The following is a 144,179-nucleotide window of genomic DNA, read 5'->3' as shown; positions in this document are numbered from 1 at the left end:
CTTAGGTTGAACACATGCGGGCTCCTACAGCATTGCTGCCAATATTAGTATCTCAATCTCACGCTAAAACACAATCAAACAAAGACACATTTACTAGTATATTTTGTTGCGAGAGTTGTGGCTACTGTTACACCAGCTGTAACAAGAAGCTTCTTATAAATTTGAACGTGTGGTGCACGGAGTATTCTTTCATAGTGAAAATAAATGCCCGTTGTTATAATGTGAATCGTGGCCGTGTGGCGGATTAATTGTGAGTGAACTGTAAATAACATAAGCGCATTTGAAGAGCATTTAGTAGCACAGCTCACACGGTGAGCTCTTGGCGTTTTCATAGTTGTTATGTGAAGCGTAGAATAATTATTGTTGTATGGATGTTTCGAGAGGAAGTGCGTTTGAAATTCATTAGGGATATAAATATGTAGTATTATAGTATTTAAATCTTTTCTTATAGTGTGAAAGAATAGTGTTCCCTCCAAAGCGTGCTTTAACATGGAACCCTCCGTGAATTTAGTTTGTATTTTAAGAGAAACTCCATTTTCGAAATGGAAGGAGGAGGATAAAAGAGAAATTTTATCAGTCAATCGTCCCCAGCCAGATTTGACTTATCAGAAAATAACAGGTACTGCCTCCGGAAAGATGCACACACGAACTTTCCAAGTATCTTGGTATAGTAGTTATCCGTGGTTATGCGGTAGCCATTACTTGCAGAAACACTTTTGTTGGCCTTGTCTTATTGTTGGAGTGAAACAGGGAGTCTGGAATCACACAGGATTTGAAAATATGTCCTGTGCTACTAGGTCTTTCCAAAAGCACGAAGGTTCCTCGGAGCATATGAAAATGCCGCGGGATTTAAAGAACTTAAGAAGAATCAGAATCAAATTGCTGACGCTTTAAGAAAAAATGCTCGTCTATACATCACAACATGTAATGAGAATGTGAGGCTTAACAGACTTTTCATGCGATTGCAAATCGATGCAGTTTTATTTCTTTCTAAGCAGAAAATGACATTTAGAGGCCATGATGAGCGCGGCGACTCCTTAAATAGAGGGAATTTCAAAGTACTGTTGAAACTTCTAGTTTCCAACAGCTCATTAGAAATGCAGCAGCATTATGCTTCTATAAAGAAAGTTTTTAGGCAGAATCGAAAACTATACAATGTGAGTTAATATACTGCATCTATACCTTCATTAGGGATGCTGTGAAAGAAGAAATTTTAGAAACCTCTTTCTTTTCAATTCAGGTCGACGATTCAACTGATATCACAAAGAAATCGCGATGTTCGGTGATACTTCGGTATATTATCCACAAAGGTGCGCTAGTTGAACGCTTTCTTGGTTTTTTAAAAGTTAGTTCGGATCGTATGGCGATCACTTTATTCAGCTTGCTGCAGACTGTAGGCTATTGAGTGAAATTTCCTACAAAACTAAATTGATTGCCCAGTGTTATGACGGAGCTAGTGTCATGGCAGGTCATCTAAATGGTCTTCAAACTTAGGTCAAGGAGGATGCCCCTCAAGCACTATTTGTACATTGTTCGGCACACTGATTAAATCTAATGGTACAGCAAAGTATTACCAACATATCAGAGTGCCGTTTTTTTTTGCGAGTCTTGGTGGTATTCTTTCATTTATTCATTTATCAGCCAAAAAACTTTCGTCGCTGATTCAGTAATTGCGAAGCGAATACCATCTGGTGTGGATACACGTTGGTCGTCACATGGGAAACTTTTGAGCGTGGTTGTCGAGGAGTGGGAGGGATTGAAATAAATTTTTGAAAGACTCATGTACGATCCTCAGTCAGACGAAAAAACCATTCGCCAATCAGAGGGGTTGTTTAATAATTTTAATAGCTTCCAGTTCACATTTTTTTCAATGACATTTTTGAGCTTGCTAATATATTATTTAACGTGCTTCAAAAGAAGTCTCTGGACGTGTAGTTCTGCCTCTCAAAAGTAAGACCCACACGGCAACTGATAGTAGGTAAAAGGAATAAAGAAACATTTAAAACCAGTTTTCGTACGGCTGAGAAGAAAACCAAAATTGAATTAAAAAGACATTCTGGTCTAAAAACAGAAAGTGAAAATTTTCCAAAGTATCGAGTGCTTTATTTTCAGATACTGGATTTAGTCTCCGTAGAGACTGATACAAGATTTCAAGATATGCAGAAGCTCCAATTTCTTTGCTTAGGGGATAGCTCTAAGTTTGAAAAAAATTCTCAAATCCTCCCTCTTGATGGTCTAGAGAACTTAAAAATCTCTTAACCCACGACATTTGACACACACAGGTTAAAAAATGAACTTCAGTTTATCTATTCTGATTCCACCTACAAAAATAAGTTACCAGTTTAGAGGAAATAATTCTGTCGCTCAATAAAAATGAACTCACGGACGTTTTCAAAGAAGCGTATAAAATATTTTATTTAATACTTACCATACCGTCTACCAGCTCTTCAGTAGAAAGAAGCTTTTCGTGCCTTAAGCGGATAAAAACCTACTTAAGGAATTCAACATCGCAGGAGAGGTTGACTGCGCTGGCAACCATATCCCTGGATAAGTCACTGCTCAGCGACTTGATGGATACAATGCCCTTTTACGATGACATGAATGACAAGTTCGCTGCTTCAAAGGACCGAAGAATAGATTTAGCATACAAGCAATAGACGTTACCGAATGTAATATTTGTTTTTTAGTTAATGTTATACTTACAGTGTGCATTTTAAAGTAATTGCATGAAAATTACACAGCGGATATTTGTAGACCATTATCATACCAAAAGATCTCCCCGATCCCTTATTTCCTCCTAGCTAGATTATCCAACACACCTATTCAAAACGTAGGCTACACATTTACTGCAGATGCGAGTGCTGGGCTGCACCAAACTTAGAACCCACGAGCCGCCACTGCACCTTACCACACGAAAGCTACCTCTATATTGAAGGACGATTAGAAAAGTCTGATGGAAGTGGACCAAGCACTTCACAACTAAACAACCATGCTCTAGCTTTTCTCTTTTCTGAAGCGCGATATGAAGTAAATAATGTTGAAATAGATCGAACGAAGAATGTTGGTATTACAAGTGCAATGAAACTCTACCCTTCTTTCTGTGATGAAGAAAGTAATCTTTTGCGGATGGCTGGATGGTGTCCAAAAGCTACTAACAACTGGATGATTAATGAGGATGGAACTTTTACGGTTATGTTATCACTGAAACATATTTTTGGATTCGCAGAAGACTTTACACGTATTATAATCAACGCAAAACAAGAGCTTATTCTAATCCGTGATCGAAGTGATTACAATTCTCTTAAAGCAGTAGAAACACCTGTAGAATCGAAAATAACACTGCATCGTATACTGTGGCGGATCCCACATGTAACCTTATCTGATCGTGAAAAACTTCGATTGCTCATGATTGTAGAAAATGATACACCATTACCTATACGTTTTAGAAGTTGGGAGCTGCATGAATATCCTGTGTTACCACCTACAAACAAGCATAGCTGGGCTGTTAAAACATCACGTTTTACTGAGAAGTCCTTGTACATTATTTTTGGATTTCGAACTAATCGTAAATTCAATCACGAAAAAGATAGCTCACTGTTTGATCACTGCAAATTAAGACACGTTAGACTATATCTCAACGGAATTACGTATCCCTACGAAAACATCGACATTAACTTTGAGAAAAATAAGTTTGGGATGCTCTATGACCTGTTTTGCAAATTTCAATCATCGTATTATCAGAAAGAAGATCGTCCGCTATTTACACCTCAAGAATTTAAAAATAAAGCACCGATTGTAGTTATAGACTGCTCTTATCATGAAGAATCTATAAAAGAATCTCCAGTTGAGATTCGTTTAGAATTTGAAACATCTGAAAACATTCCCGCTAACACAGCTGCCTATTGTCTTATTATTCATATGAGTGATGTTACTTACCATCCGCTAACGAATATTGTTACGAGACTATAAATAAGAATAGATCTTTATCATTTTCATTAGTGTGTGCTTCGGCATCGTACGCTATGGAACAAAACTGTAAATGTGCATGCTGTTTGCATGCTCATACGCAACATCTTATTTATGTTTCACGAGTGAGTGAGGCTATTAAGATGTTCTATAAACGTAGATCGTCGATGCCGAAACATCTTATTCAATACTTACCACCAGGATTTTTATATACGTACGCTGCCTCTTACGTGCATAATTTTTGGGACATCCTTCCTCTACACAGTAAGATGTCAATCGAAGTAGCTTTATGCAGAACTTGTGAACGACATTACAAGCATCGAGGAGAAAATGGTGATGATGATTGGGATGGACCAAATCCGAGGATTGAACACTGTACACAGTGTATGAATGAACTTTCTCTTGTACCTCATGATGATGATGATGATTCCGAAAAGGAATAACAGCAAGGTAAGAAGTATATGATCTTCTCTGTAAAGCATAACATACTTAGTATAATATATTTCTAAATGCTTTGTTTAATTTGAATGTTGCAGGCGGCATTTCAGAAGCGTACGTTGTTAAGAAGCACACCAACCTTGTCAGCAGCAAAAACGAACACTGTTGTAGTACATTTGTAAATAAATATTTGATCGCATTCAAAAAATGTTGTACTTATTGCATTGCTTTGCACCGACTTACTCTTAAGAAAAACGATCAGGTCTAAACATGCACAATGATGTCATGACAACAGCACGTGCTTACTCCAGCTTTCCCGATGCCTGTTTAAACTTGTTCGAATTTACCGCTACCACATCCCTTTACACCGACTTACTCTTAAGAAAACGGACAAGTCTAAGCATGCATGATGACGTCATCACTGCAGCACGTGCTTACTCTAGCTTTCCCGATGCGTGATTAAACTTGTTCGAATTAGCCGCCACCACATAGAGTGCAGCAGCGAGGTAAGCGATGTAAGATGGCGGTAGCTAAAGATGGCAGCACGGTGCTCTGTTGATTAAAGATGGCTGCTTGTCAAAAAGATTTTTTCAAATTATCCGCCACCACATAGAGTGCAGCACTGAGGTTTGCGATGCAAGATGGCGGGTGACAGCTTGTCAAATAGATTTTTTATTTTTCAAAGGTAAGTAGCTAAAGAGGGCAGCACTAAGGTTAGCAATGCAAGATGGTGGATGACAGCTGTGACGTAAAATATTACCCGCAAGATAGCACCACGATGCTCTTTTCACTAAAGATGGCAACTTGTTAAATAGAATTTTTCAAATTAGCCGCCTCAAAGGTAAGTAGCTAAAGAGGGCGGCACTGTTCTCTCTGGATTAAAGATGGCTGCTTGTCGAAAAGAATTTTTCAAATTAACCGCCTCAAAGGTAAGTAGCTAAAGAGGGCAGCACTGTTCCCTCTGGATTAAAGATGACTGCTTGTCGAAAAGAATTTTTCAAATTATCCGCCACCACAAAGAGGGCAGAACGGTGCTCTCTTGATTAAAGATGGTGGATGACAGCTGAAGAGCGAGTAGAATTTGTTTCCAAACAAGAGAACGTGGAATTTGCTGCCACCACATAGAGTGCAGCACTGTTCTCTCTAGATTAAAGATGGCGGATGACAGCTGTCAGAAAAGCGCATAGGTTTGTAAAGCACGTGGAATTTGCTGCCACCACATAGAGTGCAGCACTGTTCTCTCTGGATTAAAGATGGCGGATGACAGCTGTCAGAAAAGCGCATAGGTTTGTAAAGCACGTGGAATTTACCGCCACCACATAGAGTGCAGCACTGTTCTCTCTGGATTAAAGATGGCGGATGACAGCTGACGAAATTGCCCGCATGATAGTAGCACAGTGCTCTATTGATTAAAGATGGCGGATGACAGCTGTCAAAAAAGCACGTGGCTTTGTTTCCCAACAAGAGCACATAGAATTTTTCAAATTGCCGCCACCACATTTCAAAGGTATCTAGCTAAAGAGTGCAGCACTGTGCTCTGTTGATTAAAGATGGCGGATGACGGCTGTCAAAAAAACGCGTGAGTTTGTTTCCAAACAAGAGCACGTGAAATTTTTCAATTTGCCGCCACCACATTTCAAAGGTATCTAGCTAAAGATGGCAGCACAGTGCTGTCTTGATTAAAGATGGCTGCTGTCATGTGGAATTGCCTGCCACCACAGGTATCTAGCTAAAGAGGGCAGCATGGTGCACAAAGATGGCTGCTGTCAAAAAGCATTTTTCAAATTATCCGCCACCACATTTCAAAGGTAAGTAGCTAAAGAGGGCAGCATTGTGCTCTATAGATTAAAGATGGCGGATGACAGCTGTCAAAAAAACACGTGGCTTTGTTTACCTCGCGCTAGTTAGGTTAAGTTGGTAGCACTAAGGTTTAGACCCGTCAAGATGGCAGCACTGCCGATGACAGGTGACGAATTTTGCAGCTACTGCGATATAGAGGGCAGCACAGTGCTCAAAGATGGCGGATGACAGCTGTCAAAAAAGCACGTAGCTGTCAAAAAGAACGTGGCTTTTTTTACCTCGCGCTAGTTAGGTTAAGTTGGCACTACTGAGGTTTAGGCCCGTCAAGATGGCAGTACTGAGGTTAGCGATGCGTTGTTGTCTGTCAAAAAGCACGTGGCTGTCAAAAAACACGTGGCTTTGTTTACCTCATGCTAGTTAGGTTAAGTTGGCACTAGTGAGGTTTAGGCCCGTCAAGATGGCAGCAGTGAGGTTAGCGATGCGTTGTTGTCGATGACAGCTGTCAAAAAGCACGTGGCTTTGTTTACCAATTCAAATCTCGCGCCAAAATTCAAATCTCCCGCCAAAATTCAAATTTCCCGCGGGAGGAGGAGGAGGAGGAGGCGGGCGGCGGAGGAGGCCGCAGAACTCTCCCATTATACTACTGCTGATAAAGCAAGCATGAGGCAGTTTCTAAAAAGTAACTATGATCGGTGGAAAACGGTAAATAAAAATGTAAACAGACTCTGGGATGGGTTTAAAGAAATTGTTGAGGAATGCGAAAATAGGTTTGTACCTTTAAGAGTGGTAAGGAATGGTGAAGACCCACCTTATTATAATAGAGAAATAAAGAGACTAAGAAGGAGGCGCAGACTGGAAAGAAATAGAGTTAGAAATGGCTGTGGAAGTAAGGAGAAATTGAAGGAACTTATTAGAAAATTGAATCTTTTTTTTTTGTTAGGGGCTTTACGTCGCACCGACACAGATAGGTCTTATGGCGACGATGGGATAGGAAAGGCCTGGGAGTTGGAAGGAAGTGGCCGTGGCCTTAATTAAGGTACAGCCCCAGCATTTGCTTGGTGTGAAAATGGGAAACCACGGAAAACCATTTTCAGGGCTGCCGATAGTGGGATTCGAACCTACTATCTCCCGGATGCAAGCTCACAGCCGCGCGGCTCTACGCGTTCGGCCAACTCGCCCGGTAAAATTGAATCTAGCAAAGAAGGCAGCTAAAGATAACATGATGGCAAGCATAATTGGCAGTCATACAAATTGTAGTGAAAAATGGAAGGGTATGTATAGGTATTTTAAGACAGAATCAGGTTCCAGGAAGGACATTCCAGGAATAATTAATGAACAAGGGGAGTGTGTATGTGAGGATCTTCAAAAGGCAGAAGTATTCAGTCAGCAGTATGTAAAGATTGTTGGTTACAAGGATAATGTCGAGAGAGAGGAGGAGACTAAGGCCAAAGAAGTAATAAAATTTACATATGATAACAATGACATTTACAATAAGATACAAAAGTTGAAAACTAGAAAAGCGGCTGGAATTGATCAGATTTCTGGGGATATACTAAAGGCAATGGGTTGGGATATAGTACCATATCTGAAGTACTTATTTGATTATTGTTTGGTCGGAGGAGCTATAGCAGATGAATGGAGAGTTGCTATAGTAGCCCCTGTGTATAAAGGAAAGGGTGATAGATATAAAGCTGAAAATTACAGGCCAGTAAGTTTGACATGCATTGTATGTAAGCTTTGGGAAGGCATTCTTTCTGATTATATTAGACATGTTTGTGAAATTAATAACTGGTTCGATAGAAGGCAATTCGGTTTTAGGAAAGGTTATTCCACTGAAGCTCAACTTGTAGGATTCCAGCAAGATATAGCAGATATCTTGGATTCTGGAGGTCAAATGGACTGTATCGCGATTGACATGTCTAAAGCATTTGATAGGGTAGATCATGGGAGACTACTGGCAAAAATGAGTGCAATTGGACTAGACAAAAGAGTGACTGAATGGGTTGCTATATTTCTAGAAAACAGATCTCAGAGAGTTAGAGTAGGTGAAGTTTTGTCTGACCCTGTAATAGTTGAGAGGGGAGTTCCTCAGGGCAGTGTTATCGGACCTTTATGTTTTCTTATATATATATATAAATGATATGAGTAAAGGAGTGGAATCGGAGGTAATGCTTTTTGCGGATGATGTTATTCTCTATAGAGTGATAAATAAGTTACAAGATTGTGAGCAACTGCAACGTGACCTCGAAAATGTTGTGAGATGGACAGCAGGCAATGGTATGTTGATAAAGGGGGTTAAAAGTCAGCTTGTGAGTTTCACAAATAGGAAAAGTCCTCTCAGTTTTAATTACTGCGTTGATGGGGTGAAAGTTCCTTTTGGGGATCATTGTAAGTATCTAGGTGTTAATATAAGGAAAGATCTTCCTTGGGGTAATCACATAAATGGGATTGTAAATAAAAGGTGCCGATCTCTGCACATGGTTATGAGGGTGTTTAGGGTTGTAGTAAGGATGTAAAGGAGAGGGCATATAAGTCTCTGGTAAGACCCCAACTAGAGTATGGTTCCAGTGTATGGGACCCTCACCAGGATTACCTGATTCAAGAACTGGAAAAAATCCAAAGAAAAGCAGCTCGATTTGTTCTGAGTGATTTCCGACAAAAGAGTAGCGTTACAAAAATTTTGCAATGTTTGGGTTGGGAAGAATTGAGAGAAAGAAGAAGAGCTGCTCGACTAAGTGGTATGTTCCGAGCTGTCAGCGGAGAGATGGCGTGGAATGACATTAGTAGACGAATAAGTTTGAATGGTGTTTATATAAGTAGGAAATATCACAATATGAAGATAAAGTTGGAATTCAAGAGGACAATCTGGGGCAAATATTCATTTATAGGAATGGGAGTTAGGGATTGGAATAACTTACCAAGGGAGATGTTCAATAAATTTCCAATTTCGGAAAAGGCTAGGAAAGCAACATATAGGGAATCTGCCACCTGGGCGACTGCCCTAAATGCAGATCAGTATTGATTGATTGATTGATTGATTGATTGATTGATTGATTGATTGATTGATAGTTCAGACTGCAATATGGGAGTGCAAATAGGGCCTACATGATCTAACGTTACCTGGAAACTGTTTGCATGAAACATGTCTTCTACTTTCAGAGATGACACCGTGAGATTTGTCAGCAATGGTTGTTGGTCACCGAATTTATATATCTCAATACCCCTCCCTCCCTTGAACCAGAATCTTTATCTCTTGCTCGATAATAATAATAATAATAATAATAATAATAATAATAATAATAATAATAATAATAATAATAATAATAATAATAATAATGATAATAATAATCTCAGGAAGGCAGCAAAGATATGCGGAGTCAAGAATGCATTTATAATTAAGAGAAAAATAATTTACCTAAGCCTACTTCACTTCACATTCATTGCGCTCTTCAAATTATTACCGGTATGGTATTCAATTTCTTCCGCCACTTTGTGACGCAGATTTGTTTCTTGTAGAGGCAAAAATATCAAATGCAAAGCAAATATGATGGAATCTCAACTATACAAATGATTACTTAACGAAAGAATACTTCAGACTGCAATATAAACCTGTTTTTGCAGAACTTGCTTTTTGCTGCAGTAATAATTGGTATAAATTTAAGAGTTTTTCCAAAACTAGCTATCTTTTAATCAAGAGTTACAGCAAAACTTACTTTTTACAGTAATGCTATTTATCTTGAAATCACTGAAATGTTACTCTTTATAACTGCACGGATTTAGTTTAAAAGGAATGCGACAATGGAACTGTTGAGTATGCAATAATGTTTGGTTGTTACTTCCCGCCTGCTTTTGTAGCCTATATTATCCTTTTCATTGCTGAAATAAAGTCTCTTTTGTTAAAGCCCCCGTGCTTTCTTTTCGTTGGTCAACATCTGCAATTTCATAATAATCAGTGTCATTACTATAATCATTATCCACGAAATCATTAAAATCGGAACATTAATGCGGTACTCATCTCTGAGGTGGCCTCACTGCTAGCTTGCGCGCTGGACACCCCACAGCTGACAAAGCATGGTCTTATTTGTAGTAATAACTCATGAATGAATCGACGGATAGTTATTATACAACTTTCGATTTACTGCAGAGAGATTGTTGTATATGCCCACGGAGTTTGAATGATTTATGTCAACATTGCGGGTATTGCGAAGTTATAATCGGATGTATGTCTCCCTCGTAATATAACGGGTGCAGCACAGCAGATTGCGAGCGCAGCAATATAAATAATATTCGTATAATTAGTCTTCTCTGGTCAGTACGAAAAGCTTTTTGAGTCTTGTGCTATAGAAGTTCTGCAGTCATGAATTAACCCGTGAGAGGTCGCGCACGATCGATTTGACCGGGGAGTATAAAATACTAGTTTTTGTAGCAAAACACATTTTTTTAAAGGCAAAGCATGCCCATGAAACGAAATACCAGTTTTTTGCAAGAAAAGTAAGGAAAGTAAATCTACGAAACAGAATACTAGCTTTTATAGCAAAACAAGCTGTATTATTAAATGAGAGCATATCCATGAAACAAAATACCAGTTGTATAGCAAAACATGTTATTATTAATAAAACATACATCCATGAAACAAAATATGAGTTTTTCTAGCAAAACACGTTGTATTATTAAAGAAAAACATATATCCGTGAAATGAAATACTGGTTTTTGTGGCAAAAACCTCGTATTATTAAAGAAAAACATACCAATGAAACTAAATACCAGTTTTTGTAGCAACTGTGCTGTAATACTTACTTGCTTACTTACAAACAAACACACACACACACAAACAAACAAACAAACAAACAAACAAACAAACAAACAAACAAACAAACAAACAAACAAACAAACAAACAAACGAACGAACGAACTCCACGGTACTACAACCCTTGAAGGGCCTTGGCCTACCAAGCGACCGCTGCTCAGCCCGAAGGCCTGCAGATTACGAGGTGTCGTGTGGTCAACACGACGAATCCTCTAGGCCGTTATTCTTGGCTTTCTAGACCGGGGCGGCTATCTCACCGTCAGATACCTCCTCAGTTCTAATCACGTAGGCTGAGTGGACCTCGAACCAGCCCTCAGGTCCAGGTAATAGTCCCTGACCTGGCGGGAATCGAACCCGTGCCCTACACCACGGGGCCGGCGCTGTAATACTTACAATGTGAATAAATACGTTTAATTGATGTGAAAACGAAGAAAACTTCTGTTTTACTAGAATTACTAACAATTTCTTTACTAATATTTTGTGTAGAAAACAAGTTTGGAAAAAACTGTTGAAATTTGAACCCTCATACAGTGTACAATTCTTAAATTAAGTAGAGTCCGAAGATCACCCTTTAATAATCCCTAATTATAAAATTAATACAAAAGACACGTTTATAATAAATTGTAAAGCCCTTCTTGGAAAATAGCTTTTTGCCGCTCCTAAAATTTTTTTTTTTCACAAAGCAAGTTTTGAAAAAAATCGGTCCTCAATTCTTCTTCTACTTCCTGGCTTTGATATCGGCACTAGACATAATTTTGGCTCAGTTTTACGCTCAGATGCCCTTCCTAACGCCAATTGTATGTGGAAGGGAAGTGCTTTGAGACGAACACGAACACCCTCGGTCCGGCCCGGGGCTCTCTGAACCAAAGATCAGTATTGTGACCATTCCGCCAAGAACTGGACTTGCCGAGGTGTGAAATACAAGTTGTAAATAATTTTTTAAAAGAAGTGTGCTAAAGGTTGGCCAGTTCTTATTTTCATGAGTGGTCAATGGATCAACCGAAGCGACTTTCTTGACGCGTAGTAGTCTAATTGTCTATAATTAGGCTATTCTAACATCTGCATTGTATATGGGGACTTTCAAATGACTGGTGCTGTACGATTAGAGGATTTAGTAAGATTTAATTAGAAACCAACCGCTGTGTTTTCGTTGTATAAGTTCCCGTAAGTTACATTTCCAAGATACTCTTCGGTGCAACTTTGTCTCGTCTTAACAGAATATTGTACAGGGATCTACACTATAGCTCATCCCTCAAGACGGCACCGAGTGTTACGGATATTTGAGTTATTTGTCCTGTCCCAATATACTGTTTATCAAGGTGGTTGATGGTGGAGAGCAAGTGTTCTCTCTGATCGGACTCTCGCTAGAACATGTTCTACGACGGCATCATTACAAGTACCGGTAACAGTTATCCTAGGATGCATATCCCGTTGTCCCGATAAAAACTTAATGGGGCATACAACTGTCCCGTATTTTCTATTTGAATTGACTAGATATAAAAATAGCATTTAAAACATCTGGAATCCGAATTTGCAAAGGTACATCACTCTGTTTGCAATTAACCTTAACTACCGATTTTATTCCTATTAACTGGGCAGTATGCGTCAAGATCAAAGCCATCCTCATTTTAAGAAAATCGTTATTGAGATGTTTCTGTAATGAATTCTATGAAATTCTGTTGCAAATTTCTAAGAAACTGATTGACATATATTCAGCAGAATACAAGAATGTGATTAACTGAGCTGAAATAGATTTTCAGCAATCCACATCTCAATAGATTGGTAAAAGAACTTCTTAAATTATGTTCCAGTTGGCATGCCACTTAATTTTGTGAACAAAATCATGTTTAATTTGTTGTAAAATTACTTTTATGTAGGATTATTATTTTCTTCATTCAGTATAATTATGTTATAACATATCACTGACTTTATGAAACCATTTCATCGGATTGTTCAAGAAAAGTGTCCGGTTTCTTTCTGAGTCCAGGTCCGGTCACCCTAAGTCATCCGTGACTCCCTGCTACTGTATTGGGGACGCTCCTGGTACACTGGCGATGAAACAACTAGATTCGTGATTGTTATTTCAATGATATGTAGTTGCGCCATATGCACAAGTCAGGTATGGAATATACTGCTAACAGAAATACGAGGGGCGTACTATATTGTTTTACACTTTATTATTTTTTACGCCCGGGTATGGTTCACATTTCACTTTTGAAGATGGTGATGTGTAACTAGTGTCTTTTTCCACCGTTTGGTAGCAGCACACGCACAGCGGTCAACGAATGCACTCGCCGTAGCCATTTTATAACAACACTGTCAGCGTAGGAGCAGACAACATGGAAAGCAACCGCCAGGGACAGCGCTATACGACTTGGTCTGTATGGAAAGAAGGTGTGACGTGACCACTGCAGAAATTCATCGGCGCTTGGTGGCAGTCTGTGGAGAACATGCGCTGTCGCGGAAAACAGTTTACAACTGGGTGGAAGGTTGGGAGACAGGGCGCACATCGGTGGACAAGGGAGCCAGTTCTGAGTTCTGGAAGGAATGTGACAGTGGCAACACCAGCCAACATTGCCCGGGTCGAACAGGCCATCCAAGGAAACAAAGGCATCACATTTACGGAAAGAGAGGCAGCCACGAGAATCAGCCGAAACACCCTGCAGAGGATCGTGCACGGCCACTTACAGTTGAGGAAGTTGTCATCCGCGTGGGTGCCTAGACTCTTGTCTGCAGGCGAAAAGCAGAGGCGTGTGGACGTGTGAAGAGAACTTTTGAACGCCATGATCAGTGGCGGCTCGTGGCAGTAAAGTATGGTGAAGAGCTATAACCCGTTCGGTTTCGAGCGACAGATTTAGGAACTACGTGTTGTTTTTGATTGTTTTGTACTCGTACCCCGTACCTGTGACTGGCGGAGGGTCCAGAACGTGACCGAAAATGTATACAGACCGGAGCGCTGTGTAACGTCACAGCGCGGCAAACATGTGGCTGCCTTTGCTCTACAATGCAAAGTAGAGATATGGTCTGACCGGGAGACCAACAATTATTATGGAAGCGCGGCACCCTCGGGAACAGCTGGACATTTTGTCATGTTTTCATTTACGACGCACAGCTGTTTACTGACGCTAGAAACCGAAAAAGTTATAGCAGTAAAGAAAATATATATCTTTACATGAATTGTTTTTCTTAATAATTGAATTCACCTATTTTTTTGTACATCAAGTCGATCCGCCGGTTCTTCAAAGCTGCAAATTTGTCAGTAGTATCTTCATAGAATGGTTGTTTGTTCATTAACTGCAGAAGTAGTTCTTTCTGAACAGCAATATTCCCCAAATAAGAAAGTCTCTATTCTCAAATTGCATTTCTAAGGTACGTTTTTATACGTTTTAGGCAAGAAAAGCTTCTTTCCACTGTCGCAGTAGTAGATGAGATGGACAGAATAAGGGAGAACAATTTATAAGCGTCCGTAAAAATGTCTTTATCTTCGTGAAGCATTTGGAACATCTTTTCAGTAGAAACATGTCTGTACTTTTCATCGGCATACAAAATAGAGAGTTCGTTTCTTAAGCAATGCATCTTGGGAAAGACAGATCCAAAGAAATTTTACACGTTTTCAAGAGCGCTAGAAGGAAAGCACATGTTGTATTCTTCAAATTTTGTGTTATCGACTAAGCAAACAAATTTAATTTTTTCACAACCGCGAAATCTCTCATCAGTTTCCATCAAAATGTTATCCAAAATTTCAAAATATAAAACTCGATACATCTGAATACATTCGTCCTGAGTAAGGTTCTATACTCTCTGGTTTGGCGCATATTCAATCAATCAATCAATACTGATCTGCATTTAGGGCAGTCGCCCAGGTGGCAGATTCCCTATCTGTTGCTTTCCTAGCCTTTTCCGAAATGATTTCAAAGAAATTGGAAATTTATTGAACATCTCCCTTGGTAAGTTATTCCAATCCCTAACTCCCATTCCTATAAATGAATATTTGCCCCAGTTTGTCCTCTTGAATTCCAACTTTATCTTCATATCGTGATCTTTCCTACTTTTATAAACGCCATTCAAACTTATTCGTCTACTAATGTCATTCCACGCCATCTCTCCGCTGACAGCTCGGAACATACCACTTAGTCGAGCAGCTCTTCTTCTTTCTCTCAATTCTTCCCAACCCAAACATTGCAACATTTTTGTAAAGCTACTCTTTTGTCGGAAATCACCCAGAACAAATCGAGCTGCTTTTCTTTGGATTTTTTCCAGTTCTTGAATCAGGTAATCCTGGTGAGGGTCCCATACATTGGAACCATACTCTAGTTGGGGTCTTACCAGAGACTTATATGCCCTCTCCTTTACATCCTTACTACAACCCCTAAACACCCTCATAACCATGTGCAGAGATCGGTACCCTTTATTTACAATCCCATTTATGTGATTACCCCAAGGAAGATCTTTTCTTATATTAACACCTAGATACTTACAATGATCCCCAAAAGGAACTTTCACCCCATCAACGCAGTAATTAAAACTGAGAGGACTTTTCCTATTTGTGAAACTCACAAGCTGACTTTTAACCCCCTTTATCAACATACCATTGCCTGCTGTCCATCTCACAACATTTTCGAGGTCACGTTGCAGTTGCTCACAATCTTGTAACTTATTTATCACTCTATAGAGAATAACATCATCCGCAAAAAGCATTACCTCCGATTCCACTCCTTTACTCATATCATTTATATATATATATATATAAGAAAACATAAAGGTCCGATAACACTGCCCTGAGGAACTCCCCTCTCAACTATTACAGGGTCAGACAAAGCTTCACCTACTCTAACTCTCTGAGATCTATTTTCTAGAAATATAGCAACCCATTCAGTCACTCTTTTGTCTAGTCCAATTGCACTCATTTTTGCCAGTAGTCTCCCATGATCCACCCTATCAAATGCTTTAGACATGTCAATCGCGATACAGTCCATTTGACCTCCAGAATCCAAGATATCTGCTATATCTTGCTGGAATCCTACAAGTTGAGCTTCAGTGGAATAACCTTTCCTAAAACCGAATTGCCTTCTATCGAACCAGTTATTAATTTCACAAACATGTCTAATATAATCAGAAAGAATGCCTTCCCAAAGCTTACATACAATGCATGTCAAACTTACTGGCCTGTAATTTTCAGCTTTATGTCTATCACCCTTTCCTTTATACACAGGGGCTACTATAGCAACTCTCCGTTCATCTGGTATAGCTCCTTCGACCAAACAATAATCAAATAAGTACTTCAGATATGGTACTACATTCCAACCCATTGTCTTTAGTATATCCCCAGAAATCTGATCAATTCCAGCCGCTTTTCTAGTTTTCAACTTTTGTATCTTATTGTAAATGTCATTGTTATCATATGTAAATTTTATTACTTCTTTGGCCTTAGTCTCTTCCTTTATCTCGACATTATCCTTGTAACCAACAATCTTTACATATTGCTGACTGAATACTTCTGCCTTTTGAAGATCCTCACATACACACCCCCCTTGTTCATTAATTATTCCTGGAATGTCCTTCTTGGAACCTGTTTCTGCCTTAAAATACCTATACATACCCTTCCATTTTTCACTAAAATTTGTATGACTGCCAATTATGCTTGCTATCATGTTATCCTTAGCTGCCTTCTTTGCTAGATTCAATTTTCTAGTAAGTTCCTTCAATTTCTCCTTACTTCCACAGCCATTTCTAACTCTATTTCTTTCCAGTCTGCACCTCCTTCTTAGTCTCTTTATTTCTCTATTATAATAAGGTGGGCCTTTACCATTCCTTACCACCCTTAAAGGTACAAACCTGTTTTCGCATTCCTCAACAATTTCTTTAAACCCATCCCAGAGTCTGTTTACATTTTTATTTACCGTTTTCCACCGATCATAGTTACTTTTTAGAAACTGCCTCATACCTGCTTTATCAGCCATATGGTACTGCCTAACAGTCCTACTTTTAAGACCTTCCTTTCTATCGCATTTATTTTTAACTACCACAAAAACAGCTTCATGATCTCTAATACCATCTATTACTTCAGTTTCCCTATAGAGCTCATCTGGTTTTATCAGCACCACATCTAGGATATTTTTCCCTCTGGTTGGTTCCATCACTTTCTGAATCAGCTGTCCTTCCCATATTAACTTATTTGCCATTTGTTGGTCATGCTTCCTGTCGTTCGCATTTCCTTCGCAATTTACATCTGGGAAATTCAGATCTCCCGCTACAATCACATTTCTTTCCATGTCGCTTCCCACATAGCTGACTATCCTATCAAATAATTCCGAATCCGCATCAGTGCTACCCTTTCCCGATCTGTATACTCCAAATATATCAAGCCTTACACCTAGAATTTCATGTGTCTCATCTTTAACTTTTTCGTAGCTTACAAATTCTTCTTTCACCAGAATGAAAACTCCCCCTCCCACCTTTCCTATCCTATCTCTACGATACACACTCCAGTGCCGTGAGAAAATTTCTGCATCCATTATATCATTTCTCAGCCATGATTCAACTCCTATTACAATATCTGGTAAATATACAGTATATCTATTAAATTACTTAATTCTATTCCTTTCTTTACAATACTTCTACAGTTCAGCACTAACAATTTTATGTCATCCCTACTTGATTTCCAGTTCCCTGTTCCCTTATCACCGCTCCCTAGGCCATCCCGTTTCCCTGAATGTACCTCTCTATTACCCTTCCAAACAAATTTCCTAACTTATACGTACCACTGCGGTTTAAATGAAGGCCATCCGAGCGCAGATCCCTATCTCCTACCCACCCATTAGGATCTAGAAATTTCACTCCCAGTTTCCCACACACCCACTCCATAGTCTCATTTAAATCCCTAATCACCCTCCAGTCAGTATCCCTCCTACACAGTATTCCACTAATAACAATCTCCGCTTTCTTAAACTTCACCCGTGCTGCATTTACTAGATCCCACACATCTCCAACTATGTTGGTACTTATATCAGCTTGCCTTACGTTGTTGGTACCAACGTGAAACACTACCACCTTCTCCTTCCCCTCCTCCCTCTCTTCTGCTTTCCTCAACATCTGCCTCAACCTAATTCCTGGATAACATTCTACCCTGGTTCCCTTTCCTCCACACACTTTCCCCACGTGTCTAACGATGGAATCCCCCATGACCAGAGCCTCAACCCTACCCACCTCATTTGATCCCCTCCCCTCCTGGTCAGCCCTATCTTTCCTGATAGCTGCAGAAGCTACTTCCTTCTCCCTTTTCTCCTTCCCATGACCCTGTTCCACCTGTCTTTTCCTATCCTCTACTCTACATTTCCCTTTCCTACCTTTTCCCTTCCTCCTACTTCCATGCATCTCAGCAACAGTTCCCTGTCCCTCACCTTCCCTCTGTTGTTCTACCTGGAGTGACTCGTACCGATTTCGCACAGACACCTGTCCTGAATTCTGATCCTGAATAGAGCCCTTGGCCTGCAATCTCCTTCCCCTTAGAACATTAGACCACCTGTCTTCTACAACTCCTCCCTTTCCTTCCCCTCCCTCTTGTACACCTACTGTAACCTGTACATTGTTTGAGGGAGTCCTATCTTCCTTCCTGTCTTCTGTGAGAATCCTAGTTATCTCTCTCAAACTTTCCAACTCCTCCCTCATACCCCTCAATGCCTCACCACACCCACAATAAGTACACTCGCGCTCCTTAGCCATTCTTTACGGGGGAAAAATTATAAATTAAAAAAATAAAGTAACTTATTTGCAAAAAAATAAATGAACGGAGGGATATACTGTCTGGGATAGTACACAACAATAAGGTAATTAATATACGACTACACTACAATACTACTTAGTCGTGCTATATTTCTTTTTATCCTACAACCCCTAACAGGATAAAAACTGCTGTTAATTACTGAATATCGAAAGTAATACACAAGAACTACACAATTCCAAACTGCAATTAAACCTATCCTAATTTCAACAATATTTTAGTAAGAGTTTCTACGGATACCTCTACAACACCAGTACTACACAAATATTTTACAATAATAAAATAAGCACACTAAATTCTAATAGGATATTACTCGTATACTACTGTACAGTACACTACAGTAATTTTTAAACTACTTTCAGACGTATCCTAATTACGATACCGGTACCGTACCGTATGTCACTACTAAGCACAACAGAAATGAAATTTGCAAGAACTACTGTACTCAAAGATTACCAACGAAGCTAAATGCTTAGACAAATTATTATTAGTATTAGGGTCTAATAGATACACACGAAAGATAACACACGAATATAGCAGGCAAGATACGGCACTATCTAAATGTACCGTACTGTATCTATACTACAATGTATCTACACTACACTATACTGCGTTTGGTTAAATGCTTAAGTATCAAAAGGATTGCCGTACACGTAGAAAAACACGAATATAACTGGCAAGATACTATCTAATATATTATACCTTATCTTCACTACAATTCTACTGAAATGTGGTTATGTGATTATTACAGCTGGTGGATTACTATTATTTTCCCTACTCCACGGGACGGAGAAAAAAAAAATTGTCCTTAATTAGGCCTACTGAAAAATACGAGGTTGTCTACAATAATTTCTCAAATATTTCTGTCAAAACTACTACTACTACTATTACTCCAGGGACTTGAACTGCAATTACTGGGATATATGAACTTTATTATTATTAGCTAACCGCTCATAAATACTGAAAGATCGAGGGAGCGAAATATAAATTACGGATACTAACTACCTACTCAGAAGTACAAATGAATGGAATACAAGGTCAGCTGATTTTTATTTATATTTACTTGACTACACTACACCCTTTGTTCACGACTGTAGCCAACAATGCAATATTTGAATATGAGGAGCGACACTAATCAATAACAATACGACTGTTAACTATTACCGTGTAATCTCTTTAACTTCTTTTTAAATGGAAGTTTACAGGCGTATCGTGTTTTTTAATGTAGTAAATTATTACCTTCGCGATAGTTTGAACGTATATCTATACGAAATACCGGAGAAGTTGCTGCAGAAGTTACGGTACTATTCCTTATGATAATCTGCCTTTGTAAGTACAACCAACGAACCTACAGATACCGGTATTTACAAATATTTTTAAAGTTAATATTGTTACCTAAAGTATTACCTAAACCTAAATTCGAAACAAGGTGCACCTAGCTAGCCTACTTAACCTAGAAAACGTAATTTACTGAAGACCAACTGAATTACTTGTTACAAAATTTAAATAATTATTACTACTCCCAATTTCTACCAACAATCACTAAACACCACTATATAAACAGCACTAAATGAATCAGATATACACAAAATTAAGCTATTTCAATAGGTTTTCACTACTTTATCACTACAATAATGCAAGAGCCCTCTCAACAGCCAACCGTTCTCAAGCGCATCCAACAATGCATTTTGCTGGCCTTTTCAAATATAATTAGAAAATGCTCATTAGTCCTCTTGTTTCTTAGAAGATCACATGTTGTTCTTATTTTTGATATACAATAGTTCACATCCAATGACTTCTTTTGCAAAATATCATGAAGAATATGTTAAACAAAAAATATCATGAAACCCTACTGCCAGAAAACTGAATTCAAAACTGTTCATGTCGTGAAGAAAGCCTCTGGCAAGTAGAATACATTTGTCACCGGACTGTTCACTGGTAACTATATTTTCGAAAACTCCTTTCAGCTTTTCCCGTCATCCACAATTACACTCAATAATTTTGAGTTCGAGCTCCAGCGGACAGGAGTCACGGTTGGAATGCGTGGCCCCGATACGGCAGAAATGGCGTAAGTTCTCTTCGCCGAGTGATGGAAAAAGGATGGTATTCCAGAAATTGATGAAAAAATATACGACACTTTCGTATTGTTTTACAACTCTGTTGTAAGACCAATACACCAAAAATGAGTACCAGGTTAATTCCTGGGGGCAAAGGCGGCCGGGCGTAGAGCTAACCACTCTACCCCATCACGTGCCGAGGTTAACAATGGTGGAAGCCTTTACCTTCCACTCCTCCAAGGGCCTTCATGGCGTGTACGGAGGTGACTTTGTTTTGCTCTTTGTTTGTAAGACCAGATTTAATCGGTTCGCCAAACAGTGTACAAATACTGCAAGATGAGCTTTCTCTTTCATCTTTCTCTGGAGTCCATTTAAATGGCCAGACATCACGCTAGCATCATCGTGACACTGTCCTAATAATTTGTGCTCGTAATCTAATGGTCCCAGAATTATGTCCAATAAAGCAAACAAAGCATCTGAGGATCTGTCAGTACTTACATCATGGGAACCTAATAAACGTTCCACTATAGCCCCGTCAGCATTAACAAACTTCACAATTACAGAACACTGAGAAATCTGTGTGATATCTGTCGTATCGTCCACATGAACAGAACAAATCAGCACTAGTCAATTCTGTTTTTGCGAAATCATCGATGTATTCTGAAATGCGCTCGATTAACTCATTTTGAATACTCCTTGATTCGCCACTAAACACACTTTTTATCTTAGAATACTGGTTCTGTATTTCTGCAGGGCTCCTTGACACCAGCAATGTTAACAATTCCTTAAAATTACCACGGTTTATTGACCATGAAAAGCTAGTTCTTGCTAACTTAAATAGAGCACTGCATCAATTACCAACTGAAGGAAAAGCCTATTTAAAGGTACATTTTCATTGAACTGTACAATATACAGTCTAGCATTTTCCTTCAGGGCATCAGAGATCGTATTTTGGTTTCTTTCCAAAGTCTTCAAATCTAGCTGGCATTTTATATGTTCTGCAGAGTCTGAGTGCTTATGTAAAGAACGTGTTGTATTCAAAAGGGCTGAATATCCTATATTCCAAACGTTATTTTTATTGCTAAACAGCAAGCAGGGCCAACAAAACAACTTCTGTAGAGCTGGAGAGGAGCACAACCATGGAAATTCCTTAAACCACGATAGTTTGAAACTAAGATTGTAAGATTTACCGGAATGTTTCGCTTCTTTTGCAGCACAAATTTGCAGTGATTGAGTAGGGCGACCAAAACGTAGAACTTCATTCTGATCTTCGTTTCTCCAACGTGAAAATGTTGTTTCTAATAAAATACACACTATGTTATAAACAGGATACATGTTTAAATAAAACAGCACAACACTACGAATGGACCACGATGCGTAAGTACTCGGACTTCACACAGGATGACGCAGGGAAGACGAAACATTCCTATCCTCCGGCAAATTCTCTTGCACTTTCCGTTATGAGGAAAGTACGCGCGTGAAGTCATGGTTGTCTTTGCAACCGCCAAGGCCAAGGCCAAGCCCTACGAGGTAGCACTTGGGAGGTAGAGCCAGCTGCGGAATCTCTCGTCTTCACTCAATCTCACGCACCGTACTGTGGCCGACAGCCGGCGCTTTCGTGAGTTCCTCTGGTCCTCATCAAGTGATGCGAGCGCTTGGTGCTCCAAACGCCGAACAAAAAACATTTTCTTTCCGTAAAACCAACAAATGTCATAAGAAAAATAAATTTAAAAATTTCATTCTGGTAAAGATAAATGGTGAAGTCGCACTTCACCTACTTCACCTGAAAAGATCCATCCGACTTCATGGCTAGGCTTGTAACTGGTGATGAGACATGGCTGCCACGCTGCCATTGTCCACATGGGATTCACGGTGTTGCCACACCCGCCATACACTCCCGACTTGGTACCAAGTGATTATCACCTGTTCGGGAACATGAAGAAAGCTCTGCGTGGTCGCCGTTTTGTGGATTTTGCAGAACTGGACACAGCCGCCAAGGCATGGATACACAGCACTGCGAAAGAATGATTTCAGGAAGGTCTGGAGAGACGGACACATCGATGGCAAAAGTGCATACAGTTGCAAGGAGGTTATGTTGAGAAGATGGACGTAACAACTGATGTGTAATGTACTTCATTTAGGTAGAAAAATAAAGTGTAAAACAATATAATACGCCCTTCGTAGACAGGACGTTGAATGCAATCGTTAGAAACTGAGTCTAGCCATCGTCGTCTCGTTCTCTGAGTTGTGAGTATTAATTGTGGTTGTCAAGGGTATGATGTTGATTTGTTATGCGAATGGGATAAACTGTTGAGTCAACCGAGAGATTTGTGTTGTGGATTTAATGTTTATTTCCTTGAAAGTTTCGTTCTTGCTGATTCTTAATTTCTGAATTAATTTAATTTCTGAGTATTATCCTTTATGGAACTTGTTCTGGTGAAATATTGAGTGGAGTTATCTCTTTAAGTAAACAGAGATAGTCTCTAAGGAACCGTTTTCTCCTCTTGTGCTACAGTGAAGTTTTATTTCCTGATTCATTAACTTACTGCAAATTGCTTAGTTTAGTTCTGGGATCCCAAGGTCTGAATAAGGGTTTTCTTTTCTTTTATTTTAACGAGATCTCGCACATTTTACCTTTTATTAATCCAAAAGAATTATACTAGTGAAAGACTTTAAACAATTTAATTTCCAATTAAATTAGTAATTTCCTTTAAATCGTTGTTTTTATTTTAGTCAGTAGTAATTTATTTTACTTAGTAGTAATTTATTTATTCTTTATCCACCTGACCTTGATGGCCACTAGTATCTTCCACGGGTTACTACGACCTTCTATTGGGAATATCCTTGTTCATACTGCCCATCTTAACTTCTAAAATCATTTATCAGTATACACTGAAGAAAATGGAAATTGCAACACGCAGAAGGAGTGGTGCTACATTACTGCAATTGAACATGCAGCACGAGTGTTCAGTTGTGATTCGATGATTACACTTTCAGGTCCTTCTGACCGCAAGTTTGGACAACAATCAATACAGGATTTGCCCACCACGATCTGCAATACATTGATGAATTCGTCGAGGCATGGAGTCAATAAGGCCCTGGATCTCTTCCAGAGGAATTGTGGCCCATGATTGCTGCACTGCACGGGTCAGTTGTTCCAGAGTTGTGGGTGGCTGAGGACGGTTGGCCAGTTGTCGACCCATCATGTCCCACACATTCTCAATAGGACTGAGGTCTGGGGATCTGGCGGGCCAATCTAAGGTTGTGATATCGTGAAGAGCTTCTCTGGAGATGCGTGCAGTGTGAACCCCGGCATTGTCCTGCTGAAACATCCTATTAGCAATATTCGCCATCATAGGGACAACCACTGGATTGAGTACCCTATCAACGTACTGTCGAGCAATCGTAGTGCGCTCAACAAGCACTAATTGTGATTTCACATTAAAGCCAATAGCTCCCCAGACCATAATGCTTGGTGTTGGCCCTGTGTGCCTCTCGACAATAAGATCTGGGCGGCCCCTCTCCCCGCTACGTCGGCGCTCACGATTCCGGCGATCACTGCGGGCAAGACAGAAGCGCGATTCATCACTAAAGACGACTCTATGCCATTCGTCGACCCATGTCGATCTTTCTACACACCAGGCCAGCCTTACACGTCGCTGTTGTGGGGTCAATGGAACACCTTCTGCAGGGACACGGGCTCGTAAGCCAACTGCACGCAGACGATTACCAACTGTTTGTTGTGTAACGTAGGGTGCCACAGCTGCTCGAATTTGCGCTGCTGTTGCATGAGGTTCCATCCGGGCCATCCGAATGATGCGGCGATCCTCTCTCACAGTTGTCTGTCGCGCTGGGCCTGTGTCAGGTCTACGAGTGTGGGTACCTTCATTTGACCACTGCTGCCTTACACGTTGTACCGTACATGCCTGTCGGCCAACACGTGCAGCGACATTCCTTAGCGATAATCCAGCCTCACACAGCCCAATTATCCGAGCCCTCTCAAACGGCGACAGTTGTTGATAGCGTGCTCTTCTCTGTCGTCGAGGCATGTTTGACGGGGAACACTTCACTGCACAGACCGCAAGTCAACTACGCTACACCAGAGTACGTATACTGGAGTTGATTCCTCCGCGACCAATCACGTGGGGAGACCTGTAGCAACAATCCAATGGGTCTGAAACTTTGATCGTTTACATACCTACATAGTATCGTTCCATATCTTGAAAATCAACACAAACGACCAATGCCTTCATGGTGTTGCAATTTCCATTTTCTAAAGTGTATATATCATTCATCGCATTAATCTTCGATTCAATTTGACCATAAAATGTAAGTAATGAAACACATTCTCACATGAGTGTCTGAATTCTAAAACATTACCTTGTGTCATTTGTTAAATTATATAAGGGATATCTTTCATGAAGATTCTAGAAATTATCTAACCTCATGGAATTATTTATCAGGAAATAATAATGCCTATGCATGTGACTCGATGTATGGCATGCTCATTTTAAAGGAAAATACAACTTTATGGTAGAGATACTACGTGAAAATTCATCAAATTACTACTCAACATTTCCTAAAATATTCATTGCGATGATCTACTTATGCCATAACTCATCATAACTAACACAGCATGTTGCCACTGTCGTAAAATACGGATTCTTTGTCAATGAAATATCATCATGATATCACGAACATAAATGATCCTGGATTGCGCATATATTCTCATCTTTCTCTTCAAAGCAATCATTTTCTTCTTTATCAACGTAGCAACTTATATTCCATCTTTCTATCCTTCATTATACTCATATAAGCTTACAATACCACTTTCTTCTCACACATCACATCACATCACATCACATCACATCACATCACATCACATCACATCACATCACATCACATCACATCACATCACATCACATCACATCACATCACATCACATCACATCACATTACATCACATCATTGATTCATTGATCTGTCTCTGTCTTATCCTTGGCTTTGACAATATGAAAGTGACTGAGGTATGAGCGATGATAGTAATGCCATTCCTTGTACAGCCAGTCCCTGCTATGAATGGTATGAGAATGTTGTACACGGTAAATATCTACCTAAGGGTTAAACGGTGAACCACTGGTATTATCTAAAAATCTTAAGATGTTTGAAGAGAAATAACAGGAGAAAAAGACCTGACTTGTCGAGAAACAACGGGAGCCTTCACGAATACGTGTCAGCTCAGACATCTGATCTGCCACGTAATAACCTACTCTGACATTTCTATAAATGATTTTCATTCTAGTCAGGAAACAGCACTGCATTCTATAAAAATACTTGCTTGCATTGTCACTTCTGTATGAATGTGCTGGTCTTTCTTATTTTAAGGGGGAAAGGAGCATGATTAGCATCCTCTCCTGACAAATTAATCAGAGCACACAAAAAAGGAAGAAGGAAGGGTAACAAAGACTGCTGAACCAAATCAACAACATGAATTTATACCTGATGAATCCACTACTGACCTCACCTTTGGTATTAAGATACTGTCTGAGAAAAGCTGGTTAAGATATGCGCCTAAAATAATAGTCTTTTGACATAGAGAAGGAACATGATCGCATCCCTCGCCATTATATTTACCTAGGAAGAGGGCACCAGAAGACAGCATGGCACGGATAAAACAACTACAGTATACTGAGACACCGAGTACAAGCAACTAGGTCTGGATGGTTTGAGAGGAAAAGCAGAGTGCAAAACCCCCTAACAATGATGATAAATGACGTGCGACATAGGGACGTGTGCACACAAGACAAAAATAAACAAGGAGCAAAAGAAACCAAAACAGAAAATAACACATCAAAAATACACGGGAGCAAGGAAGAGTGCTGGAACCTACCCATAATGGAAAGAGAGAGGAGGGGATCGAGGAACTACGAGGCAATACACTTCTAAATGACACCAAATATTTTCAAAAATTAAAGTAAAAATATAATTAATAAATAATCTTTCACAACTACGATACAAATTTGAAAAATTAAATAAACTCTGAAGAATAAAGAAACTTGCAAAGAAAAAACACAACATTAAGGAATAAAATGAATATTCATTAAATAAATGACTAATACCTTTCTATCCTCAAAAAATATTTACTGATGCATCAGCTTAGCTTAACAATTACCCATGATGAACACACGTTTGAAGTATATTAATATTAAATGAATTTACAATTTAACACAGAAAAAGGAAGTGTAGGGTGGTAAATCGAGGCCTTTGACAGCACCCCAGTGGAAGCTAAAATCCCACCAAACCCCATATTAATGAAGGACACCCGACATATCACCATAAACACAGAACACAGCAAATACCGAATATATTGTTCCCATAGCAGACACGCCCAGAAAAAAAATACAACCCAGATAAAACCCAAATTTAAAATCATGAGGTCATATTAAGGAGAGACAATAAATTAAACACCGGAACATAATTTACAGGCTCGAGCCAGTTTACATAACATCACCGAGACCAAAAAAATAAACACACAGTTTCAGAAGGAAACAATTCATAATAGCTTTCAAGGAGCTATCCACAAGATGCTCTTATCGCGCCCGCGACAATTCACTATCCCCAATAACAAAAGTTACGTAACCATCAGGAACGAAGAGATAAACAACAATAATAATCAGGATAGATAATATAAGAACAGGCTCCATATCTTTCGCACCAGGGTTATCCAAGCCCTCGATTAAATGAACACGTTACAATGGCATTGTTGACCAACCGTTAACATAAATACGTGTTTACTAAAATAATTAGAACAAGGATCTCATTAAAAGCCCGCAGTAGGAATGAAAATAAACTAACTAAACCCAAATAATAAATTTTCCCTAAGAGATAAACAAATTGCGATATATCGAAATAATAATAATAATAATAATAATAATACATTTAGAAACTGGTGTAAGCGTAGTGTTAGTTCGAACATGGGCAATGAAATGCCAGAACACACAGAAAGATGTACGAATAATTTAGATGAGAATCACGACAAAATCACACGCAGTTACGTGTACCAGACACGCAGCACGACAGCAAAATATTAAAAATTTCCAAATAGGAACGGCACACGCATACAAACAAAGGCCCAAATAACACGGAAAATACAGAAAACAAATAAAACCAAGGGGAAATCAACATTCAATCAAGGCAGAGGAAAATGTTTAAATTACCTAGGCAATAATGGCCTACTTCGTTACACACAGAACATACCGGAAACATGACGTCTTACCACCAAACTAAGATATGTTATAAAATCACAAAGGACACACGCACGAACATATAACAAACTAACACCAGGAAAATAATATGAGCACAAGGAAATGATAAAGGCGTTCTTACATTAATCCATATATGCCTAGGTAAGGCAACCGTGTTCTGAACTACCACTACAACTCACCAGTAAGAAATAAAATTTACATATTCACATTATTACTACTAAATATTTACACTAGAAGAACTATAGTACAAAACTACACGGTTAAAAAACATAATTCCCCAGGTGGGGAGGTTTTTAGGGCATCACCGTATACCAGTCTGCAGATGCATTGTATTTGCAACGGTAACGTAAGCCATTGCTCCGAGACAACGTCTGCCTTCAAAACCTTCAAGGGTAGACTGACGCACTTCCAAGTTCCTCGCTAGGAGCGACACGGACTAGTCCCGATACTCGCCCTGGTGGGCGCTGTCTAAGCACACACAGCAGCAGCTATGTACACTCATAGATGGCGTAGAAGTTCGTTTAGCCGTCCACAATGCGATTATACCCTGGGAGGTAATAACACACAGAATAACTATGTGACGAAAAGTCCTCTTCGCCACATATAGACAGAGTAGATGACCAGTAGGCTAACAGTTCAAAGCGTTCCTGCACTAAATTATCGGAGTCCACCAGATACAAAGTTTAGTCATCCAATACTTCAAGCATATCCAATACTTCAAGCATAGTAGAATTCCTAATCGTGGTAATATCGCAGCTCCGTACAGTCACTTGGCCGTGAATACAAGGTCCATAGCAGAATGCAATAATTCACCAAAATTTACAAGTGCCGATAAGAGACACAATTTAAATATATGTCGCGTAGACAGTCGATTGTCCAAAGTATATCACATAACAAGCGTATTTTGTTAAATAACGCTTCAACACCATTCACTTGTGGTGATCTCAAAAGAAAAGCGTGTGCCTCCATTGTTTCTAAAGCCATGGGCTATGAGTTGTTGCCCACTTCGTACGAGCTGCTCCATGATGTGATTTAAGAGGAGCTTTTGGCACAGACCTTTTTAATATAAGTTTTCCGTCGTGCAGCCGATTTCGCAATCGTCTTATATGACACTCTCACTCCTAGTGCCCTCCAAAGATCCTGGCGGAATTAGTTAGAAGTGGGCCTACGACGTGCTGAAAGCAAAAATTACCGATCCTCGCCGCGAGTTGTTTTTCGTGGGCATCCGGTCCGTTTTCGATTAACGACCGTTTGTGTCGCTCCGAACTTCTTCCAAACTCTAGATACATCACTCTGACTCACTCTGGACAAAATGGAACCTGATATGGATTTAGTGTCGCTATGTGGCTCAGATACCTTTGCAGGTAAGACCTAGTGTACAGTGCACTATGTCTTATGGTATGGGCTAGAGCAATTTTGTTACTTTCATTGATCTACCTCAGTCTTATCTTTGGCTTTGGCGTTTTGAAAGTGACTGAGGTATGGGCGGCGCTAGTAATGCTATTCCTTATGCAGGCAGTCCGTGCTATAAATGTTGTGAAAATGTTGCTCATAGGATCAGTTCGTGCATTGCATTTCAGTGGGCTTGGCAGACTGATATGTAATAGCAACTTCTAGCTCAGTGAGAAAAGCAAGGGGTAAGTACCTCAGTCCTCATTTCCCTAGTACGCCTCTTCAGCGATGCCTAGGCCATCTGTGACAGCTAATGGCGGAGCTGTTGATAATCCAACCAGCCTTAGGGCTGAGGACTGAACTTACATACACATGTGGCTCGGACATTGGCCTACAATGCATGGTGTAAACATGTCTGAGGTGCCATGATATACACGGTGTGAAATCGTAATATGCAAAACTTGTTTAGAGCACTGTAATAATAACTTTGTTTTTATGTCTCACTATTGTTTTTGGAGAAGCCGAGGTGGCAGAATTTTGTTCCGGAGGCGTTCATCTACGTAAGAGTAAATTTACCCACACAACGCTGTTGTATTTGTGCATCTTTAAATATCACTGGATTGAGGTGGGATCGAACCCGCTAAGTTGAGCTCAGAAAGCCAGCGTCCTACCGCCTGAGCTAGTCAGCCTGGCTGCTGATCTTTTGCTGCCCGAAGCTTGCTGCCCTATGTCACGCTCTTGTAAGGACCGACGATGCCTATAAGCATGCAATATGGCAGTGTTATTCCTCCTTATACAACTATTTTCACATGGTAGACATTTCTAATCTGATGCATGCCTGTTTCTTACTGATGGAGCAATCCGTGACGTCAGGGCTATGATCGCTCAGAACATGCCACGTCAGAGTGACGTCAGTCATCTCTCCTCTAAGTGACGCAAGGAATCGATTCAGTGTTGGGCAATAATTTACCTGTCACCCGCACAAACGTTCTAAGCTCGGGAGTAAGCGTAAACACGATCGTGTTCTGTTCTATTTGAAAGGCCCCTACCGATGTTATGCCCATCTGAGCCTGCAAGTAACTCTCAGAAATACAAGCAAAGGAATGTACTCGTACTTTGAAAAATATTCATTATCCCTATATATATATATAATTCATACGAGCATCAATAGCTTTGAAATCTTGAAATCTTTAGATCAAATTCACGGATTTTTAGCGTGTAAATTCGAAATTTCTCTTCAAATATCAATGAACTATGACGGAGTTTTAAATCAAAAGTTTAGGAATTCAAATTGAATGTATTGACTAGAGCGATGAAACAAATTGTGTAGAATTTTATTAATGTATAATATATCTTTCTGATAAGTCTTCAGCTTGGAAGCTGGTTGGATCCTCAAACAGCACCACCAAAGTTTATGCGGTTAAGAGAAACCGCTAAAACCGATGGTGCCACCGTAATGAGGCGTACAGTGTAGGTATGTTGAAGAGCGAGGTAGTTTGCTGTTGGTTTCTTCATCTTAAAGATGTATATGCAAGAAATTAGATTATACGTAATACATGAAGAACAACCCAGTGGGTTAAGAAAATAAGACATGTTACAATTTATGGAAAAGATTGTTGATTTCACAGTTAAAACTGGTGATCACTCTCAAGAAATTCTATATCACCCACGAATCCAAGTAGTTTCAAACATTACCAAATCTCGCTCATTATTATTATTATTATTATTATTATTATTATTATTATTATTATTATTATTATTATTATTATTACAACAACAATCGCGCGGCCTCAGCTACCGTTTGGAAACATTTTGAATTAACGCCATCTAGGTAGCCTGCGTGTGAATTTCGGTGTTCTGCTTTACTCTGTCAGATGGCGGAGAAAGTGATCTCTGTTGGGTGATCCATGGCCAAGTTTTAATTAATTTCGTCGAGTCAACATCAGTGTGTCATCAGAGATCTTTTACATGCCGATATCGTGCGACATAGAGTGTAGAATAGACTCTTTTTTTTCCACTCTTTAAAAATACACGAAACTCTACTGGGTTTGAACCCGTGATCTTGCAATTAGGCGGCGGGAACTTTTCTATCCTCAGAGGGAGCTACAATAATTATTTATTTATTTATTTATTTATTTATTTATTTATTTATTTATTTATTCGTATCAGAAGCAATACATCATATAAATTATTGGTTAGGATGAGAAACAATAATTAGATAACTGGTAAAAGCACACTAGAGGTACATTCAAAGTAGCGAGGTACAGAAGGTAGTTGCTGAGTCATACAGGACATTAGGATTTGTGATGAGGAATGTCAAACCCTTTAAACTCCTAAAAACCTGTGTACACCTCTACAGCTCTCTCGTCAGGCCCATAGTAGAATACGCAAGCGTTATATGGAATCCAGCAAACAAAATATATATTGCACAGATCGAAAAAATCCAACAGAGATATTTAAAATACTTACATTTCAAAAAACCGGTAATTATCCACACATAGCATACAACGAACTTTGTCTAAATTTTGAAATAGAAAGCTTGGAACTTTTTTTTTTTTGCTAGTGGCTTTACGTCGCACCGACACAGATAGGTCTTATGGCGACGATGGGATAGGAAATGCCTAGGAGTTGGAAGGAAGCGGCCGTGGCCTTACTTAAGGTACAGCCCCAGCATTTGCCTGGTGTGAAAATGGGAAACCACGGAAAACCATCTTCAGGGCTGCCGACAGTGGGATTCGAACCTACTATCTCCCGGATGCAAGCTTACAGCCGAGCGCCTCTACGCGCACGGCCAACTCGCCCGGTGGAACTTTTTTTTTTTTTGCTAGTTGCTTTACGTCGCATCGACACAGATAGGTCTTATGGCGACGATGGGACAAGGAAGGGCTAGGAGTTGGAAGGAAGCGGCCGTGGCCTTAATTAAGGTACAGCCCCAGCATTTGCCTGGTGTGAAAATGGGAAACCACGGAAAACCATTTACAGGGCTGCCGACAGTGGGGTTCGAACCTACTATCTCCCGAATACTGGATACTGGCCGCACTTAAGCGACTGCAGCTATCGAGCTCGGTAACCCCCCTGGTGGAACTGACGAGGCAAAAGGATGACATGAAATTTCTGTACAAAACTGTGAATTCTATTATTGACAACCCTGACTTTTTATGCCTCTTGAGCTTCCACGTGCCCCTCTTTAATGCGAGGACAAATGTAACTTTTCAGAACAAAAAAGTCAGAACAACCGCTCACAAAAATTCCCCACTCTACAAGCTATGCAATGTCTACAACAGTGCAGTTCAGAAAAATAATTCTTTAAACTTCTGTGTACCTCTAGACCTGTTTTTACAACAGTTCAGCATCTCCGCGAAAACTCTCTAATTTGTAATGATGATTTGAACCACAAAATGTATTATACATATTGTACATTAAGCCCTATCCTATAAATGTAAATTATAAGTGTTAGAACTAGAGGAAAATAATAGTTTAGATATGAAATTACGATTTTTATTTTTTATTTTACTCTTTCTTGTAAAGATTAAATTAGATTAGATGTGAACTACTGTTCCTTTCTCATTGTAAATATAATATTAGAATAGTTTTGGTATTAGGTTAAAAGACTAGTTTAGGTACGAACTTATGATTTTTATCGACTTGTTTCTTGTAAGGATTAGATAAGTAATATTATTTCTTTCTCAACATAAATATAATATTAGAATAGTTCAGATATTAGGTTATTAGACTATTTTAGATACGAAATTATGTTTTTATCTACTTGTTTCTTGTAAGGATTAGATATGTAATATTATTTATTTCTCGACGTAAATATAATGTTAGAATAGTTTAGATATTAGGTTATTAGATTGATTGAAACATTAACAAGAAACACGTGTAAACATCCGCCACTGTAATTGGGATTAGAAATCCTGTAGTGCGCAGTAAATAAATAAATAAATAAATAAATAAATAAATAAATAAATAAATAAATAAATAAATAAATAAATAAATAAATAAATAAATATCGAACCAGAATTTGGCGAGATCTCGAACATTTGGTGTGGCCTTCACTAAATCTTGGATGGTGCAAACGAGAGGGCAGGAATTGCAATGAAGGAGGTGCGCAATGGTTTGTTCTTCAGGCGCTTGACTCTTCAGATAGGCCCCACTTCTTCATATTGATCTTAGATCGACCGATCCCAGACTGCAGCCTGTTCAAACTCTTCCATTTAGACCACGACTCTTCATAACCGGCTGGAATATAATAATAATAATAATAATAATAATAATAATAATAATAATAATAATAATAATAATAATAATAATAATAATAATAATAATAATAATTGTACCGGGAGGTACACCCCAACGCCGCGCATTTAAATCTAGCGCCAAATAACTCCTCTATTGGAGAAATCGTGACATTGAAACTAGACCAACTTATAAATTTACTCAGAAGATGTCACCACTAAAATATGATATAATTTTGTTATTGTGAAGTTTTAGGCACTGACTTTATTTTTACTTGTTTTGTTCGCCATTCATCAAGAAGTTTGGACTTTCTTCCATAGATGTCACTACAAAAAACCATGATCATGCACCCTGGTGTGAAGTGAAAGAACTTTTGATTTAACGAAGTTTTATATTCATAAGATTTTTTTACTAATTGATGTTCATTTATTTTTGGGTTGGCAATATTTATCTTTTCTTTCCGCCAGTTTTGAATCTAGCCAATCCCTAATTTCTCTAATTAATTTTCTACCAATCACTGTCTTCTTCTTCTTCTTCGATCCTGAGAGTTACTTTTGAAATCTACCAATAAAATTCTGTGGGTGTGTCTTGATTATTCATGAATGATCTCGAACTTTCCCCGAGGGTGTATAAACTGCGGCTATTCACGTCTCTTGGCCATTTGATAGTCATCTAACTATGTGTGTGTCAAGCAGGAGGTGGGCGGCGCCTCTTTCATCAGGCAGCAGTACAGCGACAAGGTAATGGCCACATAACATCTTTATTTCTTGCTAGCTCCGCAGTTTAACCTGAGGGAAAGGTCCGAATCATTATCTATGTAACCTAGTTTTCCTAAACATGTAACTTTCTGCCGGCTAATGTAAAAACTTCATAAAATCTTTAACTGTAAATCGGGGTTAGAGAGTGATGTACCCTCTCGAGCTCCCCTTCATATTGGTTTGAGGTGACTACGTTTGGTAACTGGTTTTCTTCCTTTCAGTAATGTTGTAATCTATTCTTATACGAGTCACCTCCATAGTTTGGGAATAGCCCCTGTTTTATTGGTCTAGTGCCCTTTAGGTTTTAAGTGTTCTTATCTAGGAGTGCAAGGCATCCGCCTCCATCCATTTTGTGTTCGGGCCATTCATTTAACCGTTTTTTTCCTTTGACATGAAGCCCCAGTAGGTTGGGTATTAAATACCCCTGTATAATAATTTTCCTCTTGTAATTTGTGCCTTCAGAGGCCAGAATTTGTAATTTGATGTTGCCTTGAGTAGGCTTGGCAAACTGAGAGCCTGTTAACTCTTTTTCAAAGTTTTTGTAAGATTAATGAATGCCTCTTAAAGGCTAGATGTTGTATTTTGGGAGCAAGTGCTCCGTGAATTAGGAACAAATTTGTGCTCATTTGTAAATTTGAGTTGGGAGCTCAAAAACTAGGGGGTTGAAGCCCAAGAGTGATTAAGTTCTGAAATCTTGGATTTTTCTATTCTGTACCTGAAATGTCATTGTTATCTCATCATCATCATCATCATCATCTGTTTACCCTCAAGGTTCGGTTTTTCCCTCGGACTCAGCGAGGGATCCCACCTCTACCACCTCAAGGGCAGTGTCCTGGAGCTTCAGACTCTTGGTCGTGGGATACAACTGGGCAGAATGACCAGTACCTCGCCCAGGCGGCCTCACCTGCTATGCTGAACAGGGGCCTTGTGGAGGGATGGGAAGATCGGATGGGATAGGCAAGGAAGAGGGAAGGAAGCGGCCGTGGCCTTAAGTTAGGTACCATCCCGGCATTCGCCTGGAGGAGAAGTGGGAAACCATGGAAAACCACTTCGAGGATGGCTGAGGTGGGAATCGAACCCACCTCTACTCAGTTGACCTCCCGAGGCTGAGTGGACCCCGTTCCAGCCCTCGTACCACTTTTCAAATTTCGTGGCAGAGCCGGGAATCGAACCCGGACCTCCGGGGGGTGGCAACTAATCACGCTAACCACTACACCACAGAGGCGGACCCATTGTTATCTCACTAAGTGAAAATTTGTTAAGTTTGTTGTTCTTCAAAAAATATAACCTTCAGTTTACGTTTTAAATTCAATTCTTGACATTGTCTTTAGACCCATTCACCCCGGCACCTTGTTTCACCTCTGCATTCCAAGGGTAACCCCGGAATAATAATAATAATAATAATAATAATAATAATAATAATAATAATAATAATAATAATAATAATAATAATAATAATAATAATAGTACCGAGCTCGATAGCTGCAGTCGCTTAAGTGCGGCCAGTATCCAGTATTCGGGAGATAGTAGGTTCGAACCCCACTATCGGCAGCCCTGAAAATGGTTTTCCGTTGTTTCCCATTTTCACACCAGGCAAATGCTGGGGCTGTACCTTAATGAAGGCCACGGCCGCTTCCTTCCCACTCCTAGCCCTTCCCTGTCCCATTGTCGCCATAAGACCTATCTGTGTCGGTGCGACGTAAAGCAACTAGCAAAAAAAAAAAAAAATAAAAAAAATAAATAATAATAGTATGTGGCCCGGGGAGAGGTCTGGTGCCGGGTTCCGATTGACACCCCATAGGCGAGCTGCATGTTTTTAAGGATGGGACCTACAAAGATGAATTGCAATGTTGAAAATGGCACGAGCACCCAGTCCCCGAGCCATAGTAATTACGTTATGACAGTTCAAATCGTCGACCCATCTGGGAATCGACCTCTGGGCTCCTTGGACCAATTAGCCATGGAACCGGAGAGGAAGCCATGGTGACGGCGACGACGCTCGTCGAAAGTTATATAGATTAGCATACTAGTTTCCGGCTATGTTAACCTGGGTTCGATTCCCGAATGTGACACGAATTTTTTACTTGATTTAGGGATTGGAATGGGTACACACAGAAAAGAGTTAAAATTGCCATCTGAACTATCGTAGAATTAGCTCTGCATGGCTTCCTCAGTTCATACCCCAGTAAATGACAAAATGGTACCTAACGTTCTTCGATCATCAATCATCGATGCGATTTGTTTTTGTGTACCTCTCTGTTCTGACGTAAGCTGCAGGATGCTTCGGACGTACCTGGCGGTGGTCACCGCCCCCTTCTTAAGCGCTAAGGACGATGGACTATTGGAACTAAAATTTATTTGTTCGCTTTTATTTAAAATAATTGAAAACTAAATTTCATATAAACTGAAGTACTGTGACTGAGAGCCAACGGCATTAGGCGTGTTGAAACACCGGATCCCGTGAGATCTCCGAAGTTAAGCAACATTGGGCGTGGTCAAGATGTGGATGGGTTGCCACGCGCTGTTGGTTGGGGTTAAGGGAATGGAGGAGCGGAAAGGAACTGGCCAGCCTATCGTACGTAAACTCCGGCTCAGGCATACCTCTGCGGAGGTTCAGACCTGCCTTCGGGCAGAATACACCCCTTGTGGCTGAGAGAGGAGGAGTAGGGCCCACATTCACTATCTCCTTCTATTCCATAAGGTGATTCAGATACTATTTACATAGAAAATCCACCATCAAATTCTAGCAGCTAAATTCCCTTGTTTTTTTTTTTTTTTTGCAAGTTGCTTTACGTCGCACCGACACATATAGATCTTATGGCGACGATGGGACAGGAAAGGGCTAGGAGTTGGAAGGAAGCAGCCGTTGTCTTAATTAAGGTACAGCCTGGCGTAAAAATGGGAAACCACGGAAAACCATCTTCAAGGTTGCCGACAGTGTGGTCGAACCCACTATCTCCTGAATACTGGATAATGGCCGCACTTAAGCGACTGTAGCTATCGAGCACGGTACTTCCCTTGTTCGCAAGCCGCCATACCGTGGGGAACTGGTGAAATCTTAGGAAGCCGGCCCCGAGGTTGAGCCTGACTCTTAGGCCTCTATTATACTAGGACACTGGTGGCTCTTAAGGTGCCGCTAACGCAAAAGTTCACTAGACACTAATGTCGCTACTAGAAATCATGTAGAGATCCATTTTAAAATATGTCGTCAACAAGTGAGAGCCTACGTTTTGCTAGTTCTGCTTATAACGTGATTTTGTTGATTTCTGAACGAAACACCATTCAATATATATATATATATATATGACGACGACGTCCGTCGAAAGGTGTATACATTAGCATACTAGTTTCCGGCTATGTTAACCTGGGTTCGATTCCCGAATGTGACACGATTTTGTTTACTTGGTTTAGGGATTGGAATGGGTACACACAGAAATGAATATATATATATATATTCAGAATTTAAATTCGCTGCTCTCAAGTCAGGATGCTGTTTCATCATCATCATCATCATCATCATCATCATCATCTGTTTACCCTCCGGGGTCGGCTTTTCCCTCCGACACAGCGAGAGATCCCACCTCTACCGCCTCAAGGGCAGTGTCCCGGAGCTTCAGACTCTTGGTCGGGGATACAACTGGGGAGAATGACCAGTACCTCGCCCAGGCGGCCTCACCTGCTATGCTGAACAGGGGCCTTGTGGAGGGATGGGAAGATTGGAAGGGATAGGCAAGGAAGAGGGAAGGAAGCGGCCGTGGCCTTATGTTAGGTACCATCCCGGCATTCGCCTGGAGGAGAAGTGGGAAACCATGGAAAACCACTTCCAGGATGGCTGAGGTTGGAATCGAACCCACCTCTACTCAGTTGACCTCCCGAGGCTGAGTGGACCCCGTTCCAGCCCTCATACCACTTTTCAAATTTCGTGGCAGAGCCGGGAATCGAACCCGGGCCTCCGGTGGTGGCAGCTAATCACGCTAACCACTACACCACAGAGGCGGACCAGGATGCTGTTTGCGAAATTAAATATTCCTAAAATGTTCTTGTCAGCAATATCCTTGTCCTCACAATCGAGTAAGAAATACACCATAATTTCGTTCCACGCATTTATTTTGGCATTTCTATGACTGTACACGTCGGTTGTATTGTTCCAGATTACTGGTTTTTTTTGAACTTGGTCTATTAAGTCTTCATTATTCACTTGCTTATCTATTAAATTAGCGAACTCTTTCATCTTATCCCCAGCACTACTATTCTTCGTAACGTTTCCCTCAGCCATAATGAGCACAATACTGAAAAGAGAACAGCTTGAGTGGAACTGGTTGAGGTAAAAGCTGGTATGGAGGGAGGGATGGGTCACAACCAGGTGGCTCCACCAGTGCCCTCGTATGATAGGCTACATTTGAAGCAATGCCCAGTGGGTGTCCCAAGACACCGTTGGTGTACCGCGCGGTTGTCGGGCTCGTCCACCGGCTGGACACCTGTTTCTGGTGGCGCCACCAGTGTCCTTAGTATAACAAGCTCCACACAACCCAACGCCCGCGTCAACTGGTGTCGCCACCGGTGTCCTACATAGGCTACATTTGAAGCAATGCCCAGTGGGTGTCCCAAGACACCGTTGGTGTTCCGCGCGGTTGCCGGGCTCGTCCACCGGCCGGACACCTGTTTCTGGTGGCGCCACCAGTGTCCTTAATATAACAAGCTCCACACAACCCAACGCCCGCGTCAACTGGTGTCGCCACCGGTGTCCTACATAGGCTACATTTGAAGCAATGCCCAGTGGGTGTCCCAAGACACCGTTGGTGTTCCGCGCGGTTGTCGGGCTCGTCCACCGGCTGGACACCTGTTTCTGGTGGCGCCACCAGTGTCCTTAATATAACAAGCTCCACACAACCCAACGCCCGCGTCAACTGGTGTCGCCACCGGTGTCCTACATAGGCTACATTTGAAGCAATGCCCAGTGGGTGTCCCAAGACACCGTTGGTGTTCCGCGCGGTTGCCGGGCTCGTCCACCGGCCGGACACCTGTTTCTGGTGGTGCCACCTGTGTCCCTAATATAATAAGCTACATACAACCCAACGCCCGCGTCAACTGATGTCGCCACCGATGTCGCCACCAGTGTCAAGTGTTAGGGGCCTTACTCGGAGGCCCTGATGTTGGTTACCGGCCAAGTCAGGGATTTTTATCGGTATCTGAGGGCTGGTTCGAGGTCCACTCAGCCTATGTGAGAATAATTGAGAAACCATCTGGTGGTGAGATGGAGGCCCCGGTCTAGAAAACCAATAAGAACGACCTACATGATTTTTCGCACTGAACACACGTCACCTCCTAATACACAGACCTTTGGACTAAGCAACGGTCGTTTGGCAGGTCAAGGCCCGCCAGAGTGTAGTGCCACGAGTTGTTTATTATTATTATTATTATTATTATTATTATTATTATTATTATTATTATTATTATTATTATTATTATTATTATTATTATTATTATTATTGTTTTGTTTAAGAGGATTCGAACGGGATGTATTCAGGCTCGTTAGGACAGCCGGGTTAAATTCCTACTCTTAGCCGTAAAATAAGTTCTAACTTCAGTTGAATGCTGGGAAGTTACGTGGTATTATATTGATCACGGCTACATCTCAATCCTAACCCTGTTTACTTACAGATACAACCATACAGGGTACCTTGTAGACTTCATATATAGAAAGTACACGAAGCTGCCTCATGTTCCTAATATAAAGGTGCAACAATAGCCGTCTATAGGCCAAGATAAGGAGTTTCTTGCTCGTGACTTATACATTGCACTCAAGTTTTTAGATGGATGAAAGCTGTAAGTAAAACGTGACTAGTTATTTTGGAAGTAACTTCTGACCTTTTTGTAAGTTTTGCGTGAGCCTGGGGCTCGTTATCTCCACCTGTCTGCCCGGAGCTGTTGCTTCGCACATTTGCATTCTGAATCGTATATCTGCTTGCCACTGATCAGTGGCTGAGCATGTCGTAAAACAAAGCTTTAGTCTTCGCCACATGCCGGCAGTTCACGCTGCTTGAAGGAATATTATGTTGTCTCATTTTAAAGACTTGAAACAACGCTATAGTCAGTCCTTTTTACTAAATGTGTTGTATGATGCTTCGAGCTTTTGTGCCTGTTACAATGTGCGTACTGTTCCGCAACATCAAGTAAAACAGGAGCTACTAGTCGAGCACAAGCACCGAATATGATACTGATCGGGATTGCAACCACTCAGTTGTGGCTTTCTTGTATGGTACTTGAGCTAAAACGCACGGTTTATGCACAAAGACAGGACCAAATAACATCAAGAATGTATGCGGAAATACATATTTTCCCGTTCTTCTGTTTCCATTTTCATCCAAGGGCAAATAAGGTCTACTAGGGAAGTAACATGAAATTAAAGTATTTATGGGGGAATCAGTGCACCCAATGATGTAGTGGATACAGTATTAGTTTTCACTGGCTCCAGTAAAGGAGGAAAATTATGTAGATTTTACATTTACACCTTTGGAACCGTACATTAGTATTATACGTGAAAGTATGCCACAAAATCTCACTTCAGTACGTTTTAGAGTGGAGATGGTTGCCCAGTTGTACTTTCTCTTGAAACAAGGGTCACTGTCATTCGTTCTGAAATGTAGCAAGTAGTATCAGGAAAATGTGTCAAATGATGTAGTGTAATGTATGTTTCAGACCGTAAGACCGCATACGCAACACTCACACTCACACGTCGTTGAAGACGATCAAATATTGGAAGAAGGTGAATAGATGGTAGTGTAGCCTTAGATGTTCTGCAGAAATCGAGAATGTGTGACAACTGATACCTAAGCAATTCTTGGCTGACAGATCAACTGCCAGCACAACTAAGAGTGCCGAAGCCTCAAAATCGGGCTAAAAATAATGAAGTGATATTTATCGGAGATATGAATGTTTGAATTAGCATTAAACATATCGCCCGAGCTTATGGATTATATGGGGAGGATACAATTAACCATAAAGGTAAGGAGCTTAGAAGATTTATTTCACAAAATAGATTGAAATAACAAATAGGCCTACCATGTTTTAGAAAGACATATAAAATTACCTAGACTGCATCTTGGAACAGAGCACCGTGTGGGAGAACACAATCTATCAGTCCTTAATCGAATTTTAGAAGGCATTTCACTCTGTCAGTCGGAGAATTATGTAGCAAATCCTCTGAGCTCCTTACCTTCTTGGAACACCCTCGAGGAAAACAGAATCCCGAGCAAGACAAAAATGTCATGAAGGAAAAATAGGAAGAAAATGGGTGTCATGTGGTTCAAGGTGAGAATTTAACATACATTCTCCGCGTTAATTGGTCATATGGCGGTTTCATTATTCTTATTATTCTTATTATTAAAACTGAAATTATTCACACAATTATTTCATTTGACCTTATTTTGCCGAAATGAATCAATATGATTCCAAAGCCTCATCAAGAAACAGGCTTACAAAGAATGGTCAAATTTCTGGGCAACAACTCAACTCATCAAAGGCAAGCATTACGCCGCTATCCAGAGACACATCCCACAGAAACCATGGTTCAATCTACTATCTCTAACTCGCCGCCATATTACATCAATTATCAGAATGCGACTTGGACATGCATCTTACCCCAGTCATCTGTTCAGACTCAAAGTTATAGACTCCCCAAATTTTCCTTCTGACCCCAATCAAGAAGCAGACAGAGACATTCCTCCTGTACCTCCAAGCTCTCTGCAGGTGGGCCACGTGAACACACAGAGCCTTCTTTCCCATTTTACTGAATTCTCAGACACATTCTCTAACAACAACTTCCATGCCATATTAATATCCGAGTCGTGGTTGAAACCAAGTATCCCGTCTTCACTAGTACATATGGAGGGTTACACGGTGTCCGGACATTTGCGGTCACGGACATTTGCGGTCATCACAAAATCACGGACATTTGCGGTCAATGAGATAAACTTGTGCCCAGTCACAGAAATTCCCCAGTTGTCACAGGACATTTGCGGTCACTGCAACAGGGGGTGGGCCTCATTAGCTTAAGCTCGGGGTATCCTGCTAACCTACCTGATCTCCTGCTCTCTCCTTGCAGATCAGCATTTTTCTCTCGCGGGCATTATTTACCTTCAGACACAAACACAATTCCATATCTAAACTTCCTAGTGTAATTATTTACTGCTGTGTGCTGTAGTGGATTTGACAGTTACTAATAAGGCAAATGGTTATATGTACAGAAAGTATAGGGAAAGTCAACGTTAAATTGTCACCTGCGTATGTCTGAAGGAGAAGAACAAGTCATGTCATGTTTTTGGTAACATACAATTCTGTAGATGATAAATAAATGTATTATATTATATTTCCTATCCGGCCTCTTTTGGTCAACTCTTGTTCTCTTCCGATCCCCACGGTACGATGTTTGCCAAGCTCAGGCAGTCTTATATTTTCACGTCTTTCGTGGCTTTTTCCCTAAAAGAGAGGCGGATCTATTAGACTTTTTTTCTGGTTAGTTTTAAAGGAGGGTGGTGGCACCGTTCTACTTTCTCACAAAAACAGTAATCACCACCATCACGAAAAGGTCCCGTGGCTACCACGATATAAACATTCCCGCAGATATACTAGCTCGTATATGTTATATTTAAACTCTAATGCAACACAAAGTGAATTTTTATATACAAACATCAGAGGCTAATTCAAAAAATACGTTTCCTATTTATTTATCGTGGAATAATTAAAGGTAGGCCAGGGTAAAGGACACTTTTTTATTCCGCACCAGTCCTTCATTTTTAGAAAAATTTAAATTAATCCATCGTTAATTAATTGAAATTTATTTATTTATTTATTTATTTATTTATTTATTCATGGCAGTCTAACGTCACTTTAACATATTTTTCGAAGAAAATGGGATGGGAAAGAATTAGAAATGCCGGACTCAGTGGCTCACACGGTTGAGGCGCTGGACTTTTGGCCCCAACTTGGCAGGTTCGATCCTGCCAACTCACGCTTCCAAGTTGTGAGCCTCCGGAGACCCATTTAGTCACCTCTTACGACAGACAGGGGATACCGTGGATGTATTCTTCGTCTGTGTCTCCCACCCACATGGGGGGTGGGGGTGGGGGGTCAAAACCTCAAAACTCGAGTACATACAATAACTTGGTCAACAGTAAATTACATGTTTTAAAATGCTGATTAGCATCACACTTTATCCATTCTTTGGACTGGTATAATGATTGTATTAAAATCATTTTGGCGTGTTTAAAATCAGCTGTAACTAAGCTTAGTCAATTCTTTTTGTCGGCTTTAGGTAAGCGTCATTATAATTTTGTTCCTTTGTATATACCTATTTACATTAGGAATACCTAAAGCAGCAAGAAGATTACGCAAGATTTTCTATGTAAGAAATTGCCTTTAAGCAGGACCTGATGTCGCTAGTTTCTTCATATTTCTTAAGAGTTCTTTCAATCCTGTCATCTTTCTTCACATATTTCGTCTTCCTCCTCTTACCTTCAAGATTGAGCTCCAGTTTCAGGTACATACAGTTCGTCGCTTCTGCTTCGTTCTTTAAACAAACCACCAAATCGTCGAATCGAGGATGTGGATTTCCAACTAAAGAGTTGGTCTTGTGATGCCATCCCTCTACAGAATTTGTTGTTCGACGTCGCTTTTTGTAACAGATCCACATAGTGATTGGTTTCTCGCCGTTTTCAAGCCATACGTGTACAAAAATAATCGAAGAAGCCAGTAAGTTTTTCTTTAGAAGGAGCATGAGAATGTATCAAAAATGCCAGAGCAGTGCACATTCGGATGTGGAGAATTATATCTTCGTTCTCCTTGTAGTCGCATATCAGGCCAAGTTCCTGTACTTTCCTCCACAGACATTGCTTCATGTAAAAAAAAAAAAAAAACCATTGCTTCATGTGAAAAAAAAAAACAGCCACTTAACTCTGCTGACGGAAATACTTCTCGTAGGGCTGATAGCGTAGCTGCTTCAAAGTCAATAGTGATTTTCTTAGGATTCCATTGGGGAACCGCTTCCAAGATAAGGTGAAAGAAACAAATATACGTTTATTTCTTTTTGTTAGGCAGGAACGCAAAGACGACCGGATAAACGTTTCTTTCATCACTCCGGCCTCCAAGGTTTGCGTGAATGGAGTGCCTCTGGGCGAACTATTAGCTGCAACTCTCGAACGTGCCATCCATAAAAAATTGTGCATAATGCCTAAGATTTTCTCTATTTTTTCCGGCACTAAAAATTATAATTCTTTCTCCTATGCTGTCGTCAGCTAAACGAAACGGGCTGCCATTATTCATCCTTAACGCCTCTTTATTAAGAATTATCTGAGCACTTGTTTTTGGCTCTACTTGAAGTCCGCGTGTATGATTTCGTTGCCGACGCATTGTTCTTTCTTAAAGTTTCTTGAGCTGGCAAGTCAGTGACAAAGTCGTAGGCCCTGTTATGCAGATCACCCAACTCTTCCACGTAAATCTGTGATAGTGGAGCCACTTCTTCTCTTGTTCTCTTCTTTCAATCTTGAACTTGCTTTTTCACTGTGAAGGCCGCTTATTCAGGTGGTCCACGCTGATGAACGACGGTATGTAGCATTTCTTCGCCTCTTGTCCTCAGCCGTCCTTTACACTTGTTCTTCTCCTTCAGACACACCCAGGTGACGATAATAGGTTGACTCTCCCTATTCTTTCTGTACATATAACATCTGTAAAGTGTACAACGATTTGCCTGATTAGAAACTGTCAACTCCATTACAGCACACAATAGTAAATGCAGTAGTCACGCCAGGAAGTTTCGGTATAGAATGGTGTTTGTGGCTGAAGGTATTAATCTCTGAATAATGCCCGCGAAAGAAAATGAAGTTGATCTGCAAGGAGCGAGCAGGTGCTCAGGAAGGTTAGCGGGGATACCCCGAGCTTAAGCTAATGAGGCCCACCCCCTGCTTCAGTGACCGCAAATGTCCTTTGATAACTAGGGAATTTCTGTGAATGGGCACAAGTTTATCTCAGTGACCGCAAATGTCCGGCGACCGCAAATGTCCGTGACCGCAATTGTCCGGCAACCGGTTACACGCTGATAAGAAACGATAGAGTAGGAAAAGGTGGGGGAGGCGTAGGGATATATCTGCGCAAGGATATGAAATTCAAAGAATTACGCAAAACACCAAGTGAATTTCACAACGGGCCGGAGTTCCTATTTATTGAATTACAAATTCGCAGTGTTAAGTGTTTACTGGGTGTTGTGTATCGTGCACCGAAGACGAGATATATCGAAGACCTGGAGGAAGCACTACAGGACCTATTACCCAGGTATGAGCATGCTATTTTAATGGGCGACTTTAATTCTGACATGATGAAATGTGACTCTGCTGAATCTAGACGACTCAAAAGCATGCTTACCTCACTCAATATGACGATCCTTCCCCTAATTCCTACACACCACACAGCTACTTCCCATTCACTACTGGATTTAATTGTTACAAACAATACCGATAGAATGCAGACTTACGGACAACAGCCAGCTCCCGGACTTTCCCAACATGACTTTATTTACGCAACTTACTCACTGAAATTTCCCAAATATGAGCCTAAATTAATTTCCTATCGAGACTTCAAAGGCCTAAACGAAGAGGCGTTCATTGAGGACGCACTCAAAACACCGTGGCACAACATACATTAACGACAAAATAACCTTGTTTAACAAACTACTTTTAGGACTGTATGACAAACATGCCCCCATACGGACAGCACGAGTGAAACGAAAACCATCACCTTGGCTGACGCAAGACATACGGTTAAAAATGGAGGAAAGAAATGCAGCTTACAAATATTATAGAAAAAATCCAACTGCAGACAATTTCGAAAAATACAAAAAATTGCGTAACACAACAACTCAGACCACCAGGAATGCTAAAATACGCCATACACATGAAATCTTAAAAAATAACAATTCTGACAATGTTTGGAAAATTCTTCGGAACATTGGTTTGACAAAAAATAAAACCGATGAAAACAACACTGACTTGCCATTAGACGAATTAAATAAATATTTCTGCTCACAAAATTCACATACAGACGAACGAACTAAAAGGGAAACAATCGACAGACTACATACGAAAACAAAACACGATGGAGAAGAATTTTATTTTTCACATGTAACTCTTAATGACGCCGGAGAAGCAATTCATGAAATAAAGTCAGAGGCTACAGGATGTGACGGAATAAATTTGACATTAATTAAAAGACTCTCTGAAATTGTTCTCCCAACAATTACACACATAATAAATACCTCACTTATGACAGAAATCTTTCCCAATATATGGAAAAGTGCCATAATACGACCGATAAGAAAAATCGATAATCCAACAAAACCCGAAGACTTTCGACCAATTTGCATACTTCCTTGTCTTAGTAAAATATTAGAAAAGGTCGTCCACAAGCAGATAACAAATTACCTTAACAAACACAATTTACCCGACAAATACCAGTCAGGATTTAGACCTAACCACAGCACAACTACAGCACTACTAAAAGTTACAAATGACATTCAAGCAGGCATGGACAACGGACAAATGACTATCCTTGTACTTTTAGACCTAAGTAAAGCATTTGACTGTGTGGACAGGGAAATATTATTAGCTAAGCTACAAGCACAAAAATTTTCTTCAAGCGCACTGACGTGGCTACACTCTTATTTAATTGCGCGGCAGCAGTGCGTTTCAGCAGGTACGAAAGTATCACACTGGCAACAAACTGAAGTTGGCGTAGTTCAGGGCAGTGTTCTAGCGCCACTGCTATTTTCACTGTACTTAAATGACCTACCAGAACATATAAAAACGTGTAAATACCATTTCTACGCAGACGACATACAACTTTATATACAAACAAACCCGAAAGTCATCCACCTAGACATTAACAAACTAAACGATGACCTGGAAAATATAAAAGACTGGAATAAAAATAACTCTCTTAAAGTCAATCCATTCAAATCGCAAGCAATCATAATTGGATCCAAAAGTAATCATACCAAACTGAAAAGTGTTAAAATTCCCCCAATCCTATTCCACGCAACATCAATACAAATAAACGAAACTGTAAAAAAACCTTGGCCTCATTTTTGATAAGTACTTAAACTGGACGGAGCACACGACGAAAATATGCCAACGAGTATTCTTTTCTTTGCACTCTCTTATACGTTTACGGGATCTCCTTCCTCTAAATACGAGAAAGTTACTTATTCAAAGCCTAATTCTACCCACCTTCGATTATGGTGACGTAATATACAACAACCTAAACACCACACTTAACGCTAAACTTCAGCGGGCTTATAATACATGCATCCGTTTTGTATTAAATATGCCCAGGTATTGTCATATATCACCTTGTCTTGAACAGCTGTCGTGGTTATACACTGACTGACAGAGCAAATGCAACACCAAGAAGGAGTGGTCAGAACTTTATGCCAATTGCAGGGTAGACTGACGTCACTGAGGTATGCTCATGATGTGAAATGCGCCGCTGTGCTGCGCACGTAGTGAACGATAAATGGGACACGGCGTTGGCGAATGGCCCACTTCGTACCGTGATTTCTCAGCCGACAGTCATTGTAGAACGTGTTGTCGTGTGCCACAGGACACCTGTATAGCTAAGAATGCCAGGCCGCCGTCAACGGAGGCATTTCCAGCAGACAGACGAATTTACGAGGGGTATGGTGATCGGGCTGAGAAGGGCAGGTTGGTCGCTTCGTCAAATCGCAGCCGATACCCATAGGGATGTGTCCACGGTGCAGCGCCTGTGGCGAAGATGGTTGGCGCAGGGACATGTGGCACGTGCGAGGGGTCCAGGCGCAGCCCGAGTGACGTCAGCACGCGAGGATCGGCGCATCCGCCGCCAAGCGGTGGCAGCCCCGCACGCCACGTCAACCGCCATTCTTCAGCATGTGCAAGACACCCTGGCTGTTGCTGTTCCAATATCGACCAGAACAATTTCCCGTCGATTGGTTGAAGGAGGCCTGCACTCCCGGCGCCCGCTCAGAAGACTACCATTGACTCCACAGCATAGACGTGCACGCCTGGCATGGTGCCGGGCTAGAGCGACTTGGATGAGGGAATGGCGGAACGTCGTGTTCTCCGATGAGTCACGCTTCTGTTCTGTCAGTGATAGTCACCGCAGACGAGTGTGGCGTCGGCGTGGAGAAAGGTCAAATCCGGCAGTAACTGTGGAGCGCCCTACCGCTAGACAACGCGGCATCATGGTTTGGGACGCTATTGCGTATGATTCCACGTCACCTCTAGTGCGTATTCAAGGCACGTTAAATGCCCACCGCTACGTGCAGCATGTGCTGCGGCCGGTGGCACTCCCGTACCTTCAGGGGCTGCCCAATGCTCTGTTTCAGCAGGATAATGCCCGCCCACACACTGCTCGCATCTCCCAACAGGCTCTACGAGGTGTACAGATGCTTCCGTGGCCAGCGTACTCTCCTGATCTCTCACCAATCGAACACGTGTGGGATCTCATTGGACGCCGTTTGCAAACTCTGCCCCAGCCTCGTACGGACGACCAACTGTGGCAAATGGTTGACAGAGAATGGAGAACCATCCCTCAGGACACCATCCGCACTCTTATTGACTCTGTACCTCGACGTGTTTCTGCGTGCATCGCCGCTCGCGGTGGTCTACATCCTACTGAGTCGATGCCGTGCGCATTGTGTAACCTGCATATCGGTTTGAAATAAACATCAATTATTCATCCGTGCCGTCTCTGTTTTTTCCCCAACTTTCATCCCTTTCGAACCACTCCTCCTTGGTGTTGCATTGTCACTGTCAGTCAGTGTATTCGCTTATTCACAACATTCTCCGTACAGATACACCAAGTTATCTGAGAATGGATCTTAAATACTTGACATCTCCAAACAGTATACCTACAATGTCAGAAACCTCTTCCCAGCTGAGCTTCCCAATTTACCGCACGACCGGTTACGGCAACTCATTCATACCTGCAACCATACGCTCTTGGAATTCCCTTCCGGCTGTAATTAGAGACATACATAGTAGAAATATATTTAAAAAATATGTTATAAATGGTACATAGACTTAAGAAATTAATATTTAATGTTTTTTTATAGTGACTCTAAGAAATTTACCTTTTGTTTATAACTATTATTTAAGTTTAATTTTATAATTAATTATATGTAATTAGAAATGTTAATACTCTGTAGTTTGTACAATGTAGTACATATGAGATGGTTTGGCATAACAGCAGGCTTCATAGCCTGAGCCACGCCATATAAAACAAGTCAATAATAAATAAATAAAATAAACCATACAATTTAAGGATGCACTAGATACAAACTACAAGTAACCAATTTATATCAAACGCTTGTACAACTCAAAGTCCCCCTTCCCATTTCCGTTTCGTCGTTGTTCAACAGCCATGACGTCCGTATATATCAAGCAATAGCCAAATTTTTAAGTGAAGCCAATTTAATATTATGACACGTTTGTTCTGTAGTCTGTAGTGAAACTGTCGTCATCCAAGCAAAGTTCATATACCGTGGCTTTCTATCACCAATTACAATGCCATGAACGGTCCCATGTTGTAAATATGTTGCTCTTTGACCTTCCTGTTTTCTAAGTGCACAGAACTGGTAGCATGGTCTTTCTGACCAAATGCCAAAATGTAAAAAAAAAGAAAATAGAGATGATTATTGCTGCTTTATTGTATGTATATTACGATAAGTGCTTGGTGGATATAATTGGATTGGAGGGAGGAAATTAATCTGTGATTATGGCTGGTATATGAAAATTCTGAGTGAAGGTTGCTAAGAGTGATTACTGTGAAATTTGATTGAAGAGTGATTATGATTAATAGGGTGATGTAGTGAAATGTAAAGATTGATGGATAGTGAAATATGATGCTTAGAGGGATGAGGAATAAGAGATTGAGTTGAAGGTATATAGTAAGTGAATTGGAGGGACGAAATTAATATGTGATTATGGTTGGTATAAGAGATTGTTTTGGGGGTGAAGTTAGATATTGTGTACTGGTAACAAGGAAGTAGTTCAGGCGGAAAAATGCAACATGAGTAGAAGGTCGCACACTAACGTGGCAGGTCTTGTAATATGATGGCTGGGTTAGCAAACCTGAGTAGGCCATGAGGAATGTGCAAGGTTTGCGAGTCTGGCCAGGAATGAGGTGAAGGTTTAATAGCCTTCATGTGCCGTACTGCCGATGGTTTTATTTGATCTTGGATGCCATTCTTATACAGCTGCCGTATTGCCATGGCTAACGGATTTCCGAAGTGAGCTGACCGTAGGCCATTTGATACTAAATTTATATTGTTTTGTTTTCTGTTTCCTTATCTGGTTTTGTCTAGCAAGTGGAGTCGGAAAACATGTTCAGGTATAGATATTCCACAGGGTCAAACATGGAGGCAAACTCTGTACAGAATCTTTGAAATAAATAAATAAATAAATAAATAAATAAATAAATAAATAAATAAATAAATAAATAAATAAATAATGGCGTGTGGCCTCCGAAGAGGCCTGGTGCATGTCTTGCAACTACTTGACTATATTTCACCCAAAATATTGAAGCGGATAGATTTGTTAGCATAATACAATAGGCCTAATATCTGGCAAAACAGCCCCCTACAGTGACAGGTTTATGAGGGATTTCCTATTGCAACATTTACCGATATATGAAGCGGTTCTTTTTCGGAAAATTTGTTCCTTACTAACTGCGGGCAGGAGCCATTTAGGCTTAAGTCAGTTTTACGGCTTTATGGACTCAAGGCTCTTTATATGTAACATCATTTCCCCACACCAGTGCCAAGGGGCACCTCACCACAAGCAAAAATAAGTACGTGAAATGTATGAAAGACTAACTTGTAGAGATTTCTAGAGTATACTTGAGTGAAAATCAATAAACATATTTGTTCAGAAATTATCAGCAAAGTTATCCGCACTGCCGTATAGTTTTCATCTGCCAAGGCACTAACATCGCGGATATCCGCATCCGTGAAGGGCTCTATCTATAAGCTGCAAAGCCGCGTGGTCATTAGCTCTTATTGATGAGAAAGATAATGAAGATGGTTACACAAATGAGGAGAAATACGTAAAGAAAAGACCACGCGAAGTATCAGGGGGAAATGAATCGTAAACATTGTAGGGTGTGCGAAAGCCCCTTGAATACCCTAATATCGCCAAGCTGGAAGAAAATAAATGTCTAAAGTCCCCAAAGCTCAACAAAAATAGCATTACATTGACTGATTGTTTTTATTATTAATTGAAGGATAACCGATGTGAGTGCTAGGTTATTTATTATTATTATCTATTATCTGCTGCAACGCAACTCCTCAAGATGGAGAAGATGAAATAAGCATGAGTTAATTGCTGTACAAAATGATGGGTAATTTGGTTGTTAACGAGGCTTTCAGGGTATATGGTGTACCGTGGGGAAATCTAAAGAATGTTACGTGGGCAACAATTGTAGTACAGATAGTCGTGGGTTCAGCAGACCTGAAGAGGGTTTCCCGTGTTTTCCCATTTTCACACGAGGCAATTGCTGGGGCTGTACCTCACTGAACGTCACGGTCGCTTCCTTCCCTCTCCTAGCCCTTTCCTGACCCATCGTCGCCATAAGACCTAACTGCGTCGTTGCGACGTAAAAACAGCAACAAACACACGTAGTACAGTGTGTGGCAATACTGTATCGGCAGTGAACCCAGAGGCGCGGCGGTTGCTCCTAAGTTGGCAGCAACGAGGCAACGGAACACTGACCTTGTACCTCCAGCAGGTACTATCCTCGAACTGAATAGCATTCCAGCTTAGTACGAAAGTTGTGCTGTTAACAAGGGATTGTGCTTTCGAAATCAGTACGTTAACGATTGAAATGAGAGTGTTTACGAAAACTTACCACCTTTACGGAAGTACTCCACTAAAAACACAATCATGCGCCTAGGGTTTATAGTTGTTTGGACAAAAAGTATCTGCTGACCAAATTATGTTATATAAAAGCAACATGAAACTGAAATTACTTATTTCAGAAATGCATTTCTGGAAGTGGTTATTTGTGTAGCTGTGTCTTTCAAAAGCACAATAAAAACAGAATGGAAATACGTTGGTAAATGGTCCAGTTGTGAGGGATGCAAAGAATATCGACACGTTGACAGCCCCCATTTTGAATAATAAATGAGCGATTTTGATAATGCCTATGCGAGTTCTAAAATATATGTTCATTTATAAACATGCAATATTTTTCCTTTCGGAAGTTTCTTTGTTGTGCATGGAGTAGAGGCTGAGATAGAAACATAATTAAAGTGGCCAATTATTGAAGGTTGTGATATTTGCCAATTCCTTTATAACAGAGGTGCTCACGCTGGGCATTTCGTCCCGCGGGCGCTCAGCACTGTAAGCGGGCGGGCAGGCAGGCGATGAACGTATGCTATTCAGCCACAGTGACGTTGTGATTACGTCACAGGCCGTGAAAGTTGGGCCAAGTTCTCCAGTCACTCTCGATCACTGCGGGGATACCCGACTTTGAAATGGAGGCAGAAAATAATGAAAGGAACAGGGCAGAAATCCACTTCATTTTTATTTTACTTTGTAGGAAATAAATTATCTATGTTCATTGCAATTTATATATTTTGACCGGATACAATAAAGGGTTAGGCCTACAAACTCAAATATTTATACATTTCTTTCTTTCTTAATCTGCTCAGCGAGGGATCCCACCTCTACCGCCTCAAGGGCAGTGTCCTGGAGCTGAACAGGGGCCTTGCGGGAGATGGGAAGATTGGAAGGGATAGACAAGGAAGAGGGAAGGAAGCGTCCGTGGCCTTAAGTTAGGTACCATCCCGGCATATGCCTGGAGGAGAAGTGGGAAACCACGGAAAACCACTTCCAGGATGGCTGAGGTGGGAATCGAACCCGCCTCTACTCAGTTGACATACCGAGGCTGAGTGGACCCCGTTCCAACCCTCGTACCACTTTTCAAATTTCGTGGCAGAGCCGGGAATCGAACCCGGGCCTCCGCGGGTGGCAGCTAATCACACTAACCACTACACCACAGAGGCGTACAAATATTTATTTACTGTACGTAATGGATTACGATTTCCACTATTCTATTTTAATAGGTGCTTCAGAAACATTTCTAATATAATTCGGAGTTATGGTGGATACGCTGTGTCTTGTGGTGGCTTGGGTTTAAATTATCTGATAAACTCACCAACAATCGAATCATACTTACCGGGAATAACATCACTATGTTATTTATTTGCACGCATACTGTATATTACTTCTATTTAGTAGATTAATTTACATTGTTTTTGTAGTAGTTTACTCTTGCATAGTAAATATCTATGTCTTCACTCGTGATGAAACTCTCTCGCCATTTAGAGGCTGATATTATTATCGGACGCCTGATAAGTTTTTAATAGTATTGTTCTGAGGTATCTGTGGAACAGCAGAGGTGAAAGAAGGTGCGGGTTGGAATTGGTCTAACTACAAGGCCAAAATATTAACCAAAATTTCAATAAAGGTTATATTTTCAAAAAATATCAAAACTTAACAAGATTTAAAGGCAATTTAACATTTTTCACTAGGTGAAATAACAATGGAAAAATCAGGTACAAGAATAATTTTACAAATGAAAGAACAAGTTCAATATTCGTTACAAGCCCTGGGCTCCAAGCCCCACTTCACATTCCTTGAGCTACCAGCCCAACCTTGCTAAGGAAATCATTTGATTTAAGGGCAGAAAACCCCATCATACTAAGGAGCACTTGCTCCTAATTACCATGTTAAGCCTCGTAGAGGCCCCCATCAAAATACAAGAAAGAGCAGACCCGCTCTCGATTTTACAAGCCTATCAAAGGCCACAACAAACTCTACTTCTAACTGCCCTCAAGGCACACTTACAAAGAAACAGGGGTATCATGTACCCAACCTACAGGGCCTTCGCATGAAGGAAAACAACAGGTTAAGTTACTGGCCCAAAATACAGTAAGGACTGGAGGGGTTTACATGCACTCCTAAAGACACCTTTAAAACCTAAGTGGCGCTAGGCCGATTACACAGGGGCTAATCCGAAGGTAGGGAAGTGACTCGTATAAGAAAACTTTAACACATAAAGGAAGAGTAGAAACGGTCACGAAAACGTAGTCACCTCAATTTCAAATGAAGGGGAGCTCGAGAGGGTAAAGCACTCTCTATCCCCAAATTAAAGTTCAAGTTATGTGAAGTTTTTACAAGGATTGAAACGGCTTACACATTTAAAGATATAGGTTATATATTAAAGGTTTCGAACCTTCCCCGCGAGTTAAACTGCTGAGCTAGCAAGAAATAAAGATGTTAAAAGGCCATTACCTTGTTGAAGATCTGCTGCCAGGAGAAAGAGGCGCTTCCCGCCCCCTGCTACATATTCACACACTGAGAAAGATGTTATACGAATGGCGAAGAATCGAGAAAATCAGCAGTTTTAAACCCTCGTGGAAGATTCGAGACCTTTCATGAATAATAAAGACACACCCACTCAACTTCATTGGGTAGCTAAGAGTTACACATGGAAATTCGAAGAAGAAAGCTATGATTGGAGGAAAATTAATTACAGAAATTACTGATTGGCTAAATTCAAAACTGGCTGAAAGAAAGGATTAATATTGCCAAGCCACAAATGACAGAAGAAAATTTAGTAAAGACAAAACTTATGAATACAAAATTTCCCCAGGAAAGTTCATTCCTTTACACCAGAGTGCGTTATCATAGTTTTTGGTAGAGACATCTGTTAGAGAATGTCCACACTTCTTGATCAATGAAAAACAAAAGCAAATAAAAAAAACTCAGTGACATCTTCTGATAAACCGTAGAGTTGATTCAGTTGTTAAAGTTCAGGGTTTCTCCAATAGAAAGGTATCTTAAGGCGGAAAATTCAAATGTGCGGCGTAGAGGTGTACCAACCGGTACAAACCCCCCCCCCCCACAAAAGTCCTTCCAATGGGTGACACAGAAGAAGTTCTTTAACAAGGTTAAAAAAATGTCACATTTGGTGATTGAGAAATTAATTGGATTCCAGCTTCCTTGCAATTAGACGTGTGAAAAAATATTGACGGAACGTTAATCGATGAGAAGGTAGTTTTTGCTGAATAGCAGATAAATCTTGAAGAAGAAAAAATAATTCAAATTCTTTTGTGTTTGATCACGAATTGATCAACATTTTCTGATTCCTTGCCAATAGCTTTGTTGAAAATTTTTGGAAGAGGTATTAATGGTTGAAATTGATTTGCAGAAGAATTTTGGAGACGTTACCAAAAGGAAAACTTTCACAGTTTCTTTTAAGTGGATTTGTAGAAATTATTTAAACACCAACTTTAGAGTTCCTTTGTTGCCGTAACCAGCAATGTACACGGTGATAATTCTGACGGCCGGACCAGCCGCCGCTGCCAGTGTTCAGCCGAGGTCGCCCGGACCCCTCAAGTACCCTGAGATACACCTCTCCCGCTACTATAAGAGGGATAGTCGTGGTGAAGCACGCCGCAGATGCGAAGTTTGTTTACAGTCCTCGAGTAGCTTGCGGTTGGTGCGCCGCACATCAGCCTTGGCCGGAAGGAGGGCTCCGGTGCGCCGTACACTGGTTGACCTCACTGGAGTGGAGTGGGGCCGTACCCCACCTCAGTGGTGGTACGGCGCCGCACGGCTGCGGGGGCACTGAAACAGTAAGATCTCGGCGGCAGAATTTGTGTTGGACATTAATGTTTTAGGGTACTGTCTTGGTGGTGAGGCTGAGAGGCCAGCGGCGTGGAAACTTTTATTTTATTTTTATTGCCACTGGTGTGGTTTAGCAGGAGACGGAAGCGTGGTAATGGCCGTAGGGGCAAGACAGCAGATTAACTATGGGGAAGGTTGTACATGAAATGCTTAAATCAATAACCATAAAATTAAATTGGGGCAGAAGGCCATGGAGAACGACAAAATATAACCTTTACACATTGCAAAACATAGGTGGCGAAGTTAACTATGATATTACACAGGTTTCACCTGAGACAGATGTACCCTAAAGATCCTCTCGGTGGCTGGATTACTCACTAACAATGTGACCGGCGTAAGAAAATCTAAAATAAAGCACGGCCCATGAAATCTGGGGGGCAAGATTGCCAGCGGGAACAAAGTTCTTGACCTTTAAATTGGTGGGTCTCCGTCCACGATCATATCTTTCCCTAACCTTTTCATGAGACACTTTAAGATTGGCCTTAGCCTTCTTCCAAAGATCTTTAATATTATCTGGATCTATTGTCTCAGGTAGAATATCACTAAGAGACCAAAGGTTAGAGAGCGGCGTGTTGGGTTCAAACTTGAACATCATTGAAGCAGGAGTGAATTTATGAGATTCGTAAACCGCCGAGTTCAAAGCGAAGGCTAACCAATGCAGGGTTGTGTCCCACCTAGAATGATCGTCGTGATGATAGGCAATTAGAGCCGACCTCAGATTACGGTTGACCCGTTCAGCCAAAGATGGTTGAGGATAGTACGCAGAGGTTGTTACATGTGAGATGGATAAATCGAAACAGAATTTACGGAAGTGATTGGAGGTAAAAGCTTTAGCATTATCAGACACAATGTATTGACAAGGACCAAAAGAAGCGAAGATGGAATTTAAACAGGAAATAGTGGACTGAGCGCTAGCCAGCTTAGTCGGGAATAACCAGGAAAATCTAGTGAAACCATCTACACACTCACAAATAAATTTATTGGCGTTCCCCTTTGATAGGGGCAAGGGTCCTACGTAGTCGATGTAAAGACGTTCCATGGGGCGCGACGCTTGATGAGAGGACAATAAGCCTAGCCTGGTGGACATAGTAGGTTTGATAAGCCAACAAGATTTACAAGCCTTTACTAACTCACGGATTTCTCCGTCCATACCCTTCCAAATAAACATCTCTCTAATCTTTTCTCGATTTTTGAAGATCCCTAAATGCCCCCTAATGGGGTCTCATGATAGTACTTGATGATCATAGGCACCAGAACAGCTGGAACCACTACTTCCATCATCTTATCATGCCCGACGGGCAACATAAAACACCATTCCTCAATACATAAGGGACTACATGTTCCCCCGAAGAAAGGGTATCCATGATCGGAGCCAGCGTCGGATCTTCACGTTGATATTTTTCGATATCCCTAAATAACATGGGAGCATCAGTTAGAATGGCATTCACCTCAAGAAGTATGGACTCGGGAAGTGAAGAACTATCCACCTGTTCAGGGGTCTCTACATCATTGGCAAACATACGGCTTAGTCCATCTGCCACAACATTTTCCGTTCCTCTTATATGCCTGACATCAAATTGGAAGGCAGAAATTCTGATGGCCCAGCGGGCTATGCGACCAGTACGACGCGGCCTAGCTAAGACCCAGCTTAAGGCTTGGTTATCCGTTTCCAAGTCGAACTTGACGTGTTCCAGATAGAGGCGGAACTTTTCTAGAGCAAATAAGACTGCTAAACCTTCAAGTTCATAGATGGAATACTTGGATTCTTGGGCCGATAATGTCCTAGAGGCATAGGCGATGGGTCGCCTCCCTAGTTCAGTCTCTTGAAGAAGGACTGCAGCTACCGCCGACGACGACGCGTAGGTTTGGACGATGAATTTCTTAGAGAAATCGGGCATAGCGAGGACAAGGCCATTACAAAGGGCTAATTTGAGGTCTTCGAAAGCGGCTTGCTGAGAAGGCCCCCACTCAAATTTGACGCCTTTCCTACGGAGTAAGTTCAAGGGCGCCGCTCTATTAGCGAAATTTGGAATAAATTTCCTGAAGAAGTTCACCATCCCTATGAACCTGGCAATACCTTTGATGTCCTTAGGAGGTTTGAAATCACGGATGGCCTGTGTTCTAGAATGATCTACAGCGACACCATCGGGCGACACAATATGCCTTAGAAGTGACATGGAAGGCTTAGCGCAGGCAACCTTGGACAACTTCACCGTTAACCCTGCCTTGCGAAGGCGATTAAGGACCTCTTTCAGATGATCAAGGTGTTCTTCAAAGGTCTCTGAAAATACGACGACATCATCCAGATAATGATATAGGTACTCGAATTTGATGTCGGAGAAGACCCTATCTAGCGGTCTCGTAAGCACAGCCCGAAAGGCACCCGGTTGTACTCATACAAGTTCCAATCCGTGGCAAACGCTGTCAGGTGTTTAGATTCCTCTGCGAGCGGTATCTGATTATACGCCTGATTAAGATCTAAGATGGTGAAGAACTTAGCTTTACGAAACCATGAAAAACAAGAGTGAAGGTAGGGAAGGGGCACAGATTGTAACATCACCTTTCGATTTAAAGCCCTGTAGTCAATCACAGGTCTCAAGCCACCTTGGGGTTTCGGAACTAGAAAAATAGGCGAGGAATACGCCGACTTAGAGGGTCGAATTATACCATCCTTCAACATCTGATCGACAATCTCCTTCAGAGCTTTCATTTTAGGTGGAGATAGCCTATAAGGTGGAACCTGACTGGAATCGAATCCGTAACCTCAATCTTGTATTCTATAAGGTCAGTAACACCAAGAGTATCGGAGAAAACATCCGGTAACGACTGACACAACTTACGAATACTTTCAGCCTGGTCCTCAAGTGGATGTCTAAGGTCTAACAACATCTCATCCTGGGTAGGCCAAACAGATGAACATGACACAGAATTACATTTTAACAAGGGGATTTTGAAATTACTAGCAAACTTGAAAGTGCACGACTTGCTCTGAATATCGCGCACTAGACCAGTGTGACACATGAAGTCCGCTCCCAAAATAATGGGGCAAGGCAAGTGGTTAGCCACCAACAGTTTAATTTTCCAAGTAAACTTAGGATGTCTAATTTTGGCATATAGAAAACCTAAAATTTCTAATGGAGATGAGTGAGCCGAAACATATTGAACCGAAGTCGAACAAAAATCAGCAAGTTTACAAACGGATATTAATTTGGAGTACCACTCGGCCGAAATGATGGAACACACAATGCCAGAATCTAAAAGAGCAGTTACAGGCTCATTATATAATTCAATTTAGAGAAATGGAACAGGTGCGGGGGGATCCGCCGCAATCTTAAGACATTCTTTGGGACATTCAAATGTGGGTTTGGAAGGCATCCTACCATGTTCCGAGCCTAAGATTTCGGCTGGTTTGCTTGGGGCTGAGCCTCGGAAAGACGAGTTAGCCGACTCAGCTGACGCCACTAGTCACTTTTGAGTATGGGTGGAAGTTGCACCCGAAGTTGAGCAGGAGGGAGTGCTATTAGAATTCGGGCAATTCTTGGCAATATGGGAAAAAGAGCCGCATTTAAAACACCCTTGGGATGACCCGGCTCCATTCCTGGTCCCATTGGGTTTAATCAAGGGGCACGTGTTCCGAAGATGGTCAGATGACCCACAAGCATAACATTTGCGGGGTGTTACGGTTCGGCGAGGTGGAGGCCGAAAATTACTAGAAGATGGAGGGGGTTCTTTCGCGACACGTAAGGTGTCGGCGTATCTAACTCCTTCCGCTGAGACAGCCATAGCCTCTAATTCGGCAAAAGTTTGAGGACGCGACGCAAAGCACAAATATGACCTGTACGATGGGGGAATGCCTTCCACAATGGCCTGTACAATCTGATCTTCAGGGAAGTGAAGAGCAAACACCCTAGTATAGAATTTAATATCTTGGATGAAGTCGGCAAGGTTTTCATCCAGACGATGTACACGGTAATAGTACTTCTGTATTAGAGATGACCTTGCCCTAGCTGGAATGAAGTTTGCTAATAAATGGGCGTGGAAGTCTTCTGTAGATGATTGATCAGCAATGGCTCTTACTATTTTGTCAGATAGAACACCAATTGAGTAGGGATAAATGATCTGCAAAATTTGACACGGAGAAAGAGAAAAAACAAGAGCATGATCCTGAAACTCAACGAAAAATCTTAGAAAGGCAATAACATCACTGGTGGAATTGACGGAGAACTTAGAAATACCTCTGAGCAACATTGCTAAAGGATGGGGCAAACTGCTGAAGCCAGGTGACATAGTAGGTACAGGCCTAAGTGGCGGAGAAGCAGATTCAGAAGGTGCATTATTTAACGAGGTACGACGTTCAGATTCATTGTCTAATGGGCCAGAGGTTTGTTGGGCTCCTACAGATTTCCTATTTTCTTCTCCTTTAGAAGACTCTTCCTCGCTAACTACGTTTACCAGAGAGGGTAGGTCGGTTTTGGGAGGTACTGCTCCAGTTAAAAACCTTACTGGACAGTTTAGAAAGGTTTTCGAGAATAGCACTAGCCTCCTTCCCCTGGATGTCATTCAACCTTAGAGAAAATAGATCGTAAACTCTATTAGAAAAATGGTACAATCTGGCCTGTACTCTTTTGAGTTGATTTGGGGATGGATCCCCTCCTTCAAAAAAACTGACTACGGATGCTAGCTCAGTAGTATTGAGAGTGATCGTGGAGAGAGCGTCGTCAATATCTTTCTCTCCCAAAGTTGGGAGGGTAATAGGCAAATCAAGGGAATCTTTAAGCTTATTGGTGTCTACCGCAACCGTGCCTCCAGACTGAACATTTCTAATCGTTAATTCATAGATCAGTTCCTCCTTGCGCAAAAAGCTGGGATGGAGGACGTCGCGAGGTTCGGACATGATGACAGAACAATTTAGAAAAATCAAAAATTTCCAGCGACTGAGAAAAATGTCAGAGTTCAAAAGCAAGGTTTAGCCATCAAAAGGGGCTAAATTGAGACCCATTCAACCACATTCTGCTACCACTTGTTCCGAGGTATCTGTGGAACAGCAGAGATGAAAGAAGGTGCGGGTTGGAATTGGTCTAACTACAAGGCCAAAATATTAACCAAAATTTCAATAAAGGTTATATTTTCAAAAATATCAAAACTTAACAAGATTTAAAGGCAATTTAACATTTTTCACTAGGTGAAATAACAATGGAAAAATCAGGTACAAGAATAATTTTACAAATGAAAGAACAAGTTCAATATTCGTTACAAGCTCTGGGCTCCAAGCCCCACTTCACATTCCTTGAGCTACCAGCCCAACCTTGCTAAGGAAATCATTTGATTTAAGGGCAGAAAACCCCATCATACTAAGGAGCACTTGCTCCTAATTACCATGTTAAGCCTCCTAGAGGCCTCCATCAAAATACAAGAAAGAGCAGACCCGCTCTCGATTTTACAAGCCTATCAAAGGCCACAACAAACTCTACTTCTAACTGCCCTCAAGGCACACTTACAAAGAAACAGGGGTATCATGTACCCAACCTACAGGGCCTTCGCATGAAGGAAAACAACAGGTTAAGTTACTGGCCCAAAATACAGTAAGGACTGGAGGGGTTTACATGCACTCCTATAGACACCTTTAAAACCTAAGTGGCGCTAGGCCGATTACACAGGGGCTAATCCGAAGGTAGGGAAGTGACTCGTATAAGAAAACTTTAACACATAAAGGAAGAGTAGAAACGGTCACGAAAACGTAGTCACCTCAATTTCAAATGAAGGGGAGCTCGAGAGGGTAAAGCACTCTCTATCCCCAAATTAAAGTTCAAGTTATGTGAAGTTTTTACAAGGATTGAAAAGGCTTACACATTTAAAGATATAGGTTATATATTAAAGGTTTCGAACCTTCCCCGCGAGTTAAACTGCTGAGCTAGCAAGAAATAAAGATGTTAAAAGGCCATTACCTTGTTGAAGATCTGCTGCCAGGAGAAAGAGGCGCTTCCCGCCCCCTGCTACATATTCACACACTGAGAAAGATGTTATACGAATGGCGAAGAATCGAGAAAATCAGCAGTTTTAAACCCTCGTGGAAGATTCGAGACCTTTCATGAATAATAAAGACACACCCACTCAACTTCATTGGGTAGCTAAGAGTTACACATGGAAATTCGAAGAAGAAAGCTATGATTGGAGGAAAATTAATTACAGAAATTACTGATTGGCTAAATTCAAAACTGGCTGAAAGAAAGGATTAATATTGCCAAGCCACAAATGACAGAAGAAAATTTAGTAAAGACAAAACTTATGAATACAAAATTTCCCCAAGAAAGTTCATTCCTTTACACCAGAGTGCGTTATCATAGTTTTTGGTAGAGACATCTGTTAGAGAATGTCCACACTTCTTGATCAATGAAAAACAAAAGCAAATTAAAAACATTCAGTGACATCTTCTGATAAACCGTAGAGTTGATTCAGTTGTTAAAGTTCAGGGTTTCTCGAGTAGAAAGGTACCTTGAGGCGGAAAATTCAAATGTGCGGCGTAGAGGTGTACCAACCGTACCAACCGGTACAAGTATTTTCAGAAATTTAGTGAACTGGGAATGTCACATAACACTACAAAATTGTGCAAAATCAAGCTGTAAACTTGTTGAAATATGTAAATATAGGGCTATTACGTTTTGCTGAATGATAATATGAATATTAATTTTTAAGAAATGGAAGTACTGTCATTCCCATCCAAGGAATTGTGAATCGTAGCTTGTAAGCTTAAACCCTGTATCTTTGTAAATTGTAACTAAAATTATATCGGGTTAGTTCTAATAATGTTATAGTTTTTACGTCCCACTACCTACTTTTGACGATTTTCGGAGACAAGTGTCAAATTTCTTTGAATGTAGACTATAAATATAAGAAAATAAAACGGACTTTTTATATCGAACACAGTATAAGTAAAATCGGAGTATCTTGAAAAGGTCGGTTTTCTTGCGATTATAGCGTTGCACTTTTTTAATACTGAGCCCCAGTCAACATTTCACTGAATAGTGGAGGAGAGCTACTTAGTGACAATCGAACGTCACTGCTCCACTTCTTTGCAAAGTGTGTTCGCTATCTCGCTTCACTGTTCACTGTTACGTATGCTTGCTACGTAAGCTGCCCGCACTTACGTCAGGCCAGCCCGGCCGCAATGGGCTATCCTCAAGGAGCGCCCAGCTGAGCGAGCACCTCTGTCTTATAAGAAGGACGAGTTTTGCAACTTCTTAAATGTTATTCCACTCACACACACAGCTCTGGATAGCTTGAGAGGTTAGAGCCATAATGCTGTCACTTCCATGCCACACAACCCTGAGGCTGCAACCAGTGGAAGAGTCATTCTTTAAGCCATAGAGTTACTATATTATAGACAACTTCCTACGGCAGAATATTGCAGTGGAATGAAGATTGTTCAGAATTGCATTCAACATGCTTGTTTAGAAACGTTTATGTACAGTCAGCAACAATAATCACTGCGGTGAATGGGTCTGCCTAACAGAAATTTGACCAGACAGTCGGGATTACATGAAGATTGTCAGGATGTAATTTGGAGCAAAAGATAATGTTTTTAAGGAATTTGCATTTGCTAGTTAGCAAATTTCTGAATTTTAGAAAAAGTATCCTTGCTGTTTAGACGCAATATTACTTCCAGCTGGTGTAATATTGGCATCAAAACCCTTCTCTGAAGTTTCTCCATTATAAAGTTTCCACAGGTCATCATAAGTAGTCAGCACACACTGAAATTGGTGGAAGAGAAATAAACAACAATAAAAACAAACGTGTAAAAAGGTACATGAAAAAATCAGAGGTGTCGTGGAAAATCGTACACTGTGGAAGTCACTTAGGGCCAAATGCTTGTTTCCCCTCGAATCTTTCATCAAATTGTAATTCTGCCTTGTTATTATGGTACCCGCAACATTGAAAGCAAGAAAAAACATGTTTTAATGACTTCCATGCAAGAAAAGACTTCTTCAAAGTTGTGCTAGCGTTAGAAGGATGGTCAAAGTGTTATATTGCAAAATCTTTAATTAAAGTTTATGTGACAAAAGCATGTCATTATTTTAATTTGTTTATCTTGTTTCATTGCCTTTGTGTATTTTGGTCATTTAAATGTTTCTCAGCGCATTATTTAACAGACCAAAGATATATAATAAATGGTGATGATAATGATGATGATGATGATGATGATTTCCCGTGGATAGAAACTAAACATTAATACATTTTGTTTCGTAGTGGCATTTACCGGCGGCTTTTCAGGCTTTCAGTTCCTTCCAGTTTGATAGGAATTTCAACCAATTGTAGTAAGCTGTACGTACCTAGGTGTTAATATAACGAAAGGTCCTCATTGGATAATCACATTAACGAGATTGTAAATAACGGTTAAAAATCTTTTCATGTGGTGATGAGGGTATTTTTACATTGTATTGAGCGCGTGTGAGTCAGTGGTAACACCCCAATTAGAGTATGTTTCCAGCGTGTAGGACCGCACACCAGGAGTAAGGGATTCGTGAACTGGAAAAAATCCAAAGGACCGCAGCACGATTTGTTCTGAGTGATTTCAGACAAACAAGTAATATATCAAAAATGTCACAATCACTGGACTGGGAACATTTGGAAGTAAGGAAACAAGCTGCTCTACTGTCAGTGAAGAGGTGGCGTGGAATACCATTAGTAGATGAATAAGATGCAGTTGGGTTTTAAAAGTAGGAAATATCATGGTATGAAGATGGAGTTGGAATTCAGGAGGATTAATTGGGGGTAAGTGCGTGGAAGTCCGGACCTTGTGTTAGTCAGTTACCTTTCCCCACTCTTTGCCTGCGTCGTCAATAAAGTAGGAGGCGCAAACCTTCTTTGACCTATTTTTCACATACTAGAAAACGCGCGATAATCGCCGACAGTGATTTCCAGCCATTGCGGCGTACTTATAGCGGCAGAATCGCAGCTTGTCCCCATCTCTCGCGTTTTTTTGGCGGATTATTGCCACCGTGCCTCTTAGCACTCGATTCTCTGTCTGTTGTTCTTTGTTTTCTGAGTTAAATATGTGTGATTTTGATACGAATCATTTCATAATAGAAGTTCAGAGTAGGCCTGAGTTGTGGGGCCAGGAAAAACTAAATATTTAAATAAACATATAAAATTCAAGACTTGGGATGGAGCGGCCTCTGCTATGTACAATGAATATGATTAAAACACGTCGGTGCATAATAAAACATAAATATTCTTCCATCGTGGTATACTACTCTGTTGTCGAGAGAAGACTGCTAAGATGTGAAGGTGCAGGGCTCGAATCGCCAATAGCGCTTTCACTGTCAAAATGTACCTGCGATTCAGAGGCAGCAGCAACGTGGTGTTACCGGCGATTATCGCGCGTTTTGTGGTGATTCACCTGCAAATTGTACCCCAAATATTTCTGAAATGGAAGGGCTATTTAAATGCTCCTTTCACAGAAATGAAATGTAATCAAGGACTAATAATTGTAGCCCATACACATATTTCTGTTCTTAATGTAGGGGTTACGTAGCCGAGGCAATAAAAGCTTACTCGGTTCTCCCAGAAGGACATGGGTTCGATTCTCCGCCAAAAAATAGAAACTTTTAAGGAACTTGATTTCTACTTCTGGAGAGGCACATTGCCCTCAAGTTCGCTCAGCCTACGCCAAAAGTGAGTAGGTACGAGATTAATTCGTAGGGCAAGGGCAGCCAGGTATAAAGCTAACCACTATGTCCCACTTAATGCCGAGGTTACGGACAGACAGTTCTGATCGTCCAAGGGACTTGATGGCCTGTACGGAGATGCTTTGATTTTTCTAATGTGGTGAAATCCAAGAGTTAATTCTTACTTTTTCATGAGGAATATACACATGTCATTATATCTAAAGACTAGCAATTACCCGCGGATTCGCTCGCGTGGATTTCGTAATTTGATCAAAGTAATCGTTCCTCGGCATTGTACTAAGACATTATCTGAAAATTCCTAAAGTATAAAAACTCACCCAAAAATTGAGTTTCATTTACCCTAGAAATTCTCTGTAAACCATGTTTGTGGTATCACCTTTTGCGGCCATGACGACCATGCGACATAGAACTGTACATGTGAGTAACAGTCTTCTCTCAAGTCGAAAAAATGAATACATGTTTCTTTATTTTTAAAGGAGATTCCAAATACCTATTCCCACATCTGTAACATCTTCCGTTTTTGAGATATACACAAGTATCCCCATAAAAGTAATTCAATCCCTTGATCAGTCCTTCCCCCACCCCCACCCCCATCTAAGGGTATTTTCCGAAAAAATACACGTTTCTTTAGTTTTAAGGGAGATTCCAAATAGTCTACCAATTTTAATATATAAGTATCCTTATAAAAATAATTCAACTATTTTTCACTTCTTTTCACCCCCCGTTAAGTGCCTTCTCCGAAAACAGAAAGGTACGTGTTCCTGTTTTGCTAGTTGCTTTACGTCGCACCGACACAGAGAGGTCTTATGGCGACGATGGGAGAGGAAAGGGCTGGGAGTGAGAAGGAAGCGGCCGTGGCCTTACTTAAGGTACAGCCCCAGCATTTGCCTGGTGTGAAAATGGGAAACCACGGAAAACCATTTTCAGGGCTGCCGACAGTGGGGTTCGAACCTACTATCTCCCGAATACTGGATACTGGCCGCACTTCCACGACTGCAGCTATCGAGCTCGGTCCTGTTATTTTGAAGGACTTTCCTATACCAAGTTTTTTTTGTCTCTAACATGTTAAGTTTTTGACATATAATGTAGATATACCGGTACTCATTTTTAAAATTCACCTGCTTCTCCAATTATTTTCAGCCCCTTAACTGGATTTTCCGAAAAAAAAAAATACGTGTTTCGTTATTTTTAAAGGAGATTTCAAATACCAGTTTTCATGTCTGTACGTCTGTAACACCTTCAGTGTTTGAGATAAATATATACTCATAAGAATACGCTGTATAACAAAACAAAAAAAAAGACGCACCTGGAAGGAATTTTCCGATGGCGATAAAAATCGGTGGTCATGAGGAACATACATAGAAAAAGTGCAGAACAATCGAATGATTTATTGCAGAGTTAGAGCGTTACAAAGTGAGGACGTCAATAAGGTGTTGGTCCACCCCTGGCCTGGATGCAAGCTGTCACTCGAAGTGGCATAGACTGATAAAGTTCCCGGACGGTGTCCTGCGGAATTTAGTGCCAAATAGTCTCCAACTGTTAGGCTAAATCGGCGACATTTCGGGATGTTCACAATCGCCTTCCCATGACGTCCCAAATGTGCTCTATGGGAGATCAGGCGACCGAGCTGGCCAAGGAAGGATAGGGCCAGCTTGAAGATAGTTCATAGCAAAACGTGCCGTGTGCGGCCGGGAATTATCCTGTTGGAAAGTAAGGCCTGGATGTCGCTGAAGGAACGGTAACACAACCGGCCGTAGAATGTTATCAACATACCGCTGTGCTGTCAGTGTGTCAGGAATGACTACCAGAGGGGTCCGGCTATCAAAGGAGATGGCATCCCAGACCATCACCCCCTGTTGTGAGGCTGTGTGGCGTGCGATAGTCAAGGCAGGATCCCCACGCTGGCCTGACATTTCCAAACCCGTCTATGGTTGTCGTCAGGGCACTGTTGGAAACGGGACTCGTCACTAAAGACTATAGGTCCCCAGTCAGCGCAGATCCACGTTGCTCGAGCGCGGCACCACTATAATCTGGCTTGACGGTGAACAGGCGTGAATGGTAAGCGGCGTAACGGGCGGCGCGAGCGCAAATTCCTCTCGAATCAGGCGACTGTTGATGGTCATGTTGGACACATGTGTGTGGGTCACACGCTGGATCGTTGATAACGACGACTCCGCTGCTGTGACAGCTGTTCTGACAATCGATCTGTCTGCCCGTGCTGTTGTGGCCCTCGGTCGACCACTGCCGTCCTGACGCTGATGCCTGCCATTACTGACCCACGCTTGCCAGCATCGTCTGATCGCCGCATCACTTCGACCCAAATGTCCAGCGACAGCCCGATTCGACCAACCAGCTTCTTTCAATCCGGTAGCACTACCTCTTTCAAACTCTGACATCTGCTCGTAATGAGCGTGGCATTCTTACAGCCGACGTTAAGATATCGCAGTCGAATACAAAAGATACTTTGAGCATATGCTTCAGAATCGTGCCTTATATACACCTGATGAATGCGCAGTTCGGATGCGCGGGAGCTCCCGCTACTCATTTATTGGACACGAAACTTTAACCATTTGCATGTTCGGTCCGAATGTCTTTGTATACGTAATTTTCTTACAATAGGACAACGCCTTCCCGGTGCTTCGTTTCTTTGTTTTAGAGTGTAATTCAACTTCTTCTTCTTCACTTCTTTCCACCCCTCTCCCGCCTTAAGTGGATTTTCCGAAAACAAAAAAAATACGTGTTTCTTTCTTTTGAAAGGAAATTCAAAATACCAACTTTCACGTCTGTAACAGCTTCAGTTTTTAAGACAAAGTAATCTCATAAACATATTTCAACTCCTTATTTACTTATTTTCAACCCCACACCCCTTACGTCGATTTTCCGAAAAAAAACCCAAATGCGTGTTTCTTTATTTTTAAAGGAGATTCCAAATACCAATTTTCACATTTGTAACATCTTTAGATTTTTTGGTATATGTACATTATCATACAGATAATTCAACTAATTTTTCAATGTATTCACCCCCCCCCCCCCGTTAAGGTTTTTTCTAAAAGCCAAAGAATACACGTTTCCTTATTTTTCATGGAGATTCCAAATACCAATTTTCACGTCTGCAACATGTTAAGTTTTCGAGATATACTGTATATATGCTAATTTTAAAAATTCACCCCTTTTTCAATTTCTATTAAGTGGATTTTCCAAAAAAAATATTTATGTTCCTTTATTTTTACAGGAAATTTTAAATAACAGTTTTCAAATCTGTAATATATTTCGTGTCTGAGATAATTTTCAGAAATAGTCTTTTTAAAAATTCACCCCGTTTTTCACTCCTGTTCACCCCCTATTCATCGGATTATCTAAAGATACAAAAATACGTGTTTCTTTATTTTCAAAGGAGATTCCAAATACCAATTTTCATGCCATCTTCAGTTTTTGAGATATAAGTCTCATCATAATAGGTGTTCAACCCCTTTCCCCCCTTTCGTCCCCCTTAATGGGATTTTCCGAAAACAAAAAATATTTATTTCTTTATTTTGGAAGGAGATTCCAAATACCAATTTTTACGTCTGTAAAGTTTTAAGTTTTTGAGATATCCTCATTTAAAAATTCACCCCCTTTTCACCCCCTTAGCGATGGAATATCCAAAAATCCTTCCTTAGTGAGCATCTACACCCTAATATAAATGTATACCCAAAATTTCATTACTTTATGTACAGTAGTTTTGGCTCGGCGATGATGAGTCAGTCAGTCAGTCAGTATATGTTCTGATATATGTATAGATTTCATTTAAGACTTTATCTAAGTGGCGCATCAGTGGCAACCTTACTCTGTGTATTATCCGCGACGATCTTGATAAACATTTCTGTCTGTTCACAGTAAAGGGCCTGAGGTAACACGTTACAGAGTCTTCCACAAACTCATCCTCTTTAAAAAACACACACCGACACCATTCAGAGAGATGTAGTAGGCTCAGTGTAGAGGACTGATGATCTCCATGCTCCATGTACATGAGTACTTTGGGATTAGGAACGTCGTAATCATCAATCTGATGATGCTTGTTGTTTTAAGGGGCCTAACGTCGAAGGTCATCGGCCCCTAATGGAACGAGATGGACGACACGATATATGATAGTTAATATATTGAAATGTATCCACCGACTAGAGTTTAAAAAATGGTGATGAAGAAAAATGAGTATGAGATTGAAACAATCAGTGGATCGAATTCGCAATGCCTTATTTCTAATAAAATGAGAGAAAATACAGGAAACAAAGGAATAAGGCATTAATCATCAATCTAATGCATGTAATGTATTTTAAGGGGTGTCCTAGGGTTTTTATTACGTATCGCACAGCTCATCAAGGTCTTTGGCCAGATGGTCAAAATATATTGGAGTCTTACGTTGACAGCGTGAAGGCTACTTCAGCCGTATTCCTTTGTATTTCTTGTGTGAGCCCGCTGTCTCTCGCATCAACAGTTCCTCAGTTGAAGTCACGAGGTTGAGTGAACCCCATTCCAGCTTGGATTAACCATTATTTTTAGAACCAGACACGTTTAAGAAGAGCGCTCCTAAAACAGAGCAGCTGTTTGCCAAGTGGTGTGATAAGGACAGAAGCGCATTTTAAAATTCTCCTTTCATCAATTTTGCCGGGCTGAGGAGCTCAGACGGAGAACGCTGGTCTTCTGAGCTCAAGTTGGCCGATCAGATTCCGGCTCAGTTCGGTGGCATTTCAATATGTTCAAATGCGACATCCTCGTGTTGGTAGATTTACTGGCACGTAAAAGAACTCCAGCAACTGTGGAAACAAATCTGGCACCTCGACTTCTCCAAAAACCGTTAAGTAGTTAGTGGGACGTAATACCAGGGACATTATTATTATTATTATTATTATTATTATTATTATTATTATTATTATTATTATTATTATTATTATTATTATTATTATTATTATTATTATTATTCTATTGTAGGCCTAATTATGATTTCGATTATACTTTTTTGCAAGATGTTGAGGAAACAGTAAGCCCTACATTTTTACAGGAAATACAGAAGACGAGATGTTTTGAATAAAGAAACTATTTTAGAAACACTTTTTAAATTAATTCCATTGATGAAATATCGCCAGCTAGCCTTCTTAGCTAATTTGACCATTTGCGATGTCTTGTCAGTTCGTTCTATAAAGGTTAAAAACTTTGGTCGTATAAGGAATCTAACCTAGACCCTCCAAATAACAATCAGAACACTACGAGTACTTCTACGCCAACCCGTGTAACAATGTGTAATTTAAGTTAACTTCGGGGTGCACTTCAGGTAGGTCTCTCATCTCAGTAGCCTATTTCAAATGTGATTGCAAAAAATTTCGAAAATAACCACACTCACGGAAGCCTCTGTCAGTGACTGATGTGAATCAATTTGATTTATGAACAGAGCAGCTCCACAAAATTTGTTTTCTTTCTGTTTTAAGGTCGGGTGCCCTTTCCGACGCCATTCTTTCGTGGATGAATATTATCTCTATTGCGTGCTTCCGTGGCGATGTATAGGCTGTATGAATACACTGGCTGAAAAAAATTCTAACACCGTGAAATAAGGACTGTAGAATACGGAATTTTTGGCAGTTAATTTCTTGAGATGCTACTGGCTTTACGTCGCACCGACACAGATACGTCTTATGGCGACGATGGGACAGGAAGTGCCTAGGAGTTGGAAGGAAGAGGCCGTGGCCTTAATTAAGGTACAGCCCCAGCATTTGCCTGGTGTGAACATGGGAAACAACGGAAACCATTTACAGGGCTGCCGACAGTGGGATTCAAACCCACTATCTCCCGGATGCAAGCTCACAGCCCCGCGCCTCTAACCACACGACCAACTCGCCCGGTGTAAATTTCTTGGGGTAACACATTTAATTGATTAAAGGTACAAGACTACATGGTAATACCCGCGCGAGGAAAGCCATCGCAAATGTGCCATGCTGGTCCATTAATAACCGGTGTAATTGCCTAACTGTTGAATGCAGGCATGCAAACGTGCATGCATTGTGTCGTACAGGCGCCGGATGTCAGCCTGTGGGATGGAGTTCCATGCCTGTTGCACTTGGGCGGTCAATACAGGGACGGTTAATGCCGGTTGTGGATGACGCTGGAGTTGTCGTCCAATGATGTCCTACACGTGCTCGATTGGGGAGAGATCGGGGGATCGAGCAAACCAAGGCAACATGTCGGTATTCTTTAGAGCATGAGGGCGTGCATTATCCTATTGCAAAACACCTCCGGGAATACTGTTCATGAATTACACCACAACAGGTCGAATCACCAGACAGACGTACACATCTGTAGTCAGGGTGCGTGAGATAACCACGAGAGTGCTCCTGCTGTCATGGGAAATTGCTCTCCGAACCAGAACTCTCGGTGTAGGTCCAGTGTGTCGACGCCGCAGACAGGTTGAATGCAGGTGCTTACCTGGCCTCCTTCTAACCAACACATTGCCATCACTGGCACCAAGGCAGAACCGGCTTTTATCGGAAAACAGAACGGACCTCCACTCCATCCTTCAATGAGCTCTCGCTTGACACCAATGAAGTCGCAGACGGCGGTGGTTTGGGGTAAGTGGAATGCATGCCGCAGGGCGTCTGGCTCGGAGCTGTCCTTCAAGTAACCGATATCGAACAGTTCGTTCGGCCAATGTGGTGCCAACTGCCGCTCGAATTGCTGCTGCAGATGCAGTCCGCTGTGCCACAGCCATACGCCGAATACGGCGGTCCTCTCTTTCGGCGGTGCACAGTGTGTCGAATCCCAATTCTAGGTGGAAAAAAATAAGAACGTCATTAATAGTGCTGGGATCCTATTAAAAGTTGGCAATATACCGTTTTCGAGGTCGCTGAATTCATGTCTGGCATCGTCTAAAGTGTACGATCTTCGGGGGTAAATATATAGGGGTGAGGGGAAAGGGGAGGTTTAAAAATGACGGAAAGCAACAATAGAATCGTCAATTTACGGGAGTAAATATCACGATTTGGATGTGAATATTATAGTTTATGACAGCAGTAAGCATACTGTTTAAAATTGGATAAAATATGAATAACAATGAGAATTTCAGTCCAGTATTCTTGTTACACCTTATTTGAGCCTCATCGGAGGGTCTGCCTTACAAGGGCTGCACTCGGCTAGAAATAGCCACACGAAATTATTATACCTTATTTGAGGGAATAGACGAAGGCACTGTATGTAAATTCTTCCAGACTGAAAATGTATTTTAAATTGGTATTAAACATGGTTCATGTTTGTGGGTTACTGTAGTCACGTCCTAGTTCGTGAACCATGGGCAACGGCTGAGTGGCCTAGTAAGTGGTCCTGAGAGTCGGGATACCAGTTGCTATGGAATGGGAGTGGGCATCTCGGACATATTCTGAATCATGGCCCTCCTTGTGCTCAGGCGGCTAGGACTATACAATCCACCGGTGGTCCATAACCCGTTAGAGGAGAGATCCTCACTTGGACTATGTGCAAGTAGGGCAGCATCCTGCTTCATGAATCGACCGAGCTCAGAACATTTTAAGCAAGCCTCGGACCTATGGGAGTAACGGAGTCCCACTCCCATTCGACAGGCGAGGGACTCCTTGGAAACAACTTGGCGAACGAAATGGAATTCGATGGGGAGCTATCAATATTAATGGGGCTTATGGAAGAAAGAAAGTAGAACTGGCTGAGTCAGCAAAAAGGATGCATCTGGATGTGCTAGGAGTAAGTGATATTCGGGTAAGGGGAGATAACGAGGAAGAGATAGGAGATTATAAAGTGTACTTGACGGGAGTTAGAAAGGGAAAGGCAGAGTCTGGGGTAGGGCTCTTTATCAGGAATACCATTGCACGGAACATATTTTCTGTTAGACACGTAAATGAGCGAATGATGTTGGTAGATTTGTCAGCTGGAGGAATTAGGACTAGAATTGTGTCCGTGTATTCACCATGTGAGGGTGCAGATGAGGATGAAGTTGACAAGTTTTATGAAGCATAGAGTGACATCGTAGTCAGGGTAAACAGCAAGGATATAATAGTGCTAATGGGCGATTTCAATGCGAGAGTTGGGAATAGAACTGAAGGATACGAAAGGGTGATTGGTAAATGTGGGGAAGATATGGAAGCTAATGGGAATGGGAAGCGTTTGCTGGACTTCTGTGCTAGTATGGGTTTAGCTGTTACGAATACATTCTTCAAGCATAAGGCTATGCACCGCTACACATGGGAGGCTAGGGGTACCAGATCCATAATAGACTATATATTAACAGACTTCGAATTCAGGAAATCTGTTAGGAATGTACGAGTTTTCCGGGGATTTTTCGATGATACAGACCACTATCTGATCTGTAGTGAACTAAGTATCTCTAGGCCTAAGGTAGAGAAAGTGAAATCTGTCTGCAAACGAATAAGGGTAGAAAATCTCCAGGACGAGGAAATTAGACGGAAGTACATGGATATGATTAGTGAGAAGTTTCGAACAGTAGGCATTAAGCAGGTTCAGGATATAGAAAGTGAATGGGCGGCATACAGGGATGCTGTAGTAGAAACAGCCAGGGAATGCCTTGGAACAACTGTGTGTAAAGATGGGAAAAGGCGAACATCTTGGTGGAATGATGAAGTGAGAGCAGCTTGTAAACGTAAAAAGAAGGCTTATCAGAAATGGCTCCAAACAAGGGCCGAGGCAGATAGGGAGTTGTATGTAGATGAAAGAAACAGAGCGAAACAAATAATTGTTGTATCCAAAAAGAAGTCATGGGAAGATTTTGGTAACAACCTGGAAAGGCTAGGTCAAGCAGCAGGGAAACCTTTCTGGACAGTAATAAATAATCTTAGGAAGGGAGGGAAAAAGGAAATGAACAGTGTTTTGAGTAATACAGGTGAACTCATAATAGATCCCAGGGAGTCACTGGAGAGGTGGAGGGAATATTTTAAACATCTTCTCAATGTAAAAGGAAATCATCCTGGTGGTGTTGTGAACAGCGAAGCTCAAGGGGAGGAGGAAAATGATGTTGGTGAAATTATGCTTGAGGAAGTGGAAAGGATGGTAAATAAACTCCATTGTCATAAGGCAGCAGGAATAGATGAAATTAGACCTGAAATGGTGAAGTATAGTGGGAAGGCAGGGATGAAATGGCTTCATAGAGTAGTCAAATTAGCGTGGAGTGTTGGTAAGGTACCTTCAGATTGGGCAAAAGCAGTAATTGCACCTATCTATAAGCAAGGGAACAGGAAGGATTGCAACAACTATCGAGGTATCTCACTGATTAGTATACCAGGCAAAGTATTCACTGGCATCTTGGAAGGGAGGGTGCGATCAGTCGTTGAAAGGAAGTTGGATGAAAACCAGTGTGGTTTCAGACCACAGAGAGGCTGTCAGGATCAGATTTTCAGTATGCGCCAGGTAATTGAAAAATGCTACGAGAGGAATAGGCAGTTGTGTTTATGTTTCGTAGATCTAGAGAAAGCGTATGATAGGGTACCGAGGGAAAAGATGTTCGCCATACTGGGGGACTATGGAATTAAAGGCAGATTATTAAAAGCAATCAAAGGCATTTATGTTGACAATTGGGCTTCAGTGAGAATTGATGGCAGAATGAGTTCTGTGTTCAGGGTACTTACAGGGGTTAGACAGGGCTGTAATCTTTCACCTTTGCTGTTTGTAGTTTACATGGATCATCTACTGAAAGGTATAAAATGGCAGGGAGGGATTCAATTAGGTGGAAATGTAGTAAGCAGTCTGGCCTATGCTGACGACTTGGTCTTAATGGCAGATTGTGCCGAAAGCATACAGTCTAATATCGTGGAACTTGAAAATAGGTGCAATGAGTATGGTATGAAAATTAGCCTCTCGAAGACTAAATTGATGTCAGTAGGTAAGAAATTCAACAGAATTGAATGTCAGATTGGTGGTACAAAGCTAGAACAGGTCGATAATTTCAAGTATTTAGGTTGTGTGTTCTCCCAGGATGGTAATATAGTAAGTGAGGTTGAATCAAGGTGCCGTAAAGCTAATGCAGTGAGCTCGCAGCTGCGATCGACTGTATTCTGTAAGAAGGAAGTCAGCTCCCAGACGAAACTATCTTTACATCGGTCTGTTTTCAGACCAACTTTGCTTTACGGGAGCGAAAGCTGGGTGGACTCAGGATATCTTATTCATAAGTTAGAAGTAACAGACATGAAAGTAGCAAGAATGATTGCTGGTACAAACAGGTGGGAACAATGGCAGGAGGGTACTCGGAATGAGGAAATAAAGGCTAAATTAGGAATGAACTCGATGGATGAAGCTGTACGCATAAACCGGCTTCGGTGGTGGGGTCATGTGAGGCGAATGGAGGAGGATAGGTTGCCTAGGAGAATAATGGACTCTGCTATGGAGGGTAAGAGAAATAGAGGTAGACCAAGACGACGATGGTTAGACTCGGTTTCTAACGATTTAAAGATAAGAGGTATAGAACTAAATGTGGCCACAACACTAGTTGCAAATCGAGGATTGTGGCGACGTTTAATAAATTCACAGAGGTTTGCAGACTGAACGCTGAAAGGCATAACAGTCTATAATGATAATGTATGTATGTATGTATGTATGTATGTATGTTAAACATAGAACAACGAAATATGCACAAAAATAGCAATAATTTTTAAGAATAAAAATATATTCGTTAAAATCCAAACAACAATATTTCTTTATAACATAATTTCATTTTCCAGTCCGGTTAATGGCGTAGTTTTAGTAAACACGCCTTACACACGAAAACAATATTATTATATTTTATTTGCACATAAAAAGGCAAGATTACACTCAGAAATATTTGATAAAAGACGTGAAAGGATCGTATTATTTATAAGTATTTGTCCCATCAATCTCATCCCGTTAATAATAATAATATATCCAATGTTCATTCGTCCCCTGAATCGTCTGTAGAGTCCAGAGCATAGTAGTCATTGCTATATTGGTCTTCTTCACTTGATGTGAAAGGATCTTGGGAGTCATTAAGTAACTCAATAGCTTCCATAGGTAGATTACCAGGAGTTTTACGTGGCATTGTTCGGTACTTGTTTATTAAGAGGCGGCCGGAGTCAGTTCTAGAACCGCCTTTTATTTCAAAATATCGCCACTATTTTGTTATTTCATTTCGTACCATTATGGCCGATGACCTCGATGTTAGGCCGCTTTAAACAACAATCATCATCATCATCATCATCATCATCATATTTCCACTTACTTGTGCCGGAATCCTCACTTTCATATATCCTTCTTCAAGTGTCACCTCTTTTTTTCCTAGTTGCTTTACGTCGCACCGACACAGATAGGTCTTATGGCGACGATGGGACAGGAATGGGCTAGGAGTGGGAAGGAAGCGGCCGTGGCCTTAATTGAATCGGTTATTTCAGAAAGCAATCAAGTGCCAAAAAATGGAAACATGAGTTAATGGCAGAATATGTTACTAAGAAGGTATACGCACATTTTGGTGCAGAAACCAGCCAAGAAACGTCGTCCTATAGTGGTCAGGCATTACGATAAATTTCGTATTTAGTTCAGAAACCAGTTAAGTGACACCCCTTGGTTGGTTTCTGCGGTAAACTGCTGGTACCTTTCCGGTTGGCGCTGCTGTTCTGAATCCAGAATAACCAGCTGTTCATCTGTTTTTGTTGTCATTGTTGTGTTTCTGGAATCGCATGTTCCTAGTTTTGTGAACAACTGATTCAAAAAGTGTTTCTTTTGTTTAGTGCAGTGTTTTTTATATTCTTAGTGATATGTCTGAAAATTCAGAAGCGGGTTCGAATCCCACTGTCGGCAGCCCTGAAGATGGTTTTCCGTGGTTTCCTATTTTCACACCAGGCAAATGCTGGGGCTGTAACTTAATTAAGGCCACGGACGCTTCCTTCCAACTCCTAGGCCTTTCCTATCCCGTCGTCGCCATAAGACCTATCTGTCTCGGTGCGACATAAAGCCACTAGCAAAAAAAAAAAAAAAAAAAAAAAATCAGAAGACGAACCTGTATCTAAAAGGAAACGAGGAGTGGTAGACAAACAAACTCACACGCGCAATATTATTCGGAATGTAAGGGTAAAAGGAGAAAGTTATATTTCTTACTCAGACAAGGAAGTACCTGGTCTGAGCCCTACATTATTCTTTGTTATTGTTTGTTTTAGGTGCCCATCAATATCAAGAAGATACGTGAACTAAATGCCTTAAAACTTTTCCTGATGGAATATGAACACTTTTATGACAGCATTTTACAATGGCCTGCTACAGAGACAGAATGTGCTGTGGAGTTTTTTTTTTAAAATGAGGAATGCTTACCTCCTGTCATGATGAGCAGGCATTGCTGATTTCATCCTTTTGTATCAGCAATACAGTCTAAACCGATTAATATATGGGTTTCTTTTCACAAATATGGGGTTTATGACAAAATCCCTTCAAAATTCAAGAATTATCCCATAAAAATATGTTTGCAACACTCGTTTATTTCAGAAACCAGTTAAGTGGAAATTTTTTCAGGTTTTTTTACAGCAAAGTTAATAAGCACAAAATATTTTTCCATAGATAGAAATTATTAAGAGATATAATACTTTCAAGCTAAAATATTAAAACCCCTACCATCATATTTTGTCTGATGCTGGACAGTTTTTTACATTTTCCCAAAAATGACAGACTTGGCGCTTGACTGGTGTCTGAAATAATCGATTCAATTAAGGTACACCCTCAGCATTTGCCTCGTGTGAAAATGAGAAACCACGGAAAACCATTTTCAGGGCTGCAGACAGTGGGGTGGTGGTGATTATTGTTTTAAGAGGAAGTACAACTAGGTAACCATCTTCTATTAACACTAATCAGAGAGAAAAGAAATGAAGGGATCCGACACTTCGAAAAATGAAGATATCGGTCAAAGGAAGACAAGGGCCACGAAGGGCGTGAAAATGAAAGACTCCCTAGCCCTCGCAAACCTAATAGCGTCGGGGTCGGAAGAGAACAAGAGTAGACCAAGGGAGGTCGGATAGGATAGATGAACGTGAGGAGCCTGGCACAAGTAAGTGGAAGCAATGCCAGGACTCAGCTAAGGGCCCCGTGGTTGCCAGCCCACGCTCAAAGTACAGAGCCCCTGGGCCCCCTATTAGTCGCCTCTTACGACAGGCAGGGAATACCGTGGGTGTTGTTCTACCACCCCCACCCACAGGGGGCGACAGTGGGGTTCGAACCTACTATCTCCCGAATACTGGATACTGGCCGCACTTAAGCGACTGCAACTATCGAGCTCGGTTCATCTCCTTTCAGAAGATCGGCTACCATCATAGAGATTCTTGCTTTGGATATTGCTCAGTAGTGGAACAGTTGGACCAAGTTTTCAAATTATCATTCCAAGGAATGCGCCTTCTTCCTGGTCTTCTTTTGCCTTGTATCTTCCCTTGAATAACCAGCTGCAGTAGACGATATTCTCTTCTCTCATCTATTCTAACCGGCCACATTTGATCAACTCTTGTTCTTTTCCGACCCCGACGGTATTTCCTTGGCCGATACCTTCATTTTTCGAAGTGTCGGATCCCTTCCATTTTTTCTCTCTGATTAGAGTTATATAGCGGATGGTTGCCTAGTTGTACTTCCTCTTAAAACAATAATACTGGATACTGGCCGCACTTAAGCGACTGCAGCTATCGAGCTCGGTTTATAAGTATCTAGAACCGCCACTGCCCATATTGTAATAGGCTACAACTGAAAGAGGAACAACGTATATTTATAGCAATTTATTCTTATTCTACTACACCTTAAAATAGTTTTATAAATGTATACACACAGAGATAATGCAGAAACATTATTAGCAACCACTATTCAGTATGCGTATTCTCAACCATTACTGCATCTCTTTCTGTAACGTTACGCCATTTAGCCATTCTTTTAGTGAGATATGTTGTAGCTTATTCGAACTGACGATTCACCTCCGACCTACAATTACCAATAAAAATAAGTTAATTGTCTTAGTTTGAATAGTGAGCATCATTGCGTTACTAATATAACAAAGAAAATACAATAAAGCCGGATAACACCTACCTCAGATAAGGCAGCTTTTTTAAGTTCATTCGCAATTTCATGGTGTTCTTCACCAACATATTTGTCATATTCTTCGGCGTGTTTTAAAGAATAATGTCGATGAATGTTAATTTTTTTTGCTAGTGGTTTTACGCCGCACCGACACAGATAGGTCTTATGGCGACGATGGGATAGGAAAGGCCTAGGAGTTGGAAGGAAGCGGCCGCGGCCTTAATTAAGGTACATCTCCAGCATTTGCCTGGTGTGAAAATGGGAAACCAGGGAAAACCACCTTCAGGGCTGCCGACAGTGGGATTCGAACCCACTATCTCCCGGATGCAAGTTCACAGCCGTGCGCCTCTAACCGCACGGTAAACTCGCCCAGTGTTAAAAATTTTAATAAGTTTAATGTCTTATTACAAATCAAGCATTTTGCCATTCCATTGCACTCAGTAAAAAGATACGGCATAATAAAACACTACAAAATATAACGTGCTATTGAAAGGTCATACCACAACTAGCGAGTAACAAAGTATTGTCAGCGTGTCCACTGCCGCTTGTTATGAAGCACGGGTGAGGAAGCGACTGATAGCAGCTGAAGATCAGTGTTGCCAACACTATTCTCGTTTTATAAGCTAGACCATCATCCAATATAAGCTAGAAAAAGCTAAATCATAACTAGAAAAAGTTAAAAAATAAGCCAAACTTCTGTAGCACTGCTTACCGGATAGGCAATTAAATTGTGCTTTGACTGTTCAATTAGCAAATTACTATACCTGCAAACCATGCACTTTTAATTGTGTATACTGAGCTAGTCTTGGCAGACTGGTTTTAGACACAAAAAATGATAAATAAATATCTTCCTTTTTTTTCTCTCCACAAAAAGACGGGAAAGACAGTCTATACAATTTTTTGCAGAGTACAGACCCAGCGATTGCGTGAAAGGTTTATCACTAGTCTAAGAATATGTAAATACAAAGTATCATTTTAGTTATAGCATTAACGTTTAGTGGACCTCTAATTTTCAATTCATTAATTGCATTTTGCCAAGCAACGGAATTCTTAATATTGGAAAGTTAAAAATAATATGTTTACAAATTAGTACATTTCTGTGATGGAAACTAAATAAAACATAATACAAAAGGTAATATTTGCAATAAATTAAAGAACTTGCTGATGAAGTCAGTTTACTGTATAATTTGGAATGCCGTAAATCGAGATATTAATTCCTCCTAGAAAACGTAGATGGGATCATAAATAATGCAAGATATATTTTAAGGTAAAAAACCTAAAAGTATGGGGAGGACATACAATCTGGTAATTCTACACTGAAGACTAGGAATAACACAGGTTCAGTTATATTTTAACGAAATTATTTGTATTACAGTTACCTGATTTATAAGTGAAGTTCTAGGGGATCCTCAGGATCACTGTCTGAATTTTCGGGGAACAGAAGTGACAGAGCAGCATCTTCCTCACTTGCTTCTGCAGAACTCTGCTGTGAAGTACCAGCACGAGGTTTAATGCCACTTGGATCACCCCTATAAGCAGCTGCTGTCCCTACTTTGCGTAACACCTCCGGGGGAAACTGGTAGTTTTTGCAACACTTCCCAATGCGACGAAGCCCTGCTCTAATTGCTGCAATACCGGGCGAGTTGGCCGTGCGCGTAGAGGCGCGAGGCTGTGAGCTTGCATCCGGGAGATAGTAGGTTCGAATCCCACTATCGGCAGCCCTGAAAACGGTTTTCCGTGGTTTCCCATTTTCACACCAGGCAAATGCTGGGGCTGTACCTTAATTAAGGCCACGGCCGCTTCCTTCCAACTCCTAGGCCTTTCCTATCCCATCGTTGCCATAAGACCTTTCTGTGTCGGTGCGACGTAAAGCCCATAGAAAAAAAAAAAAATTGCTGCAAGAGAGTTTAGTAATTCTGTTCCCATCCTATTTCGTAACTTATTTTTCACGATGTTCATCATACTAAACAGTCTCTCCACTTCAGCATTGGACCAAGGCAGCACAAGTAGACACGTTGCAACGTCAACTAATTCTTGAAAGGGATTAATACCTGAAGCATCTCTATAATTATTCACCTCGTGCCAGAAACGTAATGTTACCGATGTTTCTTTCCATTTTACCGTTGTTAAGTTATGCCACTGAAAATCAGCTTTCGTGATTTTTTCAGCGGGGATATTTAGATATCTCATTACTGGAATGAGAGATTCCTTCACTACGCGCAAAGAATTTGCAACCGATAACGTAGATATAGTTTTCAAAACTTTAACATTTTCCGGAAGCCTTGCTTGCAGCTCTCCGTGTAGCTTTGTCAAGAAAATGATGCATCTCTTCCGGAATTCTTTTTCTTCCTCAGGAGATAATTTCAATCCTCGCAGTTTTTCCTCCACCTGGTAACCTAAGTAGGCATGCCAGTCTATGTAAGACTCAAGGTTATCAGTAAGGAAGTCTTTCCTACACGTTGGAAGCACGAATCTTCTTCCTATGCCCTCTACTAAAACTGCTAGATCTTCTAGTAATTTAGATGGGTCTGCCACTTGAGATTCAAACGATTTATTTACCCTTTGAACATCACCTAAAATTGGTCGAAGAAACAGGAGATATGCAAGATTCTTCTCATCAGCATACATAGCATGCAATAATGAGGCAGTATAGTCCCGCTCTTTAGTTTTAGCTATGCTAAACATAGTCTTGAGTTCAAGCCATTGCTCAGTTAATCTAACAACAGCACTTTCAATTGAAAGCCACCGGGTCTGGCATACCTGAACAATTTTGTTGGGTTGATGACCTTCATTTATGGCAGCGTACAAAGCTTTGTATGTACCCTGACGTAGAGCTGAGTGGGCAAACCAGTTGTAAGTTTCTCGAATGAGAAAATCGAGGTTTGTAGGAAGACAATCTGCAGCTGAAGAAATTGCCAGCTGCAGTGAATGGCATATGCAACGTATCATTACAAGCCCTGGACATTCCTTGCGCAATTTGGCATAAACCCCGTTATTGACACCGGTCATGACGGAGGCATTATCGACACCAATCCCTTTTAAATTGCCTATATTTAACTGTTTATCTCTCAATGTTTTCAGCACACAAGCGGTGATAGATTCAGAATCGCAGCCGTGTAGTTCGGAAAAAGATAGAAATGTGGATGTCAGTCCTCCAGTCTTAACACCAAAATACAGAATTGCTATCCCCAAGATTTTAGTAACACTGATGTCGTTAGACTCATCAATAATTATGCTAAAAGGCCCACTGCCTATATCTTCTAGCAAAAGCTTCTCGAAGTGAGGACCCAAAACAAATTTTATTAAAGCACTGCACTTTGTTCTATGCAGCTGGAGGTTTGCTGCAGTTGGACTATCATTAAATTTTGATTTGCACAGTTCGCCAAGGTCATCAATACTCAGTATCGACGAATGGCATGCTACAAAAAGTGAGAGAGACGCTTCAGCACTCCCTACATTTTCATAATCTCTACTTGGTGCAACGAACTGATCTAATTTTCTTGATGAGCTAAATGCACTACATGCTGTGATATGTTTTTTCGTTTTAGCATGTTGAACAAGATCACTATGTTTTGCGTTAAAAATAGCCTTGCAGAATTTACACCTGGCTTTGTTTTTGTCACCCGGAACCTCTAAAAGCCATTCTCGAAAAGCAGGATCTGTAAGCCACTCTTTCCGAAAATGCTGCTGATATTTCGGAGGCATTTCACAAGAATATAGGCAGACTGATGGCGATAATAATAATAACTTAATAACAATAATAATAATAACAACACTAATAATACTGCACAGCTAAATGAACACTCACTAGCACAAATTCAACCCGCACGTGGAACTATATAGAGTTTCAAAACGCAAATGAAGAGCCAAAAGGAGTAACAAGCCGTTATATACTATCGCTAGAATTAGCTAGGCCACGTCACCCCGCACTCTCAGAACATGACCAAATATGAAATATGGTGATGCATTTTCGTCTTATTCTACAACGTACCCATATATGGAGTTGCATTTCCACATCTGTGAGAATTAGGGAGGAGTTATCTAGTCGTGTGTCATTACATAGGTAAAGGAAATCTTACGAAGCAGTAGATATTGGTCAGATATATTCAAGTGTTGTGAGGTCATCGGGCGATAAGGATGAGCAGGGAAAGGCACATCCCATGCTCCCGCTGGGACGGGGGTGATTCACGTACCATGTCCAAGCGACGATAGCTATATAGTTCCGCTGTTGCTATCACATCAATGACATCATACGAGAAACAAACACAAGGAGAGAGTAAACCTTCCTTCATAACTGGGGGAATACCACCACCAAGTCACATGAGGCAAATTGGATGAAATAAGCTAGATTTAGCGGGGAAAAGGCTACAGCGGGAATCTTGATTTTTTCCCGCTAAACGTTGGTTTAAATACGCTAGATTTAGCTTGAAAAAAGCTAAATTGGCAACACTGCTGAAGATCTCGCTCACCACATCCCTGCATGGGGAAGAGCTAATCTGTCATCATCCCTCTTCAAGGACAAGGCTTTGTGACGCTGCGGCATCTGACGGAAACTGGCTGAACTACCAGCGCTAGAATTCGGCCGACACTCGTAAGTCAATAAGCAGAGCTTTATTAAAATCACGATTAAATATATAAAGAATCCCTAATTTTAAAGTATGTTAAAGTAGCCGCTTAGGGAAAAAAATAAACTTCCCTATGGTATAGTTTACTTCTAATTTGAACACCATCTTGACTTAAAACAAGTTTAGGAAAATCGCGGTTCAGAGCTCAATTTCATATGGAGATTCGTTATTTTAACTACCATTTTATAACTATATTTGCGTTTCTTTTTGAAATGATTCTACACTAATGAAAAGTGTATCACAGACTACGGTACGCTATAAAAGCAAAATAATTTTACCTTGTTCCGTTTCCTTATAAAAAACTCTTACAAACTTTTGACCCATGTAACAACAACTACTGAGCTGGTGGCCGGCCGTTCCAGCTCCGGCCGCCTCTTAAGGAATCTGATGTAATCAACAACATGTTAAGCAAGTCTCTATTCGTAGAATCCCTGCTACATTTTCGAGTATGATGTTCACGAAACCTCCGACAATCTTTATTTCTAGCTTCTTGAGCTTCTTCAGATAAAGGTCCTATTGGTACAAGAAAATGTTCAATTACTTGAGTACTGTGTACTAAAACGTTATGCACAGTTACGGGCATATAATACCATGCATACAAAGCCGCAACGAATTTTTCCCGAAATCGTTGTTCTCTTCTTCCTGCACTCTCCCATTTTTGTTAATATTATGGGATATCAACTTAATTTTGTTTCTTAGCTCCTGAACATGAGTGCCAGTAAAAGTTGTAGGCTCGAATTTATTCATAACATATTGAAATATGACTTCTGAACGCCCCACTTTACGACACGACCGCCACGCGTTGAAATATTCTTCTCGCGGTAACGCCCACATAGTCACTGAAAATAAGAAAATAAACCATCATGCACATTCGTGCACAACCAAACCACTACAGACCCTGAATCTACATTAAATTTCCCATCGAATGATGTTGAAAGTAAAGTGGCACTATGAGGCACTCATAAAGTTTTTCGATCAAAATCTAAAAACAATCTAATTTTCTACAACCACTTCCTTTTACAACGCATTGTGAATAATTTATTTAGTGCAGAACGCTTGTATTACGCATAAAAGTGAGAACACATACCTCTTTTCACTATTCCATGAGCCACAGAAGACAACAACTGTTGAACTAGAAACACAACGTTCGGTCCACTCCGACACCTCCTATCAACTTAGCCTGATAACTGCCAGGAAGACGTTTCAGCACCTGTCCCCTCCCTCCTACGCACCAAAAAGCGGAAAGGAGGACCGAAGGTCATCATCTGGTTTGTTCACTATCGAATGAGCCAGGTTCCACTTTGATTTGCGCCACTGAATTTTTTCCATCTAGATATGGGATTGGAAACCAGTGTTGCCAACTTAGCGGATTTTCCGCTAAATTTGGCGGAATTAGAAGACTGTCGGCGGAGAAATATCCCATTTAGCGGACAGCGGATTTTTTTGGCGGAATTCTAGATTTATTATAGCGGAATTTAGCGTTTTATCCATTTTACTTAAAAAAAATTGTACTCCAGTCTGTCTCCGAGCTATTCCGTATTTCTTGTCAGGAGCTAGCAGTCACTTGAGGAAAACATGTTATTTGATTTGATGTTATGAGATCATGGTATCATAAATTTGTAATGCGTATGGAAAGGGTACTTATCTCTTAGTTGACGAATGACGACAGATAATGAAACTGTGAGAGAGTAGCATTTATATTCATGCTATGAAGGAAGACCGTTTAATGAACTGGACTGTTCTGTGTGTGGCCCTTGCGGTAGGGGATTCACGTAGTTTGTACCCGGCAGTAAAATGCCTGTAAGTTTTAGCTCGCCGGCTCGCAGGTAGGGGGTTAATACCAGTGAAACTCATAGATCAGGTGAGTGCAGACATTTACCTTTATCATTATTATTATTATTATTATTATTATTATTATTATTATTATTATTATTATTATTATTGTCCGCCTCTGTGGTGTAGTGGTTAGCGTGATTAGCTGCCACCCCCCGGAGGTCCGGGTTCGATTCCCGGCTCTGCCACGAAAATTTGAAAAGTGGTACGAGGGCTGGAACGGGGTCCACTTAGCCTCGGGAGGTCAACTGAGTAGAGGTGGGTTCGATTCCCTCCTCAGCCATCCTCGAAGTGGTTTTCCGTGGTTTCCCACTTCTCCTCCAGGCGAATGCCGGTATGGTACCTAACTTAAGGCCACGGCCGCTTCCTTCCCTCTTCCTTGTCTATTCCTTTCAATCTTCTCATCCCTCCACAAGGCCCCTGTTCAGCATAGCAGGTGAGGCCGCCTGGGCGAGGTACTGGTCATTCTCCCAGTTGTATCCCCCGACCAAGAGTCTGAAGCTCCAGGACACTGCCCTTGAGGCGGTAGAGGTGGAATCCCTCGCTGAGTCCGAGGGAAAAGCCGAACCTGGAGGGTTAACAGATTATTATTATTATTATTATTATTATTATTATTATTTGAGATCGGGTTTCTTGGCGGAATTTTAGTAGTATTTAGCGGATCTTGAAAATATAAGTTGGCAACACTGTTGGACACACTGTGCGGTGCCACGGAGACATCCGGAGTCCGGTCTTTTTGCGAGCATACCTTCTCGTGACCACTGCTTCCAGAACGCATGCACAGTGGAGACATTCTTGCCAAGTAATTCTGCAATAGCGCAGAAAGAATATCCACCTTTACGTAGGCCTATTATACGGCATCGTTCCACTGCAGTGAGCTGTTGATGCTGGTCTCTTCGTCGGCGTAAAGACATTCTTGACCCACTCACTAGAGGTGTGTCGGTACTGGCGTACCGGTACGCGTCACCTATTCTCCGAAGGAAGCAGTGACAACCTGCTCCAGAATCCTCTTCTCTACCGGTCCACTGCTACTGTGACAGTGCTGCAATGGGACTCGCAGTTTGCTGCTACCGGTCCACTGCTGTCTGCTACTGTGACCAGACTGTGACAGTCTTGCGCTGCGACTCGCAGTTTGCTGCTACCGGTCCACTGCTGTCTGCTACTGTGACCAGACTGTGACGGTCTTGCGCTGCGACTCGCAGTTTGCTGTACCGGGAAATGTTGTTACTGCTATTCGCAAACCGTCCAGTGACACAGCCGTCGTCGTCCCGTACAGTTAGGGAGGTTGTGACAAGAACAGGACGGAGACATCCGGTATGGTGTTCAATATTTCATGCGAACGAGAGAAATCCACAGTAATCTACTTCAGCACTAAAACGTTTCTACAAATAATAACAATAATAATAATAATAATAATAATAATAATAATAATAATAATAATAATAATAATAATAATAATAATAATAATAATAATAATATATGATTGTGATTATTATTAATGACTGTTTTTCTTAACATAGTTAAAATATAGTTAAACGTCACTTTTAATACTATAACTAATCATTTAATCTGGCGAATATGATCAATGAACATTTTAAATTCACAACACTGAATACTTTTTAAAACGTTAGATATTTCAAAATGATCATCGGCGATTTCTAAACAACATTATAGGTCATTCGCATGTCAGAATCTTAGCGAAGAATTGCACACAAAATATTATCATTTTCCTATTTGGGAAGTAACTGGGTAAAAGTAATCGGATTAGTTGTAACGATTACATTAAAAAAAATACTTGTAATCCTTACTTTTTCCACAAAGTCTACTTGTAATTTACTTCTTGAAATAAAATTGTGCCGGGTGGAGTAGCTTTGTCGGTACAGCGCTGGCCATCTGACCCCAAATTAGCAGGTTCGACCCTGGCTCAGTCGGGTGGTATTTGAAGGTGCTCAAATACGTCAGTCTCATATCGGTAGATTTAGAGGCACGTTAAGGAACTCATGCGGGACTAAATTTCAGCATATCGGTGTCTCCGAAAATCGTAATACTAGTTAGTGGGACGTAAAGCAAATAACATTATTATTAGTAGATTTACTGGCAAGTTAAGGAACTCCTGTAGAACAAAATTCCGGCACCTCGGCGTCTCCGAAAACCGTAAATGTACTTATTGGGGCGTAAAACAAATAACATTATTATGTATGTATTTATTAATTGAAGATAAAAAATATTTTCGATTCTTTCAACCTACCACTAGTGTGCTATTATCGAATCAGATAAGACAGGCGTGATCATGACATAATCGAAGAACAGAGTAAATCGTGCATCCGCTGACTACGTAAGCCTACTATGCTATGTTCCTCAGCTCCATTTGTGCTTGTACCGGTTGTCACTGGACCGGTCTGTCACTGGACCGGCAGCGTGTCACTGCTCCAGTCATGTCACTGGAGCAATTGGAGCAGTGACCTCTACCACTCACAGTCACTCCGTCCAATCTCACAGGTAAGTAACGCTCTCGCACAGTAGAGCCCGTATTTAAAGCAAACCTGATATGCAAGGCCATGGGGCCACTACTAGCACCACGCTAATGCGATTTGCTGGAAATTTGAATCAATGTCATCTTTCAGATATATAAATACGCCTACCAACGTTCGTTAATCTAGCACAACCCCTTCTTGGTGTTTGGATATTTCTTTTTCCACCAGTGTATAAAGTGATGTGTATATAGACAAACATAAACACCCACGCCCGGGGTACGAGGCATTTAACTAGAGGAGGCTAAAATCTTCGAACCGGCGAGGAATCAAACCCTGCACCCTGTCAACCGAAGGCCATGATACTCACCATTCAGCGAAGGAGCCGGACTCCCTCAGCACAGAATATATTATTTAATTAAGAAGGAAAATCGCATACTTAAGTACGTAGGTGACAGTGCTTTAGATGTCCGGCTTCATTTCTAAATGGTTAGCAAGCTGGCCTATGGTCCAGGGAGGTTCCGGGTTCGATTCTCGGTGGGCCTTCATTGGTTAATTCCGATGATTCGCTGGCTGGGTGTGTGTGCTGTCTTCATCATTAGAATTCATCATTCTTATAAACGCGCCCCGGCCCCACAGTGTAGCCGTAGCGTGCCTGCCTCTTACCCGGAGGCCCGGGGTTCGATTTCCCGCCAGGTCAGGGAATTTTGCCTGCATCAGAGGTCTGGTTCAAGCTCCACTCAGCCTACGTGATTACAATTGAAGAGTTATCTGACAGCGAGATTGCGGCCCCGGTCTCGAAAGCCAAGAATAACAGCCGAAAGGATCCGTCGTGCTGACCACACGACACCTCGTAATCTGCAGGTCTTCGGGCTGAGTAGCGGTCACTTATTAGACCATGGCCCTTCGGGGCTGTTGCGCCATGGGGTTTGGTTTGGTTTGGTTTGGTTACATACGCGCAGGTCCCCTATACGGCGTCAACTCGAAAGAACTGCACCGGGCCTCTTCAGAAGCAACACACCGTTATTATTATTATTATTATTATTATTATTATTATTATTATTATTATTATTATTATTATTACGGGGTATTTGTGGACCGCAGAGGTGAAAGAAGGTGCCGGGATGACAATATCAAGAAAAGAATTTAGAACTTAAACTGAAGGTTACATTTTCTTAAATTCAACCTTGCAAATTTTCATAACAATGAAACGTCAGGTACAATGACAAATTTTAGACAAGACGAGAGAATTCAAAATTTAATGACAGTTTAAAAATCCGGGGTTCAAGCCCCTCTCTTTACAAATCTTGAGTTCCTAGCTCAAATTTAAAAAAGAGCACAAATTACTCAAGGGCAGAAATCCCTCAATACATGGAGCACTTGCTCCCAACTTACAATATCAAGCCTCCCAGAGGCACTTTTACAACACTTGAAAAGAGCTGACGTGCTCTCAGTTTTCCAAGCCTATTCAAGGCAATATCAGAAAATTACAAACACTCGCCATCAAGGCACAACTTACAAATTTGAAACAGGGGTATCTAGTACCCAACCTATTGGGCCTTTGTGGAAAAGAACAGGTTAAGTAAATGGTCCGAAACACAATTGAATGGAGGCGTGTACTTGCACTCCTAGATATGAATTCTTAAAACCTAAAGGGCACTAGGCCAATGAAACAGGAGCTATTCCCAAACTACTGAGGTAGCACGCAAGGAAATCACTTTAATATATTGCAGAAAACGAAACGTGGCACCTCAAACCAAGATGAAGGGGAGCTCGAGAGGGTACAGCACTCTCTATCCCCGATTTACAGTTGGAGATTTTATGAATTACATTAGCCGGCAGAAAGTTACCTTTTTAGAAAAGAAGTTTACATGGTTAACGATTTTGGACCTTTCCCTCGAGTTAAACTGCGGAGCTAGCAAGAAAGAAAGAAAGAAAGAAAGAAAGAAAGAAAGAAAGAAAGAAGTTAAGTGGCCATTACCTTATAGAAGTTCTAGCAGCTGTCGAAGAGGCCTCCCGCCTTCTGCTTGACACCCACACTCAGTAAGATGACGATCAATTGGCCAAGAGACGAGAAAATACGCAGTTTTTAAACCCTCGGGGAAAGTTCGAGATCATTTATGAATAATCAAGACACACCCACAGAATTTTATTGGTAGATTTCAAAAGTTCCTGTCAGGATCGAAGAAGAAGAAGACAGTGATTGGTAGAAAATTAATTACAGAAATTAGGGATTGGCTAGACTCAAAACTGGCGGAAAGAAAAGATAAATATTGCCAACCCAAAAATAAATGAACATCAATTAGTAAAAATAACGTATGAATACAAAACTTTAAATCAAAAGTTCTTTCACTTCGCACCATGGTGCATGATCATAGTTTTTTGTAGTGACATCTATGTAAGAAAGTCCAAACTTCTTGATGAATGGCAAACAAAACAAGTAGAAATACAGTCAGTTAAGGAAACTTCACAGTAACACAATTACATCATATTTCTGTGGTGACATCTTCTGAGTAAATTTATAAGTTGGTCTAGTTTCAGTTTCACGGTTTCTCCAATAGAGGAGTTCTTTAAGGCGCTAGATTTGAATGCGCGGCGTTGGGGTGTAGGCCTACCTCCCAATACAATTATTATTATTATTATTATTATTATTATATTATTATTATTATTATTATTATTATTATTATTATTATTATTATTATTATTATTATTATTATTATTATTATAGTGTTTAAGATGAATGAAAATTGAGGGTAATATCTTTAGTAAGTTAATCACTTGGAGGCGTATTATTCACATTTTCAATAAAATAGCATGAAAAATATACACGACCTCACTCTTATACCTCTACTAAAGCACTTGATCGATTGTGCTGTGAAATGAAATATTGATTTTAGAAGTTTTCCTGAATTCTGTGACTCCAAGAATTTGAACCCCATACTTGAGTTCTGTTCTCTTTGTCGCTGGGAATGTAGCCCAGGTAAAGGATAAAGAACACTTTCATTGTCAATTCTTCCAAAAAAAAAAAAAAAAGGAGAGAGAGAGAGAGAGAGAGAGAGAGAGAGAGAGAGGGGGGGGGAGACCGTGGCAACTAATACTCGTGAACAGTGCGGAGAAAATATATCCTCCCAAACTAAAATGTTGCTCACCCACTGAGCTGGGAGATCACATTCTACAGAGAGATTTATTTCGCTTCTACAGATCGTAATCGAGAAGCAAAAGTTTGCGGCTCTCAAATGGAGATTATTGAATATCAATAGAATGGAAGTATGAGAGGTAGCATTAGGTGAGTGACGTGTGGGAGGAGCAACGCTGCAGCTCAATGGCAGCCTGGCTCAATGAATATGTGCGCCAAGGCGGGCTGCAGCATGCGTGTGCGCATTTCGCGTAGTGTTCAGCCCAAAGAAATTGACAAATCCAAATTATGTGCACGTTGTAGTAAACGAGGATTCAAACGTAGTGAGATGAGACAATCCAACTCCCCAAATAATTTTAGCATATAGAAATCACTGAATATTTCCCAGGACTTAATTCGAACGAAAATTTAAATTTTTGAGGCTAATATTATTTGAAGTAGTTTTCATTATCTTGTTCATATTTTTTGTAATTCACAATAAACATAAATATTAAAATTTATTTTATTGATATAATTACTGTTGTTTGTTTTATTCTAGCAGTAATTTTGGCTGTATACTCGTCCGGCTTTTTTGAGCAAAATGGAATTACGTTTTACCCTCTTCCATTTGTACAATTTACCCAACTTTTTGCCATCTTTTTTTACGTGATGTGTACGAGCAATGACGTCAGCGGTGAGGACGCCGGCGTCGGGGTGTGGTGGGGCGAGAGGACCATGTATTGCGTGGCTGCCTATCGATCCTCCACGCAGGGGCTAGGGGCAGGAGGGGGATCCCCACGTCCCAGTGGCACGCAGGAGGCCATCGCCAGGACCAGCACTATGCTCACTCACCGCGCTACTCTGTGCTGAGCCTGACTCATCAAATCTTCTCTTCTCTTACTTTTTCTCCTACTTGGTGTGCTTGGTGTTGCTGGTGTTATACTTGGTGTTGTGTTCACTGGATAGCTGCAGGCACTGCAGGTAAGGTCACATTCAGTACCAGTTTTCTAGATGCCGTTGCCCAAATATATCCTGTTGAAGAACTAACCGTGAGAATAACGTGTGTTCAGTTTCGATTACAGTGATATATTTTACTAATATTTCTTATTTACATTAGTAGTGGGAGTGAAAATTGCGATTGTAACATTCTACAGATTAAATCAAGTAGGAAACTAATAGATTTGACAGTTGACAGTGGTCCTTAGCCCTCGTTCTGTGACGGTATTTATTTAGTTATATCTTGTAACTTGTCATATAAAATTCACGCTTTTAAAATGCTGATTATTTGTTCTTAATTCCAACTGTTGATATGATATTAGAATATCCTCCTGAGGATTTCAGTCTTGGGAAAAATTCCTCCGTATTTTACGAAAGTAATACTTCAGATGTATTTACAGTTACAAACATTAACGTTTAACAGTATTTTTCATACGATAGATTAGTTAAATTCCTAAAATTACTCGGATAGTGGATATCTTACACCAATTATTTCCCCCGAAGCGTGAGGTTTATACAATTGGCCGCAATTCCTTAACTAACTGACGGGAGCGATTGTATTTGGATTACTGTAATTACTGAGACCACATACAAGCCTTTCAGTGGATAGATAATTTGAACTCGGTACTTTTTCATTCAATTTTAGCTGTTCGTTGTTGAAAATGAGTGAGATACTTCTTGTCATAGAGGACCTTACTTGGTTAAACAGTGACATACAGTCTTCTAGAGTGTAAATAGCATTTATTGTATATTAAAGAACGATAGTAAAGCGTAATGAGTCTAATTAACATTATCATCATCCTTGAGCGTAAGTTACGTTTCTTCAAAGTGTTTGCGCGGTGGAATTACAGCGCTCAGGATTGTGTTTATATATATAAGAGAAAGGATTTGTTTCATCTGTCTAGTATGTCATGAAATAAGGAACTGGGTATCACATTTTACTTTAAAATTGGTGGCGTCTGCATGCATTGACTAATTTTTATGCAAAGCTTGATTTAAATTCCCGAAACCCTACTCGTTTTCAATATTAAAGTATAGGCTTCATTTATTGATACGAATAAGGGGTGGTCAGCCACCGGTTAATAAATAATGATTGCTTACGGTTGCATTGCATTATTTATATTTCACTAGGGTGTAATGAATGTGTTAGTGTGATGAATTTGATCACTACATATTACTGTATTAGAAATAGAGTCTTTCAACATGAAAACGTGAGTGGCTTCGTGCACCAAGGGGTTTGTTATTTTCTAAGTACCTGCAATTTTGACAATGGTATTATATTTAGGAATATTTTCTTAAAAGGAAACAAATACATTTGTAGTAAACATACGTTAGAGAATACTGCAATTTTACGAATTTGCAATTTTCTCTTTGTTGATCAACTAAGAAGGTGTAGCGATACTAAGTATGTTGGTCGCTGCTCCACGTATAGGGTGGTTATAGTGTACGTGTCGTAGCCAGCTTGTAGCACAGTAGAGAAAAACACGTTGTTATCATGAATGTACCCACTCATCACGGAATGAACAATGAAATTCTCAATCCTTCCAGGGAGAGCGTATCGCGAGTGGCTACCGTAAGATTATTGCTCTTCAACGAGACTTACGGTCGAACCTTCTCAGTTATACGCCTTATAGACACCCAAAATGCATGCTCCTATAACTTTGAATTAACATTAGTAACCTAATTACATTTCTATTAATTATAATCTATACTAGCAATTATTGTTCATTTAGTTAGCAAGAGTTTTCTTCAAGATTTATTACTGAACGAGGGTGGAAGGAAATAGTCTTTTGGGCGAATTTATGAAAGGTTAATGAACTTTAAAGGGACTTGGAATTTTACTGTAACACACTTCCTTCTAGAAACACACGATTTGAGTTCTATTACCTTCGATTTGTTACTGTTCATTCATTTTATCATTTTTATATAGGCCTAATCACCAATAATGTGAGCTGGGCCATTGTTTACATGTTATTGTTGTTGCTGTTGTTGTTGATCCATACTGATGGCTCGGAACTCCATTCACTTGTGAAAGTAGAAGTGTGTTTATTTGCGGTCGATAGTTGTGTGTGGAGTGGTAGTAAACTGGGCCTGGAATTGAGGCAGGTGCCCGGTGACTTCAAGTATGGTGCTACCTCAGACATTTTTAGAAGTGACAGTGGAAAACTGAGGAAGAATGTAGCATTCAGTATAAAAACTCTATGTGTTAAGAATCCATTTTTTCGGATCTCGGAACTGTGCATCTTCCAAATTCTGAAACGAAGCGTGTTTTAATGTGCTTATCTACAGACGTAGGCGTTGTCATGATGAATTCATCAGAATATTTTTATTTGAGAAACTGATTAAATTTGTCTTTGCGTTGATGTTTCACAGATTTATTATCCTTTCGGAAATAATATTCACTTAGGGCTATGTCTCATTGTAAACCAGGCAATAATACACTATTTACAGATTTAGAATATCAGAAGTTTCTTGACCAGTTGTAATTCTATAGTGCCGGGCCGAGTGGCTCAGACGGTTAAGGCGCTGGCTTTCTAAGCCCAAGTTGGCAGGTTCGATCCTGACTCAGACCAGTGTTATTTGAAGGTGCTCAAATACGGCAGCTCCGTGTCAGTAGATTTACCGATACGTAAAAGAGCTCCTAGAGACAAAATTTCGGCACTTCGGCGTCTCCGAAAACCGTGAATGTAGTTAGTGGGACGTAAAGCCAGGGAGATATTTTCCACGTGCATGAGAAGAATATATTTTATATATACTTGAACTGAGTGGACTCTTGTTCGGAAGAATCATCGTTATGCTTTGTATAATTATTTCGTCCAGATAATAAAATATTTCTTGGCTTACTATTCAGTTCAATGCATACTTTTCCAATAAACTGACGTAGTTCTATTATATTAGGACAGTGACAATCAGTGTTTAGGATAATTTGTACTGGATATTATCTTTCAAATTCACTCTGAAAGAAGAGAAGTGAACCCTTTTGTTGTAAACATGAAGGTAAACTTTGTGTATTAACCAGCCAAGAAATCTCTATGATAATACGTTCTGCCCTTTCGGCCGTCCTTGTACTCGGAGACTCACACGCCTTTTTGGTGTCAGCAAGTGTACATCAAGAACTTAAGAAGCTGTTCAAGTAAAGGTACCATCCGCTTTTGATTAAGACTACGAAAGTAAAATAATGTCTCTGTAGGGCTCTACTCATCTAATTGTATTAAAAAGAAGAAATATCATCGGAATTTGTTCATTGTGGTGATTTTATTCTATTTTTTTCACAAGTTAAGAACTAAAATCACCTACATAAAATAACTGAGAGAAGTGATGAGATATGTTACTTTATTGGGTAACTTGCCTTCGTAGAAAAGTAACATGTCACTAAATTAGTGTACAGGTTTATGACCCTTAGCAAAGTAATACGTTGCTAAAGTGATGTATGACCCCTAGCAAAGCAATTTATCACTAAACTGATGTATAGGTGTATGGACCGCTTACAAGGTAATATGTTGATAAATTGATATATAGATGTAGCCCTATAGCTCCATACCGAAGTTATATGTTACTAAACTGATGTACAGGTGTATAGCCCTGTACCAAGGAAAATGTTGCCATTAATAGTGTTATTTTCTTTACGTCCCACTAGCCTAGCTACTGTTACGGTTTTCGGAGACGGCGAGATGCCGGAATTTTGTCCCGGAGGACTTCTTTTACGTGCCAGTAAATGTACTGACACGAGGCTGACGTATTTGAGCACCTTCAAATACCACCGGAATGAGCCAGGATTGAACCTGCCAAGTTGGGCTCAGAAGGCCGGCACTTCAACCGTCTGAGCCACTCAGCGCGGCGGAAATGTTGCTATACTGATGTACAGGCGTATGGCCCTTTAGAAAAGGCATGCACTGTCGTAGTGAAGAACAGATCCGCAAGTCCTTTGAAAGTAATATGATGTTATATTGACTTCTTGAAAAGGTAAAGTGCTTTCATTTGTTTTATAAGTGTCCTCCGGTTGACTGAACGATCCTAGTAACGCAAACTCCATCAGCATTGCCTCTTAACCTATACTGTACATCTGTGTAATGAAGTGTTGGAAGGAAGCATCCATGGTCTTAATTAAGGTACATCCCAGCATTTGCCTGGTAGGAAAATGGGAAAGCACGGAAAACCATCTTCCGGACTGCCGACAGTGCGGTTCGAACCCACTATCTCCCGAATACTGGATACTGGCCGCACTTAAGCGACTGCAGCTATCGAGCTCGGTAGGATTTGCATCAGGAGCACCGAACGACTCTTCAAGTCAGCTGATGAAAGGGGGGCTTTCTTCACGGTGATCGCCAACGCCGTATATGGCACTTGATGAAGAAGGCGGGAAAAAAGAAAATAAAACACGGAAAACTATCTTCAGGGCTGCCGATGTTGGGGTTCGAACCCACAATCTTCTGAATGCAAGCTCATAGCTACGTAACCTGAACCGTGAAGCTAATTCGCTCGGTGGACATAGATTGAATCCGCGGTTTGATGTTGAGAGAAAACATTTTCTGTCGACGAAGGAAATACTGTATACGTCCGGGAATTCCGTAAATTGAATCCAGAATACTACAAGTTCAACCTAGTGCATATGGATATCCCTACGTCAAGTAAAGTGAAATGTCAACCTGAGAACGGGATTGAGATCCTCTCGATCTATACGACTGTTCTTTTTCATTTCTAACAATTTCTAACATTACTGTATGTCGCTTACAGCACATGTAGCATAATGGTTACTGTATTAGAATCATATATAGTTGAATGTGGTAAAAAATAATGCATTAAATGAACACATTACTGGAGGAGACGTACACTATGTGAGCATAAAAATTAAGTTTAAATTGGCATGCAGGGTAAAATAATGGTTTTGTAATGGAAGCCTGGCATCGCTTCTCGCCTACCAAGTAATTAAATTCCGGTGAAATATTTTGGCTTGATATAACTCTGATAACAATTTGTAAATGTTCATCTGAAGGTTAACCTCTTAATGTGGGTTTGTTCAACTTTAAGCGAGGGAGAGAAACTGTTCAAAATGCATGTGCCACCGCACATTGAAAGTATATTGGCAGCATTCATTTCTATTGTGAGATTCTTTACACCTAGCTATTTGGAGTACAGTTCTGGTAAGGTCACATTTTTAAATGCTTCCCAACGACTGATTCACGATGGAAATAAATAATTTCAAGTTGCATGTGTTCGTTAACACTTCAACATCAATTGCATGGGGAACAGATTACAAATATAATGGAAATGTCAAATATTGGAATTCTTTAACTGTCATGAAATTCACTTCGAAGACCTGATGAAAAATATCGGAAATCCTTGGCTATCATGACATTAATTTCGGGGAAATGATAGCAGTGTTATATAGTAGCTGATACGGCACATATTCTCATGGTTTTCAATAGTGCTTTTTGATGCTGACCGGGCTGAGTGGCTCAGACGGTTGAGGCGCTGGCCTTCTGATCCCAAAGTGACAGGTTCGATCCTGGCTCAGTCTGCTGGTATTTGAAGGTGCTCAAATACGTCAGCCACCTGTCGGTAGAATTACTGGCACGTAAAATAACTTTTGCGGGACAAAATTCCGCCACATCAGTGTCTCCGAAATCCGTAAAAGTAGTTAGTGGGACATAAAGCCATTATTATTATTATTATTATTATTATTATTTGATATTGGGAAGTGAACAGAGTTATTATAAGAGATCTGATTCTCCTACTTATTACTTACTTGACTTCGACTTCTTTCCTAAACTTCTGGGGGATGGGGAGCATAGGGCTGAAAGCAGGTTTCAGAATCTGGTTCCATACTGAGCTATGCAGTTCAACTCTCCCCAACCATAACCCAGCTGCAGATACTTCTCTTGCACCAACTTTATCCACGTCCTCTTAGTTCTTACTGTCCAACTCGTTGGCTGAACTGTCAGCGTACTGGCCTTCGGTTCAAAGGGTCCCGGGTTCGATTCCCGGCCGGGTCGGGGATTTTAACCTTAATTGGTTAATTCCAATGGCACGGGGGCTGGGTGTATGTGTTGTCTTCATCATCATTTCATCCTCATTACGACGCGCAGGTCGCCTACGGGTGTCAAATGGAAAGACATGCACCTGGCGAGCCGAATCCTTCCTGGGATATCCCGGCACTGAAAGCCATACGACATTTCATTTCAGTTCTTACTCTTCTCCTACGTCACTTCGGATTCTACTGTAGAGCTTGTTTTTTGACGTTGTCGTCAGATCTTCACAATGTATGCCCAATCTGCTGGCATTTCCTTCTGTTGATCTGCTGGTCGATATGTAATCGCCCAGTTTTACGACCGGATGCCCTTCCTGAAGCCAAACTTATGTGAATGGATTTATTCACCATTGCGTGTTTCTGTGGTGGCTGGTAGCGTGATGCGTTCTGTGTGTGAAGTCGAACACCTACACACACTCCCGGAGCAAAAAAAGTCAACCTGATGCTGCTAATCCGACCCGACCGGGAATCGAGCCCGGGACCCTCTGAACCGAAGGCTGCTATGCTGACCATTCAGTGGGCTAAAGTATTGTCGAGTTTATACGGTGAAAAAATACCGACACCTTTCTGGAGAGGGTCATTGTAAATGTGTTGAAGAAGGGAACCAAATCCCGCGATTTCTCTAGTGTTTTAACGTCGCACAGGCTCAGTTAGGCATTTTGGCGATGATTTACACTTTCCGTAACAGTCAACTGGGGCACGTGCTATCCACCGGGTGGTCGTGTTTGTTAAAACTTTTAAGGAATTACATCTTTCTGGTCTGGATTGCTTATGACATTCAATAATATTCTACTACTGTAATGCATGTGGACGAAATGATGATTTACTTTTTGGAAGTCTCTAATTTCGTGTGGCTATTTCTAGCCGAGTGCAGCCCTTGTAAGGCAGACCCTCCGATGAGGGTGGGCGGCATCTGCCATTTGTAGGTAACTGCGTGTTATTGTGGTGGAGGATAGTCTTGTGTGTGGTGTGTGAGTTGCAGTGATGTTGGGGACAGCACAAACACCCAGCCCCCGGGCCATTGGAATTAACCAATGAAGGTTAAAATCCCCGACCCGGCCGGGAATCGAACCCGGGACCCTCTGAACCGAAGGCCAGTACGCTGACCATTCAGCCAAGGAGTCGGACCTTTTGGAAGTGGAAATAGCACCTTTTTATCAGACACTCCTCAGTTATCAAAACATGTTCCACGAACCTGAGCATAGTCTTGGAGTATCATTTTCACATCAATGAAATGTTCGCCTCCGTAGCGTAACGGTTAGTGTTATTAGCTGCCGTCCTCGGGGGCCCGGGTTCGATTCCCGGTACTGCCAGAAATTTAAGAATGGCAGGAGGGCTGGTATGTGGTTGAAATGGTACATGCAGCTCACCTCCAATGGGGGTGTGCCTAAAAAGAGCTGCACTACCTCAGGATGAGGACACGAGTTTACTTTTTTATCAATGAAATAGCAGACATGCGAGTGCACAGTAGAGGAAAATGATATACTCATGCGTGTTCCACCATAAACTGAACATATGGAATCCTACAGTATACTAATGGTATGTTACGAGGAACTACGATCCTTCATTTCCATTCAAAGCCAAATATATTTCTGTGATTTGCTATCAACTTCGTGGCCACCAGATGCAGCCACAGTCTTAGTAACAACCAGTATGTATCGGACTACTTGCTTTAAAAGCCGGGTTCCCACGGAGTTGAGCGGTCGACTATCTATGTAGTTGCCATGTCTTACTTGACTGATGAGCCGTCTTTGGTCGTACACGACTCTGTCCTTTTCATGAATGGAGGAAGCCCAGCCCATCTTCAGTCGTGTGGAGACTTCTATTATGTCAACCAAAAACTTCGTGCAGGATGGTATTTCAGTTGGGCGTGACTTGTTGGCCCACGAAAGAAATCAAATTTCGCAACTCAAGAACAAAAGGAGGTTCTGCCCGAGTGAGCTGGCCATGCGGTTAGGGTCGCGAAGGTGTGAGCTTGAAGTCGGGAGATACTGGGGTTAAAATCCCACCGTCGACAGCCCTGAAGATGGTTTTCCGTGGTTTTCCATCTATACACAAGACAAACGCTGGGACTGTACCTTAATTAAAGCCGCTACCTTTCCGATCCTAGCCTTTTCCCATCCTTCCGTCACCGAAAACCTTCGATATGTTAGAGCGATGTTAAGCAACAACAACAACAAAAGAGAGAGAGAGCGAGAGAGCGAGAGAGAGAGAAAGGTTCTGGATTCGTGACTGGTTAACGCATTTGGTATCCTGCTTCTCGATTCAGGGTGCTTGAAAAGCCTGTTACGACAATAATATGGATATGGCTTGATAAATAGCTCGCACGGCTTGTGACCTACACAATGGGCTACTATGTAATGTTCATCCAAGCTACTCCACCCCATGCAGAGTTCACAAATCTGCAGATAAATGTACCTCTGTCTTTGTAGGCCGGTATATTAACATTCCGTAAAGACTCAGCTTCTCTATAGACTGTAGTTAGACAAATTGCATCACTTCATCGCTGTTCATTTTGCATACTGACAGGTTATCTTTCCCCAAATGAATCAGCAAAGTCACAAAATAACCAATTAAAGTTAATGCAGTTCAAACAAAATTCTCCTCGAGAACACAGGGCAAGCGTGTTGCTGCTTAGGTTACTCCAGCAACTGACCAGTGACTTGACTTACCCTTAGGATAGGTCGTGCACGACCGATCTCTACTTGTCACTAGTTCTCACAGCCTTGGTTAGTCGATTAGTGGACCGCATGGGAACACGCTTTAAAAGCTCCTTTCGAATCCTCCGTCTGTAGAGCCCTGAACGGATGCAAACTGTATGGCAGTGCGGATAATTTTGCTGTTCATTTCTGAATAATTGTTATTGATTTTCGCTCAGTCCGCCTCTGTGGTGTAGTGGTTAGCGTGATTAGCTGCCACCCCCGGAGGTCCGGGTTCGATTCCCGGCTCTGCCACGGCCGCTTCCTTCCCACTTCTTTGTCTATCCCTTCCAATCCTCCCATCCCCCCTACAAGGCCCCTGTTCAGCATAGAAGGTGAGGCCGCCTGGGCGAGGTACTGGTCATCTTCGCCAGTTGTATCCTCCGACCTAGAGTCTGAAGCTCCAGGACACTGCCCTTGAGGCGGTAGAGGTGGGATCCCTCGCTGAGTCCGTGGGAATAACCGACCCTGGACGGTAAACAGATTACGATACGATACGAATCTATGAGACCACTGGAGGAGGGTACAAAGAAAACAGGTTTCGCATCTAGTATATGAAGTGGTGCGAATGAATTCACGCCCACGACGTGGAAAGAGCGTCTTTCAAAGCTGACCAATGAAAACGATTGTTCGTCCATTTCTAGGATCGTAGTATGTAAGTGCAAATGGTGTCTGTAGGACCCGCTGCAATCACTGTTGACGATTAAGATGCCAGATACCATGCCACCTGGACTACATTTACGAAAAAAATACACGCTTCAACCCACGATCGACCCCTCGACCTCCTGCATGCTAAACCAAAACTCTATCCACTGCACCAACTGTACAGCACGACTAGTATGTGCTGGCAGAGGTAGTTACCCTACATATGGTTACAGTGTTGCCAAAATGCCACTCTTCAACGTCCTTTATCTGCCTGATATACTCGCAGGACCAACTTTTGGGAGAGACATTTTTTTATTGCTGGCATGTGAGGAGTCGCGCTGCGACGCCCGAGTGCGCGAATTTCGCTTCATCCTGTATACAGAGCCTTCAGTTCGTAAAGCCGTAAATCTGACTTATGGATAATTGGCTCGTGCCTGCAGTTAGTTATAGGAAGGAACGAAGGTTCCTGTCCGCCTCTGTGGTGTAGTGGTTAGCGTGATTAGCTGCCACCCCCGGAGGTCCGGGTTCGATTCCCGACTCTGCCACGAAAATTTGAAAAGTGGTACGAGGGCTGGAACGGGGTCCACTCAGCCTCGGGAGGTCAACTGAGTAGGTGGGGTTCGATTCCCACCTGAGCCATCCTCGAAGTGGTTTTCCGTGGTTTCCCACTTTTCCTCCAGGCGAATGCCGGGATGGTACCAAACTTAAGGCCACGGCCGCTTCCTTCCCTCTTCCTTGTCTATCCCTTCCAATCTTCCCATCCCTCCACAAGGCCCCTGTTCAGCATAGCAGGTGAGGCCGCCTGGGCGAGGTACTGGTCATTCTCCCCAGTTGTATCCCCGACCAAGAGTCTGAAGCTCCAGGACACTGCCCTTGAGGCGGTAGAGGTGGGATCCCTCGCTGAGTCCGAGGGAAAAACCGAACTTGGGGGGTAAACAGATGATGATGATGACGAAGGTTCCTAAAGAGAACAGCTCAATATGTCGGTAGTTGTCGCGAGAGGAAATCCCTCATAAACTTGTCACTAAAGGAGCGCTGATGCCAGGTATCAGGTCTATTGTGGTATGTTAACAGATCTATCAGTTTCAGTATCTTAGGTGTAATATAGTTACATAGTTGCAATGTGCGGATGCGGAGCGGTCCGCGCAGGGCTCTATCCATCTGGCACCTCAGTCAGGTACTCAGAAGACCTCATGAAGTCGGATACCTTCGCTCTTGGGCCACCTTATCCTATTTTTTTTTTGCTAGGGGCTTTACGTCGCACCGACACAGATAGGTCTTATGGCGACGATGGGATAGGAAAGGTCTAGAAGTTGGAAGGAAGCGGCCGTGGCCTTAATTAAGGTACAGCCCCAGCATTTGCCTGGTGTGAAAATGGGAAACCACGGAAAACCATTTTCAGGGCTGCCGATAGTGGGATTCGAACCTACTATCTGCCGGATGCAAGCTCACAGCCGCGCGCCTCTACGCGCACGGCCAACTCGCCCGGTCCTTATCCTAATAGTCGCAGCAGCAATTTGTCAGCGTGCAGTTACGAAGATGGATCTAATATGAATGAGAATTTTGAAATTGGGGCGGTATTTTTTAACATTCATTAATTCGGTATTGGTAGGCTACATAATTTGTAGGAGTGCTTAATAGTCCAGGGGCCGCCTGGCCCAGGCGATAAAAAGCGTGCCCTGTTCGCCCGAAAGGACGTGGGTTCGAATCCCCGCCAGGAAGTCGTAAAATTTAAGAAAGGAGATTTCCACTTCCAGAGGTGTCCATGGCCCTGAGGTTCGCTCAGCCTACACCAGAAATGAATACCAGGTTAATTCCTTGGGGACCGACCTCGATAGCTGCAGTCGCTTAAGTGCGGCCAGTGTCCAGTATTCGGGAGATAGTAGGTTCGAACCCCACTGTCGGCAGCCCTGAAAATGGTTTTCCGTGGTTTCCCATTTTCACACCAAGCAAATGCTGGGGCTGTACCTTAATTAAGGCCACGGCCGCTTCCTTTCCACTCCTAGCCCTCTCCTGTCCCATCGTCGCCATAAGACCTATCTGTGTCGGTGCGACGTAAAGCAAGTAGCAAAAAAAAAAAAAAATCCTTGTGGGCAAAGGCGGCCAGGCGTACAGCTAACTTCTCTACTCCATCAAGTGCCGAGGTTACGGATAGTGGAAGCCTTTACCTTCCATCCCTCCAAAGGCCTTCATAGCCTGTACGGAGACGACTTTGCTTTGCCTTTTGCTTAGTAGTCCGTGTCTAATGGGAAGCATTTTGGCCTTGAGATTCTAGTCGGAATAGTCCAACCAAAGGGATGCTGTGTTGTCACGTTTTCCCACCCGCTGAATGTGTTGCACACCGTGGAAGATTTCACTGCATTAAATATCTCTTCCGTCAGGCCAAAACATTTTTACTTCACTAAAACGATCGTAACTGAAACAGCTTTACATTTGTAATAGATTATACGTGCGCTCTACACTGCACAATATTGCTTCTGTCTTAGTTATCACGACGAGTGAACTGGAGATGCTTGTGATGTGCGCCATGCTTAATTGTTCACTTTATTTAGTTTCTAGATGTTAAACCTGCAGAAATCTTGGGTAGATTGCATGCACAGTTCGGTACTGTTACACTTTCGAAGCCTCAATTTATTTCGTGAATATCAGGCAGAGACTTCTAACCTCACTCACACAAGTCGCCCTTGAACCGGGAATACGCCAAATATCATGTTGAGATTTCAAGACATTCTTCACAATACACGAATACGTATATTGCCGAGAACGTCTGGACAAGGTAAGAGAGGTCAGTCGTTCAAAAGGACGTAACATTCCTATTCGCAGCGTCCTGCTTTTACGCGACCTGTATCAACCTGTCTCCCCATCTTATATTCCAGATTTGTCACCAGGTAACTTCAGTTTATTTGGATCATTGTAAAATACCGTTGAAAATTATCTTTTTTCAATGGCAGAGAGATACAAGACTTCGCATGCACTTGACAACGTACCTAGGAAGGGAGGCGGGTTCTGTTTTTCCTTCTTTCGATTCCCTATCTTACTTAAAGCACGGCACTGACTCGCTGGCGCCGCAGGTGCGATTAGTGTCGTACAGCACAATTGTAACAACTGGTAACGGTTGCAAGTGTGTACTAAGATACTCTACCATGATTGAGTACTGTACTAGGCTTACATGTCCCTTCACACCTCATACGCCACCCACTGCGAAATTGTGGCTGCTGGTAAAATATACCCTCACCCTCTGTTGGTGCATGTGATAATACAACCAGATAAGTCTGTTAAGGGAAGCGCCATAATAACTTTTAAGAGTTCTGGTCCCTTGATATCATCGCATTTTAAATCACTCATACTTCTGTATGTCCCTCCTCATCAACAACCACCCGCTATCACTAGCCCTGTCCTTACATCACTTAATGTAATCAGCCCTGGCAGTTTATTTTTTGTCCAGTGCTCTGCCAACGATAAAACCGACAATGAATTTCATGTAAGCTTTGGGAAAGCATTCTTTCTGATTATATTAGACTTGTTTGCGAAATTAATAACTGGTTCGATAGAAGACAGTTCGGGTTTAGGAAAGGTGATTCCATTGAATCTTAATTTGTAGGATTCCAGTAAGATATAGCAGATATCTTGGATTCAGTAGGTCAAATGGATTGTATAGCGATTGGCCTGTCTGATGCATTTGATAGGGTGGATCATGGGAGACTACTTGTAAAAATGAGTGCAATAGGATTTGGCAAAAGAGTGACTGAATGGGTGGCTATATTTCTGGAAATAGATCTCAGAGAATTAGAGTAGGCGAAGCTTTATCTGACCCTGTAATAACTAAGAGGGGAATTCCTCAAGGCGGTACTTTTTGATCTTTATGTTTTCTTATATATAAAAATGATACGAGTTCCTTTCCTTTCCTGCCGCTTTTCCCCCACACCTGTGGGACCGGAGATACGAACTGCGTAGCACATGTGGATTTCGCCTGTTTTACGGCCGGATGCCTTTCCTGACGTCAACCCTGTATGAAGGGATGTAATCACTATTGCGTGTGTCTGTGGTGGTTGGTAGTGTGGTATGTTGTCGGAATACGATGAGGAGAGTGTTGGGACGGACATATACACCCAGTACCCAAGCCAGAAGAATTAATCAGAATTGATTAAAATCCCCGACCCGGCCGGGAATCGTACCCGGGACCCTCTGAACCGAAGGCCAGTACGCTGATCATTCAGCCAACGAGTCGGATATATAAATGATATGAGTAAAGAAGTGGAATCAGAGATAAGGCTTTTTGCGGATGATGTTATTCTGTACAGAGTGATAAATAAGTTACAAGATTGTGAGCAACTGCAAAATGACATCGATAATGTTGACGAGAAGGCATTGTTGTGTGGGCCTGTTCTTCGTGATTTGGTATATATCCACTCGTTTTAGTTCACCGAATCATGAATGCTGAAACCAGTCAAAAAATATGGGACGTTCTATGCTGCGCACCCTTTGGCAACAACTCGGAAGTGGGTCTTTTCATATTCAGCATTACAATACACCCATTCATAAATCGAAGGTCGTAACAGAGTTGTTTGTCGAAATGGGAGTGAAATCGAATGACCAGCTCAAAGTCCCGATCTAAAGCCAATATCTGGGATGAGTTACAGTGCCAGTTGTCAGCCAGACCAGACTGCCCCAAAATGGCTGCAGAACGTTTGGCCATGTTGGAGGTGAAGAGGAAGAAAATACTCCCAGACATGTACCGAAACTTGATGGAAAATCTTGTTTGAAGGGCAGAAGCTATGACAGCGGGGATGAATGGACCTGCGTTGTACTGACGCTACAGCAGCTCCAGTTCAGCCAGTGCCTGTGGGTGTCCGGTCACGAATGGTAATGCAGTGTATTCTGATTTGTAAAAAACGAACGGTCCAGAAGGCTGACTTTCTGAGCCTAAGTTGGCGGATTTGATCCCGACTCAGTTTGATGGTATTTGAAGGTGTTCATATATACAAATCTCGAGTCGGTAGATTTACTGGCACGTAAATGAGCTCCTGCAGGAGAAAATTATGGCACATTGACGTCTCCGAAAACTATTTAAATAATTAGTGTGGCGTAAAAGCAATAAAAATATTTGGTATTTATCCGACAAAATTAATTCAAAACTCAGCCATAGACGCTCGAGGGATATTCGTCTTATTCTGCCATCTAGTACGCCTAGAGTAAAACGAAATGCCGAAATTGACGAGCAGACAGGCGGGTGGGGTCAAGTTGAAATGCCTACATACTCTTGCCGAGGCCATATTATTATTATTATTATTATTATTATTATTATTATTATTATTATTATTATTATTATTATTAAACTTTTTTCTATTGTCGTTGCGATATTTCAGTGATTAGGGAGTCTTTCTCGTAAGTGCAAAAGTTTTACGTTAATGTGGTGATTGTGTTAGTTTACATATAAATCACCCTTCACTTGACTGCAGCCAAACCCAGTTAGTTTTGTTACACAAGGACGTTCTCGGCTGGCTATATCTGTCACAGACTTCTAGCGCGATGGTAAGTCACTTGTAAAACATTCATGGCAAAAGCTATATCGATAACCAGAGAACTTGTTGAAAATCTATTCCACCTCCATTTTTGAACAAATTACCAAATGTTGTAGATGATATTTACAAGCAGAACCCAGTGGTGCAAAGTCAAAGAGTAACCCTCAGAGCAACGGAGGGTCCTATTAGTTTGTGAAATTGTAATTAGTATGGACTGGCTCCAAAATTCGAAATAAACTACTGGTACAGTGCTTGACTTGGTTAGATGTAGAAATATATGTGAAAAGCCACATTTAAGATAAGTAACTTTAAGTCTAGGTAGCCGTAGATTGAACTAGTAATTTTCGCCTTCCTGTCCTTCTACTTGCAAGTGTGTTAGCGTGCATAGTTCTGGAGGCAGGTGATTAATTTTTTCCTCTATTCATGTTAGGTGAGTGTACGTTTTAATGAGCGATAATACATGGGAATGATTGTATGTTGTTAGCAGAAAGAAGCGGTGCAACTGCAATAGAAAGATTAACGTAATTTGATTTGTACATTTGAATAAACTGGCCAAATGAAAGCTGACGATATTAATTCCATAATGAATATTCATATGTACTCATTCATCTCCATAGAAATAGTCAATTACCGCGTGATGGCGGGAGTGGACAGAAGGCATACTTTCACCACTGTTCGTATTTATCACCATATCATCTAGGTAGAGAAATTTATGCTGTAATTTGCTGTAATGAGAACCTCTATTTACAGGGTGTGTATAAACGTAGTTCCTACTCGCCAAACATCAACCCAGACGTTCGTTCTGTCCTCCTGGGAATACTTCCAGAAACTGCTCTCATAGGATAAAGTAGCCGACTACGGAAATGTGTGGGTATGATATTGTATTTATAAACTCGAGAAGGGAAGGCACTTCGTGACTTCGCAACAGACATTGTCACAGCATTTGTTTGGAGTGAGAAGGGAACCTTCTATTCAGGAAACGAGTCTACACTGTACTTATCTGGGTTAAAACCATTCATGTTTAGATTCCGAATCCACTCATCGTACGTGAATTAGTTCGGGCAACTCGGCGCTACGCCATTCACTACGCCTTCGTTAACTCTCCCAGGACAAAATGTTTGATTCGTTATCACTGATTGCAGTCATTTAATCTTGTGATCCAAAGGTAGCAAGTTCAATCCCAGCTGATGTTTTATGCTCCATGTCGTTGGCTTCGAGCATGTTAAATATCTCCTGTGAGGCAAAATAACACCCTGGCGTCTCTTAAAACCTATAGCAATTTAAGGGGTATTAAACAAATAGCATCGTTACATATGCTATTGATTCATTATCGTCTTCAAAATCGGCTTGTTGTTTGCTTGTTGTTGTGACATCTAGGTCATCGGCCTCTCCAAAATCTTATGTGACATATGTTATAACAAAATTTCAGATACCATTGAAATTTTCGAGTGCTTTCTACAGTTTTCATCAGTATTTTACCTGGCCGATGAGATGTTTTGTACACTGCCATACTTCTGCTTTGAAACTTATTCGTAATATCTTTTAAGCGTTATTCATTCTGTGAGTTTCTTCATGATATATTTCAGGAGACTAAACGAGATAGAGTTTACACGATGTATGAGTGCTTTTATAAGGAAGGATGAATCAATAAATCAGGAAACAAGATTTCTTTACACAAATCCTACGGATATATACAGGGTAAATGCACTTTTGCAGACAAACACACTATCACGGCTTTCTACTTGGAATCGAAGTCTTATTGGTATAAAAGAAATACCCGTTGTTGCCGGTTTACGTTGTGGCGCATATGGTAGATATTCTATGAAGGGTGTGGTATTATTATTATTATTATTATTATTATTATTATTATTATTATTATTATTATTATTATTATTATTATTATTATTATTATTATTATTATATTAATGAGTCATCCTCTGGCATGTGGTAGAAAATGTTGTGCGACAATTTAATAGTTGCGTTGAAGTATACGGTGCAGGTAATAGCATCTTCTGTAATACTGTACGATCACTTGTGCTTGCATTTTTGTTATAGTTTATGCATACTAGAGCCCGGATTTTTATGCATTAATAGGTTAGAATGGAAACTTACTGAAGCGAGCAGCAAGTGTAATCTACCTTCACAACGATTATGCTATGGGGTTTGCATAAAACTTAGGGGTACGGCCCTTCAGAACCCCTATGATTTATGTTACTCTTGCTACATTATGGAAGAGCGGGTGGCTGACACTTCCTACTAACCAAATTAGTTTGCAATCTAACCTGTTACTGCATAAAAGTCCGGGCTTTAGCTATTATAATATAAATTGTACTTTCGAACGCTTCTATTCGTTATTCTTATTGTGAAACTATAAGGATGCCACACGAGGAAACTTTACACTTTACCTCACGCCACGCCGACACAGATAGGTCTTATGGCTTCGATGGGATAGAAAAAGGGCTAGGATTGGGAAGGAAGCGACCGTGGCCTTAATTAAGGTATAGCCCCAGCATAATCCTGGCGTGAATGTGGCAAACCACAGAAAACCACCTTCAGGGCTGCCAACAGTGGGATTCTAACCCACTATCTCCCGATTGCAAACTGTTAGTTACAGGACCCAAACTGTGCAACCACTTGCTCGGTACATGAAGAAACTGATTTGCCATTTATAATGAATTCAGTAACACACTGGTACAGTACTATTTAACTCCAATTTTTGTTCGCTGAATATAATTTAATAACGTGAATATGTTTTATTTTATCAAAAATTCAGTTTCCATAAGGGAGCCATAATTTCACTGATTTCGAAAATCAAAGTATTCAGGCTTTTAAGGACTTTTCAATCGTGAAATTCACTACACTCTATTACGCTGCGATGTTGGGGTGAAATGCTGGCAATTTCACGATTGAAAATGCCTAAATAACTTGAATACTTTATTTTAATTCGCTTTATTCACAGAAGTTTGCAGACTGAACGTTAAAGGCACTAGAGGGTGACTGGGCATGTAAATGAGACTTATCTCTAAAGATAACAGGCAACTTGATGATTTTGGGGTGTACAGCCTGGCAAGACTGCTGCTGATGATGATTAATTATTTGATAAGATAATTAACAAATGTGAGGAACGACACAGAAGGGAACGCTATTGTAGAAGGTGACCTGAATTTACCAAATGTTAAACTGGGAAATTGAAAGACAGAATGCATGACCAACGAATGGTGAATAAGTTAACATGGGAAGGACAGCTGAATCAGAAAGTGATGGAACCAACTTTTGCTATTTGCTTTACGTCACACCGATACAGATAGGTCTTATGACGACGAAGGGATACGAAAGGCCTAGGAATGGGAAAGGAGCGGCCGTGGCGTTAATTAAGGTACAGCACCAGCATTTCCCTGGTGTCAAAATGGGAAACCACGGAAAACCATCTTCAGGGCTGCCGACATGGGTTTCGAATCCACTATCACTCGGATGCAAGCTCACAGCTGCGTGCCCCTAAACGCACGGCCAACTCTCCCAGTGATGGAACCAACTAGAGGGAAAAATATTCTATACGCTGTGATGATAAAATCAGACGACCTCTATCGAGAGAACTAAGTGATAGATGGTATAAATGCCGCTCACTCCATGTAAAACTTGTGCTCGAAAAAGCGGAGGCGGGACAGGTTTTTCTCCAGGTACTCCGGTTTTCCCTGTCATATTTCATTCCAGCAACACTCTCTAATATCATTTCATTTCATCCGTCATTCAGTAATCATTGCCCCAGAGGAGTGCGACAGGCTTCGGCAACCGGTACAATTCCTATCCTTGCCGCTAGATGGGGCTTCATTTATTCCATTCCTGAGCCGGTTGAATGACTGGAAACAGTCTGTGGATTTTCATTTTCATTTTCATTTTCATTTTCATTTTTATATTCATTTTCAGATCATGACGCTGTCTTTGTCGCACGGTAGTTAAAATAAATGTGATTGAGAGGAATGTCGTAAAAGTAGGACTATTAGGCAATACCATAGACCTATTTTTGATAAGTCAGGCATGGGAAAATGTTTAAATAGCAATTATGATCAATGGAAGATGTTAAATAACTATGTAAACAGCCTATGGGATTGGGTTAACACAGTCGCTGAGGAGTGTGGAAACAGGTATGTACCTTTAACAATGGTATTATAATGGGGAAATAAAGAGATAAAGGAGTTACAGATTATAAAGAAATAGAGTTAAGAATAATTGCGAGAGTAAGGAGATATTGAAAGAGCTTACTAGGAATTTGAATTCAGCGATAAAGTCAGGTATGTATAACATAATGGCAAACACAATTGGCAGCCATATGAATTTTAGGGTTCAATGGACAGATACGTAGAGATATTTTAAGATAGGAACAGGTTCCAGGAAGGACATTCCAGGGACAGTTAATGAACGAGTGGAGTGTATATGTGATGACTTACAGGAGGCAGAAGTATTCACTTAGCAATTTGTAAGGATAATGTCCAGATAGAGGAGGCAATACTGACGAATTACTGAAATTTACCTATGATAGTCAAAGAGATACAAAATTTAAAAGCTAGAAAGGCGCCTGAGGATATATTTATGGCTATGGGTTGGTATATTGGTATATAGTGTCATAACTGGCATACTTACTTGATTACTTTTCGCATCAAGGAGCAATGCCAAATGAATGGATTGTTGCAACAGTAGCCCCAGTGGACAGGGAAAAGGGTGATAAACAGAAAGCGGATAATTACAGGCCAGTCAGCTTGCCATGTGTTATCTGTAAGCTCTGGGAAATCATTCTTTCTGATTATATTAGACACGTTTGCAAAATTACTAACTAGTTTTATAGAAGGCATTTGGAGTTTATGAAAGGTTATTCCAGTGATGCTCATCTCGGAGGATTCCAGCAAAGTATAGCAATTATTTTAGTTTGAGGAGTTCAAATGAACTTTATCGCTAATGAGCTATCCAAGGCTTTTGATAGGGTAGATCATGGGGGATTACTGAAAATGAAGGCTATAGACTAGACGAAAGAGTGGTCGAATGGGGGGCTAAATTTCTAGAAAATAGAATTCAAAGAATTAGAGTAGGTGACGTGTTATCAGATCCTGTAATTATTAAGAGGGGATCCCACAACACAGTAGTATTAGTCCTTCATGTTTTCTTCTATACAAAGTGGCTGGCGAGCGCCGTACTTTCTACTTATAAATGTCCCGCATACACAAATGATGAATGGGATGTCTACTAACTGATTTTCACAGGGACGCTACTGCTAGCGGGCACGTTACGTCAGAGTACGAAGAGATAACAATCGGACGGTCGCTCGCAGCATGTTACTCTGCGCTACCGGTCTAATGGGCCCCTTGCATTAGTAAACCTCGTTTTCCACCGCATAGTTCTAGGCTGGTGTATGGTACAGCCGCACTATATTTGCTGTCTGCATATCGGCATTGGCTAGTGTGTTCAGCAACGACGAATACACAGACATTATTTTGATGCGGACAACCTGGTCGGAATGCAGCCGCAGCTCCAAATATACGTCTGCCTTCTACACACGCATTTCGCCGAACAGTATTACTTGTTTCATACAAACAACTCTTTTATAGGGTGGAATGTCTACACATGTATAAATTGATAATGATAAGTTATTACCTTTTCTTTTCTGCATCTTTTGCGTGTTTACAAACAGTAGCGGCGATCAGGGGGTGGGGCGAGGAGGGACAGTCACCCTCCCCACTTTGCGGAGTAAACATTACATTTTTATTCCACATTAGCCAGCTGGGACTAGGATTTATTTAAGAAAAGCTATTTGTAAAAGCCTTTTTTGTCGTATCTGCTGATTCTTTCTTTTATTTCTTTAAAATTATTAACATAATTATTGGAGAAATACGCACAAAATGCCGTTCGTCGCGGCTAATCGATTTCTATAGCGCTATGACAAGTAGTGGGGACTTTGAATGTGCTGTGAGGAAGTAGGGTAGTAGGGGTACATACACGGAATCACCCTCTTATGTTTTTTAATTTGAAGTACTCTACCAACATCTGAAGTCCAAAAGAAGCAACTGCAAGTCCATTTATTAATGCGAATATTGACGTACAATATAGCGCACACATGTGCCCGTAAAATGTAAGTAACTATATGCAATTTTAATTTTAGATATACGACACCACAATATGCAGCCACGTAAATATTCGGCCACTAGTCGCGCAGGCAGGAACAGGTGGGAGTCAGGAGTAGTAGTAGGCAGAACAAGTTCATTATGTTCTTCGTTCCTGTTCTGTAAACACGAACATTCTGCAGTACGATGGGGTGGAAAAGAAAAGAAATACGTCACTTGAAAAGAGACAGCTTGTTATTTTCCATCATGCTAAAGGGCATTCTGAAAGGGATATTGGCGCATCGCTACAAATAAGTAAGATTACTGTAGGTGATATTATAAGAAGAGTCAACAGAAAAGATAGAATTGAAGACAAACCTAAAACAGGACGACCAAGAAAGCTGAGTGGAAGAGAGGAAACTGGAGTAGTAAGAAAACTTAAGAAAATTCCGAAGTTACCGGCAACGAAAATTTCTGCCTCAGTGCTGCAGGAATATGGAAAGGAAGTTCACCCTGAAACTTTGTGGAGAATTATCAGAGGAGAAGGGTATAGTGGCAGAGTAAGCAGGAAGAAACCCATGGTAAATGAGAGAAATTATTTTTTTTTAATTTCGTGTGGCTATTTCCAGCCAAGTGCAGCCCTTGTAAGGCAGACCCTCCGATTAGGGTGGGCGGCATCTGCCATGTGTAGGTAACTGCGTGTTATTGTAGTGGAGGATAGTGTTATGTGTGGTGTGTGAGTTGCAGGGATGTTGGGGACAGCACAAACGGCCAGCCCCCGGGCCACTGGAATTAACCAATGAAGGATAAAATACCCGGCCGGGCCGGGAATCGAACCCGGGACCCCCCTGAACCGAAGGCCAGTACGCTGACCATTCAGCCAACGAGTCGGACAATGAGAGAAATAGAAAGTAAAGATTGGACTTCGTAAATCAGCACATAAATAAACCTGTCGGATAGTGGGACGAAGTAATTTTTCTAGATTAAAGTCAAGTGCAGATGTTCTCTTCAAACAGAACTATGGTTTGGAGACAACCAAATGGAGAGCTTCAAACGAAGAATCTGCAGCCTACAGTTAAACACGGAAGTGGAGGTGTTAATGATTTGCAGCGCCATGATTTCATCTGGGGTGGGCGAATTAGTATTCATTGAATGTAAAATGGACAAGCATAAGTACCTGAATATTCTAAAGGAGAACTTACCGAAAAGTGCTGAAAATTTACGGCTTTCGGGCAAGTTCAAATTATATCAAGACAATGATCCGAAACATAAATCGGATGTTGCGAGGCTATGGTCGCTGTATAATTGCCCTAAAGTTTTGGATATACTTCCCCAGAGTCCGAACTTTAGCCCTATTGGAAACCTATGGGATCAACTGAAAAGAAAAGACAAACGCCAGTGGCATCAAGGCAAGCTTTAAAGGATAGAAAAACGAAAGAATGGAGACAAATAACTTAAGTTCAGATTACACGAGAAAACGCATTCACAGCATGTCTAAACGCTTGGAGCAAGTAATAAAGCAAAAGGGATTTCATACAAAATATTGAAATGTACTGTGATGTGTTTGATTCACTTGTCGCCCGAAAACTTTTGTGGCTGCGATATTGAGCATGTTTCTTTAAGTATTATTGTTTAAATATGTTGTTTTTGTTAAGTTTTCAAGTATGAAAATGCTGTTATGTTATTTATTATATGTGTCCCATTTGAATTTATACCAAGATTGTTCCTGTATTATATTTTTCTGTTAATAAAGGTCTAAAAATAGCACAAAACACTAGTTCCCGATTACTTTTGCGATTCACTGTTTTTTTTTTGCCAAGGTCGTGAACACTGAGGTATGATTCACTCGCTTGCCGCGCGCATTCGTCAGTCTAGCTGTCTCTTTAGTGTCTGTTAGTTTCTTAGTGTGAATTCAAATACTAAATTATTTTTAATTATATAATCATGCCGTACTTCTATTGAATTGTACCGTGCGAGCTGGCCGTGGGTTTAGGGGCGCGAAGCTGTGAGCTTGCACCCGGGAGGTAGTGGTTTCGAATCCCACTGTCGGCAGCCCTGAATGTGGATTTCCGTGGTTTCCCATTTTCACACCAGGCAAATGCTGGGGATGTACCTTAATTAAGGCCGCGGCTGCTTAATTTCCACGCCTATCCCTTTCCTGTCTCATCGTCGCCATAAATCCTATCTGTGTCGGTGCGACGTAAAGCTAATTGTAAAAAAACGTTCAGTTGTAATTTCAACGGGAGATAATACCAACTTTCCCTTCACTGGGCTAAATTCTTTTTTTTTTGTGTGTGTGTTGTGCTATTTGAAAAACCTACAACCTGTTTTCCAGTCTTTGACCGGGTCAGGGATGTAATGAATAAACCATATATAGGCTATTATTACAATGGGTTCGCCACTACCAAGGTGATTATTAATGACTGATAAATGCTATGAAATGATAATGGAGAGTGTTGCTGGAATGAAATATGACAGGGAAAACCGGAGTACCCGGAGAAAAGCCTGTCCCACCTCCGCTTTGTCCAGCACAAATCTCACATGGAGTGACCGGGATTTGAAACACGGTATCCAGCGGTGAGAGGCCGACGCACTGCCATCTGAGCCACGGAGGCTCTGTGTTGTGCTATGTATTACTGAGTAAATGTATTTAACATGTCCCGTGGTTTGTTTGTGAGACCTGGTGAAAATGTTATTGTACAGCATAGAATCAAAATCTGAAAAAAAAAAACTATTATTACAAATAAATAATCACCGCTACTGTTTGTAAACACGCCAAAGATGCAGAAAATAAAATTGAATAACTTACTAATTTATACACGTGTACACATTCCACTCTGTAAAAGAGTTGTTTGTATAAAACAAAAACTAATTCTGTTCGGCGAAATACGTGTGTAGAAGGCAGACGTCTGTTTGGAGCTTCGGCTGCATTCCGGCCAGGTTGTCCAGTCTGTGTATTCGTCGCTGCTGAACACAGTTCTGCTCGGACCATCGTGCGTGCAAGTCAGGGCAGTCCGAGAGCTCAAGAACCGAGTGTACGGTCTAACGAGTCTGTTTTTACATGTGTGTGAGTGACTACCTGATAAACTCTGGACAGTGGTGACAGATAGGGTTGTCCAAGATATCTGTGTGTTTATATTTAAAAGATCGTCATGTTAGTGGAAAGGAAGAACACGATTGTGATCAACTTCACCGAAAGAGACACGCCCCGATCAGCCCCATACGAAGTGCATGACTGGATATCTGACACCTTGAAGCTAGAAGAAAGTGACATCGAGATGATCCAGCTTAATGATATATCGCGGCAAGTGCACATAAACTGCAAGGAGTAGGAAACTACCGAAAACTGCTACAGGATTATGCAGGTGAGCGCTTCTTACGCTGTAATGGGTTCCGTAGCAAAGTGACTATTGATTCTGCGGGTCTTGGTACAAAGTTGGTGGGAATTTTTAATCTTCCGATGGAGGTAACACATAGAATAATTTTGGAACAAATGAGTAAATATAGGGCTATTTTTTCGATTCATGATGAAACATGGGGCTCAGGTTTCCGGTACAAGGTTCATAATAGTGTACGAGCAATTCGATTAATGTTAAAGCGACATATACCGTCTTACCTAGATATTGGTAGGCATAAAGCCCAGATCAGTTACGAAAATCCGTATACTATGTGTTCGTCTTGTAATGCAGTGAGACACTTACGGTGTTCATGCCCACCACGTAAATAACCTGTCCAGCTAACCGAACAACCCGCTAGTCCCACCTGGGCCACCTTGGCGATTGGGAAATTGCCGACGCAGCGCATTCCGCTGCAAGCTACGCAGTTGACCCCTGAAGACAACTCACACAGTTCGTCACCTAGTGACTTACACACGAAGCTACATAGGCAACACAAAATGATCACCAGAACACTATGCCGGCCATTTCTGTGACGCACAGGGAAACAGAGTTGTTAGGTCACCAGGTGGGGGATCAGATAACTGAGAACGACAATTCTGATAATAATAATCAAATACCGCAACCGAAAAGGCTACCTACGGTTGAGTCAGATGTATTATTGCCAGCACAGCTACCCCAATAAATAGATCACAATCAGTTACAGCCTACACTAAAGCAAGATACGAAAATAGAGGGTGGATATGTATTGACACCACCAACATCCATCAAAGACCGTAACATGCAAAGTAGGGAAGAGCCTAATGTATCAACGACCTTCGGAAATGAGAGACCTCTGTCGGTAGAGGAAATAGAAATTACGGAAACAAAACTACCTCAAGTTAGCCACAGGGATCCTAGGTTAAAGCGGCCGTTAGATGAGAATGGCAAAAGAAAGGCACTAAATTTGTTAAACGTGTTCCGAATAAATCATTTCAGCATTCGTCTCCATCTCCTAACTCGTCATTATGATTGGCGCTGTGTTATTTTCCTTAACCATTCTACTTCTTCATTCCGTAGCATCACTTAATGTAAATTGACTGAGAAGTCTCAGCAAACAGGTACTATTACAAGAATGTATTAGAGATTATGACACCGATATCCTTTTCCTACAAGAAGTTAATGTCTTTACATTGCCTTACCTTAGGAACACTTACCAATATATTGCCAATCTTGGGGAAGACTCGAGAGGTACTGCAATTATACAGATCTGGATTAAGCATTAAAATTTGCGAAACACACCCGAGTGGGAGGATCACGTCAAAATTAACAGAAATGTTCATATGTACATAAACATCTACCTGCACTCTGGAACACATCGTCGCCATGAGTTAAACCGACGATTTAAACTTTCTTTAAGAAACATGGTGCAGAAAAAGCAAGTAACAGTCGGAACACTCTAAACTCGTACTACACTATATTAACTGACCTTCTGGTGCGTCAACAAGCAGGTTACAACGTAAACCAGTCACATAGCCGCAGTTAAATGAAGAATAACAGCCATTCAATAGAACATCCTACAGGGTTCCTTAGTTCGTTCGTGTTCTAATTCACCCTTAGCAGAAGAAAAAAACACAGCTTTATCATGTAGCCAATGAAAAAAGAATCGGTAAGATCCAAATAATATCTACTCTTCATACAGGTGACAACATACGACTCTTATCTACTAAAGTCTGTCTAAATGAAACTGAGAAATACCTTAGAGAAACGTTCCGGGACTCTGAGAATTTCGCACTAGATCAAACAACCATTTCGTCTTTCGTCGAACAACAACTCATTGATAATGAAAGGCAGGAACTCCTCCGTCCAATTGAAGAAAATGAACTATTCGAGGCCTTACAAACGGCCAGTAAGAGATCAGCTCCAGGCCCTGATGGTCTGGCTTATCTTTTCTACAAAAAGTACTGGCACGTCATGAAAACAACCTTTTTAACACTGATGCAAATATTTTTCGCTAATCTACAAGGTTGCACAGGCGTTAATGAAGGAATAATAATACTTATACCCAAAGTCCGCGCACCACGAACTGTATCGGATTTCCGCCCGATGACACTCTTCAAAACCGATTACAAACTCTTCATGAAAATACTGGTGAAAAGAATACGTCTCTACATTAATAACATAATCAAAGTAGGGCAAACATGTGTCATTCCCGAAAGGAAAATAACCCACATCCTGCAGGCAGTAAGAAATGCAGTGTTACACTTTGAAGCAGAACGAACTGAAATGGGCGCGATTCTAAATCTGGACTTCCGAAGAGCTTTCGACTGAGTGCATCATTGGTACTTGCTAGCAGTGCTGCAACGAATGGGTCTCCCAGCCGCAATATGCAATCTTATTCGAAGACTTTATATTTCGGCGCATTCTTGTATACTTCTTAATGGACATATCTCCAGACCAATTCCAATTAAAACATCGGTACGACAAGGATGTCTCCCATCAGTTACTTTTTGTTTTAAGTATTAAGCCATTTTGATCGGGCAGTCCACTTTGTAATGTGCACTATTCCCAACCCCCATAGACTGTTCACGGTTGCAGCCTATGCTGATGACGTTACCATATTACTGCAGACACCAGCCGTTGCCCCACAGTCGAAGTGCATAGTAACAACTTAGGAGAAAGCCTGTCAATCAATTTAAGCCGAAACCTGAACATCATCCAAAAGGTGTGGCATATAAACTTGTTTGCCTTATCTAAATTGTGGTATGTGGCACAAATTCTACCCATTCCGGTAAAATAAGCCAGCGAGTTGAACTATGTATTAGTTACTATTTATGGCGAGGATATATGTTTCGTGTAGCAAGATCACAAGTGAGAACATCAGTAGAGAAGGAAGGACTAGATCTCATAAGCAGTCGGTGAAAAGTGCTTTTAATGCGAGACTTATTTATTGCAAAGGCAGGAGTAGGAGCTGCTCATAATGCTTATTTTTGAAATAAAAGTCAGTAAAACCCGAAGTATCCAGTGCCGACACGATGTTTAGAAGAGGACTGCAAGCGATAGATACGAGTGACAGGAAACAACGTACCTCGTACAAGAGTACTATACAATCATCTATTAGAGAAGAACAAAGCACAACCCCAGATCACGGAGAAGTACCCAAATAGGAAATGGAATGAAATCTGGAGAAATTTCAAAGATCTTCATATACCAACTGACTGGAAAGTAGCCACATATAAGGCTATAAACTAAATTATTCCAACAGAAGATTTAAAAAAATCCGTCACAACATTACCCAGTCCCCACTCTGTAAAAAATGTCTGGAGGTGGACACACAGAGGCATACGTGTGGAAGTGTGAAGGTTGTCTGGAAATGGTTTTGTTCTGTGCTAAGACAGATGACAGGATCAGCTAATCCTATTGACGTCTACAGAGCAGCTTTAGAGCTAGATTTCGGCACGCAACACTTGAAATTCGCGCAAACTTGGCTTGTCATGGTGTATTTCTATTATGTCCAGGAAAACGAACAGTGCACCCTGAACACATTCATCCGACTTCTAAAATATGCCAAACAAAAATGATTGAAACGTGTGCCACCAACAGAGAAACATCCCGTTAAGGAAGTCAAGAGTGTTTCATTATAACAGTTGAATGGCCGTGCAGTGAATAGAGTGGTGTTTTGTGTCAATGTATATTTTTCAGTTCAAATGACTATTTTCTAGAACAATAGTGTACGAGAGAAAATGTAATTTTTGTTTCGTTTGTTTTTCAAGGACAGAAGGACATGTGACAACGTACCTCGTACAAGAGTACTATACAATCATCTATTAGAGAAGAACGAAACACAACCCCAGATCACGGAAAAGTACCCAAATAGGAAATAGAATGAAATCTGGAGAAATTTCAAAGATCTTCATATACCAAACTGACTGGAAAGTAGCCGCATATAAAGCTATGTTGTGTTACTTTGCTATGTTAGTACTGTATCATCATCATGAAGACAGTGTTCGGTGTTGATAGAATTTGCACTACCATTCTAAGTTTGTAAATATCTCTGATTATTATAGATCGTAGAGTGAATATGAGGGACATAAACGATCGGGCATTGTAGTGACTATAACTCGTATTGTGTATAGTTTTTAGATGGAATTAATATTTCTGGATATACTTCGAGGTTCGTGAAAAAAGTAATAAAAGTAATAAGAGATTGAGTAATTTGCTTGTTGTGTTACTTTTGTATGTTAGTACTGTATCTTGTAATTTGTGAGAAATAAAATAATTACATAAAAAAGCACACTAGCCATTGCCGATATGCAGAGAGCAAATATAATTTGGCTATACCACACAACAGCCTAAACTATGCAGTGAAAAACGAGATTACTAGTGCCCCTGTGAAAATCAGTTGGTAGATATTCCATTCATCATTTTTGCATGCGGGACATTTATAAGTAGAAAGTACGGCGCTCGCGAGCCGCCTGGTATATATAAATGATATGAGTGAGAAACTGGAATCAGGCTATTTACGGATGATGTTATACTGTACGAGTTGCAGGATTATGAGCGACTGCAGAGGGACCTAAACAATGTAGTGAGATGGACAGTGGACAATGGTATAATGGTAAACGGGATGAAAAGTCAGGTAATAAGTTTCACCAAGGAGGAAATGTCGTCTAAGTTTTAATTACTCTGTTGATGGGGAGTTAATACCTCATGGGTACTAGGTGTCAGTATATCGATGGCTTAGTGCACGAACATGGCATGTCCAAAAATGATGATTCTGAGAAAACTCAAATTGAATGTTTATGAAGTTGCAGTTACTTACGACAAATAATATAACTGTGACCAGTGTTACTGATCTGTAGATTATTTCTTTGTAATTGTATTTCAACAACTTGACCACATTATTTTCCATCAGTAAGGGAATTATTCGCTATATATTAATCAAGTTTGGGACATACAACATTTAGCACTAACAAAGTGAAAGAGAACTTCAAAGCACAAACGTTGTATTTCTCAAAGGATTGACTTCAACATTCATTTTCATCATTTATTATTCAAGGATTTTATTTTAATAAAATCACAAGGCATGAACAATAAATAACTAAATAAAGTTGAATAATCACTGTTCAGTTATAAATATGTCTCGAATCTTCAAAACAGTGTCCAGGACATACAATATCTGTGCTCCATTAAGCCGGTAAGAACTTCACATTTTCAACAGCAAAATAGTATGTCCGGACATACAATATCTCCATCTTCAAGTGAAATGAAAACCAAATGGACATACCTAGGCTAAAGTTATTATACGAGACATACAACATTCGTGAATTAGAGATGTTGATTTAACTAGGACATGCAATATTTGCACCTTGGAAATCAGCATGTTCCCTATTATTTGGACATACTACATATAATTATGAATTAGCTAGATACTGTATGTTTGACAGACATCCAAATATGGTATTAACTCCAAACTGGCCATAAATGGACATACAATGTTTGTGCACTAAGCCATCGATAAGGTTGCAGATTTCTTCACATGGTGATGAGGATGTTTAGAGGTTGCTGTAAGGATGTAAAGTAGAAGACGCCTAAGTCTCTGGTAAGACCCCAATTAAGGTATGGTTTAAGTGCACGGGACCGACAGCAGGACAACTTGATACGAGAACTGTATAAGATACAAAGGAAAGCATGCTGCTTTTAGTTCTGGATGATTTCGGATACAGGAATAGTGTTACGAAAATGTTGCAAACTTTGGCCTGGGACGACTTGGGACTAAGGTGACGAGCTGCTCAACTAAGTGGTATGTTCCAAGCTGTCAGTGGGGAGATAGCGTGGAATGATATTATTAGACGAATAAGTTTGAGCGGGGCTTTTAAAAGCAGGAAAGATCATAGTATGGAGATAAAGCTGCGATTCAAAAAGGACAGATTGGGGCAAATATGCATTTGTAGGACGAGAAGTAAGGCATTGGAATAGTTTAATAAGGGAAGTGTTCGTTAAATTTCTAAGCTCCTTGAAAAAAAAAAGGATTGTTTATGAAAAGTGTGGGTAAACAATTGATAGGGAATCTGCCACCTGGGTGACAGCGCTAATGCAGATCGTTGAAGATTGATGACAGTTTTATTCCAGCTCAACGAAGGTAGAGTCTACATTTCCACCTCATTTCATGCCTCTCTTCCCACTTCTTCTTCTGCTTCTTCTCCTTCACGTCTTCTTTCTCATTTCGATAGTCATCTTCATTATCTTCCTGATCAATATGGGCTAATAATCAATCGGGCTTTCACCCTATATAATCTATCACATCAACCATCATCATCATCATCATCATCATCATAATCATCATAATCATAATCATAAAGATTGAACATTATTTTAAAGTCAACAGTGTTCGGTGTTGATGGAATTTGCACTAAAATTCTAAATTCGTCAATATATCTGATTATTATCTGTAGAGTGAACGTGAAGGACATAAAGGATCGGACATTGTAGTGACTATAACTCGTATTGTGTATAGTTTTTAGATAGAGTTAATATTTCTGTATATACTTCGATGTTCGTGAAAAAAGTAATAATCATGAATATCTCCGTTATTATCCCTTAGATGATAAAATCGTATGGAATGTAAGATGTCGAAAATTATATTTTACGCAACTTTTATTATGTAGAGTTTTTCAATACAGCTAATACACTGACTGACAGAGCAAATGCAATACCAAGAAGGAGTGGTCAGAACTTTATGCCAATTGCAGGGTAGACTGACGTCACTGAGGTATGCTCATGATGTGAAATGCGCCGCTGTGCTGCGCACGTAGCGAACGATAAATGGGACAGGGCGTTGGCGAATGACCCACTTCGTACCGTGATTTCTCAGCCGACGGTCATTGTAGAACGTGTTGTCGTGTGCCACAGGACACGTGTATAGCTAAGAATGCCAGGCCGCCGTCAACGGAGGCATTTCCAGCAGACAGACGACTTTACGAGGGGTATGGTGATCGGGCTGAGAAGGGCAGGTTGGTCGCTTCGTCAAATCGCAGCCGATACCCATAGGGATGTGTCCACGGTGCAGCGCCTGTGGCGAAGATGGTTGGCGCAGGGACATGTGGCACGTGCGAGGGGTCCAGGCGCAGCCCGAGTGACGTCAGCACGCGAGGATCGGCGCATCCGCCGCCAAGCGGTGGCAGCCCCGCACGCCACGTCAACCGCCATTCTTCAGCATGTGCAAGACACCCTGGCTGTTCCAATATCGACCAGAACAATTTCCCGTCGATTGGTTGAAGGAGGCCTGCACTCCCGGCGTCCGCTCAGAAGACTACCATTGACTCCACAGCATAGACGTGCATGCCTGGCATGGTGCCGGGCTAGAGCGACTTGGATGAGGGAATGGCGGAACGTCGTGTTCTCCGATGAGTCACGCTTCTGTTCTGTCAGTGATAGTCACCGCAGACGAGTGTGGCGTCGGCGTGGAGAGAGGTCAAATCCGGCAGTAACTGTGGAGCGCCCTACCGCTAGACAACGCGGCATCATGGTTTGGGGCGCTATTGCGTATGATTCCACGTCACCTCTAGTGCGTATTCAAGGCACGTTAAATGCCCACCGCTACGTGCAGCATGTGCTGCGGCCGGTGGCACTCCCGTACCTTCAGGGGCTTCCCAATGCTCTGTTTCAGCAGGATAATGCCCGCCCACACACTGCTCGCATCTCCCAACAGGCTCTACGAGGTGTACAGATGCTTCCGTGGCCAGCGTACTCTCCGGATCTCTCACCAATCGAACACGTGTGGGATCTCATTGGACGCCGTTTGCAAACTCTGCCCCAGCCTCGTACGGACGACCAACTGTGGCAAATGGTTGACAGAGAATGGAGAACCATCCCTCAGGACACCATCCGCACTCTTATTGACTCTGTACCTCGACGTGTTTCTGCGTGCATCGCCGCTCGCGGTGGTCCTACATCCTACTGAGTCGATGCCGTGCGCATTGTGTAACCTGCATATCGGTTTGAAATAAACATCAATTATTCATCCGTGCCGTCTCTGTTTTTTTCCCAACTTTCATCCCTTTCGAACCACTTCTCCTTGGTGTTGCATTGTCACTGTCAGTCAGTGTATTTACGGAGAAATTTGGCACTTCCTCTCATTTTCCTCTTGGTACTGCTATCCCACTGAACACTAATAACAATAATACATAGCCTGGTGCACACCAAGGATAACCCTGACTTCAATACCGAGCTCCAAAGAGAAGAAATCTTAAACCGTTCTCCCACGATTTCGCAACCAACCGACCGACCTACCGACCTAAATAGAAACGCGGATAAAATCTAGTTTCGAATTTTGTATACAAGTTTCGGGATAAGAACGAAGTACGATGTTAAACTGTGAAGTGTTCAGAAAAAAGGTAGATAATGGTATATCTATAAATGTTAGGGACAGCATGGGCGAAATGGAGGGTGTGAGGAAAAACCGTGGTGTACCCGCTCTGTTTGGCGGAAAAATGGGTTCTTTATTTATCTACCTACCAATGTCCTCTCACCTACATCTTTTCTGGGATTGGAGGATTATATTTGCAAACTCCTGGCCTTGAGCTAAGATATAACTCTTGATTTCAGTAACAAAATACAATCAATTATTTCTCAGAAGCTGCTATTACTGAACTTTCATCGGGAACCTGTTATACTGTAATGGCGCAAGATAATGGGAAAATGTGAAAAAAAACTTTGGGAGTCAGTATTAACGGCGAACGCTTACTGGATTTCTACGTTACTACATTTTAGCTTTAGCAGATTAGTTTTTCGTGCACAAAGTAATTTACCGTGTTATTTGGGAGGGAGATAATGATTGCTTGGGAAGCAAAACTAGTTCCTTAAAGTCTTATATGATGCTCGTACAGCAAACACATACATACTCTTGTTCGGAGTCCTAATTCTAAACGACCATTCACTAAATCTGATGAGTATGTATTTAAAGAATCGAACATGTCGTTTTTTCCTGTCAAAACGTACTTCAATAAGTCATGATACTCAATATCCCCATTTAATGTAATATGTTTTGTACTGCAAGACGTTTTATGATTTGAAAACTGTAATCCAACACCGGGATTCTAAACACATTTTAAAGTAACAAACAACGTGCAGTTTATTCACTTGTTTATTGCAGGTGAATGTACTTAATGTTGACTAATACATGTTATAGTTCTATACTGCAACATGAGTCATGGCATCAATTCTCAGAATTACGTAACATTTGTTTGCCACTACTGAAGTAACTGAGTCCACAACCCTCTCGAGCGTGGAATACCTGATATTAGCAGTGGGAAAACTTTTCTCTTTGCTATTTGCTTTACGTTGCACCGGCACAGATATGTCTTATGGCGACGATGGGATAGGAAAGGCCTAGGAATTGGAAGGAAACCGCCATGTCCTTAATTAAGGTACAGCCCGGGAATTTGCCTGGTGTGGAAATGGGAAACCACGGAAGACCACCTGCAGGGCTGCCGACAGTGGGGCTCGAATCCACTATCTTCCGATTACTGGATACTGGCCGCACTTAAGCGACTGCGGCTATCGAGTTCGGTAGTGGGAAAACTAGATTCAGAGCAATGCTCCTGGACTGATAGCTCCGCATAAGGACGCTTGTATTACAGTTGAATCAAGCGATCATCAGCGAGGAGATAATCACTATGAGTCCCTAATATTCTCAGCCACAGTAGATACCATGAGAAAATATGTGTTTTAAATTTGAAACTCTAGAATTTAACTCGATTTTAAACGCATTGTCGAAAATCTACGGTTTAGCCCATAGTTTGCAGACTGGTCTACAGAACATAAAGGCAGTTCCTATCCTTTAGTGAGTGTTAATGTATTCACTACTTTATTCATTACATTTCTGTAACAGTAACTAAGGATTCTGAAGCCTGTTCTCAATCGTTTCACTCTTGAAAGTAATTGCTAGTCACTAGTGCGTGCCTTAATTCATTCACCACTTCATTATTTTCATTTATAACATAGTACGTAAGAATTCAACAGCATTTTCTAGATCATGCCACTTATGAAGGTAATTATTACCTGTTAGTGTGTGTGTTTTTATACACTCATTACTTCATTATTTACCTTTTTAATAGAGTACGTAAGAATTCAGAAGCATTTTCCAGATCATTTCACCTACGAAAGTGATTACTAACCATTCGTGTGTGTTTGAATACATTCATGATTTTTTGCATTTCATACACAGCACCTAAGAATTCTTAAGCATTTTCCAGATCGTTTCAACTAATGCAGCGTAATTTGACCTACTCCGTTCAAAACATACAAATATGTATAAGTGACTGTCCAGAGAGTATTTCGGCGCTGGACTCAGCAGTGCACGGTAGCCGCAGTGTTTAATAATTAGTCGTATAATTCAGTTTTTTAATTACTATGACCATTTCCCAAATGTGCTACTCGTACACTCGTCCTTGCTGATCGTAACAGAATATACTGTAGTGCACATGTATGGTAGATCTTCTATCTCCAGGTAAATGAGGGGGAAGAAGGATGGGCACCCCTGTGTGTGTACCTTCACGACAACTACTAGTCAGGATGTAAATTGTTCGAGATCAATGATCAATTTAAATAAGATAAGAATACTTCCCTCTCTAACACTCCACCAAACGGAAGCTCTGGAGAACATCCAAGATAACTTCACTGAACGTGGCTGTATGCTTGCCACGTGTCGCGCATGTCCCTGCTTTCAAGTATTTAGCATTCATTTAATTCAACCTTTTGGTTCCCGTACTTCGTCATTTATGACAGAAATTAGACTTTAAAAAGCAGATAATACTGCTAGTTTTTCGATTTTAAGAGTGAAGAAATAATTGTACAAAATGTCTTTTATTACCCATTTCTCAAGTCACTTCCCATACAGTGATTTATTAGCATCTTCCTTATATCTCTATTACATTTTCATGTTATTATTAAAGTTCCATATACAGCAAATAAGTGAATTCTTTTTGAAATAAATGTTGTCAATTTCTGCAGTCATACTTCTTCAATCAATCGTCAGTGATCTGCATTTAGGGCTGTAGTCCAAGTGGCAGATTCCCTATCATATGTTTACCTAGACTTTTCTTAAATTTTCTCAAATAAATTGGAAATTTAACCAACATTTTCCTTGATAAATTATTCCAATCCCTTACTCCCCTTCCTGCAAATGAATATTTGCCCCAGTTTCTCCTCTTGAATTCCAACTTTTTCTTCGTATTGCCATCTTTCCTACATCCAAAAGCTCCACTCACGCTTATTCGTATACTAATGGTCTTCCACACCATCTTTCGAATGACAGCCCGGAACAAAATTTTGCAACATTTTCGTAACACTACTCTTTTGTCGGAAATCACCAAGACCAAATTGCGCTGCTTTCCTTTGGATCCTTTCCAATACACTGGAACCGTACTCCAATTGGGTCTTACCAGAGACGTATACGTCCTGTCCTTTACATCCTTACTATAACTCCTAAATACCCTCACAACCACGTGCAGAAATCTGTAACCTTTCGTTACAACCTCATTAATGTGATTACCCCTATGAGGATCATTCCTTATATGAACACCTAGGTCTTACCGTGATCTCCATGTGATACACTAATACTCGGGCACAAATATATAAGAAAAACTTGTTCAGGACTGCGCCTAAATTACCCATCCAAAATAGCACAGACTCTAATCATATGGATCCGTACCCAGGAGCATAGAATCAAGACAGAACCTGGCTTCCCTCTACTTAGCTGACGGGCTAATATATCCCCGTTACACAACAAAGGACAACATCACAAGGAAACAATAAAATACACTGGACAATAATAAACAACACAAGGTACACATAAAAATCACACCTGCAAAATAAAACACAAATATGCACTGAAGTTGATAGAGGCGCCGTGATTCGATTCGGACATATTCAGGTTCCGAAGATTTATGTCTCAACAAGACACAGCACTGCCGTCTCTCTCCACACGCGGCATTGGACATCAGCTGGAGAACAACGAACATTTAAATAACTGGGGCAGGTAGACAGCAGTTCGTGGAACTAACGGTATCTGTCGTAACATACTTTCACTCATAGAGAGCTCAAAGGCTATAGCTGTCTTGGGCTCTCTTTACCTGGGAGCTAATCTCTGGTCGGGGCTTGGCCGACTTCCTTGTTCTGCACAAAAGCAGGATTTCTCTCTGACAATATAACACACAGCCATCACATTCACGTGCATAATCACAGGCAGACTTCTCAATACACATGTAAATCAGGGCTCCCAGTAAATACTATGGCTTGATCGCCTTTCTCTTACTATTTCAGCCCCGTCAACATCTCACGGCAACTCTACCTCTCACATAAAATATCCTTGGTTCGATACCCGTTACATTCCTGGATATGCCTGCCCCCAGAGTTGAAGACCCTGCTCTGTATTCAACGGTGAATATAATTCTACCGTACAACTCCTAGTAGTTGAAAAATTATTCTTAATGCATAGAAAAAACATCCTGATCTAATGCTGTCTCAAATCTACTTTGTAAAATCTCGCGACGCTCACTGCTCGCAGACTGTTTGATACTGTGAAGAGTCTGCCTAACATCTCTACCAATATCAACCCATACATGAATAAAATACTATTAAAGCAAAAGAAACGTACACCTATAACTAACCTATTCTATACCTTGTTCCCATCTAATTGAAATATACACTTAGCTCGGAGCTTAGACATGCATCGCAGCCCTGAACGTATTTAATCTTACTAAAACTGAGCAAAGGAAATGCCGCACTGGCTTACATTTAACAATTAAGTAACTGACTTGAGAAATCCTATATTAGTTTTTTTTTGCAACTTGCTTTACGTCGCATCGATACAGATAGGTCTTATGGCGACGATGGGATAAGAAAGGCCTAGGAAGTGGAAGGAAGCGGCCGTGGCCTTAATTAAGGTACAGCCCCGGCATTTGCATGGCGTGAAGTGGGAAACCACGGAAAACCATCTTCAGGGCTGCCGACAGCGGGGCTCGAACCCACTATCTCCCGATTACTGGATACTGGCCGCACTTAAGCGATTGCAGCTATCGAGCTCGGTAAATCCTATACTAGTGCATGGATATTACTTTGCATGCTTATAGAACTTAAGGAATCGTTGGCTGAATGGTCAGCGTACTGGCCTTCGGTTCGGAGGGTGCCGGGATTGATTCCCGGTCGGGTCGGGGATTTTAATCGCTTCTGATTAATACTTCTGGCTCGGGGACTGGGTGTATATATCCGTCCCAATACTCTCATCATCACATTTAGACAGCGTACGACACTACCAACCACCACAAGAACACGTAATAATGATTACATCCCTCAAGATAGGGTTGGCGTCAGGAAGGGCATCCGGCCGTAAAACAGGAAAAATACACATGTGCGACGCAGTTAGCACTCGCGACCCCACAGGTGTGGGAGAAAGTGGCAGGAAAATAAGAAGAAGAACTTAAGGATTTAACTTAGCAGCTATCTCTCCATCAGCGACGAATCACATGACCGCTATGTCATGCGTGCCTAGGCCATAACTACAGCAGTCAGCACAGGCTTGAATGTCCTCACCTAGAGTCCTGGATACAACATGGTTGTCGTCTGCTTGATCCTGGAATCGTCTGGAATGGTGATATATTTCAGAACATTTGCTTCACCGCTTAGCTTGATCGTACACAAGATTTCAACCTTAGTGATAGACTGCCATTTACTATAGCCTACGCGCAAATTTTAATCCTCATTTGTGCGTCACAAATTATGGGAACTAGCCCGGTTGAAATCAGTCCTTCGCAGCGGTTATATCTGCACGGTTCGCACACGTTACCATCGCGATCCGCGAACGCGTTATAAATGATCTATGTTACTTGATAGCGTTATTAGCTCTCGTGAGGTAACTCACAGAGATCGAATAATAGTATTACAAAGCTCACAAATAAGTGTATCTAATAAGTTTGTGAATTACGCCATGCCGCATTTGGCGTTTCATAAGAGTGAATAAAAATTAAGTGAAAACTAACTACAACTGTATCACTGATTACTGAGGGTCACAAAGCGCTGAGAATTAATAAGTTTCTGTAACACGACTGAGCGACTGGCATACACTGAGCGAGCAAATGATACTGAACACAACGATCGACTGAATCCGAATGAGAAAGCGTTCCTCTTCAAGCAAGCTTTTATAGCCTTGAAAAGATGCCGAGCTCGAGATAAACCCCCAGGCTAACAGAGAGTCTTCCTTTGTAACGGCCCTGCAGATGTCAACGGCCTGTCCTGCAAATACGCACTTCTCCCAATTGAGCACAAGTAAATAATATTATCGACTCCTGGTATTCGATAATTTTGTTCTTAATTATATGTGTAGTAAGATCTGTGGAATTTAGCTTAGTGGCGGGTATATTGACTTAAGTTCTGATGATTCCAGCCCTGGGAAAGCGAGGTTCGTCAACGTGAGACAATTGTTCTGAGGATCCACACGTTTAAATTTCATCCCCTCCAGGTTACAGCGGTTGGGCTGGGTGCTATAATACGGGCTCTATGAATGAAATCACGGCTTGCAGTTCAGTTCCAACTCGAGGAATCCGTTCCTTCCGGACCAGTACGGGGTTATTATGGCCTATGGCACGGTCATCCAGGGTTACAGCCTTCACTCCCTGCGACCCTAGGACGCGTTAAATGAAATTATGTCACAGTGTTCTAATAAATAAATTGAGGCACATTAGGATATGGCTCAGTATGATGCTACAGCTTTTGTGAGCCTTTAGCATACTGATAGATAGTTATATTCTTTGGAGCAGGACTGAGTAACAATTCTCGTCGTAGTTAATGTCAGATTGGATCGTGTAACTCTTCCATTTCCCACACTAGGCTGAGCAAGCCTTATTCCGAAATATCTAATCAATGTTAAATTCTCGGCATTCGAACCTAGGAACTCATATACAGTAGCCTCCAACGCTACCGTGAAGCTAGGGAAATGGTCAGAATAGAGATGAGACTCTTTGAAAGTCGTTCTTATTTTCATTTTGAAAACAATAATGTTATGGATTTTACGTCCCACTAACTATATTTATATGGATTTCGGCGACGCCGTGCCGGAATTTTGTTTCGCAGACGTTGATTTACGTACTGGTGATTCTACCGACTCGAAGATGACGAATTTGAACACCTTAAAATACCATCGGACTGAGCCAGAATCGAACCCGCCAACATGATCTAAGAAGGCTGCTCTACCGTATGAGCTATTCAGCCTGGCATGCATAATTTTCAAAATCTGACAACCTTACATGAGACACTCGTGACCTGAGGTTATTGCAATAACACTGAGCTAATTCACTGTTAGAGGCTATGGGCCTACGGAGTTGCAGCAACTTCAAGGTAAGCACTTCATTAATGGTAAGTAGAGCTCAGCGGTATTATGAGTTAACTGGTTAGCGATGACCTGCTTGATGGCAGGCCTTGTCATGTATACCACGAGTTACCTTGAGGACTTACATATATATATATATAACTTTCAATTTATTCTGTGAATACATTCTTCTTCTTCTTAACAGCCTGTACAGGAGGTGAAGTCAATGTGGTGAGTTCTGCACTTCGACTAGTCTTTATTGCATGAGTGGCTTTATTGTCGACGCTGGACATGGATCTGTGAGAATGAGGGCCTGTCTAGGATGATTTCTAATGTTGAAGACGACACACACTCACACAGCTCCGAGCCAACGGAATTAACCGATTAAGGTTAAAACCCCTGGCCCTTCCGGGAATAGAAACCGGAACCCCTTGGAACAAACGCCAGCACGCTAAACATTTAGTCATGGGGCCGGACTTCATATGAGATGATGTTAAGATTCAAAATATAGGAAGAAGGATGGCTCCAGTATTGACAATATTCATTTCAATACATTGACTTTCTATAGATACAACTTTAATAATAACATGAACATGGAATAGGTAAGGAAAATACTAATAAAAACACAGATAACCTCTTTACGTTTTATAAAATTTGGAAAAATGTCCAATTTAAAAAAATATATTTGAAGAGAAATTACACATAGTCAAGATGGTAGTCCATATCTCACAACACACCGATTGCTTATGTTTTTCATTTATGGATTGAAGGTAAAATGTTAAAAGGAATCAAAGGTATTTGCGTCGACAATTGGGCTGCAGTGACAATTGATGGTAGAGTGAGTTCTTGGTTCACGGTACAAGGCTGCAATCTTTCACCTTTGTTGTTCATAGTTTACACAAATCATGTACTGAAAGGTATAGTGGCTGGGAGGGCTTCAGTGAGGTGGAAATGTAGTAAGCCGATTAGGCTATGCCAACGACTTGGTCTTAGTGACAAATTGTGCTGAAAGTCTGGAGTCTAATATCTTGGAACTTGAAAATAGGTATAGTGAGTATGATATGAAAATTAGCTTTTCCCAAACTAAAAAGATGTCAGTAGGTACGAAACCTAGCAGAATTGAATGTCAGGTTGGGAATGCAAAGCTGGAACAAGTAGATCATTTAAAGTATGTAGGATGTGTGTTCTTCCAGGATGGTAGTATACAGGGTCTCTCATATGAACTCAGACCGAACGCACGGTGTTTGTACTCTGCGCTACGGCAGCTGCCTCAGCCGAACTTACATCGCGCGTAGCCCCTCTGCTTTAAGCGTGTATAAAATCTTGTATGAAATCTTACCTTATAAAAGATGCTGGAAGTGTCTTCCTTCCTGGGTTGTATCTGGTAACCACATTCTGGCTGACAAGGGTGAGTTCTGCCACTGTAATGTGTCTGATTGCATTAGTAATGTTTCCTTTCAGTTCCTCCAATGTGTGAGGATCTGTTCGAGACACTTTTTCTTTCAGTTTACCCCGCAAGTAAAAGTCACGCACTGTTAGATCTGGAGAACGAGGGGGAAATAGACCAGCACTGATCACTCTGTCTGCAAACACCTCCGAGATTGTAAGAAGGAATCTTCTGCTGCATGAAACCAGCCACGCGATTTTTCTTCTTCCGTTAACTGATGGAAGAACGGCGTCAAAATGTTACCTTGGTGCCTCTGTGCATTTCCTGTCCTCTCGAAAAACAAATAGGCCCAATTATTCGTCTTGCACTAACAGCACACTAGACATCAATCTTCCTATTATGATGAGGGACTTCACAAACACCCTTATGATTTTCTTCACACCAACAGCGAGAGTTATTACTGTTTACACGACCATTGAGATTAAACCAGGCCTCATCCCAAGAGAACACAAGCTGTGAGACGAATGATCATTCAATGATGCAAGATATCACTCACAATATCTCACTCTTGTAGCTGGATCAGCAGATATTAAACAGTGGGCCCGTGTAAACCCTTACGGTTTGATGTGTAATAGCTTTGTAGCTCTGGTGCAGAAGAATTCGAGACCCCTACTTGTACCAATTTTGTGAATAATTTATTCTATTATCGTTCAATATTCGCACCAATGTCACCTAGCTTTTCCTCCGTTAAAACTGTTCGTGTACGCGCATATTTTGTATTGAGCACTGAGTCAGTAGTTTTAATTGTGTTTGAAATTACCGTGAATCTGTACTCGTGAAGGTAACACTTCACAAGGAAATTGCTGAACAAATGCATCGAGTACCCGGCGAACCGATTTGTATTTCAAATAACTTTTAAATACAAAAATAGATGTTGCAGTGATAACTGTCTCACCATGAGATTCAGACTGGCGACTCACGCTTGCCATGTCGAACACGTGCAGGCTGCTTGCAAGGTCAAGAACTATGCGCGCGCCTCCCATACTGCAGCTGCCGTAGCGTAGAGTACAAACGCCGTGGGTTTATATGAGGGACTCTGTAGTACGTGACATTGAATCAAGGTACAGCAAAGCTAATGCAGTGAGCTCGTAGTTGCTATCAGCAGTATTCTGTAAGAAAGAACTCAGCTCCCGGATTAAGCTATCCTTACACCGACCGGTCAGATTTCAGACCAACTTTTCTTTAAGGGAGTGATAGGTGGGTGGACTGAGAATATCTTATTCATCTGAGCGAGTGGCTGCGCGGTTTGAGTCATGTAGCTATCAGCTTGCTTTCGGGAGACAATGGGTTCGAAACCCACTGTCGGCAGCTCTGAAGGTGGCCCATTTTCACACCAAACAAAAGCTGGGACTGTACCTTAATCAACAGCACGTTCGATTCCTTCCCGCTCCTATTGTCGCCATAAAACCATATCTGTATCGGTGCGACGAAAAGCAAATGGTGAAGCTAAAAGGAAATTAAAAAAAATATTATTCATGAGTTAAAAGTAACAGACATGAAAGTAGCTACAATGATCGCTGGTACAAACAGGTGGGAACAATGGCAGGAAGGTAATCCAAATGAGGAGATAAAGGCTAAGTTTGGAATTAACTCTATTGATGGAGCTGTAGGCATAAGCCAGCTTCGGAAGTGAGGTCATGTGAGCGAATGGAGCAGGATAGGTTACCTAGGAGAGTAACGGACTAGGTCATGGAGGGTAAGAGGAATAAAGGGAGAGAAAGGCGACGAAGGTTAGACTCAGTTTCTAATGATTAAAAGAAAAGAGGTAAAGAACTAAACGAGGCCACAGAACTGGTTACAAATAGAGAATTGTGGCGGAGTATAATAATATCACAGATGCTTGCAGACTGAGCGTTGAAAGGCATAACAGTCTATAAAGAAGGTCTATATATATTTATATGTTTCTTCCTTACTGTGGCGTTGTAATACACTGACTGACAGAGCAAATGCAACACCAAGAAGGAGTGGTCAGAACTTTATGCCAATTGCAGGGTAGACTGACGTCACTGAGGTATGCTCATGATGTGAAATGCGCCGCTGTGCTGCGCACGTAGCGAACGATAAATGGGACACGGCGTTGGCGAATAGCCCACTTCGTACCGTGATTTCTCAGCCGACAGTCATTGTAGAACGTGTTGTCGTGTGCCACAGGACACGTGTATAGCTAAGAATGCCAGGCCGCCGTCAACGGAGGCATTTCCAGCAGACAGACGACTTTACGAGGGGTATGGTGATCGGGCTGAGAAGGGCAGGTTGGTCGCTTCGTCAAATCGCAGCCGATACCCATAGGGATGTGTCCACGGTGCAGCGCCTGTGACGAAGATGGTTGGCGCAGGGACATGTGGCACGTGCGAGGGGTCCAGGCGCACCCCGAGTGACGTCAGCACGCGAGGATCGGTGCATCCGCCGCCAAGCGGTGGCAGCCCCGCACGCCACGTCAACCGCCATTCTTCAGCATGTGCAAGACACCCTGGCTGTTCCAATATCGACCAGAACAATTTCCCGTCGATTGGTTGAAGGAGGCCTGCACTCCCGGCGTCCGCTCAGAAGACTACCATTGACTCCACAGCATAGACGTGCACGCCTGGCATGGTGCCGGGCTAGAGCGACTTGGATGAGGGAATGGCGGAACGTCGTGTTCTCCGATGAGTCACGCTTCTGTTCTGTCAGTGATAGTCACCGCAGACGAGTGTGGCGTCGGCGTGGAGAAAGGTCAAATCCGGCAGTAACTGTGGAGCGCCCTACCGCTAGACAACGCGGCATCATGGTTTGGGGCGCTATTGCGTATGATTCCACGTCACCTCTAGTGCGTATTCAAGGCACGTTAAATGCCCACCGCTACGTGCAGCATGTGCTGCGGCCGGTGGCACTCCCGTACCTTCAGGGGCTGCCCAATGCTCTGTTTCAGCAGGATAATGCCCACCCACACACTGCTCGCATCTCCCAATAGGCTCTACGAGGTGTACAGATGCTTCCGTGGCCAGCGTACTCTCCGGATCTCTCACCAATCGAACACGTGTGGGATCTCATTGGACGCCGTTTGCAAACTCTGCCCCAGCCTCGTACGGACGACCAACTGTGGCAAATGGTTGACAGAGAATGGAGAACCATCCCTCAGGACACCATCCGCACTCTTATTGACTCTGTACCTAGACGTGTTTCTGCGTGCATCGCCGCTCGCGGTGGTCCTACATCCTACTGAGTCGATGCCGTGCGCATTGTGTAACCTGCATATCGGTTTGAAATAAACATCAATTATTCATCCGTGCCGTCTCTGTTTTTTCCCCAACTTTCATCCCTTTCGAACCACTCCTCCTTGGTGTTGCATTTGCTCTGTCAGTCAGTGTATATTAGTCAAATCAGTAGCTATTATATATCCCTTTGCACAACCATGGCGTCACGTTAATTTCAGAATTAAATATATGTACGAGGGAACGATTGAGAGTACAAACGTGTTATTGTAAAGTAAGGTAATTTAAAGGGAATTTTGTTGGCCCAACAATAGTTTACTCATTTTACTGAAACACCTTATGTAGTGTAAAGAGCACCAAAATATTCCGTTAATATTTCCCGCGCGACCCTTTCTCCTATTATCTTTTGGGAAAATATACTGCACCCTAGCTAGCCAAAAACAAGAACTTTATTTCTTTTTTCCCATTTATGGAACCTCAAATGAACGCAGTATTTTAATAGAGTGTTGAGATCAATTTAATTTTTAGCATATATAGTTCTATTTTAGGGCGCAGATATTTTATTTTAGTTAGAGGTAAATATGTACGTCTTAAAATTTATAATAATATTAATTTTCTGTTTATATTATAATATCTGCCTTTCTAGCTTGTACTTAAGCTTTTGCACGCATATATGATACATATTAAGCCTACTTCAACCACTAATTTATGTGAGGATAGAAATATTTTCAACAATAGAAGAAAACCGTTGCAAAGTGTTTATTAGCCTCCGTGACTGATGTTGAGTTTCTGCACGTGCAGTCAAGAAACGCACAAAATATTAGCCATGTGAACCTTTGTAAGCAAATCTCATGCAAGCTATATGTAACCTGTGATAGTAGTGATAGAATCACCTGACAAATTGCTGTCGGCTGGACGGTCTACATTCAGAATATGGGACAGGAAATTACTCTTCCTTTCCAGGAGATCTCGTGAGGTTACGTGCGCCAAATATATTTGCATGATTCTCCGGTGTTTAATGAGAAGTTGTTTCTTGCCGTATCTTTGAGGATCATCTCCTCTTTAAATTTCCTAACCCCTGAACTTTATAATCCACACGCCACCTTCAGATTCACCATGAGCGTGTACCAATGAATAGAGTTTCAATACAGAAGATGGGACTTCAGTGGATGGTGGAGATTATGATCACGTATCAGTGGTCTCTATTGTATCTCACTATTGAATGAAGATATCTTCTCAGGCTGTAAAATTTAGTTTTTAATCAGTAAATGCGGCTATATCACTGGCTTTTCATCTAGAGGATCTCGGTTCAAATTCCGGCCAACGCACGTGAGATTTAAAAAATGAAATGTCACATCCATGTGCTTCGGATTGCGCGTAAAACTGAAGATCACATGGTCACGCTATTAACAGTCACGCAAAACTGCAAGATTGCTTGCTTTGCCTTTTGATGTGTGTAACTGAATGTTTGGCCCGGTCTTCTTTCCTTGAGAACATCATGCTACTGTACTGCATGATATATTTTGTACATATTCAGTCTAAGAAGCTTGTAATTGGGTCTACCTGTGCTGTCACCACTTATATTGCCCACGGCAACTTTCTTCCCAATCCGAAACCAGTTAATTACAAGTAGACACGTCACAGTGATCGTCTATCATTTTATGTCAGACATTCACAATGGCACACGTGTTGGTGGTTGTGCTTAGCTTACTAGAGTGGTGGTCATCCTGCACGACCGTCTTGCCGTTCAGAGGACTGCTAGCACTGTGTGTTATCAAGCTTCTAAAATGCAGAAGCAGTAACTTTCATCCATATGGATGTATGAGGGCGCTCCAATAAACAGAATAACTAGTCCTTTGATCTAATCAATATGAAAAATGTTTCCACCTAATCGATACCTTTCTTTTTATTTAGCCTTTGGCTACTTATAAAAACATTAATAATATCAGGACATGTTTCGATCGCTTTGCGATCATCATCAGCTGCTTACATAAAAACAGCATACAACAATCACATAGTTGACATTAAAGAAACTGGTGTTAGTAAGGGACGCATGGGCTGGAGGGGGGATGTAGTGTGCGGGCAGGGGGCAGTTGTTACTAGGACGTTAAACTTAAAATGAATTAAAAATATTATAACACAAGGTCGAGGACAGTTGAATCAGACCCACACCCGTAATTACGGGAAGTAAAGGAAGTAAATTGGACAGGGATCGTACAACAAGCTATCCAACCTGACGAGTTTATGAATACAAAAATCGTTTAATTCAACCAGTTAAGTTAAGTTTAACGTCCTAGTAACTACTGCCCTCCCCCCGCACACTACCTCCCCCTCTCCAGCCCATACGTCCCTTACTAACACCAGTTCTTTTAATGTCAACTATGTGATTGTTGTATGCTGTTTTTATGTAAGCAGCTGATGATGATCGCAAAGCGATCGAAACATGTCCTGATATTATTAATGTTTTTATAAGTAGCCAAAGGCTAAATAAAAAGAAAGGTATCGATTAGGTGGAAACATTTTTCATATTGATTAGATTACATTATCGATACGACAATGAAGTGGATAGTTTGTAATAGTCCTCTGATGTCAACACTGCATTCAACGTGCTCACGTACATGTCAGCCTTAGCTTGGTCGTGGTACAGATTATTTTTCCACACAGTCTAAACACTTGTTCCACCGGTACGCCAAGGAATCGGGGTCAGCATAGCTTGCTGCACCTCCTCGCCGGCGACCCACTAAGCACCAAGTCAGATATGTAAGAGGGTGGTCCAGTTCGGTAGCGCCATAACACGTCATGCATGCTAGTGGCTTCGTGTGGTCTGGCGTTGTCGTACAGCACATAGCAGTCCCGCAGCCACTGTATTGTGGCAGCATTCACCACCTGCTCTAGGTAAGGAAATCAAACTGCAACTACCACTGTGGTCCCAGAAACGGCCGTCGCCATAACCTTCCCCGCTGATTCCTTTGTTTTGAACATGTTGGACGGTGAGGACCAGGCATATTTACATGTCCTGGATTAATGTTTAGTCACCGAGTCACATGATCCGCCCACTTTTCATCTTCTGTAACAGTACGGTGCAGGAATGGCACCCTTCCGCAGTCAACCGCATCAAATGCAGGAAAGAAAGGGTCTCATCATATTGGGTTTATGTAGGCCTACATCTGTGAGTTGATTCGGCACCCGCTACGTACGCTTTTTTCGTACCACAGATACAATACTACACACAATGCTCAAGGGGATATTCAGTTAATTGTCAATATCACAAAGAAGAACGCTTCTATCCGCCTGAATCAGACCTTCTATACGGCGCACACGTTGTCATCCGTGGTGGGTGTGCTTGGTTGACTAGGGCGGTGTTCATCCTTCCGTTATTAAAGGCAGTGCACTTAGAGACAAAACATGTCGAACTCGTCTCACACAACTACTCCCCAGCGAGAGCCCGGTGTCTATTAGCGGCTTGTAGGATTTACCACGTCTACTGTAGCAGGAATTGCCAAATCGTCTACAGCACTCGATACGAAGAATGGTTAAAGACTAAAGAGAGTGTGGAAGGAAGTGGTTTGGCAACCTCTCCACACCAAACAAGCATCACTTCGAACTCGTTAACTCAGCAGGGTGTAGAGTGTGATTGACTTCTGGCTTCAAGAACTTCAGGAACTGAGGCTGTTATGTTTTATTTCCTAGCATGCACCACCCCCATATCTCATATCTAGACAAGTTGTCGACGAATATCTGCTGGTGTGGCGTCCATTAGTTGCAAAAAGTGGATCACACCACGTACTTCCACGTTTGCTCACGTTTCTGCACGCGCAGCCATGGTACAACTAAAATGGTGGGGGAAGCCTGATTTACTGCGCAAGCGAACGCTCGTGAGCCACAGCATAATTTCCCCTGCTTTGGCCTGGACAGACACTCAAACAGTAGGTTGTATAGCACAACCACGAGCGGCTTGTTATCTTCTTTGCTGAACCACCCTCCTACTTAACTTCCGTAGACGACATTACAATCAGTTTTACAGTTTAATTTTGAAACTCGAGATCGTGAACTGCAGGGACAACCTTGCAGTGACGAAGATTTATGTCATATCCTCCTTGGTGAGAACCGAACAGCAATGTCACCGAACTGTCATGAATACACAGACTGTACTTGAACGAAGGCAACGAACTTGCTTTTATTTTCAAGCAGTGGTGAAATCAACATTCTCTCGCAAGTGAGAAGACAAGGGAGGAAGAATGTTACGTTCATTCTCCTTGTGTGCCCTTCACTCTAACTCTTTGCACTCGGTGCACTATTTTTCTACAGTGCACTTCGTTACTCACTATTCGTGAGATTCAGCTACTTAATTCTCGTAATTGATTCACTGATATTGCAAATACAGCACGCAGAATCCGCAGCAAATCAAAGAATTCCGGCTGGTAGAAATAAGCATGAAGAGAAGTTATTTACGTTTTTAAAAATATGTTGATTTTTTAATTTCCATTTAAATCATATTAAACTGAACACATTATGCTCAATTCAAACAGTATGCTCAGGTACTGGCCCACCATTCAGAAAGTGAATTCCATATCACTCAAGAATTATTCGATGGATATATTGACTCGCCCACATGACGCAGTTTAGCCATCTGGTAAGCATCTAAATAACTGCCTTACATGTAATGTAGTCCGCCTCTGTGGTGTAGTGGTTAGCGTTATTAGCTGCCACCACCGGAGGCCCGGGTTCGATTCCCGGCTCTGCCACGAAATTTGAAAAGTGGTATGAGGGCTGGAACGGGGTCCACTCAGACTCGGGAGGTCAACTGAGTAGAGGTGGGTTCGATTCCCACCTCAGCCATCCTGGAAGTGGTTTTCCGTGGTTTCCCACTTCTCCTCCAGGCGAATGCCGGGATGGTACCTAACATAAGGCCACGGCCGCTTTCTTCCCTCTTCCTTGCCTATCCCTTCCAATCTTCCCATCCCTCCACAAGGCCCCTGTTTAGCATAGCAGGTGAGGCCGCCTGGGCGAGGTACTGGTCATTCTCCCCAGTTGTATCCACGACCAAGAGCCTGAAGCTCCGTGACACTGCCCTTGAGGCGGTAGAGGTGGGATCCCTCGCTGTGTCCGAGGGAAAAGCCGTCCCTGGAGGGTAAACAGATGATGATGATGATGACATGTAATGTAAAAGTTTCCTGATATTACGTTTTTATATAGGTAGAAGCTGAGTGTTGTAAGTAACTTTTACAATTTGCTTTACGTCGCACCGGCACACATAGATTTTATGGTGACGATGAGATAGGAAAGGACTAGGAGTAGAAAGGAAAGCGACCGTGGCCTTGATTAAGGTTCAGCCCCAGCATTTGCCTGGTGTGAAAATGGGAAACCATTCAGAGCTTCCAACAGTGGGTTTCGAACCCACTATCTCCCGAATGCAAGCTGACAGCTACTTGATGAAAACGGAGCAGCCACTCGCTCTGTAATCATAAGTAACTACAATATCACATATTTCGACTTTCCACATTGTTTTGAAAAAAGAGAACATATGACATTCGACATAGTTTGCAATAAACACTATTTGTGAGTGTGATATGCTGCTATGCGTATTAGAAACTCCGTGCAGGACCGACTCTGACCGAATGGAATAAATGAACACCTGGCATTGCATACGGCTATGAGGGTATGCGACTATTTCGATAAACTCCTACTTGATTGAACCTAACCGTGCAGTATAACTCCTTTTTTAATTTGTTTTATGTCACACCGACACAGAAAAGTCGTATGGCAACGATGTGAGAGGAAGGGAGGTAGGAGTGGGAAGGAAGCGGCCGTGGCCTTAACTAAGATACAGCCCCAGCATTTGCCTGGTGTGAAAATGGGAAACCACGGAAAATCATCTTCAGGGCTGCCGACAGTGGGGTTCGAACCCACTATCTCCCGAATACTGGATCCTGGCCGCAATTAAGCGACTGCAGCTATTGAGCTCGGTAGTATAACTTTTGGTCCAAGTTTCTATATATAGGAGAAGGGGAAGTCTTTCAGTTTACCGCCGAAGTTTAGTGGCTCAGGTGGTAGAACACTGGCTTTATGAGCCCAAAATGGCTGGTTCAATCTGGGCTCCATCTTGTACTGTTAGGAGGTACTCAGATAGATTTACCGGCATTTAAGAAAACTACTACGGGACAAGTTTCTGGCTCTCCAGCATCTACGAGGTGACGATACATTACCCGTAAAAGCACTTATCAAGTTTTACGTACTCTCACCAAGTGAGTTGGCTGTGCGACACGAGCCGTTTACCTGTTACTGTAACTTGCATTCAGAATGTGATGGGTTCAAATCCCACCATCGGCAGCCCTGAAGATGGTTTCTTCCGAGTTTCCCCTCTTCACAGCAGCAAAACTGACCTTATTAATCCTACGGTCGTGTCCTTCCCTGTTCAAGCCCTTTCCTATTCCATCGTCTTCGAAACCTTATGCGAGTATTTGCGACGATAAACCACCACAAAAGATAAAATCGAAAAATGAAAAAGGAAACAATAAAACTTCTTCCGTTGGTTGTAAAAATTAATAGCCTTCTTATTTCATTTTACTGGGAGACCTCAGTGATAATGCTATTTTTTAACGTCATTCTAACTCTTAACGACCTTAACAGGTGGCGCTAGGGTATCGGTAGTAACTTTCACCGGTGTTCCTCAATGTACTAGAAGGCAGCAACACGAAGTCGTACATTTAAGCACCCTCGAAAGCCAACGGCATCGGTCGGGATCGGACCCCCTATCTTTGAAAC

The sequence above is a fragment of the Anabrus simplex genome, chromosome 2 (assembly GCF_040414725.1).
Source record: "Anabrus simplex isolate iqAnaSimp1 chromosome 2, ASM4041472v1, whole genome shotgun sequence".
NCBI classification, from domain to species: domain Eukaryota; kingdom Metazoa; phylum Arthropoda; class Insecta; order Orthoptera; family Tettigoniidae; genus Anabrus; species Anabrus simplex.
Note: the sequence above shows the minus strand (reverse complement) of the source record.